We start from the raw sequence: 144,179 nt of genomic DNA, 5'->3' as shown, positions 1-144,179 counted from the left end.
TCTTAGTGAGGACTCAAGCAGCAGAGTTCTGAATAAGCTGCAGGTGTCTAATTGATTTTTTTTTTTAGGTAGAACCTGTAAAAACACTGTTATAATAATAATAATAATAATAATAATAATAATAATAATAATAATAATAATATTTAAAAGCGCCTTTCAAAACACCCAAGGACACTGTACAAAGGAACAGCTGACTAAAGATTAAAGCTGGACCAGTTTTTTCAGGTCCTGCTGAGACATCAGATCTTTTACCCTTGATGTCTTCTTAAGCTGATAGTAGGCTGATATGATATGTATGTACTACATATCAGGGTTGACAAAAAGTCCTCTTACAACGGCCTAAACCCAACAGGAAGTCGGCTATTTTGGGTCAAAGTTGCCATTTTGGCCGAAGTCACATTTTCCTCATACAGATCTTATCATACTGCCATCAAAACTGGGCAGTATGTTCAGAAGGCATATGTGATAAGAAGTTATCAAAAATGTTTTAAAGCAGTTGGTGCGTAGGGGGGCCAAGCCCAAAGATGTCTCGTCGTTATAAAACACAAAACTGATGTAACTCCCACATCAAACAATTTATCTGCACCAGAATTCACAAGAAGATGCTAATCTGATTCTGAACACATCTACATGTCAAAATTTGCACTCTGCATTAGCCCCGCCCCCTGGTAACAGGAAATAATATTTTTATGAGAGGACCCATTTCTCTGACATTTCAGACACAACCAGGTCTAAACTGGGTCAGAGAGAAGAAAACAAGTTGATGAAGATATCCGGTAAAAACTGTTGCAGGCCGGGACTGTAGATGTATGATGCCATGACATCATAAATCCTTATATATCATTCAAAATTAATTCAAACACCATCTAATGTGCAGTGATTACTCAGAGTCCAGTCCTGAACAGATCTTTGTCCCCATTTCTGAACTGGGCATAATCCCTGCCTACTTAAAACAAAAAGTGATTTTTTTTTTTTTTTTTTTTTTTTTACTTTGTCATTTCTTGCTTCTCTCTGATTAACCCTATGAACTTGGAAGTGCTTCACATCTGGTGGAACGATCTACCAAACTCTGTCTGATCTGCAGAGTCCTTATCTAGTTTTAAAGCAAGCTAAAGACTCAGTTGTTTAAGGAGCATTTCCACACTTAGCTTAACTCTTCTACTCAACAGAACGAGGTAGAAAGATTTGTCCATCTCTTTGGCTCAACCAAGTACTCAATAAGCTGTGTGCACTTATGCCCAAGTTGATATTGATTGATGAAATTCTAATGTTTGTATTTAAACAAAATGACCATGCACTTTAAAAGCAAACCAATCAATATTCTACATCTTTTATTCCTTCAGCTGTTACACTTCTTAACTCTTGAAAGCAGTCATTTTAAATGACATTTATTCTGTCATTGCTTTGTTTTAGCTGAGCTAACAGGTCTCTTATCTTGTGTTTGTTTTACTGTTGATGTTTTTTAATGTATTTATTTGTTGTGTCTTCCAACAACCTGATAGAATACTGTACACTGATTATGTCTCACACATTGCACTTTGAATGCTGACTGGTATCTGTGGTAAGCTGCAAATGAATTGCCTTTACAAGAGGAACAAAGTTTTATGAATCTGAACCCGAATCTGAAGCTTCTCTCAACTCCTGCTTCAGGTCTTTGCTGGATTTGACCCTATTTCTTCAGGACATCACTTTCAGATCCTGTTTATCTGCTGTAGATAGTTTGTTAGTCCTGACTCTTCTTCTTTTGTCCTCCATGTGTCCAGTTTCTGCCTCTGTGCTGAGTTTCCCGCTAACACCTCTTTGGGAATCCCCTTGTTGCTGCTAAAATCCTGTTTTCTGTCAGACTGTCTGATCTTTACTGGTTTTCATACATAAATTAAAGAAATCAGAACAAATGATGCGTCTTTGTGACAAAGAGCTTAAAGATCCAGTTAAAACTGGTTCTTTGCTGTCTCTCATGTTTCGACATAACTCTGGCTCTGGCCTTGAGTTAGGAGCTTTTTTTTTTATCCTGAATGGGTCATAAGTCAGATTTTATTTTCTCTAAAACTGGTCCAGGACCAGTGATGGGAATAACGGAGTTAAAATAAACGCCGTTACTAACGCCGTTGCCTTTTTTAGTAACGAGTAATCTAATTAATTACTTTTTCTATCGTTACAACGCCGTTACCATTACCAAAATGCCGTTACTACAAGTTACTGAGTGAAGCTACGAAGTGGTCGTCCCACTTGGTTTAACGCTAGCTTGGCTCACAGACACAGGAGCTCCAAATGTGTGTGTGTTTTCCCCTGTAGTGAAAACAGGGGTAAGCGATTAAGTAATGATGATTGGAGGAAAATTTTATAAGCCAATCAGAGACACCAGGTGGGCGGATGTTTACACACAAACCCAGCACATAGAAGCACACACACAAAAAATCAGAGATGGCGAGTCCGGAGTCTCAGGGAAAGACGGCGTTTTCGAGGTGGAAATGATGAAGAAAATTCTTGAAGTACAGTTGTACCAGTTGTGGTCTTTTGAGGTGCAATAAATATTAAAACCTCTGTTCAGGTATCAGTCTTTGCTGTTCTACTCTATGCACCTGGCCTGTGAAACCTGTTCTGAAAAAAATCAAACTTCTTTGACATTTTTAAACTTTAAAAAAGTAATGAAATAGTTACTTTCCCTGGTAACTAGTTATTTTTATAGTGGAGTAACTCAGTTACTAACTCAGTTACTTTTTGGGAGAAGTAACTAGTAACTGTAACTAATTACTTTTTCAAAGTAACGTGCCCAACACTGTCCAGGACCAGGACTGAACTGGAAATGATGGAAAAAGCAGAAAATCTTTGAAAGACTTTCAGAAAGCTGGAGAACTGTTGTATGAGGCCCAAAGATGAGAAAATTCTGTCACATTTTTATTGTGCTTGCTCCACTTTTTAGCGAATGTGTGCTCAAGCGGGCGGGTCTGAGATCTTTCCCTTCGTGTCCTCACAAAGGGAAATAACTACTGCCCCCCGCAGTGGGGTATAGTGCTGAGCCTGCCCTTTAAAATCACAGAGCAGGCGTCAAAAGAAAGCCGGTCCTCTCCCAGACAGGGGTGTGGACAGGCCCCCACTCATGAAGATTTAAAGGTTCAAATACAGAAACAGCCCGTTCTCAGTAGAGCTCACTAGAGCTACTTCTGGAATGGCTGAAATTAAGGACCAAGGCTGAATTTGGGGTAATACACTTTAAAAACAATGTTGTTTGACCTCTGACACCCACAAGAAATTGTTGAAAAAATGTAAAATATGGGACCTTTAAACAAAGTCTGAAATGATGAGAGGAGGTCTGGATCAAGACATTCAACAGTTCTGTATTTGTCAGAGGATTGATAAGAATATAATAAGATAGCAATAAAAATAATAGTTTGTTTAAAGATAATACACTTTTAAGATTAACTAGAAGTAAAAATATACTAAAAATAAATAAATAATTAACAATATGTTTATTTTAGGGCTATAATGCATTAACAGCGTTAATTATTTTATACATAAAAGTTTGTAAAGCAATTAATTTGTGTTTTTTGTTGGGTTTTTTTTCTTATTTATTTCGAGCCTGTGACAATACATAGTGTACAATAGTGTGAAACATAACAAGACAAAAAAACAATATATATACATATATATGTATATAATCAGAAAGAGAGGAAACAAAATAATAATACAAAATAAAATAATAATGTAATACAATCCATAAATTCGCTTTCTTAAATGTTTGTAAATCATAAACCAAATCAATGCAATAAGCTCGAAAAGGAGTGGAAGGAAGATAAACTTATTTAATTTCACCCCATCTCCATCATTTATAGAAACAGCCCACAATATTGATTTAGAAGCATAATGATATATAATATAATATGTTTATTGTTAGTATAGATTTAATTACTAGTAGATGTAATTCAATATAATTTATTAACACTTAAAGAAAAGACAAGACAAAAAATAAATAAATAATAAATAATAAAAAAAAATGACATTCCCCTTTAAACCTCACCCTCTCTGTACTGTGACCACACCCTGTGTTTATAAAGTGCTTTAAACCGCTGGATGTTTGGACTCTGCTTTTGTTCAATCCCCAGTGCGTTCCACAGTTTAATTCCACATACAGACACACAAAAACTTTTCCTGGTGGTTCTCATTGGTAATTTAAAGTTCCCAGAACCTCTCCAGCTGTAACAATTGTCTCTCAAAATAAATAGTTTCTGAATGTTTCCAGGTAATAAGTTGTTGTATGCTTTAAACAGGATTTATGCAGTGCAAAATTTAATGAGATCATGGATTGTTAAAACTCTGGACTGCAAAAAAAGTGGCTTTGTGTGTCCTAAGTACCCAACCTTATGTATGATGCGCTTTGCCCTTTTTTGTAATATAAAGAGTGGCTGTATTGTGTTTTGGTAATTATTTCCCCATATTTCAGCGCAGTAAGTTAAATATGGGAGTACTAGAGAATTAAATATGGGAGTACTAGAGAACACGAGAGTGTTCAGCATGACAAGCCCCATACATCCATCATTTTTCTGTTATAACGGCAGGACGTGGAAAAGATAGCCAGGTGGTTTTATAGATGGTCTTCAGAATAAACATAGCGGTATTAGAGCAACCCATGGACGTCACCTCCGAGGAGAATGGGGGTGTTTTAGCATACACTCTTTTCCCAGTGAGAGGTTTCCACACCCGCACTTTTCCCATATACATTTTTTTTATTATCGTGCGTTTTGCACCATTGTGTCTGTTCTAGCAGTTCTCTGGTCGTCTGTTTGTGGAGCAGCTCCTCCTCCTTCTCATATTCTGTGAATCATAATGGCTGTCGGTGATCAGCTGATGCTTTCCTCTCATTGCGTTTGTTTATCGTTCAGCTGAAAAGGAGGAAACTAGCGGTTCATGGTTCACACCATGACATATTTACCACAAAGTCTTGTTTTTAGCAGGACCTTCTCTAACACAGTATCTGGCTGGTGGTAGACGGGGTTTATGCTGCAGCTATGCAGGGGCGGGTCTAGAAAAGTTCTGATGGGTGGCAGGCAGGAGCACTAACCAGGAAAAAAGTGATGAAAAGTGAAGAAAAACATGTAAAACAAACAGCCAATGATCTATTTTATCAACAGGTGTTTACTTTAGTTGATGATGCTGTAGGACTTTTATTACTGCTGCACACACACTCACCCCTCAGTTTCACCAGGTGTGTGTGCACCACAGTTTTGTTCCGACCTTCGTGGCACGGCAATCTACACCGGGAGCGTCAGCTGCTTCACCTCAGCCCTGTATGCGGACTCATCCCCCCCAGAGATGAGCCCTACAACTGTGGCGTCGTTGGCAAACTTGACGATGGTGTTACTGTGGTGTGCAGAGGTACAGTCAGATGTGTGGAGGGTGTGGAGCAGAGGGCTCAGCATGCAGCCCTGAGGGGAGCCGGTGCTGATGCTGATGGCTGCAGATGTATGGTCTCCCACTCTAACCCTCTGACTGCGGTCTGACAGGAAGCTGTTGATCCACATGAAGGTGGAATGTGGAAGTCCCAGTTTACCCACCAGTTTGTGAGGGAGGATAGTGTTGAACGCGGAGCTGTAATCCACAAAAAGCATCCATGTGTAGTTTCCCCGCTGCTCCAGGTGGGGACAGTGATGCATGGAGCGCTGTGGCTACAGCGTCCTCCATAGATCTGTTCGTCCTGTAAGCAAACTGGTGAGGATCTAGACTTCTGAGGAGTAGTGAGGCGATGTGACCCCATACCAGCTTCTCAAAGCACTTCATCACTACCGGAGTGAGAGCTACTGGCCGGTAGTCACTATGTCTGCCGGGATGTTGTGTGTATCAATATTCTCAGCTGTTTCCTTCTGCTCGACATCCCGTCCTATTCGAAGGCATTGGCTGGGAGAGCAGTTTACTGCAGCTGTAGTGAGCACCACTATTTTATTTATTTATTTATTTATTTATTTATTTATTTATAATATGGATATCTGGCATTTATGCAAGTAAAGGTCCCTTAACACTAAATATTTCTTAACATTTCTTAGGATCTGTTTTATCTACTTACAGAAAAATAAATATTGTCATGTGAAAACCAATAAGTTGTTTCTAATATTTTCTACATTGTGCTGTGTAATAATGATGAAAAGTCAAGAATACTCAAGTTGTTACGTTTCTGTTAGAGGGGAGAGGGCTATTTTCAAAACTCTACGTATGTGGACCGCAAAGGCTCATGGGAAATGCAGATTCAGCTGAAATTGAACCTTTTTGATTATTGTGCTATAAATTTGAGTTATGTGTTTTAAATCTTGTGTTATGTTAACAATTTGACAATGTTATAAAGTTTTACCCTCTTTGAAATTTAGAGTTGGCACCATGGATGAAAAGGACAGTACAGAAAAAAAAACACCACCAGCAGCAGAATTAGTGTATTCTCTTATTGGTTTAGATGTAATAATTACTAACACAACTGAATATACATCTACAAATGGTTGTTAGATGTATGTCAAAGTTCAATAAAAGAGCTATACAGTAGAGATGGGATTTATGGCTCTTTGAAGGGAGCCGGATCATGAGAAGCCGTTCCTTTCAAAGAACCATTCAAAACTGGCTCGTTTTCACAATATCTTAGAAAATTTCACAATATATAAGAATGACAAATAATCAAAATATGTACCAAAATCTACTATACAGGATTAAATAATTATAGGAAAAATATAGATAAATAAGGATAAACGTGAGCAGTCAGTGCAAATTCTAGTAAATGTTTTGGATAGAACTCACAGTATTTGTTTCCAGACAATACTCTCTGTCCATAGATGCTTCACATGAATGGAGCGTGTTGGACATTAGACTTCTATGTCAAACATGTTATTTATTTTATTTTCATTTTACTCAAACTACTACTTATTTACTTATTTATTCATTTATTTATTCATTCAGTCATTTTTAGCTGCCTTGGCATGTGTGTATAAGAGTGTGTGTGACTGTGGGAAAGATTTCATTGAGTGTTTTTATTCTTATGTTTTTAATCATGTAAATAACTTTGTGTTGCCTATGGCATGAAAAGCGCTTTATAAATAAAGTTTGATTTGATTTGAGTCAGTGTCAAAAATTTCTATATAAAAAGAATGGCTCACAAATGAACGGCTTGCAGCTGTGAATCGGTTCCCATCGTTCATTTAGAAGAGTTGTTCAAAAGAATCGATTCGTTCATGAACGTCACATCTCTACAGTATGTGTAGATCTCATATATTGTTTGGTCTTCCCCAGAAATCAATTCATAAACTTCAGCTGGTACAGAATGCAGCAGCCAGAATCATCACTAGAACCCCATCCATCCATCATATCACCCCCATCTTACAGCAGCTCCACTGGCTCCCCATCACCCATCGCATTCACTATAAAATTTTGCTGTTAACCTTTAAGGCCATACACAACCTCGCCCCTCCATATTTTTCTGATCTCCTCTGTGTTGCCAAACCGGTCCGTTCCCTCAGATCCTCCTCTGCAATTCACCTCATCTTCACCCCCGCTCGCCTTGTCACCATGGGGAGTAGAGCTTTCAGCTGCTCTGCTCCTCATCTGTGGAACTCACTCCCCCCTGACCTCCGCAACTCTGATTCTATTCATCTGTTCAAATCCAAACTGAAAACACATCTGTTTAAACTGGCTTACTCACTATAATATGTACATTGTTGCAATCACTGTTTTATGTTTTTCTTGTATTTTATTTGGATTTATTCATTGTTGTGTTTTTATTGTACGGTGACCTTGAGTGTGAGAAAGGCGCCTTTATAAATAAAATGTATTATTATTATTATATAAGAAAAATAGTTCAAACTAATTGAGGCTTTTAAGAAGCTTAGATAAGTGAGCTAATGGGTTTAAGTAAATTCTAATGGTTACACATATTGGTACAACTTGAAATGCTTAGTTTCAGCATTTGTAAAATCTAGAGTGGCTTAAGGCAACAAGTTTCCATGAAAATTTCTAGTAAACTCAACTAATCTGGGATTAGAGTGTAGCTTTGAAGGAAATGAAGATATTCAGAGGAAACAAAAAGGTTGTATTAGAGAGTAATTAATCCAGCTCAGGATTTACCTAACTGCTGGGAAGTGTTCTAATATCTGACTGAAAGCTAAAAATATTCTTATCATTTATAAATTAGGTTAAATATGTAGATGTGACTTCTTCATGACCTCAGATAATAAGGATCATTCAGAGATGGATTTGTAGAAGGTACAACACAGGTTACTTTTCAAGTGGAGGAACAACTGCATGTTTAAAATGATCTGGTAAAGAACCAGAACCGAGAGACAGATTTTAAGAATTGGATGTCCTGTAGCCTACTGTGGGGAAAACTTCTCCTACAGTGGGTGAGTGGAAACAATATTCCAAGTTCAGGGTGTGGTCCAGGAGACTCTACATTCAGACTCTGAAAGCAAACGTTGAAACTGATAAAGAGACAGAATTAATGTTGAGCTTTCACCTGCCTTCATACATTTAATATGTTCTAAGAAACTAAATTATATCTCTTTTGTTTTCCACTTTATTTAAAATGCATGTTGTTTCAGCTGTGGTTGTGTGAAAGTACTTTAAATAGTTACGATGGTCTCAAACTCCCACGAGCCACATCTGGCCCGTGAATGAATTATTTTTGGCCCTCATGATCATACTTAATCAATCACGGACCTGAGAGCACATAACTTGCTCGTTCTCTAGCAGCGTGACTGATTATATATATATATGTGTGTATGTATATAGGTTTTAAAATATATTTTGAAAATGGAGAATGAGGGAACTTGGCCGGGCAGCCAGTTTGAATTTATTACAGAGGAAAATAAGCAGAAGTCATTTAAAATGCTGTCTGATCAGAAAATACTAAATGAAGCTGTTTTACATGTCTGCATTTTTTTCTGATTCTATTATATTATAGTAAAGTCAGTTTTTGACAAAAGTAAAATCATTTTTCCATTTGTTTTGTTTAAAAGTATGATAGTTAAACACTCCAGCTAGAAATTATTCTTTATAATCAGAATTTATGAGTCAGTTCTCAAGCAATCTTTTAATTTATTACACAGTCAGTTCTGAGGAAGGGATGAAACACTCACTTACTGCCAGCAGTAATACAAAAACAAAATGTTTATGAAATGTGTCATTCACACATATTTTTCAAATACAGCAGTGGGTGGAGTTACGAAAAATTAGAGGGTGTAGTAACACTTTATGCTTTATTTTATTTCCAATTCCTGAGAACAGCTCTGGCTTGTGTTTGACCTGAGACACTGTTAGCGGATTCACCTGTAATGAAAACCTTGACATTTAGCAGAAACAGCAGAATACCTGCCTTAACACATTCATCGGTTACGTTGTATATGTCAGCATTTTTTCTGATTTTATTATATTATAGTAAATCAGTTTTTGACTAAAGTAAAATCCTTTTTCCATCCTTTTTGTTTAAAAGTATGATAGTTAAACATTGAATGAATTTCCTCTGTTCTTCTATTTTCCTTTTAAATACAAACCGTCTGCCCGTCCAAGTTCCTTTATTCTCCATTTTCAAAACATAACTTAAAACCTATTTTTATTCAGTGGCCTTCAGCCGAGTATGAGACATGGATTTTATTCATTTTATGTTTTATTGTAGGTTTTTATTGTATTTAAGTTGTATTTCATTGTTTTATTATTTGTTTTATGTCCTGTGTTTTTCCACTTTGTTTAAAACTAATGTACAGCACGTTGTTTGTAAAACTATTACAGCTGAATCTGCTGCACAATTAAGGATGAATAAATCAATCATAGCGTTGGTGTGCAGGAAAAAACAATGTTACACAACAACTTTCTTACCCATGAAGAGAAGGTGTGTTTGTACACGTGTACATACATACACATGTGCATACCTGTCATAATAACACATAAATCTAGCAGTTCTGTTGAATCCTCTGAGTCTTCTGAGTGGCATGCAGAGGAGGAGGAGGAGGAGGATGAGGTGGGGGGCAATTTCTGGTAAATGTCAGCTAACAATGCCTCAGGACAAATACAAGCCAGAGCTGCTCTCAGGACCTGGAAATAAAGTAACAAATTAAAGTGTAACTACACCCCCTACTAATTGCGTAACTTCACCCACTTCTGTTTTTTTAACAAATGCCTGAAACTACAAGGGCTGGGGGATGGGGGGTGGTGAAGGAACAGAGAGTTGGTGGGTCAGGAGACATTCTTGCCGCCCTTGCATTGGGGTGTTCAGTCTGTCCGTGACCTCTAGGATGTTTTTTTTTTACTTGTCCTGTCCAGCATGGTGGCAGCAGAATGATGGTCTGGCTGCTGTGTTGTGTGGAATAACTTTGCTTTGCCAAGAGGAGCTCTGTGGGTATAAGGCTTCTCTTGATAATTTCATTTTTTTATTTCTTTATTTGTTTAGATATATTGTTTTATCATATTTATTTAGTATTGTGGAATTTGTGTAATCTTGCTTGATCTGACCAGAGGGGACAGAAAAAAAGGACAGTAAAAAGGACAAAATGAAAAAAAAGAAGTAGAGACAAAGATACAGTAGATAGAGGCAACGACCTTCAATCCTAAGCTGATAATCATTAGGAGCTCCTAAAAAATAATAATAACCAAGAAAATAAAAGCAAGATGTATCACAACAACAACCAAAGAACAAAGACACACACATAAAAACATAATTAATAATATTAACCGATAATAAGATAAAAAATAAATAAATAAATACAAAAGAAAAAAAAAACTAAACAAAAACAGCTTGTGTATAAATCCACTGGACAACTCGGTAACTGTGTCAGCTTGCAGAGGAGTCAGGATTGAGCAGAGATGAATGTGATCATGAAAATATAAACACACCTCCTCGGAGGCCCCAACAGGCCAAGATCAGCAGCCGTTGCCCCCACCAGGCACCAGCCATCCAGGGCAGCCAGAGAGAACGGCCCCGAGCCCTAAGAGCCCAGAAGCTCAGAAACCAGTTCAGGTAAACACACAGGATCATTAAGAGCCTTAAAAACCTGTGAAAGAATCTTAAAATATCTCTGAAACTGACAGGAAGCCGATGCAGAGACTTTAAAACAGATGTTTTAGAGTGTTGCAAAATAGTTCAGCCAACCTTTGCAACACAACCTGGAATCAAGCATGAGTTCATTTACACAAAGTGCCTACAACAACAAATAGGACAAAATATACATAAACACCCATGGTTTCACACACAGTCTGCCAGTCCCACCCACCACCCACCACCCACCACCCAGCCAGCCAGCCAGCCAGCCAGCCACTTAAACAAGGCCTGAAGAACAGCTAACCTCAGCCCATCTCCTCTTTCTTTCATCACCTTATTTTAAGGCTCCATAACACCTTAAAATTTTAATTCATGCACTTTTAATTCTATTTTCTATTTATTTTATGCTGTAATACACAGTGGCTCTGTGTGACCACCCTCAATTTCATTGTACCACACAGTGCAATGACAATAAAGGCTGTCCATCTATTCTGGAGGAGCTGCAGGGGGGTGATGGATATCTTAGGTTAATACATGTCCATCTGTAACTGCAGGAGAGGACAATGAGACCTTCTCAGAGATATTCTAGTTGTCTGAGCTTCTCCTGTTTGACTGTAGAAGATTTTCTACATGATGGACTGCAGAGAGCTGATAGATAAAAGATGGAGGAACAGCAGTCTCTTGTCTCATCAGGAGTTATCTGATGAAAACTTCATGTTTTTCTTGTTTTTTAAGAGGAAACATGTTTGATGTGGCACTGAAAGAGGTTCCTGTTGTTCTATGATGAGCTGCTGCCCTCTAGTGGCCACAGGTAGAAGCTCCTCAGCTGATTCGTTTGCAGGTTTCTTGTTAACTTCATGATTATTTCATACAAACTCTTCATGGATGATGCTTATTTGCATCTGTGTCTTCAAATCTAGAGAGATGCTTTTTTTCTTTTAGAGAGAGAGATGCTTTTAGTTTTATGTCATTTAATTTTTTAGTCACAACATAGGTGGAGAGTAAAAAGTTCAGGGAACTGAGAGGATGAATTCATCTGGAATTACTTTATAAACTCTGGATTAATTAAATAAATTAGTCTCTTTGGGATGAAAACAAAACAAAAGATCCTATGTCAAACTTTTCTTTTTGAATCACATCCCATGATGCACTGGGCTCCTCCCTGGTCAAGTAATTTATCGTCCACGAGAGTTTGTTTATGACTATAAACATGACTCTAATAAAAATCACAGAATAAAACCAGTAAAATTCAATAAAAGCAGAACTAAAAATATCATCCTTCAGTTTAAAATACACCAAATCTGATCACTCAATAAAATCTGAAAATTTCAGGGTTTCCTTCCTGGTTCTGGTCTGATGGAGGTTTTCTTTCCTGGTTCTGGTCTGATGGAGGTTTTCTTTCCTGGTTCTGGTCTGATGGAGGTTTTCTTTCCTGGTTCTGGTCTGATGGAGGTTTTCTTTCCTGGTTGTGGTTCTGATGGAATTTACTGGTTAATTATTATCATCACTTTGATTAACTGGTTTATATGAACAGTTATAAACTGCTCTGATCTGGATGATGGATGTTTTAACTGGATTATAATCGGAATAAAATTAATCGGATTGAACTGGACCGGATAATTTGCTTCTTTCTTTCAGAAAATTAATAAATTAAAAGTTGCACTTTAACCTCTTTGCCTTGTTGCAGCTAAGCAGTCTGACCCCGCCCTTACTGGAGACGTCACTCAGGTGTGATTGGCTAAATTTGGACTGAATAAGACCGTCTCGCGCCGTCCCCTCCCCATCCCCGGACTGGTTGTTTTACTTTCTACTGTTTCCACTTCCTCTCTGACCCACAGCTGAATGCAAATGTGTTTTTTTTCCTTCACATTTTTTCCGTGTTGAACGCGTGAAGCAGCAGTCACGTGACACCCGACAGGTGCGGCCGCTACTCTGTTAGTGCAGAGTCTTCTGTAAAGAGCTTTGAGTCTCTACAGTTTTTTTATTATCACCTGTGAGCGGATTTTAGCCACACCTGAGTCCACCTGACAGGAAGACTTAAAGAGAACCTGGAATAATGCGGGTCTCCTCCATGAAGAGCGTTTTCCTGCTGATTGGAAGTTTCTGCTTCATCATTTGCATCTTTTTATACAGAAGATCCATCAGGTGGGTCTCACGTGCTGCTGCTCGCTGGAGATTCATTTAAACACCGTTAAATACAAACTGGTTTTCTTTTAAAATTCAAATACATACATTTTATAATATTTCTATTATATGTGTTATAATCCAGATGTTTGGTTGTTGTGGTTTTTGGAGTGTGGTAATATATAAAATACTAATACTATAAAAGTTAAACTAATTATTTAAATATGTACGTAATAAGTTGGAGTTTATTAGAAGTTTTACGTCAGAATTCAGAACCAGAACTCAGTAGATATGAACTTGTAAACATTTTAAGTTGAATTATTTTTAAAATAAATGAGGAAATGACAGAATGTCAGTGTTTTCTGTTGAATCCAGCTGTGCGATGATGATGATGATGTCAGGAATGTTTAATGTTATAGAAAATGAACAATTTGCTTTAAACTAGTGTCGTTTGAAATTTGAAATAGGTGAACTTTAGAGGTAGTTCTAAAGATAAAATGAATAAAGAAGAAGATGATAAAATAATATCAGGAATAATTAAGAGCCCAGTTTTACTCCTGGATGATGAGAAAGTAGATTTAGTATCACTGCACACCTTCACCAGCAAAATGTGTTTCTGACTCCACAAACAACTATAGAATAATAAGATCCCTGTATAAAGATAATTTTATAACTTTCCCGCATGTTATTCCAAACTGGAACAAGTTTGTGGATGACTTCCCACAGAAAAGGTTCGATTTTTACCAAACATTTTTAACTAATGACTAAATCAAAGAGGATTCCTTTAAAGTGATTCACAGACTTCACCGTGTCAAAAAATAAATAAAATCTAGATTTAAAAAGACAGTGAGGTAAACTGCAGTTTTTGTGACATCTAACTGTTGTTCGTCTGTTGTGGAACTTTCCATTTGTTGAGCGATTCTGAATAAATGAGTGTTCATCTGTTTCAACATTGAGTCCAAATTGAAGTTTTACTGGAAGAACGTGTTTGAGTTCCTACAGAACGACAAAATTTTAGACAATTTCAAAAGATTTATAATTCCTCTTATTATCTTTATAGTAAAATTTCATGTCCATAAAGCAAATTTGCTGGTAGAAAAACCTCATTTATTGTGTCCCAAGCAACACATCTCCTCCATTAAATATTCAGTGAATAAAAAAGCTAAAACTGTAACTATCTGGACCGTTTTTAAGCTTTGTTTCCTTTTGCTAAATTTATCTTGCTGTTTGTTAAACTCCCCTCTTGTAAAGTTTTTCCGTGTTTGTTTTTTTTTATTTTTTCTGCTATGTATTTTATATGTCAATGATCTACTCGTTTTTTCAGTTTGCTTATACCAGCTAATGTTTGTGCTGTTGCTCTTCAATAAAGCCTTAAAAACTAAACAAACAAACAAAAAAAAAGAAAAAAAACAGCAACAGTTTGACTTATGACACGATGACTTTTCCACTATTCCAAGTCTGAGATGCTCTGCTGGAGGAACGTCCATGTTTCTGCATCATATCACTTCTATGTGATAAAAATCTGAGCTCTGACAGGAATCCGTTTGTTAAATATACATGTGAGAAGTTCCTGTTAAGGATTTCAGGTTTCTGTTCTGTCAAGTTTTCACTGAGCTGTTAGATTTCTGTTTGCACTCTCCTCAGGTCTGATAAACTGAATGTTTGTCAGTTATAAAACCAGCTGACAGGATGTGAGCTACTATCTACTCCGAGAGAAAACTCAGCTGATGCGTTTAATCATTAAATGAAAGAAGGAAGGAGGGCTGACACAAATAAATAACCTGCTTTAAAATAATTTCGTTCTTTCTTTTACTGACCTTTTTGGTCCCCGGGTTATATTTGAAATATTAAAAATTAAATAAATATATAATTTTGTTTGGTAATTAACTCCACCTCTTGTCATGTAAAGCTAATTTATTTTCATAATTTCAACTCTTTAAAAAGTTTGTTTTTATAATATAAGCAATTCCTTAAACAAAAAACAATAATTTTCTATTTGATTAATTAAAATTTTAATGATTGACAGCTGTGAAATGAAACGTGTGTGTTGTGGTGTCAGTCTGCAGGCAGCAGGTGGCAGCACTGAGACTCCAGGTGAAGCTCTGCTGAACTTGGAGGCGTACGCTGCAGCTGCAGAGGAGGAGACGGTGAGTTTTCCTGATGTGTCTGCAGCAGCTTCGGTTTAAACCTCCAGCAACAAAGACATGGTGCAGGAAATTAATGATTTTTAAAAGAAAAGTATGAATTTCTGAACAATCTAATCACATCACAGTTGTGTTAAATCTCATAATCAGGATCACAAGTTCAGAAGTTACAGGTCAAAGGGCCCCGAGGGTCAGGGGGACTCAACCTGCAATGAATATTTCCCCTTAAAGAGGAATTAAAATAACAGCAAAAGACAAAATGTTGACAACAGACAAAATAGATGTTTGTTGACTTCAGGAGTAAACTAATTACTGTTTACATTGTTGGAGAAGAGGTGGAGGACTAAATATATCCCAGAGTTCAGCTGGGAATGCAACACAGAAGCATCTAGAAGAAAGAACGGAGCAGAATCTACTTCTGGAGGAGGCTGAGGTCCTTCAATGAACCAAGATGTTTAATATTAAGGACTTACTGACACCCTACGAGCCTCCACGCAGCCTTAGATCCTCAGGCAGGTCTCTTTTGGCTGTTCCAGGGTCGAAACTAAAGACCAAAGGTGACCAAGCTTTTTCTGTTCGGGCCCCTCGACTCTGGAATGGCCTGCCTGAGGAGATAAGGCTGGCACCATCAGTGTCATCTTTTAAATCACTTCTTAAAACCCACTTTTATCGATTGGCCTTTTTATAATATTATAATATTTTATCTATTTAATTTTCATGCTGTACTCTTGTATGTGTCTTGTCATTGTTTTCTGTTGTGTGATGTTCAGCACTTTGTAAACTCTGTTTTTAAAAGTGCTATCCAAATAAAGATTTATTATTATTATTAATATCTTCTATCAGTCTGTGGTGGAGAGTTCAATCATCTGCTGGGGAACCAGAACCAGAGACTTTAAGAAACTGAACAAACTGACAACGGTAGCTGGTTCTGTTCTGGAGCTGACTGTCCAGAGAATTTTTTATTTCGAATAAGTACGATAAACAAAATGAAAAACAAAAGAAGAAAAAAAAATCAAGCATACAAATATAAAACATACAAATAGACATTCAAAAGATGTATAACTCCCACCCCTTCTCCTTAAAAAATAAATATTGATAACCTTACCGGTTTAGGCCTGTATAGAAGCTAAAACCTGATATTAGTAGTTAATGAGGAATGCTGTACAAGCTGCTGGACACGTTGGACAATTCTTTAAATCCTCTACACCACATAGTCAAGAAACAACAGTGTTCAGACAGAGGCTTCTTCAGGTCTGCTGTAACACAGAAATATAAAGGAAATCATTCCTGCCTCTAGAACAACAACCTTATTGAATGAGTTTGACTGATTCATTAATGATTTATCTTATAAACTTTTCCTCCAGGGATTAACCCTTACAACTCAGAGTGCTATCGCTTATCAGGGATGAGAAACTCTGGTCATCACAGGCTGCTATCCTGCAGGTTTTAGATGTTTCCCTGTTTAAACACACCTGATTCATTGTGCCAAGCCTGACAAGCTGTTGTGTCTATTTAAGTTGAATTAGTTATTAAAAGTTAACTGAACTGAAAAGTGAATTTTCAGCAAAGAAACTTTCATCCTGTGAAATCTGAACATCTCTGTTTCTGTTTGAGATCTGAGGAAGATGAGTGTTTTCATGTTATGTAAAGGGCATAGTAAGGCATTAAAACAAGGAAAGATGTGTGATGGTTGCTGGCTGTTTTAAGTGTCTGGTGTGTCTGCCTGCAGATAGACGCACCATGTTCTCTGAGAAAGGTGGTGAGGGACGACCCGTTCCTCAGGAAGAAGTTCAACTTCTCGTTGCCAGTTCTTCAGTGGGCCGGAAGTTTCTCCAAACCAACCTGGAAGCAGTTGAGAAGCAAAATGCCTCCGTACGGCTGGAAGGGACTTCCTGTTAGAGGTACAACACCTCCTCAGTCTGGACAGTCAGGTTTTCCTGGTTTGCACCCAGAGACATTAAACGTTGGTTTCTTATTTTTAAATCAAACTTCAGTAGAATGTTACCAGCAGCTTAGAGATGCTTGATTAAAGGGATGTCAAGTTTGATATTTTCTTTGGATCTGGAGGGTTGAGTTGGTGGCAGATGATGGTGCATTAGAGGAATAAAGTCAGTCTTTAACCCCAGAAGATAAGATCCAGAGTCTAGCTGGAAACTAGAAACTGGAAACAGCTGCATGTAATGTAACAGGAGATGTCTGGAGGACTCAGCAAAACTGCAAAGAAGTGCATCAACACACCAAGAGAAGCAAACAACTACCAGGAGACGTCAGACGACCAGACAGATGTAAACAAACAAGAAACATTTTAAAATCAGCTCATGGAGGCAAATATTTATACAAAAATAATGTAAGGATGCTTAACGAGATAAGGAAGACAATGTGGAAGATTAATCTGTGAAAATTAATTAAATGAAACTACAATGCGGCTGTAGCAGAAAACACTCAAAAAACAACACAAGACAACAAAAAACAGATAAACAGCATGAAACACAAAACCACCTGATCCATGACTGCAGGGCTGCCGACTCTCACGCATCGGCCGTGAGACTCGCACATTTGAGTGGCTTCTCACGCTCTCACACTAAACCTGAAATACACATCAAGAGCAATCTGGAGGCTCGAGAGGATTGTCAGTGGGCCGCGTTACTCCTGGCCGGTGTCCCGGTGAAACAAATAAGTAGGAAGAGCCAAAGATGTGATCTAAGTATCTGAGAAGAATAAAAAGTAGTGATGTGTGGATCAATACTGAAATATCCATTCCTCTTATACCAACATTTATATAAATAAACTTTCAGGATAGTTAGGAACTACTTATTCTTCCGCCTGCCATAGGCATGTGTGATAAAGCGAAGCGGTTCATCCACTGCTCAGTGATCAGTCCCACACGCAGTGATGAGTGGAGATATTTCAGCTTCACAAACAGCAACGATGCGCAGTTTGATGTGTGTGTGAAGACAACAAACTTCATTAAACATCAGAGAATCTACCATAACACAGAACAGAAGTGATGAGGTGAACTAGAGAGGAGGAGGACGAGGAGGAAGATAAGTGCTGGGCAGAGACAGACATTACTCTGTGCTCTAGCACTGCAGGTAGATGATATCAGGTTTTATCAGGTTTCATCAGGTTTTATCAGGTTTTATCAGGTTTCATCAGGTTTTATCAGGTTTTATCAAAGGGGGAAATGTGTAGCACTGACTTTATGCCAGAAGTAAAGTTAGCATTCAGGACAACAGCGATGGAAGCAGATTCATGCCATTTGTTTGTTCTGAGAAACTTTCCTTATTTTAGGAAACTTAACATAGTTTGAGAAAAAAAAAAAAAAGCTTTCGTCAAAAACAGGACAAGATACACTAAAACAAAAGGTACAATAAAATGTACCATGTATATAACTAAAGACAAGAAAAAAATTTGTTGCATTAAATAAAATAAAATTAAAGGATATTATTATTCCATCAGGTTTAAATGTTCGAGCATTGAGTATAAATAGACTGAATGTTTAGTTTAGACTAATTTGACAGATTTAGAAGATAAAATCCTTCTTCCAATAATTAAATGTGTGTAATTGTGAAAAATCTACATCTATGAATAAAGAATTTTCCAATTAAAATCAAAACGTGTAATAAATATTCAGTTGTTTTCATTTTCTTCTCCAAATAAAAGAACGGTATCAAACAGCAGCGAGAATAAAATGTTCTTTAACCGCAGCCAGGATTGTAGATCTGTTTAAAAAAGTAGTACAGGTTCACACATAAATCATAAATTATTCAAGCTCAACATTTCTCAAACAAAAGATGCAATTTTCTGTATTTAAATGGAATTAAATAAAACTTATTATTGGATATATTTTATTAATATAATTTATAACTGGATCTCTTGTAAAGTCTTTAAGAACGTAGTTTCTTCTATCAGGGTTTGAGGAAAATCTTCAGTAATTTGTTGTTACAATCTGTAATAAGTTCAGTTCTGGAGGTTTAAATACAGAATATTTCTTTAACAAGAGATCGGAATGAACTTGGAATAGATTTTAAAATATTTTTAAATAATTTTATGTGCCAATCTAAATTATACTTGATACAAAACTTTTTAATGATCTAAACAATTTCCTTCTGGCTCCATCAAATGACTTTCTGACCAGATGTCTTTGGAAAAACAGACCCCTTTCAAACACTGATTCCTGGTTGATCGGGAAGTATCTGTTGTTCCATGTGGGAATGTTGTGGTAAAAAAATCTTTGTAGATTCATTTCTAATTAACACTTGATGAAATGCTGAGAGTTTGACAGGTCACACATTAAAACTAAAGTCACAACGTAAAAGAAAATCCATGTTCTGAGCTGAAGACGACGTTGAAGCTTCCAGTTAGTCGAATGTGTAAAGGGCGATTCCACTGAATTTTTGGGGACCTAGACCTCATTAGACCAGGTCCCAATCAAAAACTGCAATACTTAGACTCTTCAAATCTGGACTGAAATCTCCTACAAAGCATCTAGATTAATTAAAACACAGTTTCTAATTTGTGAAACATTCTTTTCTTTTTTTTTGTTGAAATGCAAATTGGCTCAATTTATGATGTTTTTTGGCATCTGAAGCACATTAGACCAGGTCCAGATCAAAAAGTACAACCCAACAGGTACTTGAGAAATTACAGTTAAAGCAATTCTTTTCTTTTCTACTTCAATAAATAGTTCGAATAAACCAGTTTTCAGTTTGGTCAGTAACATCTAAATGTGTTAACTCCACGTAAAGGCATGACATTACAGTTTTACAGACTTCATTTATTGCTGTTTTTTTGTTCATGTTTCTCTTCCTCTCCAGTCCTCGAGTCAACCCTCTCCCTCCTCAACAGCTCTCAGCTCTTTCATCGCAGCTCACCTGGCAGGTGTGTTCGCTGTGCTGTGGTTGGGAACGGGGGGATCCTTCGAGGGTCCCGACAGGGGAAGAACATCGACAGCCACGACTTTGTCTTCAGGTGAAATGCTGAAATATTATTTAACGAAGTCTTATTTTTCTCTGATTTCCTTCTCATAAGAGTTTAATCTCTTGGTTAAAAAAAACACTAATTTCTAAAAAATTTGAGACTCTGTAGAATGTAAATAAAACCAGAACCTAATAATTAATAAATCTTTCTGTAAAAGAAACCATTTTTCACATCACAGCTAGTTTAATCTTCTTCTGAGTTCAGGATGAATGGAGCGGTGATCAGAGGGTTTGAGGAAGACGTGGGAACAAAGATCTCTTTCTACGGTTTCACCACCAACACCATGAAGCACGCCCTCAGCTGGTACCGCTCAGATGGATTCACCAGAATCCCTCAGAACCCGGTGAGAAACACTCGAAGACATGAACCCATCAGGAGGTCGGTCTTCGTTTCTGTCCCTGCTGATCTGTGTGTGTCTGCAGGACATCAAATACATCTTCATCCCATCAGACCTCAGAGACTACGTGATGATAGCAGCTGCTGCTCAGGACCAGGCTGTTAACTCAGGCAGAGATAGGGGGGACAGGTAAGTTCTTCTTTCACATCCAATTTAGGAGCCTCAGACTGAATAAATCTAGATTTAACAGAGTAAAACAGTTATCTGACACAAGCTCCGTTCACACACAAAGCAATTATTGAATATTAAGTAAATAAAGACACTTTTTTCTTCTTTTGGGCTCTAGTGGCCTTTGAGACAGGGGTAAGAAAGATAAGTATGACATGCAGCAAAGGGCACCAGGCCAGGTTTTGGACCTAAACCAGCTGCATTGTAGAGCTGTATCCTCCATACCAGGGCTGGGCAAGTTTGGTCCTATTGAGCTGCAGCCCTGCAAGTTTTAGAAGGTTGCCTGTTTCAACGCACCTGATTGAAATGAATGAGTCATTAAGCAGAACCTGATAAGCTGTTGGATCCATTTAATTTGAATCGGGAGTGTTTGAGCTGGGAAACATCTAAAACCTGCTGGACTGTGGATCCATAGGACCGAACTGCCTACCCCTGTTCTACACAATTGAGCAGGGGTATCCAGGAGATCATAATGACTATACACACACACACACACACACACACACACACACATATTCAGACCTGGGGTAAAAACTATTAACAAATAAAAACTTTCTCCTCATGTTTTTATGACAGTGAAACTGATTCATGCCTCACGGATAAGAAGGTTTTTTTGAGCGGCTTCACGATGGGCCCTCCCATACACTCTTTTCTACTCTTTATTATATGCATTTTACACATCTCCTATTTATTCATGGGCATTGTCACTGTTGCTCTGTCAAGTGAAGTTGAACATGCATGTGGGTAGGGGCATGCAGGTGTTAAACCAAAATCTGTGACCCATCAGAATGTGTGACTACTGGGGCATGCATGCATTTCTCTGCATGTACATCTTAGAAGACATACATTATAATGCAGGTACACATTCTGATGGCTATCAGAAAGTGTTACCTAGATCACCCCTCTTATAGTCTGGACTCTTCTAACATAATATTCGATATTGTGGAAAGCTTTGAGAGAATCAGGGGGGCTTCATAACAGGAGCAGGAGACACCCAGATAAGCAACTACGCTAAAAAAAAAAAAAAAGCTCAAAAACCTTGAACTGACGATATTTGCAAGAGACTTAACAGGAAAACCAGCTCAAAGTCACTGATAACAGGCAGACTTAGCAACTCTGCTGCCTTTCTCCAGCGCAGTCGTCTTTATCCCTGCTTTGTTTTATCTAGCTGGCAGATTACTGCCTCGCCGGGAGCCTCACACACTGATTGGCTGAGTGCACCACGTGGGATGGCTTACCACACATGCAATTGGTCTGCATGTTTCCTGACTGGTACAATGAAGACTGCAAAAGTTGCACCAGTTAAAGTAAAAGCACTGCATCAGATTTTACATTTTAACTCCAGGTCCATATGGGACAGGTTCAGGGTCCGGATCCAGACCACGGTCTGCCTGTTAGTGACCTCTGCAATAGAGTAATCAATCAATAATCTATGAAGTGTGTCCAGTCTTAATTGTACTAGGAAGTAATTTGTAGACTTTAAACAGAGTTTCTGCTGGATCTTACAACTCCTTACCTTTTTATTGTTTATACTGTAGGTTCTAGCACCTGAGCAATGCTGCGATTAGAGGGATATTTTTGTAAGACTCATTTTGTGTTTGGCTTAGCACAGGCATGTCAACCAAGGCAGCTGACAACAGACAACACCAGCAGAATTCAGGACTATGTTTAATAGTGAAATTAATGCTAGCCTTATATCAGAAGACTTTGAAAAGATTTGTAAAAGACTCTTGGAAAACTTTCAGCTAACAACCGCTCACATCTAAAGACAAGTGTTTAGAGTTTTCAGTCACAGCCTATTCTCAGACTGAGACTTTACAAGACTAAAACTTGATTATTTTAGCATTTTTCGTGATATGTTGGACAGCTGATATCGAACAGGCTGATCTGCCACAAGCCCGACCATCCGCTCCTCTTTCTGGACGGTTAACCTACAACGTTTCATCACAAGTTCTTGTTTTTGTTCGTTGTTCTGACTGTCAGGATTCCTCTTTCTGCTTTTGTCAGAGCTCATCTATTGGTTGTTGACTGTATTTTGTCATTATTGTTTGATATTATCACAAGCCCAAGACTAGAGAAAGACTGACATGAAACAGCACAGATTACCAGCTTAAACCTAACGATTGAGATGACGGGAGCACGCTGTGACTCCAGTAAGACTCCTAAAATTTCCTAAAGACTTCCGTTTTTAGTCTGCCTCTGTGAAAATCATTTAGTGTAAGCCCAGCATAAGAACATTTCCACATGAACAATGCAAAGGAAACTCAAGGGATTGGGACTAAACAGCTGTGTACTCATAAGAAAACCACTAATCAGTAAGGCTAATCAGAGAGAAGGGCTTTAGGTTGCTAGGGAGCATAAAGATTGGACTCTAGAGCAGCGGAAGAAGGTCATGTGGTCTGTTCAGTCCAGATTTACCCTGTTCCAGAGTGATGGAGCATCAGGGTAGGAAGAGAGGCAGATGAAGTGATCAGGCCTAGTGCTTACTGAACACGCCTGTGGGGGAAGTCTGTGATCTGGGGTTGCTGAAGTTGGTCAGGTCTAGGTTCAGATCTAGGTTCAGCAACATTATGTGTCCAAAGAATGAGGTCAGCTGACTACCTGAATATACTTAATGAGCAGGCTATTCTATTTTTCATGATGACACAGCCATATTCCACGATGACAATACCAGGATTTATGGGGCTCAGATAGATTGTGAAAGAGTGGTTCAGGGAACAGGAGACGTCATTTTCACACACCTGAACCCCATTGAGAATCTTTGGGATGTGCTGGAGAAGGCTTTGTGCAGTGGTTGGATCTTGGAGAAAAATGAATGCAACACTGGATGGAAATAAATGTGGTGACATTGCAGAAGCTTATTGAAACAATGCCACAGAGAATGATGCTGGAATCAAAGATCAAAGGAGGTTCAACCAGATATTAGTGTGACCTTTTTCTTTTTGGCCAGGCTGTGTATATAAAACATCTAAATTCCACAGTCTTCAAGGATGGATATTATAAAATGAGCTAAAAAATTAAGTTATGACATGAGAAATGTAAATTTCCAACACATTGGCAAAATATTAAAACCTTAAACTGCATCAAACTACAGTTCTGAATACATTTTATACGTTTTGTCACAAATGTCTCAAATTATTATTTATGGTTTTATGTTTGAAGAAAAAACTTTTTTTCTTCCCAAACACTTCCTTCTGCTTTCTGGTCAAACACAAACAGAATGTCAAATAAATTCATTTTGGTGAAAAAATCTCCTTTCCTAATAAATAATAGTTACTGTTTTGGCCATGATTTAGACAAAAATGCACTTTACCTGCTCAGGAAAAGTTCATTTCAGCCTCTAAACAGGTCCCTCATCTATGGTCCTGACTCACTAACCCTCAGTCTGTGATTTAACATTGGTGAAAGAATTTATTGACACCTCAATTTATAAACTCGACACAATGAAACTGGGATATGATATACAGTAAATAGATAAGGGATCTTTATTTAGAACATGCTGAATCTTACAATAATTATCCATAACATTTCCATCCCAAAGTTGTTGAAATGAAAAACAATTGATATTAATCTGTCCCAATACAGTTTGCTGTCAATGTTCCAGTTACAACCTCCTCAAATTCTGTGATGTAAGGAAGCAGATCCAGTAGTGTTTTCTAAAGTTTTTTCAGCCATTGGTCTGAATTAGTCCATTTGGGATATGAATATATAATACAAAAACAATAGAAAAGAATAGGCCCAATCATGGGCAAAAGCATAGTTAAAAAAAAAAAAAATCAAAATTGTACATTTTAATTAGTCAATAAATTTGAGCAACATTTTAGATTATACTTCCTTAAATTCTGTAAATAAACAAGTGTAAAAGAAATAGATGCAACATTTTGATGTTCAGCCATCTTACGTATTAGTTATAATGAACTGTTGTGGGTTATAAATTTCACGAGTAAGACAAACTATCTCTTTACAGTGATGTTGCAAGCCACCGGACCTCTGAAAGTAAACCCCAGGTAGAAGGTGACATTTTCATTACTGTAAGGCACTGAAGGCAGATGAAGAGGCTGAATACTGAACTTCTTTTTTCCTGGGCCTTCAAGGTACACAACTCCATCTTCAGTCCATCCAGAAACACTCCTTAGCATCTGGGCAATCTCGGGCATTTTCCATGCCTCGCCGTGATACCACTTCATGCGTTTCTCAGAGAGTGTGAGACTTTTTGTGACACTTTCAATCTTGCTCTTGTGAACAAATTTGTCCAAGCCATTCCTGTTGCCCAGGTAAAAATGTGTGTAAAGCTTTCTCTTTCGTGAAGGGATGTCCTTTATCTTGGCAAAGTACTCTCTTTTCAGGTACTCAATAGCTGATTGCACAATGCCAAATTTTTGGGATTTCTCATCCTTTGTATCAGAATCCTCCGGCCAAAACAACAAGGTGAGCAAGAACAGGGCACTTGGAGAACACCTTTGTTTTTCAGTTGGGAACTGATGGCTGAGTGCTTGTAGGTCGTGCAGACTCGCCACCTCTTTAGATTGTGGTGAAAGGCAGTTCAGGGCAATGTTGGTTGCAATGTAATTGACTAATTCATTTTGCTGAAATTTGGCTGTCATTGGGTTTTTGGGATAAAGAGAGAGGATGGTCTGCAGATCCTTCACGCCCTCCTGTTGATTAGTCAGGTTGTAGAATATGGATGTGAAGTTACCTCCTCCCAAGCGATGGATTATCATGCGCTTTGTGGAAGGAGAGCATGTTGAAGGATTGCTTGAAACTCCACTGAAGTGCTTACCATACTTTGAGGCTGCTTCTGCTAAAAATCTGAGTGGATGTTTCACAACTTCCTCAGGACTCTCAGAAGTCTCCCCTTCGTGTGCCTCAACATCTTTCTGGAAGTAACTGAGGTCTTCTGAAATCCATTCCAATGCTTCAGTCATTTCATTTTGGAGGTTTTTCAAACGGTCATGAAACGGTTCCCAAGCATCTTTAATGTCTGCTGGAATGTAATCTGGAGTGGTAAGGTACTTTACGTACTCTGAATGGCCATTGTCTCTGTCTGCAAACTCTTGTAAAGAAGAGATCAGTTTGAGAAGACCACATACAACCTCAACTTCAGCAAAGAATCCCAGCCTGTTCATGGTTTCTGGTTCTGCAACTGCTACTTTCTGACAGTGCTTAAAGTGTTTTATGGCAGTCAGGGCAGTGTCCACAGCTGATGCAGTGTTTCGAGCTGTCTTTGGTTTCCTTTCACTTTGAATTACTCTCAACTTTGCTTCAAACCATCTCTTGTACACCTGCCCTCTTGTGTCAAGTATATAAGAGTTTTTCGGCATTTTGTTGGCTGCTCTCTCTGCCCAGTCTTTTGCCTCCTCAAACTTTTCATTGGAATAATACAGTCGGGCAATGGTTTGTGCAAGAAAGGCATCTTCATAGAAACAACTGTATGCTTCCTTGAGTAATTCAACTGCGAGGTCTGGGCTTTCGTTTTTGCGCACATGCTCTATCAAAGGAGAGAACAAACTGTCATTTTCATCTCCTCGGCTAATCCTGGATCGTCTGTTTAGAAGCGCTTTCAGAAATGCCAAGTAGTCTTCCCTTCCAAATCTATGGTCAAAGAGCACTTTCTCAGCAAGCAAATCTTTTGCCAAGTTACCTTGTTTTTCTTGGTTCCCCAGAAGCTGTTTGAGGATTTCCTCTGCAACTCGTGGGTGGATGATTCTGATTGATTCAAGGTGTGTTTTGTCATCTCTGAGGTACAAAAAGAGTAGTTTAGCTGTTTCATGGAGAGATTTTTCAAACACTGGGAGGCGAAGCTTCTCGACATATGTGCTTAAACCACGGAAAGCCTCATAGTGAGACATGGAGATGAACGAGTTTTGGACATAAGTGTTCAGTAGTGCCACGTAGAGTAGGAAACGAGTGACGGTAGATGTACGGTCAATGCCTTGAAGCAAGTTGGTCACAAATTTGGAAACGTATGCTGTTACGTTTTCAAATTCTTCACTCATCAAAACAAATGTCAGGACAAACTGAGGCTGATATTTTTCCTCAAGCACCTTTCGTCTTCCAGCAAACATCCTTTTTTCTTTAGGAGACAGTCTGTGAGTGACAGACACATTTTCAAGTGGAGACTCCTTGATTTTCTTATCTGGATCATTGCAACGTCTGCAGCTCAGCACAATGAAGCAGGGTTTTTCATAACGGATTTTCTTGTTACAAATTGCTTCCTCTAGATTATTCCTGAGATCATCAAGGTATTCTTGTTCTGAGTCTTCAACGAGGAGCAGTACAGGAAGACATCGCTGTAGATCTCTTTCATCATGCTCTCGTAGCTGAACTGCATGCTGTGCAACAACATCAGCCGAGTATGAAGGCATCACAACTGCACACCTTAGATCCTTCCTCCTTTCCCATATTACTTGTCTTGCCACAGTGCTTCCACCACCTCCAGGATGATGGTAGATGTTGATTCTGTTCACAGGACTCTGTGTGGTATTCAATTTCAAATCTGCAAGAAGTTTACAAACTTCGCTGTATGCATCCCTTTTAATCACATCTGCAGCAAACTTTTCCTCGGCAAGCCAGAAATTCAGCCAGGTCACTTTCCCACCGTGGTAAAACTGTCGTTCAATGTTTTCCTTCTCAGCTTCGATGAACTCTTCGCTAGTTTCATCACAATGATCAGTTGTCAGGATTTCCAGTGAATACATCTGTTCCTTTGCTTTGGTTTCCAGACGGCATTTTCCCTTTTCAAAGGTGCCCAAGTGTTTTGTGGTGTCTTTGGTTACAGGTTGAATTTGTTGCAAAGTTGCATCAATATGGCTCATTTTCATCCCGACAACACTGTGATTATTCACAGTTTCTGCTCCATATGTTCCTTCTGCAAAACTTTGCCACTTCTGAAAGTTCTCCTGTGATTCACAAATGCAAATGATGTCTTCAAGGCCTTGCATGTCAGCTGAAAACTCGTACAAGGTGTGCAAGAGTGGTTTCTCAATGGGTGATGTGATTAAGAATATTACCTGAAATGTCTCCTTTGGCAAGATGTGTTTACAGATCATAGACACAGTTTCCCGCAGCAAAGGACGTTTTGTTTTGGTCCAACTCATTTCATCGCATTGAGGTTCGCTTCCTTTGTAATCAGAACATCCGTTACAGAAGATCCAGCTTGTTTGGTCAAACAGATGTAACTTGCTAATGAACTCTTTGATGCTTGTGTCTCTGGAAATGTTATAGCTCTGCAGAGAATGCATGTTTGCATTATGATGTTGAAGGTATTTACTGCAAAGACCTGACTTGTTTGAATCTGGGTCAAAATCAAACACACAGAAAATGTTCATGTTCACCAACCAATCAATGTGACAAAGGTCATCAGGTTTGATTTTGTTTGTCACGAAGATGAACCATTTTTCCTTCTCGATTAATTTCTTTCCACTCGTCATTAGCATTGTGAGTTTCCTTCCGAGGTTTTGGTAATTCTCAGGGCCAATCCAAAGCTGAGACTTCTCTGCCTCCTCTCTCTGAGCATCCCTATCTTTGACACGATAAAAAAAGTCACATTGGTCTGTCTCAGACACCTGATCTGTCTTTGCACCCACCCTTCTCAGAATTGTAGCTTTCTCATATTCAGGTTTGTTTGTTGCCTCATTGTACTTTACCAGACGAACTTGGTAGACCTTGCCCCTAACTATGCTTACTGAAGGAACAATGTCAACCTCCACTACATACCGCTTTTCTGTACTTTCAGGATCCATAACCTCAATAAATCTAGGTGATCTCACACATTGTCGAACATGCTCACTGTCATCAGGGAAGCATTTTTCAATGTAGTCCAAAGCGTCCACGTAAATGTCTTTGTCTTTCACAGGGATCCCTATTATCTCACCATGCACATATCCCTTGTCTTCCCTGCTGTCCATCACACCAAAGTGGATTGTGCCATTTGATCTGATATTCATACATCCAGTTGCAAATTTCACAACTTCTCTGGCAAACTTGACTCTGAGTCGTGAGTTATCCAACGTAGAAGCAGTAACAAGAGACTTGAATTCACGGCATGGATTGATCAGATTAAAAGCTCCTGATTCAGGCTGCAGGACTCTGTGTTTCATATATATGATATCAGGGTCTTGATCAAATGACCGTGCTTTGCAATCTTCCTTTTCTGTCACTGCAGTTTGTATTGAAGCACTTTGCATCTCCTGTGAGACATTTTCCTCGTTTTGTACCTCTTGTGAAGGACCTTGTTTTGTTCCCTGTTTTTGCTTTTTGTTTTTTTGCTTTGACTCTGCTTTATTGCCACTGCAAAGCTTTTCCTTTTTCTGAGAATTTTGTTGGGTTTTGATAAGCTCATCTCTTTTTTTGATGATCAAATTAGCAGGTCCTAATTTCATGCAAAATCTAGTCTTCAGAAAGTCCTCATCCAGTTCAAGAAGACTTTGTCCATCTACCTCTTCTTCATAGAGCTTTTCTATATATGACTCCTTCACTCTAATAGATCTTAGCCAGGTGCTCACTTGAGATTCAGTCCAGTTGTTTATTGACTGATCAGGTTTGTCAGCTGTAGTGAGAGAAAAATGGGGGGGCAGATTTATTTACAAGATATAGAAAAACAGACTTACAGAAATTATATACATTTGATTTTACAGTAGTGCTGGAAAATTTAAGAGATTGAGATGTTTGACATTGGCAGTTAAGGTACAGGTACAGCATGTACCTTCACAGCTGACCTGTGCATGCTGTGGATGCAGGATTGAATCAAAGGAAAAATTTAATGTAATTCATTGGTTTCCTTAGCTTAATTATTTTTATGAATTTGTTTATATGAACAGTAGTTAGAAATAAGACTAATGTGAAGCATATGATGGATTAGGATTTAATTGGATCATGCCTGGAAAAGTGCCTTGAACTGCCTCCCATCCTTCCATTCATCCATTCTCCACTGCTTATCCAGGGCCGGGTCAAGGGGGAAGTAGCCAAAGCAGAGAAGCCCAGACTTCCCTCTTTCTGGCTCTTCAAGCTCCCACAGGGGAATCTTCCCCAAGCATTCCCAATCTAACTGAAAGATATAGTTCCTCTAGTGTGTTTTGGGTGTTCTCAGAGTCCTCCTCCCAGTGGGTTATGCCTAGAGGCATCTTAATCAGATGCCTGAACTACCTTATCTGGTTCCTCTTGTGGTCTTCTACTCCAAGGCCCTCCCGGATGACTACGTTTCTCACACTATCTCTAAGAGTTACCCCTGACACCCTGCAGCAGTAACACACTCGTATCCACAATCTCATTTTTTCACTCATTACCCACAGCAGGTGACCATAGATGAGGGTGGGAATGTAGATCAACCAGTAAATCATGAGCTTTGTCTTTTGGCTCAGCTCCTTCACCACAACAGAGCGATGCAGAATCCACATCACTGCTGACACTGCACCAATACACCTGTCGATCTCCCACTCTATTCTCCTCTCATGTATGAACAAAACCCCAAGAGACTTGAACTCCTCCAACTGGGACAGGATCTCATTCCCAACTGGGAAAGGACACTCCATCCCTTTCTGGCTGAAGACGATTGTCTCGAATTTGGAGGTGCTAATTCTTATCCCAGCCGCTTCAGAGTTGGCTGTGAATCATTCCAGTGAGAGTTGGAGATCAGGGCCTGATGAAGCTAACAGAATCACATCATCTGCAAAAAGCTGAGACCCAGTCCTCAGGCTACTAAGGCGAACCTCCTCAATATGCCGGCTGCGCCTAGAAATTCTGTCCATAAAAGTTATAAAAGGAATCTGGGACAAAGGGCAGCCTTGGCAGAGTCCACCCCTTACCAGAAACAAATCTGACTTACTGCCAGGGATAGCACACTTTAAAATATAGCGACATCTCAAGGTGCTTCACAGTTATACCATAATGGTCCTACCATAACAACATTAAAAGTGGCATTCAATTTACAGTTAAGAACCTAGCAAAAAAACAAAACATAAGACAATAGAGGTAGTCGGCTACAAGACTATTTGTCAAAGGCAGCACAGAACATGTGGGTCTTTAAGCTGCTTTTAAAGGCCACAAGGGAATCTAAAATCCTAACTGATTCAGGTAGCTGATTCCACAGCTGAGGCCCCATGGAGGAGAAGGCACGGTCACCCATGGTTGACAGCCTGGTGTGGGGGACAGTGAGAAGGTTCTGGCTACCAGACCTGAGTGGAGGAGATGTGGATTGCAGGGAGAAAAGGTCTTGGAGGTAGGTTGGTGGCCTATGTCACAAGATTCAGTTTAATTCAAGGAATGTGTTTATATAAGGCACTGTAATGTGTGACTTTAAGAGTTAGACACCAAAACATACTGAACACCAGAATAGTGGGTTAGGGTCCTGGTATCACTTTCTAGGAATCCTCACATTATCGGGTGCTGTCCAATGCCTGTAAATATCTTTCCTCAAAATTCTTAATAAATGGAATCCCTAACAACATTTTGGGCAGAATAGTAATAATAGAAATAAATAAATTAAAAACAGAGCAATTTAAAAAAGGGCTTCAGCATGCTGGAATGCTGGGAACTCTGTGCTGCTCTGCAGGCTTGGACCTCTAATTATAATGCCCTACTTACCCATGTTGCTCTTTAATGTCCTTTTTTGTCACATAATCTGTCAGTCTTCACTTGTCAGACCCATCTGCAAAAGAAAAAGGATGAATTATATAAGATCAGTCAGGAGTTCCTTTAATTTTGGACTATGTTACTTTTGTCCTGGTGTAAGACTCCATATAACAGAGAAATATTCCAGAGTCTCTTCATGTAACCCTGCTCCCTATGGTTACTTCAGCAACAGCATTCCAACAGTACCTTGTTCACATCCTGTGTCCATTGCTGCCGGTTGCGTGTTCAGGTAGCCCATTTCTCACCATAGTGCCCTGGTTACTCTGCACCTGACGCAGACCTTGTTTGACCAGACTACATTCGAACCAGTTTTCCTCTGACTGATAATGAACATGGTCTGTCAAGATATAGAAATATAAACACTGCAAAAAAAAAAAAAAAAAAAGTGTGTGGGGGGAGATATATAATCAGTAGCATGTAAGTCAAATTTAGTCCCATTTCTGGGATATCAGTCTGTTCAGTTAGGAAGAAACACTGTGTGGATCAATATCAGCTGCTGTTGTACAACTGGAACAGACAACAGGTGGAAATGAGGCAATTAGCAAGACAACCTCTATGCAGGAGGAACAGGATGAGCTCTACAAAATTACCTCCAGTAGCCACTAATGTGCATGTTTCTGCTCAAACGGGCAGAAACAAACTCCACGAGGGTGTTATAAGGACCTCCACATCCACAATTGGGGGTTGTCAACAACATACAGCCCAACTGGCATTGCTGAAGAAGTTTCAGGAATTCGTGGAAGTTCCTGTTGTGTCCTACAGGTGACAACAATCTCCAGTATTCTCCAGATGTCTGGACTATGAGGCAGGGTTGAAGACTTCTCTAAGAAACTTGAGATCCCTCAGACCTACTCAGCTGTCTGATGAGGTTTACTCTACCCTCCCTTCCCACTCAGACTTCCCCTTACTGTCTGTTAATGAGGCTACAGAAACACTCTGCTCCTCTCTCGCCTCCTCTCTGGACAAACTCCCCTGCTGCTGAAGAAACCCACACTCAACCCAGCCCAGGTTGAAAACTACCGGCCGGTCTCACTGCTTCCATTCATGTCTAAACTACTAGAGCGTGCTGTCTTCAGTCAGGTCTCACAGTTCCTCCAAGACAACAACCTGCTTGATCCATATCAATCTGGCTATAGGCAAGGTCACTCTACTGAAACTGCTCTCCTGTCAGTCACTGATTCCCTACAGCTTGCCAGATCCACTGGTTAATCCTCAGTCCTTATACTGCTGGACCTGTCTGCTGCCTTTGACACGGTCAACCATCATATACTGTTCTCCAAACTCTTGGAGCTTGGCATCTCAGGATCTGTCCTCTCGTGGTTTACATCCTACCTCACAGGGAGATCATTCAAAGTATCTTGGCAAGGGGGAATGTCCAGATCACATGGGCTGACAACAGGGTGTCTTAGGGCTCGGTGCTCGGCCCTCTTCTCTTTTCACTATACACCTCCTCACTCGGTGCAGTCATTAGCTCTCATGGTTTTTCCTACCACTGCTATGCAGATGACACTCAGCTTTTCCTTTCCTTCCCACCTGATGACACAACCGTCTCAATGCGAATATCAGCATGCCTTGCTGATATCTCCACATGGATGAAGGATCGCCACCTTCAGCTAAATCTGTCCAAGACTGAGCTTATTGTCTTTCCAGTCAGTCTTTCCTTAACGTCACAGATAAGTGTGCAGCTTGACTCAATCACACTAGTGCCTACGTCTTCTACCAGGAATCTTGGTGTCATGGTAGACAACCATCTGACCTTTAAGGACCATGTTACCTCAGTTGCCAGGTCTTGCCGATTTGCTTTCTACAACATCAGGAGGATCAGACCCTACCTGACTGAACACACGACCCAGCTCCTGGTCCAGGCTCTGGTCATTTCACGCATTGACTACTGCAACTCCTTACTGGCTGGTCTGCCTGCATGCTCAGTTAAACCTCTGCAGATGATCCAGAACGCAGCAGCACGTCTGGTCTTCAACCAGCCCAAAAGAGCTCATGTCACTCCACTGCTAATCGCTCTTCACTGGCTTCCAGTTGCAGCACGCATCAAATTCAAAGCTCTGCTTCTGGCTTACAAAACAATAACTGAAACGGCTCCGGTCTACCTTCACTCCTTAATCCAGAGCTACACTCCTTCTCGACTGTTACGCTCTGCCAGCGAAAAACGCCTAGTGCTCCCACCACAACGTGGAGCAAAATCAGTAGCTAAACTCTTCTCCTCTGTTGTCCCCCGGTGGTGGAACTATTTACCAAACTCCATCCGATCTGCAGAGTCCTTATCCACTTTTAAGAGCAAGCTAAAGACTCAGTTGTTTAAGGAGCATGTCCAGCATGTCCAGTTCTTTTGCTTAACCAAATACTGAATAAGCTGTGTGCACTTATGCCCAAGTTGATATTGTTTGATGAAATCGTGATCTTGTATTTAAACAAAATGACTTACATAAACTACAAAAAACTTAAAAAAATAAAAAAATATATTCACTGCCTCTAGCACTACATGACAGCACCTGGGTCCAACTGGACTCAAAGCAGTCTGACTACCACTTAATTATGACGTCCCATCTTGTTTGAATTCTTGCTTGTGTTGTTCTTACTCTCAGATGTAAGTCGCTTTGGATAAAAGCGTCTGCTAAATGACTGTAGAATAGAATAGAATAAGAAATAGTTAGGCCCAAGTACAATTTGGTTTTTCTTTGGTGAAGCCAATGTTGAGCGTTTAACATTACAAAATGTTATATTCAATCAAAATTTTATATCCACTTTATACCTGAGCTCACCAAGGACAGTCAACCAATCACAGATTCTAACTGTCGGAGTTTCAGAAGTAACTGTAGAAGTAACCAACTGAAGAAACAATCCTGTCAAATAGCAGAGTGGAGCTAACTTGTTAGAGCTCCTGAGGTAGTATAAAGTTTAACTAACATTAGTTATTAGCAACACACCATCAGCTGTATGTGTTTGTCCACAGCTGTAGCTTCATGGTTCCGTTTATTTCTCCATTTGTAATGCGCAGGCCCCAGTTGTGTATTTTATGGCAGTGGATGCAAAAAGCAAAGACTGAGTTCTTGCTTGGGGTGTCTTACTTCAAGTATCCAGTGTGTTGGTAATCAAGTTAAGGAGAGACAGATTTAGACTTTGAAACATTTGATACAATAAGGCTTGAGTTATCCCCTGCAGTAGTGATTACCATAATGAGTTCATGGGCCTTTTATCATACCTCCAAATGGAGCTATGATAAATAGGTAACTGTCCATATGAAGACACTGTTAGGGTGGAATATGTTGGGTCTTTGGGAAGCACCATACTTTATATGATCACTATATTCTCATGAAATGTAACAAAACAAAATTAATAGTTGGAAGACATGAACATATATGTTGTGTAGTTGACTACAGAAATGAAAATTATGATTACATTACATTTGTGAAGAATAATTATCTCTGATAAGTGCAAGAGTAAGAGACAGACTGAATTAAACTTAAAGACTTCCTTCCGGGACATCAGAACTGCCTGTCCTGGTATTTAGTTTAAATCAAACCAACTCTTTATGGTATTGCTTTTATACTTAGTATAAAGTTATCTTTACAGACTTTACAATGTTAATTTATACAAAGTTATAGTTAAATAGCAAAATGAAGGAATAAAAATGAAGTGCTGATTATCAAAGAAAGCTAATCACCTAGGTGTTGATTTGCAGCAGTTTCCTGTCAAAAACAGTTTTTTTCATTACAATTAAAAACTAATCTTACGAAGCTTACCTTAGAAAGTGCAGAAAAACCATGTATCGTAATGTGTGTCTTCTATCTGGGCTTTTGTTGAGTCCTTTATACCTCCTTCTGAAAACACATGAACGACTAACTGCATCTCATCACTCTCTGTGTCTTTATGCCGCGCAGTACTAAATATATATATATATATATATATATATATATATGGCATTCACAGCATTGTTCAGCACATTTGTAGGCCTGTAGGCCTACGCGACAACTCAAAGTACTTTACATAAAAAAAAATGCAAGGACTGCTACTTGGGTATACAAAATGTAGTATTCCTTCTTCACTTCTGTGATTCAGGTAAAACACATAAGAAGACAGCTGAGGTACTCATGGAGATGATGAATAAAAAGCCTTTATTATATCATGGCTAATCTAATAAAAAACATGTCCATGCCAACACGTTTCAGCCTAAAAGGATTTCTTCAGGGCAAATGGCAAAATGCTTCTAAGTCAGCTCAGTTCATGTTTAAATTAATAGACAATCAAAGACACCTGCTCTGTCACAGGTGTCTTTGACCCCCCCCCCAAGCAGACAGAGATATTTTTTCTAAGAGATCACAGTTTAATCTGTCAGTTAAACAACCGAACAATTACAAAAAAAAAACTAGTTCTCCATTTAAATCTGGATAATGATTAGCTTTCAAAATGACTCTTTGTAAGAGTCTTTTGAGCCTGTCTCCACCTCTGATGGAGTTGTTGGAGGTAACTGGGTTGGTTATGTCTAATACAGATTACAAGTGACTTACAGAAATTTTTCAAGCAGGATTTGAGGCCAAATGCTGTAAATTGTTTTTCTATGATGTTACTCATCCCTCCTGTTGACACATGGGAGCCATGAGTCACAATAGCAGCTGCTTCAGCTCATAAAGGCCTGTATTTGATTTTCTGAGAACACCTTTAGTTAACCACAGTTGTATTTCTGTTTTGGGAGCAGCTTCCTGCATATCTGCGAGAACAACGTGATCTATGAAGACTTCTTGTTGTTGCAGGGAGGTGTAAATGTCACTAGTGCCAAACTGTCCTGCAACTGCTTGCTTAGCTATCTCATCTGCCCACCTGTTTCTGTTTGAAATTTCATTTGTGCCTAAGGTGTGTGCTGCACTTTTGCATACAGCTAGGGTTGCGGGTAGCATGATAGCTTGCAATAAGTTGGGGAGTAATGCAGTATGGGTGATTGGCTTGCCATGTGATGCACAGTAAATATTTGGTCAGAATTAATGAAGGGGCAAAGTCTGCCTAGAGGTCTGTTTCTAGACGTTCACAGAGGGGAAATTGTACCCAGTCTGCCATTAAAAAAATGAGAGAAAAAAAAGAAAAATTCCTTCATTAGACAACGGCTCACTGGCCCTCCTGAGGATGAGGCTGCTGCTTGTTGTGGCTGTCTTCTCTGTTGTCTCCTGCCTACGGCACCAGTCTCATTATCCCCAGGCCTTACAAAAGTAGTCAGTCCAGCTTCTTCCTGTTTTCTCTTCTCTTTTGCCTTACTAAGATTGTCCTGTTGAAGTTTTACTTGGTGCAGTCATTTATGTGCACTTTCAAGTTCCTCCTTTTTCTTATCATACTTTTTGCCTGTCTTACTATTCATACTTGCTTCCAGCCTATCAACCACAGTCTGCCATTTTATCAACTTTCAATATTCCTATCACACCATACTTGGGTACCCACTTCTGCAAAAACTTAACATTATCCAGATCCCTTAATTGCATGCACTTCACATCACCCTCTAAGGCAATGGAAGATTTCTTGTTCCCCCATATTGGGTCTGTGTTGTGTTACAAAACTATGACCTTAATCTTAAGAGGAGAGTAAACCTACTTCACCAGTCCACTGGCTTGTGTTAACACCGTAAGGTTTCCACCAGTGCGATGCTTCAGTCAGCTCTCATCAAGCATCCACACTCACAATCTCACACTCACTCATACTTCTGCCTAGGCTTTTTTTCCTATTACCCACACGCCTTTTGTGGATCCTCTGGCGTACTATTTTGTATTTATATGCCCTCCTAGTGTGGTCTTATGACTGTCCCAGAAATCAAAATTCTGGCGTCTTATTGTCTAACCCCCAGAAGATTCTATACTCTCACTATGAATCCTGGTGTATACTAGAAAACACTGCCCTAGGAAAAACCTTTTCACACAGCCTGACTGCCCTAGAATTAAAAATTCTAGCATCTATTGTACTGCCCCAGAGGTCCTTTCTTCAAATGTGGGTTTAGGGATCTGCTCCAGAGAAATCTGGCTTTCCTTTCTCTATTTCTTTTATCTTATGTGTACACAATCTCTTTACTTCTTTTTCCTTATAACAAAACTTCAAACTCTACTCACTCCCGGTCTGGTGCTGTCCTCAGGTATCGGATCCCGTCAGTCCACGGCTGGCAGGACGAGGTTGAAATACTGCACCTGCCTGGTGGACAGTTCAGTCGTCAGGTCTTTCTGTCTATTGATGGCTGCCCCGCGGGGTTTCGGTGTTCAAGCCTCCTCCTGTCAATGAGTGGGTATGTTGGGATATGGGTCACGGCACCAAGTTGTTGGAGATAATCAGTTATCAAGTCAATCAGCACCCAGACACCCAGGATGAGTTTCACAGCATCATGATGGGGAGAGACCACGTGTCGGAACTCAAAGAGCATCTGGAATCAACTCAGAAGTCTCAGCCCCAGCACAGCCTTTTTATTCATACAATCATCAGTTACAAAAGCATGCGTAGGCGTGCTGTTCCGGGTATTGAGACAAGAGGAACTGAAACACACACACACATTTACCAGAAATCCCCGGGACCCACTTTCTGTCACACATGTCCTCTATTGTGAAATATGTCAACTGGTGTTTTTCCAGTCCAACATGATATCTTCAAAGAATTACAACTGCTATGATTAGCATCTTTATAATGAACAGCCATAGGATGTTGAGCGTTGCCAGTTCTTATTGCATGTTTCTGTTCGGCCAATCTTGCCTTCAGTTTTGTTCTCCCAATGTAAAAACAACCACATGGACATTCAAGTCTATAGACTACATGTGTGTTAGAAGACAACTGCTCTTCCTCTTGTTTTATAATGACATAGCTGAATAAAAATGGCACAAAATGTAGATTTTACACAGTATTTTGAAACACACTATGAAAACTAACATACGACCACTTATTAAAGGTTTTTAAGAAATGCATTGCACCAGTGAACCTGGTTAAAAAATGGTAAACCCAGTAGTACTGAAAAGGTTCCAGGATCATTCAGAAGCTGTCAGATTATCACTGAAGTGGGACTAAAGTCTCTCGCATGAATCAAAAATATAGGCTGGATAACATTAAATGACTAACAAGTCTACGAAATAAACTATTAAAATGCTGAGTTGTACAATGAATTTTACACAGTTTTTATAAAGTCACCACCAGCAGAGTTCTCATCATTCATCCTGACTTCTATGTTCCTCACTGCTGATTTGAACCCTTTTGAATCTGGGATTTCATCATTTTTAGAGGATGTGGATGTTTATATTGATTCTTCTGGGTACCCCTCTGCCAGTATGGTTGTTCGAGAGGACTTTCTATCAGGGTCCCCTAGCCGTCTATGTGAAGCCCACAGCTGAAAGTCTTGGTATTAGATGAAAAGTCGACTCTGAATCAAACATTTATCATTTAAGGAAAGTGGCAAAGGTTAAACCTTGTCTTTCTAGGCCTTTCCATGCCTTCATATGGTCACTTTGAAGCAAGTTGGTCTGGACTCGTACATCTGCAGCTGCACGACTTTTACCAGGAACACAGAAAACCTGTCCTGGCTTCGCTCCGCTGGCTGCCCGACTGCTTAGAGTCGATTTTAAACTCCTCATGTTATTTTAAAGTTTTTAATACTGCTCTCCAATTCATCCGAGCTTCTCCATTGTTGTTCTGTTGGTGCCTCTAACTCATGGAACAATCTACCTTTGCACATGCAACAAGCCCCCTCACTGTCCATCTTTAAACTTCATCTTAAAATTTCATCCGTCTTCAACCAGCTCAAACTGGATCAGGTTTTTATTTCATTCGTTGGAACTGATTTTACCTGTTTTATTACTTTTATAATTGTCTTTTTTTATGGTTTTGGTTCAGGACTTTGTTTCAGCTTTGACTTGTGTTAAAATGCTTTATAAATAGGTTGATGATCTTCTATTCAGTACAAATTATTTCATAAACATGTAACAAAAACATAGACCTAACGGAGCAGTGGTGTGAAACACTAATTAAAACACAGAATAGAGGTCAGAACATCTACTGCTTCCGCTATCCACCAGTTATTCAGTTTAACTGGCCTGAAACTGGGATTTTTTGAGGGGAAACTTTTCCTTCTGAATCATGTCGGTGTGTAACAGTGGCTGCAGTTTCCTGCTTGACCACTAGATGGTAGCGCGTCCCTAAGTATTCTGCAGCTTTCCTTCCTTTCAAGAAAAACTTGTCAGAAAAGTTAAACACAACATTTTCTTTTTATTTTAGTGTAAAGAAGTACATTATCATCAGTCATGACATTATCAATATTATTTAATTAATTTTTCTTTTAAAAAAACATTTTGAACAATCTTAACATTTCCAGAGAGAAGTAAATGCAGTTTAAACAATATTTTGCCTCAGTTAAATTAGATAATTTACATAAAGTGAATCTACATCTAAACTTTGTTTTGTTACTTTATTTATTTTTATGAATTAATTTAATTTTTATCTGTTCATGTATTTCTTTCATCTTACAGTTTACAGAATTACATATTTACATGTGCATTCAAAACTAAAAATCACAATTAATCTATAAAACCAGCAAACATTTAATTCCAGGTATCTGGAAGTGAAAAATCCAGCATTTCACACAATGAACGGAGTTACTTCTCCAGATCTAGAAGTTATACGTGCACATTTCCACATGTGTGTAGTACCCTGACCACCTGAATTGACTTATCTCATCATACAAACTGAAGTCCCATCTACTAAATCAGTAAGATAGAAAAGATGGAACAAGTTCTCCTCCTGCCTTGGAAAAGTTTTACATTTAAACAGAAAACATGAAACCTGGAAACATTAGAGATTACAGTTACTTTTATTTAAAAACTGTAGGTTTTATTTATATTTACCAAATAAAAGTTGTGGGTCGGTTTTGGCCCCCAAACCCTATGTTTGACACAGCTGAGTTAAACCAATAATAAAACTGAATAAACTAAACAATAACAGGGAGCTAATGAACCTGTGTCATTAACCTGCCTTTTGTTTTCAGTCTCTCCTTATTTATGCCTTAATATTTAACCCCATTGCCTGAGATACGTGTTTTAAACCAGCTCTGCCTCCCTGTTAGTGAGGAAATATTGTAAGAATCCTCTCATCATTCCTACTTTATTTCCTCTAGTTGATACAGATATTTTAACTTTATTTCACAGACCCTGGAAATATTTTGGCCACAAACCACCTCAAAGCTTCAAGATGCTCCACCCAGGATTCATTTCCTACATTACAAACAGGTATTGATCGATTACCAGTTGATATTGGTTCTGGACGAGCCGACTCTGATCTCTGTTTCTTAGTTTCCTGCCATCACATCTGCTGATAAACATCAGGACTCGTCACCTGTACATGCCGAGCACCGGAGCTCTGATGCTGCTGGCTGCCCTGCACACCTGTGACCAGGTAACACACACACACTACCTCATTGTATTTGTATTCGTGGGTTTTATTTATAAAAGTAATAATGTACGATTGTGTGATTTAAGGGGTAAAACGTGTTTATTGATGAAAACGTAACTTAAATTAAAAGGAAAATGTTGGTACATCCCATCCTTACTTTGCTCTTGTTTAGTTTTCTGCCTCTCTATAGCCTGACTTCTCCATGTTTTTTTATTCATGCTTTATTTTTTTCATTATAAATGAAGTTTGATCTTCTGTCTCAGCCCTGACAGCAGAGATGTCTCCACTATCGTCATCTTCATCACTTTTTATGTGTCATTCTTTGGGCTTTTTATGGCACATCTGTTCTCTATAGTGAAATGACTCGCTGCACAAATAGAAACATTTTTTAGGTCATGATAACTAATAATTCAGTAAGGTAATAAAATGCCAGTAAAACCAGTTTTCAAGGATCTATTTTTCTTCTTGGATCTTTGTTCTGAAACACCATAAAGACAGAAGTCAGTAATAAAGTCCAACATTGTTTATATTTTTAAAAGCAACAATGAAATAAACAAATATTTTTAGAGTCAGTCTGAGAATTAAATGTAGGAAATGAGCTGCAGTGAGGAGGATTTTCTCATTTTCCGCTATGAAAAATGTCGGCCTGATCCTCTGGGAGCAGCGACTGACAGCCGTCCTCTTCCTCCTCTTCCTCCCGCAGGTTTCTGCCTTCGGCTTCATCACCAGGAACTTCGCTGACTTCTCAGATCATTACTACGACTCGGTGCAGAGACCTCTGAGGTTCTTCTCCAACCATGACCTGAGGATGGAGGCTTGGCTGTGGGAGGCGCTGCACCTCCGGAGGATCCTCACGCTGTACCAGAGGAGCGGAGGAGGAGATGATGGAGGCGGAGATGGAGGAAGTAGGAGATGACATAGGAGGCGGAGATGATGGAGGAGGTGGAGGAGACGACAGACTGCAGAGAGGAAGAAGTTCTGTGTTCAGTTTTTCCTCCTCCAGCCTCTTATTGTTTTTTTATCCTCCTGTAAAGATTTATTTCAGAAAGTCGGACTGAGCTTTTCTAAAACCTGAAACCACGCCGCCGAGCGAAGCCGCTTCCTGAGTTAAACACGAGAACATTTCATTCATCAGAAACATGAGAAGCTTTGAGATGAACAAAGAGTTTTTCTTTCAAACCAGGAGACAAAGTGATTATTTCTACTGTGTTTTACTGCTGCACACAGACACTTCTTATCATTTTGTATTTATTGAACACAGAAGACTGAATGTTTAGTTAATGAAACTAATGAGGAATACTATTAAATTTTTGTTGTTTTTTTGCACTAATATCTATGAAGATTTTTGCCATTTTCTTGCCCGTTGCTTGTTGGAACTTTTTGTTTTGTCCTTATTAAAATATAAATGAAAATCCATCAGTCTGTTACTCCATCAGCTTTTCTCCAGACTGGAACACCAGGAAAGCTGGATGACCAGAAGGCATCATCATCATCATCATCATTATCATCGTCATCATCAGCTTAACCACCTGAGGTGGGGGCAGACAGGTTGGAGATGACAGAAAGGCAACAGGAAGTCCAATAAGCACTGGTTCCAGCCAGAATCGTCTCTGAGGAAAGTGCTCTAAGCTTTGGTAGCGATGCGGCGCAACAATAAAATTTAACTGCTAAATTTCTCCCATAGAAACGAATGAGACACTAACCCTGCAATGGAGCTCTATAACTCAGACCTACTTTCATGCGCAAACTTCAATAAAATAGTTTAAGTGGACCATTAAAGATTAAACTTTCTGCATCTAAAACAGCATCTTTAAGATCTTTTATGGTTTTAGTACAATCACAGCTTAGGTTTGATGAAATTTCAGAAGAAATAACTTTCTATTTATAAATTTTAAAAAATAATTTGAGATGAATGAAATATTCTTACTGAAGATTCAGTGAGGAGATAGTTTCCTGGATAATTAGATGACTGATTTAATGTAGCAGCGATAGAAAGCGCAAGTTATGACCAGTAAATAAAAAGAATCAGGTTGAGCTTTATACCTGTTGGAGGCAGCAGGAATATTAGGGAGGGGAGTGTGTCACTGGTGTTTCATGAAGCTTCTGCAGGAGAACCAGAACAAAACAGGAAGTTGAGGATCCGTTTTAGAAAATAAAAGCATGATTTGTTCATGTAACGTTAGGACACAACTCTGGTTTAAAGGAATCAAAATTCAGGAGCTGAAAATAAAATTTGCGACTAAAATATTCAGAGAATCACTCAGGATGTATGAAAGTTTGAATAATCTATAGAATATTCATGTTTATATAACATCAAAAGAAGCTTTGCTTGTTTTATTTGAGAAACTAGTTAAGCTAAACTTTTAATCAGTAAAGTCACACAAACAAGAATTAATTCCTCATCAGAAACCTACATAGAACTAATATTTGTCACTATACATGCAAAATAATTCCACTATCCAGATAAAGAAAACACATTTTGGTGGGTTGGAGTGGGTGGAGAGTCCTCTGAGCACATTTTGGTCTCCTGGGGGAGTTGGGGTGGGTGCTGGCCTGTGGTGGACAGTTATACCGGTCATAATTCTGGGTCTTGAACTTGACTCATATTTGGGTGGCTGGTGTCTGGCAGGGCCGGAGGCATTTGTCTCTGGTCCCCTGGGGGCTCTGGTTGGGGACTTTCTCTGCTGTCTTCTGGCTGGGTACTACGTCAGCTCCTGTGATAAACTACCTGGGTCTCATGCTTCAGAGTGGCTGTTGACTGCCTGACTACCTGAGCTTAGGGGCCCTTTTTATCAGCTTCTGCCCAGGGTTTTTCAACCAGCTCCTGGCTCTCAAAACTTTTTCTAGCTTGCACCTACTCTTTGCTGGGCCAGATCTAAGAACTTCTTCATGTAGGTTGTGTTAGCGTTTGGGGGCGGGTTACCTGGCCAACAGAAAAGCATTGAAATACTAATCGGCATCTTCAAACTAGAGAAGCCATGGATTATTAAAACAAAGTTGGTCGAATGAGGAGGCCCAGTGTTTCCTGGCATTGTGGTCGTCCTCTGAAATTGAGCATGAACTGGAGGGGGCCAATCAGACAAAGGCTGTTTTTGGACATCTACAGATGGAAATGCTGCAGCAGGCTACGAAAGAGCCGTCAACCAGCTGGTAAAGAACTTAAAAATATTTCAGATACCATAATATGGAGCAGGAATGTAGCCGCAACAGGTGACCCCCCCTCTCAACAAAGCAACACGCATTTTGAATGACTAAATTCGTATCTCAGAGATTGCCCAGAAAACCAATCAACTGGGATTGTGAACTCTACCACAGCTACGTCCATCTTCCTGCACCTGGTGGAGGAGTCCACAGTGGAAACCGCGAATGCCACTGAATCTGGTATGATGCGGAGGGTGCATTTGTATGATTACATTCATCATTAAACACATCTCATTCTGTATATTTTGCATAAACACATGTTTATTATACAGTTGCTGTGTTTTGTGGATTTAATCAATATCTATGCTCATATTTTCAAATACTTGCTGCTGCTGTTTTAGTTGTTCGTGTTTATCTCAGTTTGTCTTCCTGTAGGTGCTCCTGATGATTCTCTGCTATGTTTTATTACAGAGGCTATCCTGGTTATCGCTGCCAAGTTCTCTTACATATGAAATAAGCTGGTTGTTTGGGTTTTGTAGGTTTTTTTTTTTGTTGTTGTTGTTGTTGTTGTTGTTGTTTTCTATCTCTTTAAGAGCCTTGTATGCAAGACGTTACATGTCCTTTATATCCATAAAACTTCTTCTTGACAAAGCAAATATATTTGGCACAACATGGCAACCAGGCTGTAATAATGTTGGAAAAAACTATTTTAATTAAAATATATATAATTAAATATATAATAAAAAAAAAATAAATACATTTTAATTTTTTTAATTTATATAAATGAAAAATGTCTGACAAATTTCTGTAGAATTCTAAAAAAAAAAAAGAATTCGTTTGATTAAAAACATCGGTTATTTTTTTATTATATATTTTTAATTATTTAAATGTTTTATTTTATTTGTGTATTTAGTTAGTTAGTCAGTTTACTTTGAAAGCATTATCCGGAAGTCCTACGTTGCGTTCACGGTAACTTGTCGGCGTGTGTAATTTCTGGAGAATCCAGCGGAGAGAATGTGGCATTCAGGGAGAGGAGGGAAAAGCTGAAGGGAGCCGAGGAGCACAGACTATTTTAAAGTACCAAAGTCATAAATTTACTGAGTAATTGTCGCGTGAAATCTGCGCGGTGGTGAAACTGGAACAAAACTTTTCTGAAAACTCGTAAAAAAACGGGACGAAAACGGGACTTTGATGGACTATCTCCAAAGGGAACAACGCTACTTTTCCAGCTCCGGAGTCTGCCGACAAATTGCCGCCGTAGTCCGTTAAAACCTGCTGGTTTGAGACTTTCTGACGGTTAAATAAGAAAGGTAAGTTCTGTTTGAAGTGTGTGCCGTCTTTTTAACGGGCTAAATGCCGGAAAACGGCCCTCCCCGGGACTCCTCGGGAGTCCGCTAACTCGGGTCCGAAGGTCGGCGCTGGACGTGATGGTGTGTTTACATGCCGAACTTCTGCCGCGATTTTCCAGCTTTTCTTTTACTTCAGCCATAAATCTGAGCTGCCCCTTGTTTGTGGTTTATTTCCTTCTTCTTTGGATAACTTCTATGCCGTGCCAGGGGGATTTCTGCTACTCTGGAGGATCCAGAGCGCCTGGGGGCGGCTGAAGGAAGCGGGGACATGCTGGGTGTTAATGGGACTGACAGCGCCGCTTTGGCCCGTGCGGATCTCTGCCTGGCTGCTTATGTAATGGAGCCACCAGAGCCAGACCAGTGTTTTTATGTGGATCCGCCTCAAACTCTTTTGTTTTCAGAGCTGTCAGTTATCTGGAGCAGAGATGAAGCTCCCACCAGCCTCTTCCTCCTCCTGGATGTGGCCACTGGGCTGGAAGAGTTTAAGTAGCCCATCCTTCAGCTCAGCAGGGCGGATAATCCAGAGGAGAGCCTGGGGGGTCCACAGAGCTCCTCAGGTGGTCAGCTCGTCTTCCTCTGTGGAAATCTTAGTTAGAAAATCTAGGTCTGGATCAGCTGATGGTGTTTACACAGCAGAGAGACGTGTTGGTCTGTAATTAAACTCAGTTCCTGCCGATGTCACCTGTCACAGGTGTGTTTCCCAGCAGCACGAGCTCACATCAGAGAACATCAGAGAGGACGGTTCATGGCTGGATGTGGTTTGTTTCTGCCAAACAGAACGGGAATAAAAATACAACAGAACATTTTAGAGAGAGATGCATGAAATTAGAAAATAAAAGAAAGCAGAGACAGGTGCAGCATTTTTGGGCACCGAGTCCTGGACTACAATGATGTGAGAGATCCCTTACACTACATGTCTGGAAATTTTGAATAATTAATAAAAATAATAATACTAAAAAAACAGTTTTAAAACCATTTTAAAAATGTGATAAACTACATCAACAGAAAAGAACAAATGTATTGTGTCAATACGCCGTAAAGTGCCTTTAAAACTTCCCCAGTCTCCCCAAAAAGTCAAGATTTTCTATTGACCTCATATTCATTGTATTAACAGCTGTTAGAAATGCATGTTGGTCAAGCTGCCACACTCAGGGACACGTCCATAGTCACGTGGATACATTGTAATTACATACTGGTAATAAAATGTACTGTCTTTTAGAAAATGGATTGGTTCATTTTTCAAAAATATATTTTAGTTATGGGAAAATTATTTGAAAAATTGTTGGCATTTTTTTTTCTTTTTTATAAAATCTAAGAGTTTCACCTTATTTTCTAAATAAAATCTAACAACAAAGAAATGTGGTCAAGCTTTCAAACCACTATTTGGCCGTTATTAGTTTATAAAGACATCCTATACAAGGTTTTGCTAACTTGTAAAAGTATTTTGTTTTTATAAAAAATTAAAATTTCAAGGTGGACCATGACTAACCAGGATGGACGCGTTATGAAATGTCATTAAGTGTCCCCATTAATGGAGATCCTTTTCCGATCTAGGGGGAAATTACCAGTTGAACAGACTGGTTTTGATTCACTCTACCTGCATGCAGCCACTGAATAAAAATGCCCAAAATGAGGCAATAATGTGGCTTTAAAAGTCAAACATCAGCTGTAGAAGAAAAACAAACATGTTTGTAAGTGGATAAGGAAGAGTTAATTAAAAACAGAATGTTACAGAGAACACTTGAACACATCTCTAAACAATCTCCCACTTTCTGCAGACACATGGCTCAGTTCAGCAGATGCAGGTGCTTCAGACTGTACACAGGGCTTGTTCAGAGCCTGTGGTTCTGGTATTAGGTAAAGTCTGACCCATAGAAAGTCACCACAAAAAAAGGGTCACACACTCCTAATATTTAGTTGTACCACCTTTAGCTTTGCTTGCGGCAGCATTCGCTGTGGCATTGTTTCACTGTAACAAACTGAAGCCTTTTCCTCTGGTTGGCCTGATGGATACGTGGTTTTCTTATGGCTACACAGCTGTTCAGTCCCAGTCCTGTGAGTTTCTTCCACACTGTTCATGTGGAAACGGTCTTATTTTGACTATTAAACATAGCCCTGAGTTCTACTGTTGTTTTTCTTCCATCTGATTTCACCAAACGTTGAAGTGATCACCGATCACCATCATTCAGGATGTTTTTCTGACCACATTTCATCGTGGAAGACGATGGTTCTCCACCATCCTTCCAGGTTTTAAGAATGTGTTGAACAAGCTATCATCTAACATCAGGTAGTTTTTCCACATGGTTGTTTAAGAAATGAGAAGCTACTCATTGCATTGTTTGGGGTAAAATAACTAGTTTACTAAATGAAATGAAGAAAACATATGAAACTTTTCACATTATGATTGTAAGTGTTTGGTCATTTCTAATAAATCTCCAGAGTTTCAATATTCTGCTGCATTCTCATGATTATTGGGTGACAATGATGAGGACACCGAAAGGTCAATATGGTGACATTGACTCTATTCTGAAATGTCACAAAGCAAAAAAATATAAAGTTAAAACCCTAAATTTCTAGGGTTGTAATTCTTACAGAAAATTCTGAATGAAACAACTTTGATTAAAAAACATATTTACAAAAAGAATAATTTAAAAAAGTTTCAAATGTGAGACAGAAAATACAAAACAAAGAAAGTAATCTATAAAAAAATTAAATAAAAAAATAAACACGTGAGAATTTTATTTAATTTCAGGATTTTTAAAAACGCAACAAGACAAAAAATATCAGAAGAGTCAAAAACGTTTTTACAACGCACAAAAACAGAAAAAAAATTATTAGAAATAGACATATAGAAAATTAAAGATAAAAACTTAAAAGATTATAGAAAACAGAAGGCAATGAAATGATTTCCAGATAATACACAAAATTTTTAAAAGTAACAACAAAAACAGAAAAACACATTTTAAAAAATGAGAAAAAAATACAAAATTTTACAAACTGTGAAATAAAACATAGAATATATATGTATGTATAGAATATAGAAAATGAGATGCTTGAAAGCATTTTAGAAAACAACAAATTAAATGGAAAACTAAAGTAATTAGAAAATGTGGGAACAAAAAAAGAAATTGTAGAGAGATCATTTTAGAAAACTAAAAGGACAAAAAAGAAAACAAAACAACGTTTGGAGAATCAAAAACAAACAAAGAAAATGACTAAATTTGATTTATTTTCTTCATTATTTTGTTTCGGATTCGCGTGTTGACTAAACTTTGACGACAAAGTTTACGATAAAACAGTCAAGTTGTCGTAATTTAAACTTTAACCTGCAGACATTTCTGCTGAAAAAAAACTTTATTCAGCTGAAACTTTATAACAAAGTTAATAATATGTTTATTGATGACGGAGGTTTATTGATCAGTTTGAGGTTTCTTAGCTTCTCTAACAGAATCAGCAAACTGCTCCTTCATCCTTCCCTCCTCATCTTCATTCACTTTTTTTCTTTCAGTCCTGACACCTCCCCCTCTTCATCACCTCCTCTTCCTCCTCCAGCTGAAGCTGACGAGGAGTGTTTCTGTCTCTGGAAAGTTTCCAGACGTGAGGAAGAGGAGGGTCTCGCCTGAACCAGGTCCAGTATGAAGGTCTGAGGAGGAGGAGGTGAAGCTGGTCCGAACTCGAGGAGGAGGAAGATGGGGAAGGAGCAGGAGCTGCTGCAGGCGGTGAAGAGCGGAGACCTGCTGTCCACCCAGAAGCTGCTGTCCAAGCTGAAGACCAGCAGGAACAGTAAGTCCTCTTAATCCTGGTTCAGGAGCTCATGATCCGAGTCCTGGTTCTGATCTGGTTTCTAAGGGTCCACGTGGATCCATGGTGGTTTGGATCCATCTAAATTCTGTTAGAACTTTACTGTCAGGCGCTGCGACTGGGTCGAACCTGAAAGATGGGGTCTTTGGGTTTATTCTGTTGTTACCATGGTAACATTGGTAAATCCTGGTAACGGTGGACAGATCATATTAAAACTCAGATGATTTGATTTCATGAAACTTTTTTCTGAAAGGTCTTCTGAAAGCTGACTGTGTTAGAGGTTTCTCAGATGGAGCTACGTCACAACAAAAAATGTTCAAAATCGCAAGTTAGTTCATGTTTTTAACATTAAAAGCTGAATCATCATCATCGGTCTCCACCACACCACGCCTTGTCAATCAAGTCTAGCTGATGAACTCGACAGGATTCCACAAACTCAGCCTTCCATATTTTGGGACGTCAGTGTGACTTTTGAAGGACATGTACGACCCCAGACTCCGTCATGCTCACATCTGTTGCAGCAGCATCACACACTGAGCTTCCAGATGGTGTCCAGCCAGGATTAAAAGGACTTACAGCACAGAGGGAGGGGTGCTGTGGAGTGTTTACAGTCAACATGCTGCCGCTGCACGGCTCCGTCCACTTCATCCTGCTGCTGTGAACCACATCTGAAGGGAAGTCTGAGAAAGTGAAGGATTTACTTTGTGTCTATGCTGTGACAGGAGGATGGAATCCTGGGGAAGATGTTCGGAAATCTTCGGAAAAAAGATGAAGGGTGATCACCAGAGTGTGGAGGGTCAGGGATTAACCCTTTCAGAAGGAAATTCATTTAGAGCAGGGCCACTCAGTTTGGTCCTACAATGGCAGGATTTCCATGTATCCCTGCTTCAACACACCTGACTCACATTAATGAGTCATTGCGGAGAACTAAAAAGTGAAGCTGTAGCAGATTTTAAACATAACGTGTCTGTTGTTTGGAAATGGGGTTTAAAAGCTTGGACATGGACCAAACAGCTAGTAATTGAAGATAATATCCAGATAAGATCTGCTGTAACACTTTAGGCAAAGCAAATTTATTTATATAGCACATATCAAACATAAGGCCATCCAATATGCTGAACATGATCAAAAGAAGCAGAACCAGAGGGATAAGCTTTCTTTTCCATGTCCTAAAAGAGGACATGAGCAGCAGCATCTGGATTAGTTTCTTAGTGAAACTGTAAAACCTCTATTATAGTAGTCATCAGTCCCCTTGTTCTAGATCTGTTCTTCAGGTGGTAAAAGGCTGGTCCGGTTCCTTCTTTAATATGGACGTTAAAATTTAGCTCAGAGTCCAAATTGACACCAGAAGTTCTGGATTGATCCGTTGGTTTAAAGATTGCTGACTGAAGATGGACAATCATCTTTGGATCCAAACACAATAATTTCAGATTTATCTTTATTTAGCTGAGAAACCTTCTGGAACATCCACATATACATTAGTCTGGGACCAGAGTCTCCTGGTGAGATAGTAAAAAAGAGCTAACTGTCGTCAGCATAATTATGATCAGCTATTTATTTGTTTCCATGATCTGAGCTGGTAGAAGCATGTAGATGCTGAACAATAGGGGGCCCAACATGGAGCCTTGGGGTACTCCACATGTAGATCTATAGTTAATGACGCAAAGTAGTCCCTGTTTTCCATTCAAACCAAATCAGGACCGGGCCAGAGATTCACACCTGTCGGCCTAACATGATGTTCTGGTCGACTGTGTCAAAAGGAGCTGTGAGATCTACCAGAACCGAACTTCCAAATCCTGACTGAAAGTCCTCAAAACAGTTAACATGCAAACATGCTTTGGAGATAAGAACAGCAGCCTCCTCATCCTGAGGTACAACTGAAAAAGATGGAGGACGCTCGGGTCGGATGTCACTTTTAGACGTGATTGTTAGAGGAGCTGACTACGATAAGAAAAATGACTAAATTCACCACAAAGAACTGGTTCTGATGAGTTCTGCTGAGAAATATGGATTCAAGATGAAGATCAAGACACTGTGGACATTAAAATGTTGGATAGACTCTTCCTGGCCAATTTCTTTTCAGTCACATACGCCAGATAGCATGAAACTGGTATCATTATGAAAACACTGTTATATAATCTGGGTCATACCACCCAGCATCGACTGACTGGACCCATGGATCAGTATCACATGGTCTGGACTTAAGCCTTTCAGGGAATCTCTGGAGAAAATGCAGCAGTCCAACTCTTCTCATTGATCCAAGATGTTGGGAAAATGATGGAAAATGAACATTTAGATGTGACATAAGCTGATTTAAAGACCCCTAAAGTGCTCTGATCAAAGATAACAGTGGTCAGACAAGATGTTAGTAAACACACAACCCACAGATTTAGTAAATGTGCTTTTTATAAACACAAATCTAAATCACACGATGCTCAGATGTAGCTGAAGGTCGGGTGATGCTTCACCTGATACCTGTGGAGTAACTCGTCCTGCAGGAGATCGTCCATGCACATAAAGGTTTCTGTATCTGGGTCTCTGGATCCTTTGTAGTTTTAGTGTGGGTGGAGCTGCAGAATTTCCTTCTCAGGATCAATGAACTGATAAACTGACACAGTGAGCATCATAAATCCTCCTCCTCTTTAAACTTTAGATCTCCTGAAAAGGCTGTTTGGTCTGGAGGGGTTTTGACCTCACATAATAGCCCAAACCGACCCATTACATCCCCATCTGTCTGCCCCAAGGGGTATTCCCACCCCAGGAGGTATCCTACCCCCCATGTTTGGTGTTGCAGCTCATCAGCATCCCATTATGGGAACCTCGTAAAGCCGTTGTGTCTTTGTTAAAAGGCTGACACCCACTCAGTCTCTTCGTCCTGCCTCAGACGGAGCGCTTTCATGTCTTATTCATGAGTTTGGGTTCAAACTGAGCTCAGCCAATCAGCTCCGAGAAACCACTGCTGTCAGGGCTCCTGCCTGTCCTGCAGCTTCGTCTTCATCATCATCTGAAGACTCAGTGCTGTTTGAAGGAGGAGAGGCGGTTTGGAAGTGATGGGCTTTTCATTTTTCTGACTGACGTGGAGAAACTGTGAATCAGCAGCTTTACATCTGGAGGATAAAAGTAGTTTCTGGTTTTTCTGCACAAACTAACAGATTTTTATTCATTAAAGATCTTCACTCCAGATGTGACATGGAGCAAAAGATGACACACTGTGGTCAAAAAGGGATGGACATGGTCAGGAACCATATTCTATTCTATTCTATTCTATTCTATTCTATTCTACAGTCATTTAGCAGACGCTTTTATCCAAAGTGACTTATATTTGAGAGTAAGAACAACACAAGCATGAATTCAAACAAGATGAGACGTCATAATAAAGTGATAGTCAGACTGCTGTGAGTCCAGTTGGACACAGGTGCTGTCATGTAGTGCTACAGGCAGTACATATAATTTTATTTATTTATTTATTAGTTTTTTCTTTTTGTTTTTGCTGCAACACAACTGGCTCAGACTGCACAAGTCTGCTAATTACCCATTGATTTGAGTCAGGTGTGTTGCAGCAGGGAAACTTCTAAAACCTGCAGGACACCAGGATTAAGGATTCCTGGACTAGGACATGTTGAGAGACCTGTCTTTGTCTCTTTTCAGTCATTGTTATTCATCTTTAATGTTGCAGATAATAATAATCATTTATTATCTAAATAATGGTTCGCTGCAGGCCGGCTGTCATCATCCCAGTGCTGTGATGGTGATGTGTTCGGGTCGCTCTGGCTCTGGGTTTCAGTTATATTTGGGGCTTTTGTTGCATCATATTTCCTGTTATCGCTGTACAGAAACCCAGCAGTCGGTGTAGAAATCTTCTGGATTCAGACTCCAGCTGCTTTCTTTCTGCAGCATCTCTGCCGTCACTCGTCTGTTTTCTTGCCGACAGACGAGGAATAAGTGAGTCACCCGTCACTCGCCCTCCGAAGGAGACCCAGAAACAGGACGTTTCCCCGTCCATCTCAGATACAGAGGACTGTTTGTTCAGCTCGTTTCTTCCTGAAAGCCCAAGACTCTGCTTCTTCCTTCCCTTCACACTACACCAGCCCTCAAACTCGGGGGATAATGAGGGGGAATTTCCACTCTGCTCCCGATGAGGCAGATTTGAGGGGAGGTGTTAAAACCTTTCAGACGGTGCGTGAAATTCTGCCTCTGTGTTGGAGCTGCTGGTGTTTGCCTGTCAACTCTGCTGTTTCTCTGCTAAATGTTTAATTGACCCGCTCCCCTATAGACTTTAAAGCAGGCCTGTCATACCTCTAAGAGGGGAACAAAGCTCCTGTGTTGGGACTGAGGGGCCCCCCAGGACCCCTGGCTGTCGGAGGTTTCTGATATTTCTCTTTACGTTTAGTGTTGTTGATGTTCGGTGAGCAGGTTTTGTGTGAAACTGAAGAAAATGGCAGAATTGTGTGTGTTGTGGTTCAGAAAGTGAGGCAACATGAATCTGACACGAGGCTGGTGCAGACATCAGCGTTGGGGGAGGACGGGGGGCAGAACCGAGACTGGGTTTGATGTGGAGGAGAAATGGGGTCACAGCGGGAGGTTTTTCCCTCAACTTTTCCTTACAGAAACTTTTCCAAGTTCAGTCTGATCTGGGGATGAGAAGAGGTGGTCTAGACCAGTTACTCAGACAGACTGTGATCCTGAAGCTGCTCAACCAATCAGTGTATCATGTTTAGTCACATGACCTCCATCATCAGAGAGGTGGTACCGTAACCTGGAGAGAGAGAAGACTTTGGAGAAGGCTGGTTTAAACCATACTGAGCCGATGATTGGCTGAAGCTTCTGTCTTCATCCAATCAGATGAACCGGTAAAGTGAACACCAGCAGCCATTACTGACCCTCATTACTGCAGCGCTCAGTAGATGCAGCGACTGAAAACCTTTGTCACAGAGAACAGCGTGAACGTTTTCATTACTGAGCTTAACGAAGCATCAGCGCCAATAATTTACATCAATGTTTTTTATATTTGAGGAATCGTTTCAGCTCCAGATTGCAGACATTGACCACCACGGAGTAAATTTTTCCTATTAATTAATATTCTTTAGACACAACAAAAATATAAGTTTCTGTCCTTTAAGTTATTTATCAAATTTAATGGTTAATAGTCAGTATTTAATGTGTTTAGTGATATGAAGAGAATGAGTTAACATCACACCACATCATCTGTTATCACGTCACGACAGCGATGTTATCACTTCTGTTACTGCGACATGACGTTGTCTGTTAGCATGCCTGTTATTCTGCCACGACATCATCTGTCTTGCTCTTCATCGAGAGAAAACATCAGTCTGCTTTTACCACGTTCCCTCCGAACCAAGCGTCTGTTATCGCGTCATGACGCTGGCTGTTATTGTTATCAGATGTTGGCGGTTCATAGCTGGTTCATCAAACATCCAATCGGAATTGAAATGCATCATATATGTGTCAGCTGATCCGATCGGCCTTGATCGGAAAGAATTCTCAGTCAGGTGATTTAAAGCTTTTCACGATCAGATCGGCATGAATGAAAACACGTGTGCGTTCACTCTGCTGGTTTCTGTGGTGGATGCTTGAACCAGGCAGGGGTAACGTGACGTCATGAGCTTCAGGGAAGACTTGAAAAATGAGAACGATGGCGGAGACAACGTTTTTTTCACTGCGCATGTCAAAAGCCTTACGATCGTATCAAATCTGTCCATCATGTAAATACAGTTAAAATCAGTTTATATGTAAACATGTCAGCTGGAATCTGACCAGACTGATTTCAGACTGAAAGATGAAATACTTCTTCATGTAAACTGAGCTTTTTTTTTAATGTCTCATCTGTTCAGTCATAACCGTAGAGTCAGCCATCGATCGCAAACCTTCAGGTTAATTCCGAACGTTTCTCTTCACGTCAAAGCTTCTGAATCCTCGTAGAACCCTTCCTGGGTCAGATCGGGTTGGCCTTTGAGTTGTTTCCTGACCCGAGGCTAAACTAACACGTTCCTGTTGAGAGTTATGTCTTCTCCTTCTTCTCCTTCTTCTTCTTCATGTGCACACCTTCATTGTGAGCGCGCTCAGAGCAGCAGCAGGAAGCGCTCCTGCCTTTGAAAAGAGAACGTAGTTGGAGGCTATGTGATGTGTGATGGCTGCTGGAGCTTTCTTTATTTGCTGCGTTACATAACTGCGCTCTGCAGCTCCTCTTCTTCTTCTCTTTGTTGAGTTAAAGATGAAGTCCGTGCAGCTTTGAGGTCACATGACCAAAGGGCCGGCACTTGGACCTGACTGCATGAAAAGGCGTGCACGTGATGCACGTCCTGTCATATTAAACTCAGATTCTTTCTCATAACTCCACAACTTCAGATGTGATTCGTCTCGGCTCACTTTGACTACTTTTAATGCATTTATTGATTTGTTAACCTTCTGAGCCTAAAAGCTGATTTAAAATGAATGATTAATTTAAACAAAATGAGCATTTATCACATTTAGAAAACAATTTCTCTTTTGTTGTCAATCAAATTTATTACATTTCATCAAAATAGATTAGATTTCATGTGTTGTTTGAAAATCCCACCTGTCACCGTGTCATGATATTAGCTGTTAAACTTCTTTCTCTCCTTCGTTTTCTTCTTCATCTTATTCTTAATAATAATAACAATAATAATAATAATATGATCATAATTCTAAAGATGGTAAAAATAGCAAACCAAATAAATAAGAAATAAAAAAGCATAACTGCAAATATCTCTAGGACTAATATATTGTATGTGAAAACAACTTTTTCATGAATACATTTTCTTTTAATTAACTAATAAATGCAGTTATTAGAATAATAGTTCTAAAACAATTTAAATAGCATTTATTTAATGATAATGATGATGCACGGTGGAATCTTCTTGGAGTTGGTTTTCTGAGGATAGCAGGTAAATAGTAGCAGGAATAACTGTAAATGAGGAAAAGGTGTAAATTGTGTGTTTGTTTCAATGCCAATATTTTTCTCCTGAAAGCCAAGACTTGAGAGAATGATGCAGATGAGAAAAGGTTTGGTCACTGTTGATCTGTGTGTTATTTCTACAAAGTTCTATTGGTAATAAATTCTGCTTTCTTCTTCTGGTCGGCCTTTATGCTGCTATATCTATTCATACATTCATTTTACATCATTTTAGCCTCATAATCTGACAGCTGAGGCTGGAAACATCATGTCTGCATGCTGACTGGAGTTAAAAGGGTTGAAGCAGAACAAAAACAGCAGAAAATGGTTTGGAGGGTTCATTGACGTACAGTATAATAACCATGATAATTGTATATCATGATTAGATTTTCTTTGTATGATTATTGTCAGAAAATAATTAGGACATCCCTTGTCATAACCCGTACTTGTTGGAAAGACTAACCTTTGGTGGATGCTGCTTTTATACCCAGTCCTGGCACCCTCACCTGTTGCCAGTTAATCTGCTGGATGGAGGATCAGTCATAGCCATGTTACTGGATCTTATATAAACTTTTCTGACTTTAAGTGGTTTTTTTGGTGTGTTGCATCAATTTTTCTGGATTTTAAGACTTTATTCAGAGTTTGAGGTTAAATGTGGTAACAGAGCAGCCGACTCTTCAGATGACGTCTTAACATCACAAGGCTTCCCCCCCATCATCAGGCTGAACGCTTTCATTTCTCCAGAGTTGGATTTCAGCCTTGTGAAGGTGTAGCTGCAGGGTGAACATACCAGCAGCCTGACATCATTCTGCGCTGCATTCATGGCTGCCTGGACAATGGCTGGCACAGAGACAGCTCCGGGGATTTGGGGGAGGAAAAAGAGAAGAAGAGGAGCTGAGAGTGAGACGTCACGCTGAGCCGACAGCCTCAAACTGCTCCCGTCTGGAGGCCTTTCATCAGAACACGATGGTCCGGACGGTCACCCTCTCCTGGATGCACCAGCTGAGCTTTCAGAGGCAACACAAAGACGTTTTTAGCTTCTTCACCGCAATGCTGACCTAAATTAGAGCGCTGCGAATTCCTCTCATGCTCCGCGGTGGGAAACGCTCCTCACACAAATCACAACCTATAAGTCAGACTCATGACAGCGTCTCTAACAGCAGAAAACGAGACGAGGAAGAGTTTAATCTCTTCATCCTCCTGTTTGCAAACACGAAGGATTCTGGGAGGAAACGGTGGTGCTGATGAGCAGCAGATTAAACCATCAGCCAGAGTTTCCTGGTGTTAAACCCTCTGCAGCGCTCTGATACTCACACTTAAATTATAAATCCTGTCTTATGTGTTTTTTCTCTCCATTAAAACTTCATTCAGCTGTAAAAAATTTAGCTTTTCCTGCAGCTTTTTTTCCTCTTTCTGAGCCAGAAGATGTAAAACTCTGTTAGAGATGAAGATGAAGAGAGGAAGATGAGACGTTCACACTCATCTGATGTGATGGAGCTGGAAAGTTTCAGTCTGAGTCCAGCAGCAACTTCTGTCAGATCTTTTTGGACCAACTGGAACAGATATTGATGTAAAACCAGTTCAGAACTGGTTTTATGAAGTGGTTTATTTATCACACCCCAGAGACGTCCTCATGTCATCATCTCTGACTGTTTTAAACTTCTAAACTGGTCTTGATTAACAGTTCTCCGTCTTTTTAATGATCATTCAAAGTTTTTTCTGCTTATTCCCTCATCTCCAGTCCAGTCCTGGTACCAGACCAGTTTCAGAGGAACTTATCTCTGACAATCCTACAGGCACGAAAAAATGCTCCTAACTCCAGGGATGAGCCAGAGTTGTGTCGGCACATACAGACAACAGCAAGGAACCGGTTTAAACTGGATCTTTCGGGTCTTTGTCACAAAGACACATCATTTGTTCCCATGTTTCTAATTTCATGTGTGAAAACCAGCAAAGATCAGACAGTCTGACAGACAAAAAAACAGGATTTTAGCAGCAACAAGTTGATTCCCAAAGACCTGAACCAGGACTCGAGAGACACATCTGGACCTTCAGCTGATCCATCTACTGTTGGCGAAGCCTCATCGGAAATGGTCTCCATGGAAACGTGTCTGTCAAGAAGTCATTGTTAAGGAAGGGATACAGGGAGAAAAGACTGAGGTAGGTCACATGACACAAGAACTGGACTGAAGATCTTTGGAAACAGGTCTGATGGAGGGATGGATCCTCCTTAGAACACGGATCTTAACATTACTGAAGCCGTGAGGGATCTTCTGGACACAGAATGGAGCATAAGGCAGAAACATCCAAAGAAGAGCTTTGGAAAGTCCTTTAAGGATCCTGAAGAACTATTCCTGGAAACTATGCTGAGGATTGGTGGGAACTAATAATAATAAGGACAATTATTAAAATTCAATAAAATGATTAACTTTGATTATGGGGCACCACTGGGAGAAACTGGAAGTTAATAACTGGACATTTGTATCAGCTGCCATCAGTCTTAGTCTGTAAATGTCAGGAAACGAAATCTCGAAAAGAAGGACATAAATCTGACCTTCATAACCAGCAGGTATCACAGAAAGCTTCTCTAAGAGGGTTCAGATGCTGCTGAACAATAAAGTACCTCAGACCAAATGGTCACTTTAAGATCCTTAGACCTGGACTGACTCTGGTTCTGATTCATAAACTGTATTTCTTTTTCCTTTTGAACATGTTTTAATAAATCCTGATTTCCTGGGAACATAAAGAGATGAGAACCAGAACTTTCCTTCTGCAGGTCTAGATGGTGAAGTTGCCTCTCTGGTTAACGTCTCTGTTTCTGGAAGCGAGCTTTGATCTGCCACCCTCGTGTTGACCTCCAGGCAGGCGTGTTTGGTCACATGCAGCAGGCTGTGGGAGGAAGAAGAGGAGGAGGAGGGTGTGGTTGTGTCACTGTGCAGAGTTTAGGAGGTTTGTCTACAAGGAATGGGTGTGGAGCTGAGCTCACATCCCCCTGAACAATAAGTGTGGAGAGCCGAGTTATTTCTTGTTTTAGGTTCAGAAAGGAAAAGGAACACAACACACTCCACCCACAGCCACTTCACTGGGAACACTGGACTTTAAAGGCCTCCCAGGAGATGGATATCCTTTAATCTAACAGATGAAACACTGAGACGAGTGTAACACAGGTTTGAAGAGACAGATCTTTAGACTTTAGAAAACTGGGCCTGCTGCTGCATCATGTTTTGGTTTGAAAGGTTTCATCTTCAGACAGGGAGCGCTGTAACTTACACCTTAATGTAAGACAGCAAACAGTTTCCCTGGTTTAACTGGTTACGAGAACTGGGGAGATCCTTGAAGCTAGAAGTGGGGCTGCACGATATCAGGAAAACAAATAAGAGATCTCATTGAATATTCTGATGACAATAAAACATAAACAAACATTTCCATTTACATCCACCTTCCACTTCATCAGCTCCACCTGCTCAACTTCCTGTTCACACAAATATCTAACCAGCCAATCACACGGCAGCATGTAGTCATGTAGACACGGTGAAGATGCTGAAGTTCAAACTGAGCATCAGAATGAGGAGGTGAGGGGATTAAGTGGTGCAGTTACTGGTCTGAGTATTTACTGGGATTTTCACACACAACCATTCCTAGGGTTTCAGAGAATAGTCTGAAGAACAGAAAGTATCCAGTGAGCAGCAGCTGTCTGGACCAAAAGATTGGAGAACCTGGTATGACGAGTCTCTGTTTCAGCTCCACATTCAGGCTCCGTCGTAAAGTTTGACTGCATTTTGGCCTCTCGTTTCCACGGTAACGGAATTTTGAGTAGATAAAACCGGAAAGATTTGACAGTGGTCGGCAGAATGAAATTTTCCTGCAACGCAAAGCGAGTCCTGTCAGTGTAAACTAGAGCGTCATCTTGAACTCAGACCAGAGAAAAGTTCAGCAACAACAATGGTGGACCTCCGTGTTTCCGTGTTTGTGCTGCTGATGAAGCAGAACCTGTTTCTGGTAGAACATGGAGTTTACATACGTCAGGTAACTAGCAGTTTGCATGCAACACTTGTGCTGTTGTGTTTTCCGGTCTTATGAGGATGTGGTCCATATCTAATAATAATCTGTTGGTGCGGCTCCATTTCTCTCAAGAACAAGAATAGATTACAGGGGATTTTTAGGCTGTGTGGAAAAATTGCAGGGATCTCCCAGAATGACCTTTCGGCCCTGCATCAAGCCAGAGTGTTAAACAAGGCTCGTTTAATTCTTACAAACCAAAGCCACCCGTTGGCTCATGACTTTCTGCTGCTTCCATCAGGGCGCAGGTATATCCTACCAAGATGTAGGACTAACAGACACAAGTATTCTTTTGTCCCTGCAGCCATTGCCCTGTTGAATAATGAGTTTTAATTTTTATTTATTTTTAAATGTATTATTTTTATTATAGTCCTTTTAAATACGTTGTGTTATTGTGTGTTTGTGACTGATTGTTTTTTGCTGCTGGCTGTACAACAAATTGCCCTCACGGGATAATAAAGATTCCTTGATTCTTGATTCTTGATATGGGTGTGTTTAAAGCTTCACTGCCCACTAGAGGCCTGACATGCTCACTACATCTTTCTGGTCCTATTTGCGTTTTCTCCTGCACGACATTTTCATTCTGCTGTTCTGTAAAAGGTGTGTTTTTCAAACATGAAAAGGAAATGTGATCGTGGAGACAAAGCCTCAGATAGTCCGATCAGAATTAGTTGGTAATGGTATGGAGGGTATTTTCTTGGCACTTTGGGCCCCTTAAGCCCCATTTCCAGCAAGTGGGCCAATATAGTCCACATTTCTTTGTTTCCACAGGTAAAAGCTGGGAAGGAAACCAGAATATCTGACCCAAGATCCTACGTTTTGGGATCTTTCCGTTGGGGTCCCAGTCTTACTGATCCGACCCTAAAGGGTGGAGCTTGACACACTGCAATGTACTGATTGGTGGAAAGAATCTTCACTTCCTGTGTGACTCGGCAATAAGAACAAAGCAGGAGCAGCTCCATATTTAAAGAAACGGTGTTGTTTAAAGCCACATGACAAGAAGAAAGAAGACAACCTGCTGGATGTCCATCATTCTCCTCTTTTGGTTCTGGTCGCCTTCTTCTTCACTAAAATACAAGGAAGACGTCATACTGCTATGACATCACGCTGTCACATAGCTGATGCATCTATCGCTATCCAGCTGATACCCTGGCTACCAGGTACGGTTACTGTGGAAGTGCAATAGAGATCAGGGTTTACCAAACCAAACTGTCCCAGCCAGAGCCAGACTCCTTGGTGGAAACGAGTGTGTAGTACCAACGTGGCATGGTTTAACCACCGCAGCCTACCTGGACCATGTCCATCTTCTGATGGCTACTTCCAGCAGGATCATGCACCATGTCGAAGCTCTAGTAAAGATGGCCTGTTAGTGCATCAACGAGGCTTTATCTACGTGTGCAGCAGAAGTTCTGAAAGCAGCTGATTTCATGATCTTGTTTCTGCAGAAACTCAACCTGATGGCTTCATGTGTGCAGATGTTTCCTGTTTCTGGTCTTCAGAGGCCAGTTCTGGAAATCCAGGATGACGTTCTGTTTGTTGACACAGGGTGGACGTTAACTCAGAGCCTCGTCTTGTTTCTGTAGTTAAATAATGAAAACTTTTAACCAAAATCCTCTTACACATGTTTAAATATGTTTTAACATTTAATTTTATTTGTTTATGTGAGTCAAGATTCACCTGAAAATGAAACAGAACTGTTTTTCCTTCAGTTTCTGGTTTCTTTATTAGCTTTAAGTCATCGGATGTTTGGAACAATAGATAACTTATTTATCCTGCAGTGACTGAAAATGACCTTTTAGGTCTGTTAAAAGAATAAATTACAGAAAATTTACTGGAAACCTGAAAGAATTTAAACCAGTTTCCTTCATGAGAAACAAACCTCAGAAACTGCAAACATCAAAACGTCTGATAATTTCCCCTGAGAAGCATTTTATTTTTTCTTTTGCTGTTTCTTCTTTTAGTCACAGATTCTCAAACAGGAATAATGAGGAGTTTCTGAGCTCAGAGAGATTTTAATGGCTGCAGTCTCTGAAGCTGAGCTGCTAAATTAATGTGAATTATATAAGAACATACAGAGCAGGAAATGAGTCGAGTTATAAAAACTTCCATCGTACAGCTGAAGGTCTGGAGCCGAGAGAGTCGTGGTTTTCAAACCTGAAACTAAAACCAGTTTATTAAATGTCTGATTACAGTTGATTTGAAAGTAATCTGTATAAATAACAAATATTTTTTGGGGAAAAAGTTTTTTATTAATAAAAATACTTTTTTGTTTGTTTTCTGAAGAACAGTTTCTTTTCTGTTGTTTTTTTTTTTTGTTTTTTCCTTTACTTTGCTTGTTTTTGTCACCAGATCTGGCAACATGGCTCTAGTGGAGATCATGTCTGGACAGGATTAAATTCTGAGAAAACGGAGCAATGCTCCATGTTTTCACAGATAAAGTTAAATAATGACATGATTCACATAAGCAGGATTAAAATCTGCTGTTTATGTCCAGATAATCCCACCGCTCATTCAGATTAAGATCAGTAATCAGATTACTGTCATGTGTGTAAACAAAGTCAGTCTTCATTAAATAACTGGTCTGATAAAACATGCTGGAAAATCTGGATAAACTGTGGAAAATAGACGATTATGGGTCTGATGGTTGAATCGGTTCGCTTTGTTTTTCTGGAGATGTTAAAAAATGCTTTATTTGAATATCAGGCTACTGTAAAAAGAAAAGATAAGACCCAGTTCATCTCTAACTTTGTCTCTGAAAATATTAGCAAGCCTCAAATTCTTTTTAATTCTTTGAACTCTGCTGAATCCTTATGATTCCTCTCTCCTGACTCTGACGGCTGCTGGGTTTTTACCCTTGCTTTGCACCCCTGATCCTGCTGTCTAGCCTGTGTCCTCTGCTGTCCTAGAACATTTTAAACCTGTGACTGTCTCTCAGTTTTCAGAAATAGTTCAACATCTCAGGCCTTCATACTGTCCAGGTGACACTATTCCTCCCAGACTCTTAAAGGAGGTATTTTGTGCTGTAGGCAGTCAATTTTGTTAATGCCTCTCTTCACCCGGGTTGTGTTCCAGCTGCTTTTATACATGCTGCTGTGCAACCTCGTCTTAAAAAGACTAACTTGGATCCAAATGTCTCTCAAACTTGAGGCATTTTTCAAAGCTGCCTTTTCTTTCTAAGATTTTAGGGAAAGTGGTTTACCTTCAGTTACAAGATCATCTAGAATTACAGCCTCCATGAGAAGACTAGTTTTAAGTCGTGTCACAGCAGTGAAACGGCCCGTCTCAGGGTTTGCAATGATTTGCTTTTGACTGTTGATTCTGGAGCTTTTGGTGTTTTAATTGTTCTTGATCTCACTGCTGCTTTCGATACGGTGGCTCAAGATATTTAATTACTACATTTGCAACAGTCTGTTGGAGTTAACGGCATATTAATCAAACGGTTTGTGACCTATTTAAGAAATAGAAGATTTTCAGTACATCTTGGACATTTCACTTCTTCAGAGGCCTCACTTAAAAAAGAAGTACCTCAAGGCTCCATCTTAGGCCCTATTTATTTAACTTTATTTACTTCCTCCATTTAAAAAAATCATGCAGACAACATCCAGATTTATTTGCCTTTGAAATCTGCTGGAGATAAATGCATAGAGAACCTACAGAAATACTTGCATCCCGCATGGATGGAGATGAATTTCCTCTGTATAAATGAAAACAAAACAGAAGTCATTACTGTTGGGGAAACTGGCCTGCTGGCAGGATGCAGTAGTACCGTTGGCTCTCTGGAATCACTTACCTTCCCTTTTATTTTACCTCAAATTTGACAGGCATATCGGTGCGGTAGTCCAGTCTAGTTTTTATAATCTGAGGCTTATTAGTAAAGTGAAGCCTTATCATCCTCATGATTCCCCAGAAAGGCTCATTCACACTTTTATCTTTTCTAGACTGGACTACTGCAACTCCCTTTATTCTGGGATTGACCAGTCTCTCCTCCGCTGTCTACAGCTGATCCAAAACTCAGCTGCTCGCCTGTTAACGGGAACCAGACGGTGGGAGTATTACATCAGTACTCTCTCCCTTCGCTGGCTGCGTGACTCTTAGAATTTCATTTAAAACTTTTAACTTTTAAATGTTTAAAGGGTCTGGCACCTCGTTTTCTTTCTGAGCATCTGCACCATCACCGTCCTCGAAGAGCTCTGTGATCTGAAGAACAACAGCGGTTTGTAGTCCCCAGGACTCGACTCGTGACTCGGAGAGACTCGGAGAGACAGAGCTTTTTCCTCAGCAGCCCATAAACTCTGGAACGGTCTCCCTCTTTCTGTGAAGTCTGCCAGAACCCTGAATGAATTTAAGTCTCTTTTAAAAACCCATCTTTTTACATTGGCTTGGCCAGGCTTTTTTTTCTTTTGCATTTTATTGCTTATTTTGTTGCTGTTTGATGTTTTATTTTGTATTATTATTTTACCTGTGCAGCACTTCGGGGGCCTCTTGGTATGTGAAAGCGCTATATAAATAAAGATAGATTTGATTTGGTTCTGTCCAGTGGAGTCGGTTTGCTCCGTCCTTCTATCAGGATCATTTTCCTTCTCCTCCTCATTCCGACTCCCCTGTGGTTCATTAACACTCTGCTGATGTTTACCGAGCAGAATTCATGAGTAAACTCCAGCTGGGCTCAGACAGCTGACACCTCTATGTCAGTCCTCCATTAGCCATCCTGAGGAGGGTGTCTGTGTCCACGCTGTCCACCTGTCTGTCCCCCCACCATCCCCATGTGGACGCCATGCGGGCCTGAAGGACCGCCGTCAGCATTTCCACGGCAGAGTGTGAAAGAGGCGACTGTCTGCAGCTTCCAGCTGCACCAACACACCCAACCTCCTCGGCTGCATCAGCAGGAGCTGCTGAGCCGGGTCTCTTTGGTAAACCAGAACCAGAACCGACTTCTGAATCTGTCGTGGTTCTGTTATTGTTTAGTTTCAGTTTCGTTATCTTCAGCAAGACGTTCTTCCTGTCCTCTTCTCCGGCAGCTGATGGATTTAGTCCTCATTCCCAGGATGGGTTTCAGAACCAGAACCAGAACTTTAATGTTGACTGTTTCTGTTGTTTTCAGTTCCTACTGGTTCCATATCAGCACCAGGCCCACAGAGACCAGTTCTTATGGTGTGTAAAATCCCTGAACCAGTGTGACCAGTTTAAAAAAAGAAAATGTTTCTGGTTCTGGTTCTGGTCTGCTTTGGTCCGTTTAGTTAATATGGAAGATGTGAGGTGGTAAAAAACCAGATCCAGATTACGGTTTAAAACCACCTTTCTTTGGATTCTGAGGAGGACTAGACCAAGAACTGAATCTGGATCAAGTTTGATCTGCTGCTGCCCTCAGAGGGGGTCCAGAGTCCGACCGAGTCCTGATGAGATCAGGTTCTGTTGGATCTGCTGTGTTCAGACGGATCCGGATCATGAAGCCGGTTTTCCTCCAGGCGATTCCTCATTTTCAGAACTATCAGGAGGATGTAAAACCATGTAAAGGAACATAAATTCTTCATCAGGTTGAGGCTTCTGATCAACTTCCTGTAAGGATAAGATCTTCCACTTCCAGATTGATCCGATTTAAACCAGGTTTCCAGGTTGTTGGTTTCCTTTCCATGGAAGTTTAGTTAGTGTAGCAGGACGTCTCCTGTTACAACCAGCACACCAGCAGTGTCAAGTTAACCTCCTCTCCGAGCATCTGCGGCGGGGAATGGCAGAAATGCTGTTTACATTCCCGGCGTTCCTGGTGGAGCTCTGAGTCAGAGGCTCAGGCTGAGCTAGGATGCCGATGCGGGGATGAGGTCGGTCTTATTGGCTGGTGTTATCAGTCTGCTGATAAAAGCAGGAGCTCAACAGAAATCAGAAAACCTTCCTCAGAGATTCTTCTGGAGAGAATCTGTAGTTTTAACATCCAGATCTGCGTTTAGTCCAGATTCATTTCTTAGTTTTCATCTTCTAAACTGCTCCTGATCAAATGGGTTTTTTCTTTAAGCCACTTAACTCTGACCTATGAATCGTTCAGGATAAAAAAATGCTCCTAACTCAAGGGATGAGCCAGAGTTGTGTCAACACATGACAGACAACTTAGCAAAGAACCAGTTTAAACTGGATCTTTAGGCTCTGTGTCATTGGTTGAAAACAACAAATGAAATGTAAAAACCAGAATGATGAATCTTTCTGAACTGAGTCTCAGTTTGTTGTCATTAAACACTCTGAGGTAAGTTACCAGCTGAATGTTGATTGTAGGTTATTATAAACCAGATTCCTGCTCTAATGAGAGTAAGAAAAGGTTTAAACCTGGTTTTACAGACGATGTGGAGGGAGGAGGTGGCGATCAGAAAGCATTGGAGTTCTGAGTGAGGTGGTTGTTTTCCTGGGAGGGTTCGAGCCGAAACAAGGCTGCCGCCTCCTGCTCTGGAGCCATTGTTTTGGAACAGGAAGTGTAGAAGGGGCCCGGCTCGGAGTCCTGGCTTTGTTTCTGAGATCAGCTCCACGCCCCCGGAGCCTCCATCAACACACCCCCTCCTCTTCCTCTGACAGAGTCATGGTCGGGTTACAGCCCAGCGCCTCCACAGCGTCCTGCTCCACCTTCCCTGAACCAGCAGTCCTGTCCCGTCCAGCATCATGGCAGCAGAAGATCATCTGGCTGATGGTGACCAACAGGAGCTAGCTAGTTTATTTATTTGTTTGTTTGTTTATTATAAAATAATGCTGGACTTGACCAAACAACTTTAGGGGAGCATGAAAAAAGAAGAAAAAGAAGGCAAAAGTAAACCTTAGAAAACAACCAGCGGCTACACCTGAAAAGATACTGTTGGACCATAGCAACCGTTTGATGTCATTACCCAGAAGCCACTGCAACTTCAACCAGTTAAAAATTTTTTTTTAACTTTTATAAAAACTAACCAGTTTAAACTGGATCAGTGTCTCATCTCACGTTCCACACCAGAACAATCTGGTCTCCAGTGGGCTGGACCAGTAAAATAACAGCATGGTAACCTAGAAATAATGTTTTAGTACAAAGAAATACAAGTATATTATCCAGATGATTTTTAGAAAATATTATAATAACCTGAAATAATAAAGAACTAAAGCTAGGTAACCCCGCCCCCACCAGGAAAGCCCCTGTGCTGTGATTGGTCAGCTCCGGTGAGCTGATCAGGAACCGCCCACCTCGTGTCCTTGAGTTAAACTCAGAGTAATAATCTGATTGGATGACAACTGACTGGAAAACAGTGCAGGTAAAATCAAAGAATATTTTTAATATTTTCTGGAAAATCAAACTTTAAATGCAATTTCTTTTTGCAGATCGGGCCACATATCAATGTTTTTACGTATGGCAATCTTTTATCAGAATATTAAACATTTTCAACACTGACGTCCAGTAATTTGATTTTAATAAAATCCTTGTCCTGTTAACTAGTTATAGACTAAAACTAAAATATTCTTTATTCACCTTGAGGTTGGTTTACTGGTTTCTTTTAAAATGGAGGCAAATAAATGCAAAACATTGACAAGATAATAAACAAAATAAAGCAAAATGGTGCAGGTTGAAGTAAATGCCATAAAACACCTGAACTTTTACAAGAAAATCAACAAAGGAAAATTAAATCAACTTTATATGTTACAAAGAAAACAAAGGACCTATTCAGACCTATTTCAGCTTAATTTAACATTTTGTATCACAAATAATGGTCTTCTTATTTCTATACATCTTTTAAGATATTTTCAGGACAAGTTTTACACCACAGCAGTTAACAGATATTTTCTCTCACCAAACATTAAATAAACTCTTAGATTAAATGTTTCCTCTCATTCTGTTTGTTCTTTGCTTTCTACTAATTCACCTAATTTGATATTTCTCACTGGTAATAAAACCAGTCTGTATGACCGGAGTCTGGTTCTGGTTCTGGGTTGGATCCAAACGGAGGAGAGTCTAACGGGAGGAACCTGCTCAGATAAGACAGGAGGCTCTGTAATCTTCGTCTCTGGGTGTCCTCATTCAGTCAGCAGATAAGAGGCAGACATGTCCCAGTCCTGCTCTGGACAAGCACCAGCAGAACTTCCTGTGTTCCCAGTCCAAGCTCCATGAAGGCCGGGAGGGCCAGAGGAAGGACGGGGGAGCCCATGTTTCCCTCTGAGACCTCTGAGTCTTCAAACAGACCTGCTGCATCACAAAAACCTCCCAAACTGGATTGTTTTTTTTTTTGTTTTTTGTTTTTTTTTTTTTGTTTTTTTTTTTTCAGTTTTGTGGAGATGGAGGTTGTTTTCTGTTCAAATCTGAGCAGAGGAAGTTAAAATGAAGACACGTTATCCTGATGATGTTTTTCATCAGTCAAGATTTCAAAGAATATTTGAGTATTTTTCTCCACCAATTTATTCATTTGAAGCCATTTTGAATGATGAGATTATTTACTTCATGGGTACTGAGACATGTTTATGAGAAATGAGTAAATCAGCGTCATCTGTAATTTATATTTCTCATGACATCTTTGAAACAGCTGCAAGATCTTTGAAGTAAATTGCTAATAAGTCTTGTGTTGGTATCCCAGACTGCATCGTCACTTTGTCAGGCTGTACATATAAACATGTAATCCCCTCCAGGACACGTCCATGAAGGGATTAAATTCTTCCTAAAACCTGCTGGTGAATGAAATCCAGTCATGATCAGCTTGTTTTTGTCTGAACTTGCATCACGTGACCTGCTGTTTCTGGCTGCTTCTCAGCCTGGACACCGTCTCCCTATCTGCAAAGTTTCAGCGGACACTTTCTGACTGGTTGTCTGGAGGACGACCAGAGTTGACGAAGGCAAACTGCTGCTGCACTGCCGTGAGGCCACATCCACCTCAGCTCCTCGCGTCTTTGTCTTCACCTCCGCTCAGAAACAGAGACATGCCAGGCACAGCCTGCTGGACTATAATCAAGGCCGTCTTATTTTGGTTTGTGGACTTTTTTACAGATTCTCTCTGAGCCTGAGACTTTGGCCTCAGTGAGGCCTTAAAATGTGCAGACTTTTGCAGAAACCTCCTCCTCCTCCTCCTCCTCAGTGCATTCTTGTGGCTGCAGATCTGCAGGACGTTTAGCTGAAGTTAGAAAACGCCGCTCCGCCAGCGCTCCATAAACAGCAATAAAAATAACTCTGGGTTAATGTGCTGCAGATGACGGTGGCTTCAGGTTAACCGGAGGCCGTGTGGACATGACATCAGCTTCATCATCTTCATCAGCATCCTCGTAGCTGCGCTAAAAATAACAGATTCAAACAATGTGGACGCTTTTAGAAGCAACAAAAGACGGAGTCTGTAATCAGACTTCAGCTCATGGCCTCCAGCGAGCTCAGACCAATGAAACGCACCCGTTTTTAGTCTGTCCCAACAGATTAAAACCAACGAGTTGCTTCTCTTAAAGAGATAAATGCAAACTTGATGCCTTGATAAATAAATGTCTTGCTTTTGAACATAATGAGGACCATAAATACAGAATGATGGAATCAGATGTTCAGACCTGATGGGGTCAGAGTCCAGTTTTGAGTTCTTTATTTGGAAAATCACACCTGGGACAAGTCTGAGGAAATATCACCAACGTGGATATTCTTTCCTGAGGACACTGAACGTCACATGATTCATTCAAAAACAAGCAGAAAATTGGAAATGTTAGTCTTTTTCTTTCTAGCTGTACCATTATCTTCAAAGAATAGATTTAAATCTGCTCCAGGACCATGTGGTGTGTAACATGATGTTTAACATGAACTCTGAAGCGGTTCTGACGGGCCGAACCGTGAACGAGCTCTGAGCAGAACCTTTACGTCTCTTCATCATAGCTGATGTGTAATGAGACTGAACAGAGTTTAGATCAGGAATCTTCCTGAACTCCCAAAGGTGAGACAAAAACATCAGAGAAGAAGAAGAAGCCGACCCAATCTGAACCATCATGTTCAACTTCAGCTCACATCTACTGAACCCGGTCCTGATCCAAGAACAGTTCTGCTCCTCTTACCAACTGTGAAGATGAGTTCTGATCACCGGTCACGTGCACGCCCCTCCACCACCACCATCAGCGAGATGCTGCAGGCGGAGTCGACGCCCCCCTCGTCCCATCTGGGTTTTCATTTTTCTGCTTGTTTCTCCTCATGAATCATAAAATCCAGGTCATAATCAAAGCAGCGCCCCCGAGAAGACACCTGCCGAGACGTTTTCTGCAATTGTTGGAGGGAGGATGATGATGGGGGGGGGGGCGCCACCAGGGACCAATCAGAGTGATGCCGCTGTCTGCAGACCCGGACCTGTTGCAGGTCCCGACAGAAACATCTAACTCAGTTATGAAACCAGAGGACGGCCGCCATTCGCAGACAGACGCCATCAGGTCGCTGATCATAAATCAGACCTGGTTCTCCAGAAATCACGACACACCAGAAAAAGATTTATAATATTAAACAATTAAAAATGTATTTAAATGAAAATTATAGAAAACTTATTTAAAAATTTCTGTTAAATATTAAACATTAAATTAACACATTTTTATTTAATTATTATTAAAAATTATATTTAAAAAATAAACCAACATTTTAATATGGCAGATATTAAAACATAAAAATGCTGAAAATTAAAAAAAAAAATCCCAAATTCTGAATAATTTTATTGCATTTTTTTTATTATTTTTATGAAAGATTACAAAAATTAATAACATTATTATAAAAATATTTAAGAATTTCCACAAACAGCCTCAGTGTTGGCCTGCATTTATTTAATTAGTTGGTGCTGTGATTCAAGGAAAACTGGGTTGTTAGTGTGCAAAGAACACAGAACCAGAACCATTCTGCATGACTTCATGTCAGGTTCTGTTGGTTCTGCTGTTTGTCACTCAGACTTTGAGCCGACCCACCAGCCTACAGTGTGTGCAGAATTATTAGGCAAATGAGTATTTTGATCACATCATCCTCTTTATGCATGTTGTTCTACTTCAACCGGTACGGCTTGAAAGCCTACTACCAATTAAGCATATCAGGTGATGTGCATCTCTGTAATGAGAAGGGGTGTGGTCTAATGACATCAGCACCCTATATTAGGTGTACATAATTATTAGGCAACTTCCATTCCTTTGGCAAAATGGGTCAGAACAGAGATTTGACTGACTCTGAAAAGTCAAAAATAGTGAGATGTCTTGCAGAGGGATGCAGCACTCTTAAAATTGCCAAGCTTTTGAGGCATGATCATCGAACAATCAAGCGTTTCATTCAAAATAGTCAACAGGGTCGCAAGAAGCGTGTTGAAAAAACAAGGCGCAAAATAACTGCCCATGAACTGAGGAAAATCAAGCGTGAAGCTGCCAAGATGCCATTGGCCACCAGTTTTGCCATATTTCAGAGCTGCAACATCACTGGAGTGCCAAGAAGCACAAGGTGTGCAATACTCAGGGACATGGCCAAGGTAAGGAAGGCTGAAAAACGACCACCACTGAACAAGACACACAAGATAAAACGTCAAGACTGGGCCAAGAAATATCATAAGACTGATTTTTCTAAGGTTTTATGGACTGATGAAATGAGAGTGAGTCTTGATGGGCCAGATGGATGGGCCCGTGGCTGGACCAGTACAGGGCAGAGAGCTCCACTCCGACTCAGACGCCAGCAAGGTGGAGGTGGGATACTGGTATGGGCTGGTATCATCAAAGATGAGCTTGTGGGACCTTTTCGGGTTGAGGATGGAGTCAAGCTCAACTCCCAGTCCTACTGCCAGTTTCTGGAAGACACCTTCTTCAAGCAGTGGTACAGGAAGAAGTCAGCATCGTTCAAGAAAAACATGATTTTCATGCAGGACAATGCTCCATCACACGCATCCAAGTACTCCACTGTGTGGCTGGCCAGAAAAGGTCTAAAAGAAGAAAAAATAATGACATGGCCTCCTTGTTCACCTGATCTTAACCCCATGGAGAACCTGTGGTCCCTCATCAAATGTGAGATGTACAGGGAGGGAAAACAGTACACCTCTCTGAACAGGGTCTGGGAGGCTGTGGTTGCTGCTGCACGCAATGTTGATCGTGAACAGATCAAGACACTGACAGAATCTATGGATGGCAGGCTTTTGAGTGTCCTCGCAAAGAAAGGTGGTTATATTGGTCACTGATTTGTTTTTGTTTTGTTTTTGAATGCCAGAAATGTATATTTGTAAATTTTGAGTTGTTATATTGGTTTCCCTGGTGAAAATAAATAAGTGAAATGGGTATATATTTGGTTTTTGTTAAGTTGCCTAATAATTATGCACAGTAATAGTCACCTGCACACACAGGTATCCTCCTAAGATACTAAAACTAAAAAAGCCCCTCTCCAACTTCCAAAAATATTCAGCTTTGATATTTATGAGTCTTTTGTGTTCATTGCGAACATAGTTGTTGTTCTATAATAAAATTAATCCTCAAAAATACAACTTGCCTAATAATTCTGCACACCCTGTAGTGTTCTGAGGGTCGACCTCCATCTTTGTACTGGTCCCTGGTACGCCTTATGGAGGCCGCGGCGCCACGGCGTTCTCCGTTGTAGATGAAGAACTCTGATGTTCTGTGTTCTGTGTTTCAGAGCTGCTTGGATCCACCAAGAGGCTGAACGTCAACTACCAGGACTCAGATGGGTGAGTGATGACGCCATTATTGGTTTTCTAATCATTTCATATCCTGGGACATATCATATTCATTCTGCTGCTTTCAGCTTTAATGTCATGAAATACAAAAATATGTTTTTTTTACAATATTTAAATATTTTAAATGACAAAAAAAAAATAATGTAAAAATATTACAATAGATCAATTAACTACAAAAGAGTAAAGAATAATCATCATTATCATCTGACTGCTCTCAACTTTGATTTTGTTTATTTTATTAATAGTTTTACTTATATTTTTTCTATTCTTTCTATTTCTTACTATTTATTCATTCCTTTATGTTTACATCTGAATGAACTCTCAGCTTTATGTTCATTTCCTGATGCTCAGGTACTGAACTCTGAGACGTTCATGTCTATCGAACACCAGCAGACGAGACATTCACCTGCTCTTCATCTGACCTCCGTTCTGTCTGCTGGACGTTGTTTTTTGTGAGCATCGTGTTGGACATTCTGCCTGGTGGACGTTTAGTTTTGTGGACATTCTGGTGGATGTTTTGTCTTGTGGACGTTCTCTCTGTTGGACGTTCTGGTGGATGTTCTGTCTTGTGGACGTTCGTTCTGGTGGATGTTCTGTCTTGTGGACGTTCTCTCTGTTGGACGTTCTGGTGGATGTTCTGTCTTGTGGACGTTCTGGTGGATGTTCTGTCTTGTGGACGGTTCTCTCTGTTGGACGTTCTGGTGGATGTTCTGTCTTGTGGACGTTCGTTCTGGTGGATGTTCTGTCTTGTGGATGTTCTCTCTGTTGGACGTTCTGGTGGATGTTCTGTCTTGTGGACGTTCGTTCTGGTGGATGTTCTGTCTTGTGGACGGTTCTCTCTGTTGGACGTTCTGGTGGATGTTCTGTCTTGTGGACGTTCGTTCTGGTGGATGTTCTGTCTTGTGGATGTTCTCTCTGTTGGACGTTCTGGTGGATGTTCTGTCTTGTGGACGTTCTGGTGGATGTTCTGTCTTGTGGACGGTTCTCTCTGTTGGACGTTCTGGTGGATGTTCTGTCTTGTGGACGTTCTGGCGGATGTTCTGTCTTGTGGATGTTCTCTCTGTTGGACGTTCTGGTGGTTGTTCTGTCTTGTGGACGTTCTGGCGGATGTTCTGTCTTGTGGGCGGTTCTCTCTGTTGGACGTTCTGGTGGATGTTCTGTCTTGTGGACGTTCTGGTGGATGTTCTGTCTTGTGGACGTTCTGGTGGATGTTCTGTCTTGTGGGCGGTTCTCTCTGTTGGATGTTCTGGTGGATGTTCTGTCTTGTGGACGTTCTGGTGGATGTTCTGTCTTGTGGACAGTTCTCTCTGTTGGACGTTCTGGTGGATGTTCTGTCTTGTGGACGTTCTGGTGGATGTTCTGTCTTGTGGATGTTCTCTCTGTTGGACGTTCTGGTGGATGTTCTGTATTGTGGACGTTCTCTCTGTTGGACGTTCTGGTGGACATTCTGGTAGAAATTCCATTGGACGTCTCATCTCGTCCAGCAGTGTGGACCAGCTGTGGTTCTCTTGACTCCCAGACTTCATAAGGACCCCGGAGTCCTTCATATTTAACTAAACAAAAGTGTCTGAGAGGCTGGTAGAGCAGGAGGAGGACCACCACATCAGTCCTGAGGCTCTTTCAGCTGTCAGCCTCCCTGTTGGTCCCTCGGAGGACCCACAGGGCGGGGTCAGAGGTCAGGGGTCAGTGGGCGAGACTCTGAGTCTGGATGACAGCCGAGTCCTGGAAGAAAGCTGATGATAAATCCAAGAGCTGATTTCTGAGATCAGGTCATCTGGAGGAGCAACTTTCTCCACACTGGAGGAACAAACCAGAACTTCACAGTCTGCAAACATCTGAAAAGCTGAAATGTGGAAGACATGATGGAAACATGTTACTGCTGGGTTATTGGTTGTCATGGTGATTCCCGCCTTTATCAGGCTGCACACAGAAAAACACTGTGTAAAACCTAGACGTCAGATTTATATAATGTTTCACTAAGAGCAGCTGTATCTTCTAATTTTATTTCCTGTGTGTTATATGTTGATCTTTGGCTGCGCCTGATTGGCTTCATCATCATTTCCAGGTCTAAATAGAGGTCTCTTAGCAACATAGTAGTGATAGTGATCTTTTTATGATGAAATGTGATAAATAATGCTGTTATTATGAGCATTGTAGATTTACCAGATAGTCTCTCTAAATAAACATTACATTTTGTGGCTGCGACGGGATATAAATCCCTGGAAAACCTCCGTAGATCACCTAAAGGGTAACTATTCATAACAATTCACCCCACAGAGTTACTACTGTTCCTGAGAAAACGATGGTGGTAGAAGAGATGGAGCTCTGGGAGATCTTCTGGTGGTTTAAAGGTTTAACATGAAGGTTTGAGATTGAGCTGTGGTTTTTTACTGGGGTGATAGGTCCTAAATCTGGCTGGACTTCATGTTTCTCTGTGGTTCAGGTTTTTGGTGGAGTTGTGAGAAGATCTCTGAACCACTGAAGAAGAACGCAGCTGGAGGTGAAGTGTGCTGAAACAGAACGGCATTCAGGCTGGTCGCCAGAGTCTCTGGTAACAGAAGCTGCCATGTTTTTACCCCTGGCTCTGATTTATGCTGCAGATCAGCTACACCTTTAGTCCTGATAGGCCCCGCCTCTTCAGGCGTACCTGCAGGGAAAGTGAGCTGAGGAGGGCGTGGCTTCCAGAACCAGCAGTGTTGTGGTTATTTGTTTTTACTGGCTGCCTCTGTGTGAGTATAAAGGGAGGCCTCTTCTATGCATCCCAGAGAGACAAATTAGTGTTTGAGTCTGTGCTGACGCCTCCTGCAGCCCGCTGGCTCCATGTTTGGACAGGTTTCTATGGAGCACCAGGCTGGAATGAACCCCCATCCCCCCACCCACCTAGTGGGAGCGCTGATCTTTTGTCTAGGAAGAGATTCCCAAGCAGCTGAGGGGACGGGAAGTCTGCCATCCATCAGTCCTTCAGACACATTTCTGATTGATGAAAGTTAAAATATTTCTACTGAGTTTTTATCTGAAGTTCTGCCTGATTGTATGGTTGGGGAGGAATTCTGCTTCACTCTTCTTTCCATCGTTGCTTCAGATCATTCAGGTTTGCAGCATCTGAAGGTCCCACCTCAGCATCTCAGTCAGAATGAGGTCTGGACTCTGACTAGACCACACTGAAACCTCCTCCAACCTGTCAGGTGAAGAAGCAGCTGGAGAGACTGAACCAGAACCAGGCTGCAGGTCCAGATGGTCTCACATCTGATGACAGAGGAGTTCATGGTCCACTCAATGACTGAAAGGTCTCCACACCTTGTAGCTGAAGAACAAGTTTTCTTCTTTTTCTGAGTCTTTCTCCTGCAACCTCTCCCAACAAGCCATACTGGTTTAGTCTTTTCTAATTGAACTGTCACAAGCTTTAACATTTTACCTGCTAACTGAGACCTGGAGAGTCTGAGATTTTGATCAGATGGTCAGAACCTGCTGGGACGTCCAGTCCTGGAAGATCTTTCTCTCTGTAGAATGATGACTCCAGATATGACCCTCGCAGTAACAGCTGCCTCTCTAGATCATACAGGATCTAATACTGATGATGATCAGTTAATCGGTGCATTGATCAGCAGCTCCTGGCTGCTACTGACTCTGCTAATTTGGTTTTTAACTTTTTTGTCATTTTTATATGAATTGGACGTCCTGAGTTCAGACGAATGTCTTCAGAAGACAAACAGAAAACCAAACGTCTCTTTGCATCCTGCTGCCGTCGGCTTGGGTTTGACGTAGAAGCAGGCAGTGTTTTATCTACAGCTGGATCCATGTTAAGACTTCTGTGTGGTCTGCTCTGATCTGACAGTAAAATCTTCTCCACCTGCTCTCATAAAACTTTTATTTTAAATGTTCTGAGTCTTCCTGACAGAAAACAGCCGAATCGTCTCGTAAACCGAGGCTGGAAAATGAAATCTGTGAACATGAACTGGCTTTAATCTCAAGCAGCAACTTCTATCACTGAGAAAACTGTCTGAGCTGAATCCGCCGTCTGGTTAAAGTTGTTTTCTGTGGTTTCCTGCCAGCAGCAGAAGTGTTCAGCATATCTGAGGATCCTCCTTTGGTTTACTTTGTACAGAACGTTGTTTCATTTATTTTTAACCAGATCTGTTTCTGGAGTGTTTCCCAATGATGCTGCAAGAAGCTGTTCAGACCTAACAGTTTCTGGTTCTTTATGGTAAAATGGAGAAAACTTGTTTTAATGTTTTGGTTAATTTTCCACTTAAAGCAAAAACGCAAGAGTTGAAACTGAGACAAATTTGACTATTTAATGGAAAATATGAGCTGATAGTGAATCTGATGGCAGCAACACACCTGTAAAAAGTTGGAACAAGAGCAACAAAAAGGCTGGAAAAGCAATTGTTACAAATCAGAAACATCTGGAGGAGCATTTGACAACTAATTAGGTTAATTGGCAACAGTTCACTTTGATGAACCCACTATCTACAGTGTATAATATTATGAAAAGAGCCAGAGAATCAGGAGGAATCTCTGTATGCATGGAACAAGGCTGAAAGGGAAAACTTGATTTACATTTGGCAGATGTTAAGCTCTTGGGCTTTCCAAGGATATTGGACACTGAGGAACCCAATCAGATGTTTCATCATGACTTCCTTCTCAGGAGGAACCTTTGGAGGAACTCGTGTCCTTGTGTTTCCACTGCAAGGACCCTCAGCATTTCTGCTGAGAGTCCAGGGGACATTCCTGATTATCCAAACAGTTTCTGGTTTTAGTTACCTTCTCAGAGGACAGAAAGGCAAATCTGAAAAAGGAATATCGCAAAGCTCCTGTTCATTCAGAATTCCTGATCTTTGGGGAAAGTTCCTGCTCATTTAAAGTTCCTGATCTTTGTGGAAAGGTTCAGCTCATTTCAGGTCCCAATCTTTGTGGAAAGATGCTGCTCATTTAGGTTCCTGATCTTTGTGGAAAGTTGCTGCTCATTTATGTTCCTGATCTTTATAGAAAGTTCCTGCACATTTATGTTTCTAATCTTTGTGGAAAGTTGCTGCTCATTTAAAGTTTCTGTTTTTTGTGAGAAGTTCCTGTTTGTTTAAAGTTCCTGAAATTTGTAGAAAGTTCCTGCACTTTGTGGAAAGTTCCTGCTCATTTAAAGTTCCTGATCTTTGTGGAAAGTTCCTGCTCATTTAAAGTTCCTAATCTTTGTGGAAAGGTTCTGCTCATTTAAGTTCCTGCACTTTGTGCAAAGTTCCTCCTCACTTAAGTTCCCGATCTTTTTGGAAAGTCCCTGTTCATTTTAAAGTTCCTGATGTTTGTAGAAAGGTTCTGCACATTTAAGTTCCCAATCTTTGTGGAAAGATCCTGCTCATTTAGGTTCCTTATCTTTGTATAAAGTTGCTGCTCATTTATGTTCCTGATCTTTGTGGAAAGTTCTTGCTCATTTAAAGTTCCTGCTCATTTAAAGTTCCTAATCTTTGTGGAAAGGTTCTGCTCATTTAAGTTCCTGCACTTTGTGCAAAGTTCCTCCTCATATAAGTTCCCGATCTTTTTGGAAAGTCCCTGTTCATTTTAAAGTTCCTGATGTTTGTAGAAAGGTTCTGCACATTTAAGTTCCCAATCTTTGTGGAAAGATCCTGCTCATTTAGGTTCCTTATCTTTGTATAAAGTTGCTGCTCATTTATGTTCCGGATCATTGTAGAAAGTTCCTGCTCATTTATGTTCCTGATCTTTGTGGAAAGTTGCTGCTCATTTAGATTCCTAATCTTTGTGGAAAGTTCTTGCTCATTTAAAGTTCCTGGTCTTTGGGGAAAGTTCCTGCTCATTTAAAGTTCCTGATGTTTGTGGAAAGTTCCTGCTCATTTAAAGTTCCTGATCTTTGTGGAAAGTTCCTGCTCATTTAAAGTTCCTGATCTTTGTGGAAAGTCCCTGCTCATTTAAAGTTCCTAATCTTTTTGGAAAGTTCCTGTTCATTTAAGTTCCTGATCTTTTTGGAAAGTTCCTGTTCATTTAAAGCTTCTGATCTTTGTGGAAAGGTTCTGCTCATTTAAAGTTCATGACCTTTGTGACATGTTCCTGATCTTTGTCAAAATTTCTGCTTATTTAGAGTTCCTGATCTTTGTGAAACGTTCCTCGTCATCTAAAGTTCCTGAACTTTGTAGAAAGAACCCGGGAGTTTTGTGGAGCTCTGACTCTGATGTCACTGTAGGTCAGACAGTTGGAGGAAGATTTACTGCGCTGTGACTGGTTGGGCCACTGCAGGAGTGTGACACCATCAGCAGGAATGTCACGTGAGGAGGGGGGAGGGGGGAGGGGGGGATGTTTCCAGCATTCCAGTCTGCCTGGGTGACACCAGCAGTAAGGGTGGGAGGTCAGAGCCTGTCTTCATCCTCCTCCTCTTTCTCAATGGTGGCTGGTGCTGACAGGTGAGGCCACAGAGGTTGGAAGGCTGTCAGGTGATGGACATTAAACTAGTCAAATTGGGACCAGTGAAAATGTTTTTAACTTCCTGAAGGAAGCTTCCTGTTCCTCTTCAGTAGGAAATCCTCCTCCTCCTCCTCCTCCCTTAGCAATCCGTCCATTACTGCTGCTGTTGCCATAGGCGGTCTCTGTTACCGCTGCCACACGTAAATGCTGCCGCTCGTATTACACAAGAGAAGAAGAGAAGCAGCACTAACTCCCCTCCCCTCCATTTGTGTTTGGGTCTTTGTTTCTGATGGATTTACACACAACTCACCGCCTGCAGCTGCATTTCCACTCTGATCCACATGAGACGGAGGGGGCGGGGGGGATTCAGGTGAACTGGAACGTGTTCGAGGAGCAGGACTTTAACCTCTTTCCAGCCTCTTCTTTTTCTTCTTCTTCTCTTCCTTTCTCTCTCTCTCTCCTATCCTGATTTTTCTGTTATGTTGTCTTTTCCCCCCTTATCACGTACACAAATGCACTGAAAATATTGTCAGGATTTGCAATAAATCATTTAAATAAAAACATACCTATAAACTAACTGAACACCTAATAGTTTTAAAATCAAAATTGCAGTTTAAAATGTTGCATTTAGTAAATATCAGCGGAGCAGGATTTATTTCCATGATCCAGGTTTCACACCTGCAGAGTCCACTTGCTTCATCATTTGAGCCGTTCTCAACCCACCATCCACAACCCAAAGTCAGGAACATTTTCAACTTCTCAATTTATTTAAACCCTTCTGTTATATTTGTTTCTAAGAAACAGCGATTTGAACCAGTTGTTTTATAGCAGTTTTTGTGTGTGGACCTTTTTCGGGTTAATTCTTGGTGTGCCGTTACTGATGCATGTCTGATGCAAAGGGCTATCTAACACCTTTCTCATATCACGACTCTGGAGACCGATGAACGTTGTCAGCAGGTTTAATGACATTCAAAAGGGTGAAACTGAAAAAAGGACAACAATACAATCAAAATATGCACATGTATTACAAATATGCACTTAAGACCCTGTATTGCTACTGTATCAGTCATAAAATATATCTAAACATATGAACTTGTACTTCAGACGCCATCTTGGTGACCACGCAGATCGTGGGTAATTAGCATAACAAAAAGACCCGTTTTACGGTCAAATAATGCATTAGGAGGTAACAACTTGTAAGAAAATAAAGTTACACACTTATACTTTTGATACATACCGGCGATGCAACCTTAGACACAAGATGTTTCCAGTATTTCTCTTAGAAGACACCACGAAGTGCGTGCCGACACCACTTGTTTATTGTCTGAGAACTACTACTTCCGCTAAAAAAAGGTTTATTCAAACTAGGGCGTTTTTTTTTTTTTCTTTTAAGGTGCATACCCGAAGTGACCATTGGATGGCACTATAAACACAAGGGATATGATGAACTAATTGGCAAAGGATTCTGTACTTAAAAAACAACATTTTAGAATTTATAGTCATAACAGAACACTTGGTGTCAAAGACTGAACAAGATGTTCGAAACATGGGGATATTTCGCTCCATATTGATGATCCAGGTTTTGGTTTCGTGTTCTTAGCTGACAGGAGGCACTCGGTGTGGTCTTCTGCTGCTGTAGCCCATCTGCTTCGAGGTTAGACGTGTTGCGTGTTCACAGATGATCTTCTGCAGACCTTTGTTGGAACCAGTGCTTACTGGAGTTCCTGTTGCCTTTCTATCATCTCCAACCAGTCTGCCCATTCTCCTCTGACCTTTTCCACCAGTAGCAATGTTGCATTCAAAGTGACTGATCACATCAAAGATCAACACGGGACGTCTGAAACGTCTCAGATCAGATCTTCCTGACAGGAGCGTCTTTGTTTCCATCCATACGTTAACGTTCTCAGATCTGATGGCAGCGATCTCAGCAGCCAACATGTTATTTGTTGACCCACTTTCATGATTAGCATCGCTAATAAAACTGGATTAACAAACTGGAGTCAGCAGTTCCTGGATCAGCTGGTTCACTTTGGATCTGGAGAAACAGAGATCCAGTGTTCTAACGTTTCATCCCACCCATCCAGACGTCCTACGTCCTACAAAAACATCATTCATCCCACACTACCCTCAACTCCGTGTTTAAGAACAGCTGGAACAACACGAAGGTCTGACACAGAGGCTGGCGTGTTGGGGAACAAACTGATTAATAACTTGGATATATTTTATACATGTTCTTAGAAACAATCATGAATTATTTGAACCATTTTGAATTTTTCATCATTATATAATAAATAAAGAGCAAATCACTAATTTATAGTTGAATTATCCTACTTGCATAAATTTATTCACAATTTCATTTTTGAACACCTGTGATATTATTTCTTAAGACCATTCTTTTAGCCTAGGGCTGGGTGATTAATCGATAAAATCGATAAATCGACTTTTCCACTTGTGGAGATTTATTTTTATGAAAATCTGGATTTTTTTCCATAGTTAGTTAGCAGCAGACTTGGCCCTCCCTCCACACCAGAACGGTGTTTGTCTAACAGATTTTCAGTGAAGTGACCTTTCACTCACGCCTGGGATTTAGCTGTGCGTATAACTGCAGTCAGAAATGCTGCTCTCTACGAGATGCAAAGCGAACTTAACCCACAAACCCTTGTTAAGAGACAACCTTCATCAGAGGAATTATTCCCGCAGTGGATCCTGTATGATAAGATCCAGATGGAAAGAGATCACGGATGCAGTTGTGTTGCATATTTCTATGTAAGATATGAATTCGTTTATATGGTAGAAAAGCTATGACATTACATGTTTTATTTTTGCTGGCATTCACCTATATAAACAAATAAATGTTTTTAATAAGTTTATTTATGTTTTGTAAAAGAAAAGAAAAAAAAAATCGATTAAAATCGGAAATCGGATTTGGTTATAAAAAATCTGAGATTTTATTTTTAGGCCATATCGCCCAGCCCTACTTTAGAGTTTTTCTTAAAATAACTTATTAAGCAAGTAACTGACTGACTGACTGACTGACTGACTGACTGACTACTTTTGGAAGCACAAAACTGAACTGTATGAAAAAAATGCGCAGTATTCTTTTCTGATGGGGGTAGCAAAGATCAGCAGATACACCCATAAATTCAACCTGCAGTTCCAGCAGCTCCAGGTTGTTCCTGCTCATTAGCATTAGCATCCAGTGCTGCCAACTCTTCCAAGCGGGAATTAGCTGGAGGATGTGACATCATAGGTTCAGCACCGTATCGTGGTATCATCATGTAAGCAGTCACCTGGTGGCTGGACCTACGCGGAGCATAGGATGGTGACTGACTGTTCACAGACCTGCGCGAACATAAATACAGCTCTGGCTGGCAGTCTTACAGCCTGAATTCCTACAAGTCCTGAAACCTGACGTGTGTGTTTTCTGTGTATTCATCAATCAGATGTTTGCAGCGAGGTTCATGTGTGCTGCGATAACTGAAGTTCAGGATCTGATTTGCCTCTTAAAACTTTTTTATCTTAGGTTTTTGGGGCTTTTAAGAGGTTTTTGTTTGAATATTCAGTTTAACCTGCTCCAGCGTTAAATGTCTGAAAGTAAAAAAAGTAAAAACTCCAGCTCAGTCCAGCCTGAGACTTCATGTTGGAAATGAGTTCATGTTGATTCTTTCTTCTCGTCACGAACAGACGAGTTTAACTGGAAGTCTCTGTGTGACCTTTGACCTGCAGGTTTTCGGCGCTGCATCACGCCGCCCTCACCGGCACCACGGAGCTGCTGGAGGCTCTGCTGGAGGCTCAGGCCACCGTCGACATCAAGGACAGCAATGGTAAGACCGGCTGCTGCTGTCAGAGCTCCGCTTCATTCTGACCACTTAATTTGGTGTGAATATTTTACCATCAGCACCTTAAATAGCTCATTTCTTTGGTTCAGTTATGTAAAACCTATGAGCTTAGAGCTCAGTCTATTTTTCCATTTGATGGGAAATATGAGCTGATAGTGAATCTGATGCAGCAACACGTCTGTAAAAAGTTGGAACAGGAGCAACAAAAGGCTGGAAAAGAAACTGGTACAAATCAGAAACATCTGGAGGAGCATTTGATAACTAATCAGCTTAACTGGCAACAGTGGGTGTAAAAGGAGCATTTCAGAGAGGCAGAGTCTCTCAGATGGAAAGATGGACAGAGATTCACCAGTCTGAGACAAAATGGATCTAAAATTGTGGAACAATTTAAAAAAATGTTCCTCAGAATTTGAAGAGCAACCATCTTCAGAGTAGAATATCACCAGAACATTCAGAAAATCAGGAGGAATCCCTGTATGCATGGGACAAGGCTGGATGTTGGTGACCTTCTGCATTAAAAACAAAGGAACAGTAGAAAACTGTTCTGTGGTTATATGAATGAAAACATGAAATTCCAGTCAAACACAAACTTTTTTTTCTTAATAAAAACTGTTTTATTAATAAAGAAAGTGGTGAATTTGTCAGAACTGAGAGATTGGACTCCATGACTCATCTGGTTCAGTGACTGCTGAAAAACATCAGATGTGTATGCCATCTGTTAAAATTATCATTTCTAAAGATGTCATATGAAACCTGACCAATCAGAAGAGCTTCATGACCTCTGACAGGAAATTTAATTTTCCGTCCACATGATACTGTTTCAGTATCAGAAGATCGCGGCAGATTAACAGCTGACTTGTGCTGCGTTCACTGCAGATTGTTTCTAGCGAAGACCCGTCATCTGGTCTGTGGTGGTCTGTCTGAGGCAGATCACGTTATGATCTGAACCTCCACACGTAGAAAAACAGTTTTCTCATTTGTCCGTCAGACGTGCAGAGCATTACTGCTCAGAAGCAGATTACTGATGAGATTATTTATTACTGGCGGCAGCCAGGATGACTCCGTTCTCATGATATCGTCCAGGTTTATTACTGATCTGACCTTTTCACTGAACCAAAGCATGAAGAGGAGCTCTTCACCTTCACTCAATAACTTAAGTTTTCTGTTTATTAAAGAGAAATTAATCAGTTGAGATTATTTTCTCTTAGGTTTCTGCTTAAACAGTTATTTAGGTCAGGAAGTTGTGTAGCTTTTTCTATAATCTTACTAAAAACGGGGAGGTTTGATATCGGCCTGCAGCTGCTCGTGAGTGACGAGTCTAAGTTTTTGTGACGGTTGTTTTTAGGGTCTCATGGAAGACGCCTGAAAGCAGAGACGTGTTCACAATCTGTAGGATATCTAAGGCCATGCATCCTGAAATATAAAATACTCGGCATAAATAACTGTAAATGAGAAAAAGTGTAGTTTCGGTTGTGTGTTTAATATTTTTTCTCCTGAAAGCCAAGACTTGAGAGAATGATGCAGATGAGAAAAGGTTTGGTCACTGTTGATCTGTGTGTTATTTCTACAAAGTTCTGTTAGTAATAAATTCTGTTTTCTTCTTCTGGTCGGCCTTTATGCTGCTATATCTATTCATACATTCATTTTACATCATTTTAGCCTCATGACTGAGGCTGCATGCTGACTGGAGTTAAAAGCTTCAACTTCTACAGGCTGTTTTTTTTCCCCCAAAAATGGTAAAAACTGGTTTGGAGTTTTAAGGGTTTATGCTGCAGAAGTCTGCAGTTTTTTTTCCCCTTCAGACACTGAAGTTCCACCAGATTAATTTGATGTTTTAATAATATTTGGACTGTAGAGGAGAAATATCTTTGTTTTTAAGCTATTTGGTGATTTTCTGGCAATCCCTAGAGACTTTCATCGATGCTGCTTTTATTATAGATCAGGTTTGAAATTATGTGTAGGAAATAAAATCTTTATTATGAGGAGTTTTCGAAGTTTTAATAAGCCATGAATGTGGATGGTTTCAGGGATGCGTCCGCTGCATTACGCCGCCTGGCAGGGAAAAGCCGAGTCCGTCCTGATGCTGCTTCGGTCCGGAGCGTCAGTGAACACCGCCTCCATGGACGGACACATCCCTCTGCACCTGGCCGCCCAGTACGGACACTTTGAGGTGGTGAGTTCACGTCACTTTCGCACTCTTCCACCTGATGAGGTCTGGACTGGTCTGTTCTGGACATGAGGATGTTTAAAAGCATTTAATGCTGAATACATAGGGTTTCTTAGACCTTTTGCATCACTTTATGGTTAAATACTTGGCAGAAAATCCTGTTGAACACAATATAATGCTGGTCTTCTGCCCCCTGGTCGACACTTTTTGCACTACAATATTTTTGACATCACAGTAATAAATGGTATATATAAAAAAATAGTTTTTGTTAATTAAGGGGCCAAATACACACTTATGATTAGAAAAATCAGAATAATCTTTCATTTTTTTTCTTGGGTTGGGTTTTAAAGGGTTGAACTGATCTGGATATTAACCCAGTTGGGACGCACACCGAGCTGCAGCCAGCGATCATTTAAGGTTTTCAGCTAATTTTTTCAACATTGTTTCATGACACTATTTCAGTGTTACTCGTCTCTAGGGATGTCACAGCTTGTCACAATTGTCACATTAATGGTAATAAATGCTACAATTAGTTAATCGTAAAGATCCCTCAATATCCTTACTTTCCATAAAAGATCACAGAACGATAGCAATGCTGTGATAAATCAGATGGATTATCCTGCAGCATCTTCTAAATTTAAGCCTGAAATACTGTCAGAGTCTTTATAAATAAGGAAGATAAGGTGGGTTTTGGTGGATTCGGTTCACAGCTGTGACAAGGTACCTAGACTGTAAAAATCCAAATTCAGATTTTTTTGTTACGACCCCACCTTGAAATCCAGGGGATAAAGGGGTCGACAACAAAACAAACCGGATCAAACTTAAAGATATATACACAATGTTTTATTACAAACCCAGGTTCCAATCCAAATAAAAAAACAAAAAGGTATGGAATATCTTGTCCGGTTAAAAAAAAAAAAAAGAAATCTAATTAACTAAAGGTGCCCTCAATTGAGGTAACAATTAACAATTACAAAATAAATAGTTCTCTTTACTTATTTTTAACTTTAACAATCTTTACCATTATACAAACCAAAATCTTACTAAACAAACTTCAAGCTTCTTTTGAAAAACAAACCAAAAATCAATACCACAAAATAAATCAGAAAGCTATTTAAACTACAAACCAAATACAGCTACCAAACTTACCAAAAACAAAAAGCTACTCGCAAACGATGAGAGCGAACAATCTCAATTTCTCTTAACTTAAACACAATGGTGTAACTATAGGGAAAACTAAATGCTCTTACAAACAAACAATCAACCAACCAACCAACGCTTCACTAACAATCCCAGATGGCAAGCTGAGGGCCTAATGACCAGCTGCCCCGAATGTTGGCGCTTCCTTCCTTTTAAAGGCCAGGTGTTCCACTGGTTGGTTTGTCTGGAGGGCAGTCGTCCAATCAGGGAGTCAGAAGAGCAGGGAGGTCTCTCAGGTCCACAGCCAATCGTAGAGTTGCAATCACACAGGTGGCTTTGCTTTAACACAGAACCTGGCCACAGGCCGGGGGATGTGACATTTTTAATAAAGCAGGAGTAATAACTTTGTTAATGCGCCAAAACAATAATAATGTGTTAATTCCACATATTAATCTCTTTGTAATTTTAGTAGCCCTAAATAAAACTTAAATTCCTATAAGGAGTTTATTTTATTTTATTTATTTATTTTTTATTTAAAATATTTATTTATCTCTACAAAACAAACCAATCAATACAAACAAAGCAAACATAAAGTTAAATACAACTGAATGAAAATGAGCAGAAAGAAGATAATCCTGAATAATCTGACTTGCCTACAAATAGTTAATTAAACCAATAGTAAATCAAAAGTATTTGTCTAATACAATTTTCTTAAAACCAGCTGCAGGCCAACATGATTTCTATTTTTTACTGTTTATTTACCATCTAAACATCAGCACAGCACCACAGAACCTTTTTTATATATTTATAGTGTTTGGAAATTAATTAACACATAATAATTGTTAAATCGTGATTATTTCTTTGGCAATAGTCGTACCTAGAAAATCTGTAATCCTGGCATCCCAACCCGTCCCAGAAACAGAAAACAGAACGGTGCTATGGTTCATCTTAAAGTGAAAGCCGAAAACAGGCAGCTTCTTCTTCACCGGGTCTGAGTTTCTCCATTAAAGCCGTGAGACGGCAGCGCCAGCATGAGGACACACATCATCTGTAGCCAGAAACGTTCCAGTACTTCCACTCCATCTAAACCTGGGGAATTTAGTTCAGATTCAGTTGGATGGACCAGGTTAAATCAGGACCTCCTGCAGGAGGATGAGACCAGGTCTGTGGGGGGCTGGATTATGTTGGTGAGGAGGGTTTTGGAGGTGGGGGTGCAGATTTGGGGTGACAGATGTGACCAGGAAGAGGAGGAGGTGTTTTCAGAGGAAATGATGCTGCAGAGGTTTTCTTTTTAATCCTGAGGTCAGATGTGAGCATTCCACCTCCTGCTGTCATGCAGCATTCTGGTGTTTCAGTTCAGGATAAAGATGGATGTAGGTGAGTGTTTCCATCTGTAACAGCCCCACCCCCAACTGAGGAGGGTCTGGAAGTTGATCCCAGTCTGATTAAACCTGTTTGTTATGTTCATGAATCTCAGCTACGGACGAGGTTCGTCTGCTTCTCTCTGCAGCTGCTTCACCGGGAGTCTCATCCACATCCGGATGTGGACGTCGTCTCCTCACTCAATGCCAGAACTGAGCTCATTCTTTTTTGTTTGTGTGCTTTCAGTCGGAGATGTTGCTGCAGCATCAGTCCAACCCGTGTCTGGTCAACAAGGCCAAGAAGACTCCTCTGGATCTGGCCTGCGAGTTCGGGCGAGCCAAGGTGAGCGTGCTCAGTGGGGGGGGGGGGTCAGAAAACACCAGGCATCTCCAGGGATTATTCCCAGATACCAGAGTTTGATGGTCATGAAGACGGGCTCAGTCTTATGGCTTAAAGATTAATCCAGCATATCAGAATTCCTCCATAAGATATCTGTCTATCCTCTGGTAGCAAAGGAACAAAAGCCGGAGTGTTTCACCCTCCTTCTGAGGGTCAGTGAAGGCAGCATGATGCAAGGCTGTGGGTGGAGGTAAAGATGGAGGCTGGATAGCATGATGTAACAGAATCCTGAAGACCTGAGGGGGTCAGAGTCTAGTTCATTGTGTTTTCAGCTGTGAGACGATCCTGCTGCAGGTTTCAGCTCATTTATTACCTGAAACATGTTTACTGGCCGGTCAGATCTGGGCCACGGGATTCAGACCAGTAAGGTCCTCACAGAGGTGGAAGTATAGAGGTGTGTGTTTAGGTTTCAGCTGTTTTAGTGGGGTGTGTCGACGGCAGCTGTTTCTGGTATCGTCACCCAGCTTCTCCAGGAGTCTAAATGTGAGACATTCAGCAGACTGTCGATCAGTTTAAAAGTTCTCATTTCTTTTTAGATTTATGACTAAAGCATGTTCAGGCATAAATATAAATCCAGTTTGAGTCAGAACCAGAGTCGGCCCAGTTCAGAGGATCTTTAAATAAATATTTGTTCTGGGGATCTTTATTCTTCATCCCAGTCTGAACAGAAACTTTCTGTCTTAAAGCGATACCTGCTGGTTTGGAGTTTGGATTCCTGTCCTTCATTATCTTATCGCATATATTTATAAGTTAAAGCCACTATGTTTGTCCAAAAAGATAAGTTTAATCCCAGTCTCCTAACATAGGAGAGAAACAGTCTCTTAGCATAGGCGACTGTTTCTGCCTTAATGATTCAAAGATCCGATTTAAGTTCCTCTGAAACTGGTCTGGTACCAGAATGGGAATGAGAGAAAAAAAAGAAAAACTTTGAAAGGAGTTCTAGAAATGGGTTCTGGTCCTGTTCTGGAACAGGGTTCTGTTCCTGGTGCACCGGAGGAACTTTTACCTCTGGAAAGTTCGTGCAGTGACTCTTTGATACGTCTCCTCCTCCAGGTGGCACAGCTGCTGCTGAGCAGCAACATGGTGGTGGCTTTGTTGGAAGGTGAGAGGAAGGAGCCCACAGACTCCGCCTACACCACCCCTCTACACCTGGCAGCTCGAAACGGACACAAAGACGTCATACGGTGAGTCTGACTTTAACTTTTTTTTTGGATGTCAGTCCTGGTGTTGGATGGCTGGGTGTATTTGCTGAAACCAGACTTCACAGACTAGAGGATGGAGTCTAATAACAAAACAAATTCTGAAACAACTAACAGATTTGATCATATTTAAAAGTTTGGTTTTAGTCAAACCAGCACAAGGATTCAGTTTTTATGTTGTTTTCCCATCAGTGCTTATGCAGGATTTTACCTGGGTAAAGACATCTTATGTGGGGATGAAGACACAGGTGATTGAGTCAAACTGATCCATGGTTGAAATCTGTCAACAAAGCATCTGTTTTAGTTTCCAGTTTCCTTTACAAGGACCACAGAGTTAGTTCAGACCACCCAGAGACTAAAAATGTTTAGTCATATTTCTTTAAAAGATTTGAAACCTTTTCTGATGCATTATGTTACCTTCAAAAAATCAGAGCCAAGAACAACTCCGTCATTGCTGTCAGTCACTAATACAGTTGCCATGGTTACTGAAGGGAGAGCTGGAGCACAGCAGAGAGGGATGGGAAGGAGTCTTAGAGTCATACGAGACAAAAAGTCTTCTTCTAAAAACTACTATACAAGTTTGTTTTCTTTTTTCCCGCTCTGATCTTTCAGTCAACTTCAGTCCTAATAAATAAAACCAAATATGCAATTATTCAAATTATTTTAACCCTTTAAATTCCACTTTTTTCATATGGTGTCCCCGTTTCTGTAATGCACAATTTTTTTTGTCATATTAAAGTATGGAAATCAAGTCATTTATGAGTATATTTCATAGCTTTCACATCATGTGACCAAATTAGCATTTGAAGTTAGAAGTAAAAATAATGTGAATTATTAAATATTTGGTAATATTTATTAGGACTTGGGCAATAGATTTGAGCAAAAACAAGTGGAAAAAATATTAATCTGTAACCTTGTATAGCAGTTTTAGGAGAGGACTTTTTTGTCCATTAATGACCTGAAAGGGTAAATAAAAATGTCTTGTTGACCTTTAAGAAAACATAAAATGGATGGAAGCTAGAAATGGAGGGAAAATGACCTGAAAGGACAAAAAGTCCCTGATGATCTACAAAGATTAACATCTGTGATGGTTTATATTAATTAATTTTACGGTTTGAGTGATAAAAGTTTATTTAGCTGTAACAGAGGCTGCAGATGTTGGCGGGCGGACTCTTTCCTTCAGGATGAGGCCGAGCTGCTGGTGAATCTGTGCAGACTCTTCTTCGTTCCTTACATTCCCAGCAGACATGGAAAATCCACTCCAGCCTCCCTGTGACCCAGTTTTACTGTTTCATCCTCGTCACTGGTGTGTTTCAGTGTGACTTTTACCTGCTGGATAAGAAAACAAGATGCTGAACTGCCTTTAGAAAAAATCTGTGTGAAGATCCTTATTTACACCTCTGCTTTGGGTGGATACTGAAATCTGCTCAGCTCATTAAGCAGAAACCTCATTATCACCATCCTGGAAGCTAGAAATAACTGCTGTAAATAGAGACGGCTGCCTTTCAGTCTGTTTACACCACCAGTCTCATCCCTTCCAGCAGTCGGATGATTTAGTCAGTTTTTCTGGGTCAGATGAAGCAGCTTGTCTCCTTTCTGTGATTTATGGTCCAGCTGATGTGAGGACACCTGTAGCAGGGAGGGTCTGCAGCACTTAACAGCTGCTGTAAGGGGTTAATTAAACCTCTGTACGCTGCCTTCTCAATGTTGATTATTGGGATATTTTAGTCTCACGTTGTCATAAATAATTCATGCTTCAGTAACAAAGATGAAGCTACCAGCTGCTGCATCAGTGTGCTCCTTCATCACCATGACACTAACAAAACGGCCTGAAGGGATGCACTTTTTATTCTGTTATTAAATCAAAATACTTCACCTTCATGAAGCGTTTTAAACCATAGGGAGTAAAATCCAGGTATAAATGACATCTCTCTGCCTGTTCCAGGCTGCTGCTGAAAGCCGGCATCGACATCAATAAGACCACCAAGTCTGGAACAGCTCTACACGAAGCGTCCCTGTACGGAAAGACCGAAGTGGTCCGACTGCTGCTGGATGTAAGTTCGTTTTAGAGGATTCAGACTGCCTGTCCATGCAGCCACAGACCACTGGTTCTTTCTTCTTCCCAACATGATGACAGTATTTTTATTCTTTAGTTGTTCAGGTAAACATATCAACGTAGTCTCTTTGTTTCCACCTATGATCAGGAACAGTTTTACCTTGTTTGAGTTCAGATGGGAACATCTGGTAGTTATGAGCTAAACTTCATAAGTTGCGATTTACAGCATTAGCTAAAGTTTTGAGAAATGTTTTAATTTTTGTCAACTTGTTGGACAACAAACTTCCTCCTTTCAGGAAAATTTTATCTATATTGTTGAGGGTAGTTTAGCAGCAGCATTCTCCCCGTCAGTCTAACATAGCACCCACTATTATCCTGTTTACCCTAATTCAGTGGCTAACAATTTATTTCCTATTGTAATAATAAGTTTAATGGCTAGTGTTGTCTACTTAAGGCCTGTAATGCTATACATTTTATTATTTTAGTCAAATTTGACATTTAATATTATCTGGTTGAGGCAAATTTAGCATTATGCGTTCTCTTCCTTACGCTAATGTAGCAACTAGCACTAGCTTCTTTAACATAATACAATCACTAGCTATTTTTTATATCTTATTTTATTTAAAATTAATTTTAAGGGATCATGGAAGCTTTTAAAGCTTTTTAGGTTGTAAATTTTACTCCTTTAAGAAAGTTAGACCTTTAACATAATCCAGTTTAATTTAGCATCAGTTATTCTCCTCTATTAGCTAATGTAGCAGCTAGCACTAGCTTCTTTAACATAATACAATCACTAGCTATTTTTTATATCTTATTTTATTTAAAATTAATTTTAAGGGATCATGGAAGCTTTTAAAGCTTTTTAGGTTGTAAATTTTACTCCTTTGAGAAAGTAAGACCTTTAACATAATCCAGTTTAATTTAGCAGCAGTTATTCTCCTCTATTAGCTAATGTAGCAACTAGCACTAGCTTCTTTAACATAATACAATCACTAGCTATTTTTTATATCTTATTTTATTTAAAATTAATTTTAAGGGATCATGGAAGCTTTTAAAGCTTTTTAGGTTGTAAATTTTACTCCTTTAAGAAAGTTAGACCTTTAACATAATCCAGTTTAATTTAGCAGCAGTTATTCTCCTCTATTAGCTAATGTAGCAGCTAGCACTAACTTCTTTAACCTAATAAAGTCCCCAGCAATTTTTATTTTTATTTTATTTAAAAATAAGTTTAATGGCTACTTATCTTGTTTAACCTAATGCGGGGGCTAACTATTTCTTCAAGAGAAAGATTTTCTTATTAAAAAATCATCTCGTATGGGGAAACTGAAGGAAAAACTATCTGAAAGGTCAAAAAAGTGACCTACAAGGGTTCATTTATATAACGTTTAAGCTAAGGTAGTGTTTATTTTTGGGTTAGATTACTTGAATGTTTGAACTTTACATCACCCCAACCATGATTTAAGATCAAGTTAATCAAAAATACTGGATATTTATAGATTAATAGTTTTCATGAAAATGGATGACAGTTTGAGTGTCTCTGCTGTGTGTTGTCATCCATTTAGGCTGGAGTGGATGTAAACATCCGTAACACCTACAACCAGACGGCGCTGGACATCGTGAACCAGTTCACCACGTCGCACGCCAGCAGGGACATCAAGCAGCTGCTGCGAGGTCAGAGCGCACACACCTCCCTCCATTTCCACCTGCTGCTAAATGCAAGTGGGTCAGATTACATCTGCTTTTATTAAAGCTACTTTCAGTCAGATGTCACCACCAACAAAGGGTTTCGGGGTTGTTTAGTTTTCTGTTGAAATGTTCACGGCGTGCAGTTTGACTCGACCTCATCTGACGTTAGGAGCTGAAATCCATGCTGCAGCTGTGTGTAAAATTTGTGGTTATGTAACCTTAAACTCTTATCTGTCGGCTCTCAGAACTTCAAAGGGCAGAATGAGCCTCGAACGCAGCAGTGCCATGCATGCAGTTTGTGAGCGCTCTGTAATCCTGCGGTCTTTGAAGTTCCTGTGGGACCAGACTGAGGCAAGAATGAACGGTTGTGTTGAAGTAGTGATTTAAACATGGATGGAGATTTTCCCGTCATGTTTACTGCTGCAGAAAGGAGAGATGAATAATGTGCACGCGCCGCTGCCGTGCGCTGCAGATTAATCATTGATGAGTAGCGTTAGCGGCTGGTTTGTTGTTGGTAGGAGTCAGTGGGAATCTGCAGAGTTTGTTTCAGCTTCTATTTTCATCACAATAACAACAAAACACGTTGTTTACTTATCATAGCAGCACCAACTCTATATTTCTGCATCCTATAATAATATTCTTCTATATTTATGATATGAATATTGGAGTAAGCAGAAAGTCGTGATCCGGACCTTCATGTAGAAAGTTTAGTGTTGAATGTGTGAACATTTTAAAAATAAAATCAGAGCCTGTTTTATTCATAGTGCATGAGTAATGAGAATTTAGATGCTGGTTATCTGAGTCATACATGAAATCGTCAGGAAGTCAACGACCAAATTCATGAAAAAATGGGCAGTTTGGAAACTTTATTTCGTTGCAGACAGTAAGAACCACCTGCTTCAGCTTCATTTCATATGTTTACGTGCCTCCGAAAAGAAGTCCAGGTCAGTTGGTCCAACGGCAGCATCCATGAAAGTCTTTCAACAGTTTAAAAACAAATTTCTTCAAAGATAGTTTGAAACTGTTTCTTCTCTACAATCAGAAAATCATTAAATTGTTAAATTAATCTGGAGGAATTTCTGTGTATGAAGGACCGATCTGTTAAACATGCGGGAAATGTTTCCGTGGTTCTGCCATCATCATCACCAGCGGATAGAACCACATGAACAAAGCTTTCCATGGAAACCTTCATCCACAGTTAGACTCACGGATGTCACTTCTGACTTGCCTGAGCAGAAAAGATGCTGCATGTTTACCTGGTCCAGAATTCCAGAGGCGACTTCTCTAGACTCAGAGGAATCTGGGATGAACCATTGCACACTGGAGACCTGGACTGTGGTCAGACCAGTCAGTATTCCAGAGAAGTCCAAGAATCATTCAGCAAGACGATGAAGAACCACATTCTGCTACATTACAGCAGCATGGCTGAGGAAGAGGAGGGCACTGGTTCTGGACTCCTTTCCCCATTCAGCTGCATTTTGTTCAGGCAGCAGCTGGTGATCAGCGTCATGCAGCTGATGGATGAATGATACGTCATACAATAGTTTTATTAGAAATATAGTGATTCATTTAATTCATTATAGTGATGGAGGTCCGGCTCTTTTCATCAATTTGTCTTCTTTAGAAATCCTGGTCTGGACCACTACGCTGTCTTCAGAGCATCTGCCCCATCCTTCTTTTACATAAAAACCCAGATTCAAGTCTGCCCTCACATGTGATTGGATATATGATGTGTCCATCAAACTGAAGTCCCACCCTCTGCTTAAAAACCCACATTGAGTTTTAGAACATGATGGGAGTGTTGGGAGAACTATTGGGGACGTTACAGAGCTGGAAAAGATTCAATTTCCAGGCTTTTCTGGAAAGTTTTAGGTCTTAGATGTAAAGAAAGGAGGAAAATTAAATGAAATGTGTTCTATTAATTCTGCCTGATTTCTCTTCTGGTGAAACTTCAGCATCTCAGCTGGGCGAAGGTCAGAAATACGACCGTATCAGGAACTACATCATCTTTAACCCCGTCATGCCCACTGTTGCAAATTTGCTTCCAAATTTTCATTTATTTACTATTATTTATTTTTATTTTGGTATTTTGTTTGTTTTTAATTGCATTTGATTCATTTCAGTCTTTTTCTTTTCAATTTTGTTTGTATATAACTAAATTAATTTAGGGGCTAATAACATTTCTTTAAGCCCTTGTTTTTTTAACAACTGAACCGTCTATAACCACATAATGATGCTGCCTCCACCATGCTTCACAGTTGGGATCAAATTATAGGTTCAGCAGAATATTGTTCAGGTCTTTTCCAGACTAAATACTCTTCCTGACCTCCTTTCATTAACAAATTTGTTTTACTCTCAATAGACTCAGCAGGACCTCTGCAGGTCTTTAGGATTGTGGGTTTTGCTCCTGTTGTGGTCCCTGAAGAGGAACAGCATCCCAGAAATCTATTTAAACTTCTGTTTTTCTGTTTCCTCAACAGATGCAACAGGGATTTTGCAGGTCCGAGCTCTGAAGGACTACTTTAACGTCCACGACCCCACCGCCCTCAACATCAATGCTGGAGATGTAATCATGGTGAGACTTGTTCTGGTTCTGGTTCAGAACAACATGGTTCTGCTTCGGTCTCTTGTAAGGTTCTGGACTAAACTTAAAACGTACAACGTACACAAGCCAGGAACCCTCCTAGAAGAAATACTGTTTCGGGTTAGGCAGGGAGAGACTTAAATCTGACCTTTGGCTTCTTACGTAAAGAGGGTTTTCTAGGAAAATAGGTTGAGAACCACTGATTTAGTCCTTGTGGAGAGTATTTTAGGAGGGTTTGGAACATCTTTTACATTTAGCTGTGTTCATTCTCACCAGTTTTACCTGGTTGTAAAGGTGACTAATCAGGCTTTCCAACCATGTAGAATACAACACCAGCTAGAATTATTAAAGGAGAGAAATAATCCTAATTTGTGCTACTTTTAGTTTCAAGCATTGACTCATAATCAGGATTTAAGTAACAGAAACAGATAGAATCCATATTTAAGGACAGCTGATCTCCAACATAAAAACATCTTGTGTTGCTCTGAATGAGGATTTTTCTCAGATTTCAGTTTCAAACATCAGATTAAATCTGAGTTGCGTCATTCTGATCTGATCTCTGGGAAATGTTGTAAAGTAAACCTGGACTGTGGCTGAGAGGCAGGTGGAGACAAGTCCAGCTCTCTGTAGACGGTTAACACCCCTTCCTGCATTTCCTCTGGATGATGTTTGATCTCCAACAGAGTTCAGTCAGAGGACTCTCTTTATGCAGGCAGTGAGCTAACCACAAAAGCTGGACTTTCCCATTGTTCTTACAGACAGTGAAGTAAGCACTGAGCCTCCAGCATGTGTTAGTCAGGGCTGAGTAACTCAGAACGCTCATGTTCACACTCGTATTAAACACTATCTGAAGCATTTTTATACAATGATAAAACTAGAATGTGACCGGTTTCTACAGGTTCTGGAGCAGCACATGGATGGACGCTGGAAAGGCCACATCCACGACATCCAGAGAGGGACTGACAGAGTCGGCTTCTTCCCTCCGTCCATCGTAGAGGTCATCAGCAGGAGGAACGGTCAGTTTCTCAGGTTTTTCTTTCTTTAATCCCATCCAGATTGGATAGACGGATTATTTAGTTTGTTTCTTCCTTAACATCATGTATTCAAGTCCAGTCCAGGAGGAAGAAGATGAAAAACAGGAAGGATGTCCGGACGAGGAGTAATACAGAACTTAATGATCAGTCAGGTTCAGGTCGAAGCTACTGATGATGATATTCATTATTTTATGAACAGAAACTAAAAGTCAGAATCTGAGATGAACTACATCCATCTCTACTGCCATCATCCCACAGAGAGAAAAATTATTTACCAGACAGCTTCCAGCCTTCCAGGAATGGAGGATGGTCCCAGCAAGTTCAGACCATCAGATCTATTCTATTCTAGAACAGGGATCCCCAACCCTGATTGTCGAGGCCCACAGACCTGCAGGTTTGAGATGTTTCCCCGCTGCAACACACCTGGTTTAAATTAATGGGCCGGACATGACATCAAGTTGTTGGAGGTCCATTTAATTTGAGGTTTCAGTGTGGTCCAGTCAGAGTCCAGACCTCATCCTGTTGGACGTAGTTTTTCACTCACTGATTCTGACATTTAGTTTCTGTCACGTTGTCCATCTGAGGCTGGAGTCTCTGATGATTTTTATGTCCTGATACATCGAACCTTCAAACTGGAACAAATGGTTGCATTAGTGCAACTTTGATCTCATATTCTGGACGTCATCTCCACGTCTTCATCCATCCACTCAGACGTCTGTTCAGGAAACAGGAAGTGATGCCGATTGAAAACTCCCATTTCCACCCAAAAAACTAATCTGGCTGCTTCCACATCATTACATGCTCCTCTCTCCTTCTTCCTGCATCCATCTTTCCATCCAAATAATGACTGACCTCCACCTCTAACCATCAGCTTGATAACCCCCCTCCTCCTCCTCCTCCTTTTCCTCCTCCTCCTCCTCCAGGGGGGACCCTGTCCCGGCACGCCTCTCTGCCCACCCAGCGTCAGCAGCTGCTGCCCAGAGCCCCCATCTCCTCCAGTCTAAGCTCCGCCCCTCAGACCGATGACTCCTACAGTCTATACATCCCCCCCACCCATGAGGTGCTGCCGCTCCCAAATGGTCTCACTTCCTGTACAGGTACACACACACACACACACACACACAAACAGCCTTGCAGCAGTGGTCACATTACCTGTTCATATCAAGGGCCTCATTTATAAAACTACGTAGCAAAGCAAACTACAGGTGGCATACGCAGGGAAAAAGGGAAATGTGGCGCACAAAAACTTCCAGATTTATGAGCGCGCACGTCCCACGCCTGTTTCCATTTATAATTCAGAATCAACTCTAAAGTGGGTGCAAGTGAGGGAGCGCTTTGCCCGCCCTTATGGTGGCTATAAAAGGTCAGGTGAATGCTCATGATAAATATTCTTCAGTATCATTTCCAAGAGGGAAGAATTTTTTTGGGGGGGGGGGTGAGCCAGAGATCCCGATGGACCACATTAAAAAACGTAAAAAGGTTTTATTTGGTGGAGACGGTGTGGTCATCAGCAGCATCAGAAAGTAAAATAGTGGAAGCAGAGTTGCAGGACGTAAAGACCGCCTGGACAGAAATTTGGACAACACTAAAAAATTTTAAATAAAAAAAAAAGCTCCACCTCTTGCACGTTTCATAAGTGTTTGATCACTTCGAGACGCTCCATTCTTCAGACTGTGTCACACTCTGCTGTGTCTTAGAATGAATGAGACATGGGTGTACCTAGGCCAACCAGCCACTACAGCCACTTGGTGCTCTTATTGCGACTTTAGTGCCGTCAATAGCGCCGATTCCATCGGGGAAACCAGACATTCCTGCAAACTGCATTGTTTTGTTTGCCTGTTCACCCCAAGTGTAGGAAAGTTATTGTAACGTTGTGACAAACCAATGGTGCCGTTTAACACTTCGGGCATAACACGGCTGAAGGTTGGCTGTAATATCCTCGACCTGTCAGCCGCTCGAAGGTGCCTGTTGCCAAAAAAAACAGTGTTGTCTGCTCTTGCAGAGGGACTGGCACAGCGTGGTTCATCCTGGTGCATCTCTGTAATGGAGGGCCCGAAGCATCATAGAGGTCCCAGAGCATGACACAGGTCCCAGAGCATCATAGAGGTCCCAGAGCACAGCACACGGCAGTCCGAACCAGTTCATAAATCTTGCTGGTCTCCGAAAATCCTCTCACTCCAGAGTCTCGTGCCATATTGTCCAGCAGTGCCAGACAAGCTGTTGTACGTCTTAACACATTGAGATATGTTTTAAATCCAACCATCAATCCATTTTCTGAATAGCTACAGGTAGGGGGATGATTGTAACCTAACTCACGAGCACTTGTTCACGGCGACCATGTGGTTTTAATTTTAATTATTAAGAACTTATTTGTCTGGCACACGCTGGCAGCAGACTGTCCACCTTATTTAGCTGAATGTATTTTATAACATGTAAGTTTTGTTTCACAACAGACAGACCATATTTTAGTGGTTGAGGTTCTTATTATTAACATACATCTCTGTTCAGCTTGTAAATCCTGATTTTTTTCCCTTTTTTTGCGAGTATGTGAGCATGCACTCCCAGGAGTATCAGTATGAAACATGCCTCTTTATTCATTTTTGCAAATAGCTCTAATACAATATATGACGTGATGTGAAAGGTAATATTTGATAATGAACAAATGTCTCACATTTCACATCATTTCTTTGGTTTTATTCTGTACCGCTGGTGTTACAGTTTCCCATTTCTCCAGATTTTGTGCGTTTGGCAGGGTCAGAGTTTCTGAGGAGGGAGGTAGGAACATTCTCCCACCAAGTTTTGTTTTTTATAAACCCCAAAAGTTGACTATAATTGGTGTACGCCGGTTCTTGTACATACGTCAGCTTTATAAATGAGGCCCCAGATGATGACCAGGTTCTGACCAGCAGGTAGTCCAGGATGGATGCATGATAGGTCCAGGGTGAGTCTAGAAAGGATCCATTATGGGTCCAAGATTGGTCTAGAATGGATCCATCATGGGTCCAGAAGGGATCGAGGATGGATCTAGAATAGGTCCAGGTAGGGTCTAGGATGGGTCTAGATTGGATGGACCACAATGGGTCCTAGATGGGTCTAGAATGGGTCCAGAATTGGTCCTGGATGGGTCCAGGATAGGTTTTGTCGTATCTCAGCTTCAGGGTGATTCAGCTGTCTGATCCACTCCCAGGATCCTCCTTCCTCCCTAACCTATTTCCTGTAACACCACTCACCCTCTCCCCCCGAACAGAACCGAGTCCATCAGAATCTCTGTGTCTGATAGGTTTGTCTCCGAGCCATCTGTCTCAGTCTGGGTGTCCTTTCGAGGATATCTGGGTCCTCAGGGACTCGTGTCATGGTAAGAGTCCTGAACGAGAGCTTCCCTCCCGGCTGTTCTGAAGCTGCACCACTGCCCGGCTCAAAGCTCTGCATCCGGACCCGATCCAGACCCCACACACCGAGACCTGAACGCCGTCAGCCCCACATGTTCACAGGAATAAAGACAGTAATGTTATTTTATACAGAACAGAACCAGCTGATAGGTCCAGAACCACAGAGCAAGACATATTTACAATTCTTTTATTATACTTTGTTATTTTTAACCTTTTAGCAGTTGCATTACTTTAAAAATACGAGGTAATTTAAAAATGTATGAATTTATTTTTATTGTGAGATCAAATCACAATATTTTATTTCTAATAAAACAATTATCCCATATATGTTATATTTTTTACAATCTAGTTAATTTTTCCATCAACTTCATCCTCAAATGCTGCTTTGATTTGTTTTTAAGACAACAAACAGCTGCATTTATTGAAATCAGACATAAATATAAATACAGTTTATGAATCAGAACCAGAGTCTGTCCAGTTCTAAAGATCACCAGTAAAATAAAAAATAAACATCTGGACTGAGCAGCTTTATTCTTCAACCAGTCTGAATCCTCTTGGAGAAGCTTTCTGATACCTGCTGGTTATGAAGGTCAGAGTTTTGGATTTATATCCTTTATCATCTCATCTGTAACTGATTTTTTTCCCCTGATTGACATGAACAGACTAGTTTCTCCTGCTGGTTACTGGAGTGTACTTATATGGAGCATTCTCAGTGACGTCACACTGTTCGCTTAAGCCACCATGCTGGGCGGCAAAAAGCTAGCTGGAACCAGCTCCTGCTGTCAACTGACCATTAACCGTTTCTCATCAGCGACGCGCTAGCCGACTTCATACTTTCCAAACCAGTACAGCACTTATGTGGTCAGGTCAGAATAATGTGGGCTTGTTGGTACTGAAAATCCGTACCATTTTTCTAAATTACTGGTAAAAGAAAAAAAATAAAACATCCAACTGACGGAGATATTGCTTCCCGATTTACCTTACCTAGTCAATCGAAAGTCGCTCTCCACAACGACAGAAGTAAAAACATACAAGTCAGATTAGAGCAGCTATATTTTTTTTCTTTGTTTCTAAAAGATTTCCATCTTCTCCTGCATCTACTCATACCATGCCATCTTTATTTGATATTAGCTGGCCACATGACCCCCTACATCACATCCAGGGACGTCTGAATGTGAAAAAAGTGCTTCCATTACCCTTTTGTGACGCACTTTTATATCAACATGCCTGAAAAACCACCTCATTAGAGCCTAAACATATTTTAGAGATATTTTAGAGGTTTTTCTAAATGTAGGTGTTTCCATTACCAGTTTTGTATTGGGATATATAGGTTTTGCACAATTCTAGGGATATGTAAACGCACCTACTGAAAACTGCCGTTACCGTGGTGATTTGCGAGTTACGCTTTTGTTGCCATTTCTTGTTGCATGAACAAGAATGTTTGTTCAAGAATTAAATGAACAAGATCATTAAAAAAAAAACTTTAATGTTATTTGTGCTCATCTATTTTTTGCTTGCTTTCATCTTTCAAACTATTCCAGATCGTCCTTTTTTCCTTCGCAGTGCAGACACACACGAAGACGGGACATAGACTGGGGACAACAGGTTGTCTTTTACCTAGAGGAAGAAAAAACTAGCCTCCATTATATGTCAGTTGTGCAATAACATTAAACCACTGCAGTTTGTTGCATCTTAGTAATGCATTGCCTTAAATTTTCATAGGTAAATATATTCAAAATTAGAGGAGCCCACCATAAATAGACTTAGAAAGCATACGAAACAAAACTTTCTATAAACTTGCCACTGACACAAAGCCCTCAGCGCTACACAGCTGAGAGCTTTCTGACAGTTTCCACTTATCTCGTTTGACAGTTCAGGGTCAGCAGACAGTCTGTAAAATAAAATCCCATTCATGGGATGTCGATTAGAACATCCAAAGCCATAGCACCATTATTTTATTTTTTTATTTCTTTTTTTTATGCAAAAAGCTAGCTGTAGCAGCCGAGCGGGTAGCACGTCACTTTCACCCAATTACACACTGTAATTAACTGTTTTTCATTAATCTTAGGGAATTTTATTAACTGTCCTTGGGCATGTACTTAATAGCTGGTCCAGGTTCTGGGGAGGAATCGGCCCTCAATTAGACCTGTTGATGTCCGGGTTATTTTAGGTCGTCTTCTGTTTAAATACCAGCGAGCACAAAGTCGCCTCATGTTCAGACAGATGATGAATCACATCATGGAGAAACCAGCAGATTGCTGTTTGCGCTGCCAGTGAGGCTGAAGGATGGTCGTCTCGGTGTGTTGGGTCAAAACACTGCTTGATGCTAAACGCAGAGCCTCACTGCTACCACACGGGGGCGACACCACGTCGTCTCTGGTTGTTCCACATGTTCAGCCACGATGCAGCTGCACAGACAGTTTTTCTGTTTTATATTTTACAGAGTTCGGCTCATGTTTCATTCATCAGATGTTGAGAAATAAGATTTGTTTTTTTGTGCATGATTTGACGTGTTGTTCTCAAATGCAGCCACATTTTTATGAAGCAGCTCCATCTGAAAGGCTTTTAGAACAATCTGTAGGTGAAACTCCTCACAGAACCAAAAAAAATGCCTGAGCAGTGTTTTCATGGCTGGGCTCGTGCTGCAGCTGTGCAACCTCCGCATTTCGCCCGCCACTCCTCATCTTCCTCCGACAGCACCCGCTGCTTCCTCCACCCTGACACCGCCCGTCTGTGCTAGTCAAGCTCCAGCCGGATGTCAGGAACTCACAGTTTGTGTTGTTGTCTGCAGCTGGAGACAGAAACAGCGTGGGGAGCACCGGCAGCGTTGGCAGCACCCGAAGTGCCGGCAGCGGCCAGAGTACCGAGAGCACCAACGCTCCCAATGGGCTCCAGCACAACACCAGTCACCATGACAGCAAGGTACAGACTCCTGCTGCATCCAGAAAACACCAAAAATCTGCTTCTGCTTCCCATAACATCCAAAATTCTGATGTAACAGAATTAAGAAAACATGAAAAGAAAATCTAATTTTTTATATGTTTTCTCATCTAAGAGGCTGCAGGTTAACGGTGGTTGTTATTTCCTGTGCAGGTGGCACCCTCTGCTGTCGATGTAGGTCACCTTGCAGATCTCAAACAGGCCGACCATCCTGCAGGTCAGAACTGGTTGACATTAAAACACAGATTTTTTTCAGCTTCTTTCAATGATTCCATTAAGTTCTCCATGCAGGAAAGATTGCCAACATTCCTGTTGAAGGTCACTAGTCCTGTAGCTTAATGTGCTTAAGTGTCCTGCTCGTGTCCTCCAGGTGGGACTCCTCGGAGACACACTGTGACAGTGCAGCGTCCCGCAGAGCCAAGCTTCTCCCAGCAGTTTGTTCGTCCTCAGCAGCTGCTGGAGGGGAAGGTAAACACCAGCACACACCCAAACGTCAACATCTTCCTGATCGATCAAACTAAAAGCAGCTACGACCACCAGGATAAAATCAAGTCCAGACCAGCAGAGGTCTGAGTGTGACGGCGTCGACAGGCAGGAGGGAATAAAATCTCGGTCCGAACTCTGAATGAAACCTCATCCTTTTGTGTCCCTTTTAAAAAGTCTTTAAAGGATCACGATTTTTATTTATCTCATTAAACTACCACTACTAGTAAGGACTATTCTGGATGTACAATGTTCACACCCATGCTGAAATTGAATTCTTGGTTTTTATGTTGTTAAAACATGAAACAAGAATAAATAATTTCCTAACTTTTTCCTCCTTTAATGTGACCTACAGCTCTGTTTGCTGGGTTTTTCTGCATATTGTTGCTGTGTGTATGATTCCTATAAGACACAGAACCATGTCTGTTTGTTAATGTTTCTATGACGACAGTGTCTTCTGAGCCTGTTAACGTTGCTATGACAACAGTGTCTCCTCTCTCCCTATTCACAAAGGCTCATGGCTAACCGTGTGCATGTGCGGCACATTTTGGCTGCGCTGCGGTTTTGTTGCGACGTCCGTGGCACATCAATCCACACCGGGAGCGTTTCAGGTGCGGAGCGCCCGTGAGTCCACCTAGCTAAGGGGTGGCCAACGTCAGACCTCGAGAGCCACAATCCTGCAGGTTTTTCAAATTTCCCGGCTCCAACACACCTGACTTAAACAAATGAGTCATTGTGCAGATCCTTATAGGCTGTTGGATCCATTTAATTTGAGTTAGGTGTGCTGGAGCAGGGAAGTTTGGAAAACCTGCAGGATTGTGGCTCTCGAGGACCGAACTTGTCCACCTCTGACCTGGCTGGATCCGTATGGGCTTAATATTAAGTCATAAAATTTTGCAGTTGTAAATGAATGTTTGCACATAATTTCAGAGTTTGCATCTGTGAATCAGCTTGTCGCCCTGTAAAAGCAATCTGCCTGATAAATTCAAGTTTGCAAATGTACAGAAAAGAGTTTGCATGGTTGTAAAAAAGATTTGTATTTTTGAAAATAAAAATTTATTCTTTTGGAAAAGCCCTGTTCACAGATGCAAAGCACAAAACCGCGTGTGAGACTCGGTTGTGAATTATGTCCATATCCTTACACTTCTATCTGACTGGATGGTGACTGTTGCTGAAATTATTTGCAAACATTCATTTACAACTGCAAAATTTTATGACTTAATATTGAGGCAATAGATCCGCAAGATCACAAAATCACAGGAGATCTTGTGATTCTCCACTTCCAGGATGAACTTCTCTTCGTCCATGATGTAAAAAAAAAAAATATACTGAGACACCCTGACCAATTAAATACGTAATGTTTACATGGTTCAGCAAGCTCAGGTCTGCACGAGGGCTTTGATTTTGAAAATTACCGGAAGCTTTGACACCGCTCCCATGTCTGATTTCCTGTCTGCCCCCTTTCTGAACTGCTGACTTTGATGCATCGTGGATATCCATCAAAAATAGACTCGGCGCCTCTGTTTAGGAGAGAGCCGTGCCAAGGTGTATCTGGAGGAAAGAAGAAAAAAATGGATATGTTGGATATGATGTATAATTTGTCTATAAGAAAACTGGGTGTCAAAGAAGTTTATTGGAGAAGTTTTCAGAATAATTTGAAGCATGTGACATCACCAGAGCGAAGACTCTGCAGCAGTTTCTAAAATATGAAACTTAAACTGTGATTGTGTATAAACCATCAAAGATATTAAAGCACTTTTTGAGACTTTAAAAGGTTTCATGACCCGTTTAAAATTTTTTAAAGGATTTCTGGGGCCTAGTGGCCTTTATTTAAAAGTATCTTGACAGGAAAGGGGGTGCAGCAGAGGGTCCCAGGCTGGGACTCAAACCTGCTCCACAGAGCTGTAGCCTTTGTATCTGAGGGCGGCTGCTCAACCAGTTGAGTTAAACTCCACCCTAACCCATTCACACTTTAAATTACGTTTATGCGCAATAGTTTGCCTGAGGTATATCACTCCAGAGTGGACTTTTTACTTATTCTGGCTAAACCTCATTCATTTCTATGGGAGAAATTTCACAATTTTTTGTGATTTTTGTGAACACTGTGCATGTATCACTACCAATAGTCATAACACACTTCAAGCCGCGTGTTTTGATGTTTTTTTTTTTTTTCATTTCCTCAAAAAAAGCTATTAATAGAAATTCAATACAGAAGCAGAAGAAGATAAAATATTTATTGTATATGGTCCTTGTTTGTTTTGAATGACACTTAAATAAAATGCTTATATATAAAAAGGTGAATTATGTCTGAGAAACTAACAAATGTCTCAATGATCTCAGCATTAGTGTCGCAATGAAACTGAAACACAAAACCTGAAACATTGCGTTCAAACTGGTTATTATGTCGAAGCAAAAAATAAAAACTGCTTTTTTATTTATTTCTATCATTAATTCTATCATGGGAAAAGGAAATGAGGCTAAGTGAAGAAAAAGTTGTAGATGAAAAGAAGAAGATTCCTGCTTGTGTTTCTGTTTACAAACATGCTTCACAAGATAGAAACTTCAGTATTGATTGCTTGTGCTGTAGGATGCGGAGGCCATCTACCAGTGGCTGAGCGAGTTCCAGCTGGAGCAGTACACCGGAAACTTCCTGAGCTCCGGATATGACGTGCCGACCATCAGCAGGATGACTCCCGAGGTGAACGCAACAATCACACCAATGCATCTCTGACCTGAAGATAACATAATTTCTGACTCCATCTTGGTTCTGGTCTTTCTGTAGGACCTGACGGCCATCGGAGTGACCAAACCAGGGCACCGCAAGAAGATCTCCATGGAGATCAACAACCTGAACATCCCAGAGTGGCTGCCAGAATACATTCCTGTAAGACTGTTCCTGATCTTCTGATCCCAGTTGTGTGTGTTCTGGTTCTGACCGAACTTGTGTCTCTTCTCTTCAGTCGGACCTCAGTGAGTGGCTCAGCGCCATCGGGCTCCCGCAGTACCACAAGAGACTGGCTGAAAACGGCTATGACTCCATAACCATCGTCAAAGACCTGACATGGGAAGACCTGCAGGAGATCGGCATCACCAAGCTGGGTGAGGACATGTCTCTGTCCTCCATGTATGGACATGTTTCTGTACTCCAGGCGACTGGTGGAAGTTCTCATCTTGGTTTTCCTCCCTGTAGGTCACCAGAAGAAGCTGATGCTGGCGGTGAAGAAGCTGTGTGATATCCAGAGGGCCATCCTTAATGCCGAATCGGGCACACTGCGGCGGAAAGGTCCGGGAGCCCTCCATCTGGTCACCATTGAGTCGCCCGACGCCAGCAGCGAGTGTTCGTCGCCCAATACTCCAAAGATGATGACCTTCCAAGACAGTGAACTGAGCACCGAGCTGCAGACGGCCATGTCCGGACCCTACGCTGGCTGTGACGGAGGCTTGGCCATCAAGAACGCAGTGGGGATGTCTCAGAGCCAGGAGAGCATCGACACCCGGTCCAGAGGGTCTGGACGTTCCCAGGAGCCTCCAACCGCCTCCATCAGCCCCCACAGCTGGTCCCAGGAGAGCTTGGAGGGGAGCCCCGCCAAAGAGAGGAACCTTCCTGAGGGCTGGGACCAGAGACCCAAACAGGTTCCTCTGGGAACCGCCACTGTGTTCAAGTACCCGGCCATTCCGGCCAAGCCCAAACTCTCTGGATCTCGGGGCCCCTCTCCTCACGGGTCCCCAGCCCTCAAGGGTTTCAGCTACCTTCACTCTCAATGCGGCTCCACTGATCTTAGCTCATCCTCCAGGCCCCAGAACCACAACCTGACCCTAACACCCCCCAAGAAGCGCACCCAGAGCATGACTCGCTATGCTCTGTCGGACGGCGAGCCCGAAGAGGATGAGGAGGAGCTTGCGCTTCTCTCCGGAAACGTGCCGTCCTACGCCACCTTGACCCGGAAGCCCGGCCGCAGCCAGCTGGCCCGGTTACAGTCGAGCCCTGAGAAGAACGGCAACGTGGGGCGGAGCCAGTCATTCGCTGTGCGGGCCCGGAAGAAAGGTCCGCCTCCTCCTCCTCCAAAGAGACTGAGCTCGGTGAGCAGCACCACCAGTGGCGAGCTGAGTGACGGCAGCACCACGTCATCCTCGGGCGGCGTGGTGACTGACAGTCCTGGGAGCGTCCGGAGCATAGCCGCCACACTGGAGGGCGACAGGATAAACACAGGATCCACACAGCCTGAACCGCCACCTCAGTCCCTGAGCCTTGGAGAGGCCGGGCCGAGGAGGAGAGTGCAGAGCGAGTGCATCCAAACCGGTGCTGGCACTGAGCCGGACCAAGGGTTGAAGTCCGACTCCGAGGAAGAGGAATCGAAAGGAAATGGGCTGGAAGGTTCTTCGTCCCCTCAGAACAGCTCCAGCGAGTGCATCCCCTTTGCCGAGGAGGGGAACCTGACCATCAAACAGAGACCCAAAGCTCCAGGTCCGCCCAGGGCCGAAGCAGTTCTGGAGCCACCCGACAAAGCACCAGCCAAGAATCTGGATGTTCCCGAGTTCAATCTGAAGGAGTCGGACACGGTGAAGCGCCGACACAAACCCAAAGACAAGGAGACAGGCAGGGACTCTCCCGTCACATCCGGAGCGACCGAGTACGAGTCCGACAGCAGCAGGCCTTCATCCCGGAACCAGGATAGGCCAGAAAGTCCAGCTCAAGGATCCCCGATTAAACCTCCGCTGTCTCCAAAACCCGCTGTGGCCCCGAAACCAGTCCGCCAAAGTCTGCTGGCCGCTCAGAGTCAGAACCACACACACACACGCACATATATATATATATTCTGTGTAAGCAGTGAAGTGAGGACTGTTTAAATTAACCTGCAGAGCGACGACACCATAGAAGATATAACTTTTTTTTTGTTTTTAACACAAAGTTGTTTGTATTTACATTTGATATGTAGCTTCTTATGTCCTACCACCTTTCTGAGGACGTGTCTGAAACTTTAAAAGAAGCCTATAAAGTCCTGTTTATACCGTGGGGTTTGATGATCTGGTTCGTAAAACCCTGATCTCCGTTTTGTTTCCACAGCCAACCGTATCCTTAGGTGGTAGGTGGAGCATCAGCTGGATAGCATTAGATGCTTCAGATACATGGTAGCGTCATGTGATAGCAGCACAACTCCTTCCTTGAAATATAAGGAAGAAGGTGACACAAACAAAGGAGGAGCATGGTTGTGTTTGTTATTCTTGGCATGTGGCTTTAATCCTCAGGACTTTAGAGGATACTTAGCCATTTGTATAGTTTTGAATTTCCTTTTAATTTTCACCTATAAAACACCTTATCTGCCTTCTTTTCAATGTGTCATGGTTTTTGAACAACTATTTAAGAAATAATCAGGTGTCGCATAAGATACCATATAAATGCTTTCACAAAAAATAAGTTCCTGTCCATTAAAAGATAGAGAGGACGTTACAGTCTGGACATTTCCAGGGTTTAGTAGTCCTCCTGTCCACCATGAGGCTGCACTTCAGGTTTTGGTCACCGTCACTCCAACAACTTCTCCTCTTCCTCAGCAACTAAATGTGTCACGTTGTCTGATTGGCTGATGTGGTGCATTTTTTTCCACCAATAAGAAGGAGGGTGTTATGTTTTGTTTTTTTTGTTTTGTTTTTTCTGCCGATCAACACAATGTACAAACTCGTAGGTAGTTCATAGTCAACACTTTTTGTCAAAAGTTGTTAGAGGCTACCTCTTGCAGTTACATCATCTTAAATTTTTCATGTTATTTTGACTTACTGACTTGTCCATCAACTCGAGAGGGTTAAATAAAAATCTACGGTACATTTAAATATGGAGCTGTTCCCACTTTGTTCTTATTGCTGAAACCCACAAGAGGTGATTCTTTCAACCAGTAAGCAGATTGCAGTATCACACTCCACCCTTTACAGTCGGATCACTAAGGTTGGGACCCCAAGGGAACGATCCCATACAGAGCTGGGACCCTTGGTGGAAATATTTTTATTACTTCTGCTGATCTGGACTTAAACAGGGGGCCGGTAAAAATGTCCTCACTTTGCAGGAAAGTCCTCACTCCCAAGGTTTTAAAAACACACACATTTCTGAGTCTGCTGGTTTTGGTTTGGTCTGACCTGTCGTCTCTCCAGCAGGACCAGCGTCTCCCACGGTGACCGTCACTGTGGTCCAGAGTGTAGCCTTCACCTCCTCCGGGCCCCCGACTCCGGCCCCTCAGAGCCCGGCCACGGTCAGGCATCAGGTGTTTGTGGTGGGTCCAGGCCACCTCCACGAGACGTCCGGCGGAACCGAGGTGGTCCAGCAGAGACTGGATCAGACCAGCACCAGTCTGGCAGCAGCTCTGCAGGCCGTGGAGAGAAAACTGGAGGACGACTCTGACGGGTGAGCGTCCCTTCGTTTTCCAGATTATTCCTGTTAACACTCCCAAGTAGTGTGTAATGTCTTATATTTGTGTCTCCTGTTGTCACGGCAGCGGCAGGAGCTCCGTCAGGTCTGCCGGGACCATTCTGGACGACATTGGGAACATGTTCGACGACCTGGCCGACCAGCTGGACGCCATGTTGGACTGAAGACGCAGCGTCCACCTGCAACCTCAGGAAGTGACTAATGGATCGGAGGGTGTCCTCCATCTGTCTCACCCGCTCTGAGGAGCTAAAACCAGCCTGAACACCAGAACCAAACCCACAAACCGGGTCTCAGCTGAACCTGCTCCCTCTGGAAACTGAAAACTGGAGCAAAATCAGCTGTTTGATCCAGACTGGGCTGCAACAGCGAAGTTAAAGTTCCTGCTTTCTCTGCTGGAAAAAACAGAGCGTTGTTTAGTTTTCTATTTAAAGAAATATATTTGAAAAGGGAAGCATGTCATCTTCGTGTACAGTGACATGAACTTCATACTCAGACTATTTTTCCATATTTCTGAATGAAATTAGTATTTAAATGAGATTAAAAATGATGTATTTACAGGAGCATGTATTCAACCAAAGCTGTGTACAGAGTTAAAATGACTGAATCCTCGTCTTCGTCGTCGTTGTTTGTTAGACCTGCAGCACATGGAAATGTCTCCACTTTCTCAGCATGTTTGTAATAAAACTGTGATCATGTGACCAACATGTCTGCTCAGGACGAGGAGGAAACATGTTTATGTTTACAGATGCTTCTGTGATGGTCCAGCAGAGGGCGCCATTAGCCTGCCAAAGATCTTTCATTCCTGATCCAGTTTTTTATTTATTTGTTTGTTTGTTTGTTTTTGTGTGTTTTGTGTTTTGTTTTGTTTTTTATTCTTCGGCTGCAGAGCCTCAAACAAGGATGGTTTCCAGCATCACAGACCAGCTGGAACCTGGTTCATCCCCCTACAGAACCACAGCAAACCCTTATCTCCACAGCTTCCTGCAGCCCAGGTTCTTTTTATCTTTTCTTAGCGTTTAACATGTTACACAACAGGTCATTTTTAGTATGACGTCTTGTATAGTCACAGCCAAAATACTAAACAAATCCAAAAAAGAAAAAATTAAAAACATAAAATTGATTGGTTTCATAAAATACTTCAGAAACTTGGATCACTGGATCATTTTTGTACCAGTGAGCCACTAATGAAGGTCATGCTTTTTATTAAAAGACCATTTTTGTTGCTTCGTGTCTTTATAAAGCCAAGACATTTTACCAAAACATGCCTGAAGATACAGATTCTCAGCCAGGAAGGGTACAGCTGCCCCCAGATATCCGGGACGTGAAAATGCACACAGACGAACCAATAGCTTCATCGTTTCCATCATCAGTGTCTCAGGAACGGTAGCGTGCAGCTCTTTGTTCAGTAGCTGCTGTCGTAAAGTGCTTTATAAATAAAGTTGGCTTGGCTGTGCGGTAAACTGTGACACTGTGATGGATAGTTACCCTTTAGGTGATCTACGTAAGTTTTCCAGGCATTTATATCCCATCCCAGAGGTTTACAATCCAGCCATTCAGAGAATATCTGGTAAATCCACAAGGATCCATGATGCCACCATTATTTATCACATTTTCATCATAAAAAGATCACTGTCTCTACTATGTTGCTAAGAGACCTCTATGTAGACATGGACATGATGATGAAGCCACTTCCTGTCAAACTTTCCACCAATCAGAGAAAGAAACAAACAGATGAAAGATCATTCAAAAACATGAATAAAAAGGAGCAAAAAGAAGAAAAATCTTATGAAAACTGTCCATTTTTTTTACATAATTTAATCTAAATAAAGTTACAAAATTCAAACGAAAAAACAAACATAAAATTTAAAAAGGCTGATGCAGCCTCTCGCCCCTACCTGACCGTCACTTTAAACTAACCGGTTCAATTAGTAACAAGTGGTTGAATTAAACTGATCCAGCTTAAGTTTGTTAAACTCACGAAAATTATTGAGTTTCTTTCTAATAAAGTCTAAATCATTTGATTCAGTTTTTCTTGGAAAGACAACTTTAAACATTTAACTAAAACAGCATGAAAATAAAATTTTTCAACTGCAAACTTTCACATTTCCCATGAGTCTTTGCACAACTTGGATAAACTTATCACTTGTTGCAAAGAGAAGCAATTTAGTCTGTTCTACAATTTTCCTGATTTCAAGTTAGTTAAAATAACAAAAGTGTTTTTTCTCACCAACTAAAAGAATTAAGATCAACTTCAGCCAGATCTTCTTTTCAAAAGGAAAAGTCTTAATATGTTCATACCAGTGTAAACAGCAAAGAACCAGACAGAGGTTTACATAGAGTGGATTTATTTTTATTTTAATGTTATTCAGAAAACTTTTACATCATGGATCTTTTACATCAATCCTGGTCCCCGAGGACCAGTGTCCTGCAAGTTTTAGGAGTTTTAGAGCTTGACATCAAGCTCTGCATAAGTCTTGAGTTTGAATCCAATCTAACACCTGCAGGACTCTGACCCTCAAGGACCAGGATAGAGGATCCCTGCTTTTCATGATATGTGAATTCCCCACTTCCACCAGCAGAGGGTGCTACCACACCCTTCAAAGATAATCATGGTCTCTGCACAGCTCCGTTTACATGGACAGTTATTTCATCTGTCGCATTAAATCAATCTGATCAGAGATTCCAGCTGACATGTTTACATGAACGCTGGATAAACTGATCTGACCAGTTGTATTTACATGATGGACAGATTTAATACAATCGTAACGCTTTTGACTAGTCCAATATTATTATTATTATTATTATTATTATTATTACTATTATTATTACCTTTTGACCATCAAAATTTTCAATAATCCTGAACCTTCAGTTTTTAACAAAAACGTTTCCTGTTCTGTTTTGCTGCTGCCATTTTTCAAGTCTTACCTGAACCTCATTACCTCACGTAACCCCCACCTGGTTCAAGCATGTTTAGAAACAGCATCCACCACAGAAACCATCAGTATGTGTAGCTGCATTAATTTTACATTAATGGAGACTTTTGATCCGATCGAACACTCAATCAGAATAAAAATGCGTCATGTAAACATGATCTCTGATGCCACTGGAAAGAATTTCCAATCCAATCAAGAGAGTCAGATCAGTAGGATAAAAACAAGCATGTCTACACTCGATCCAATAGTTCTATTTTCTCAAGAAACCCCTCCAGTGTCCCCAAGGCCATGTCATGTCCAGCTGCTTCTTCATCTGACTGCAGGAACCAGACTGGCTGGAGGGGAAGGAGGTCTCAGTGTGGTCCAGTCAGAGTCCAGACAAGGATGGACTCTAAAGGAAGAAGATATAGCGAAAACAGAAGGGGACCCAAAACGGAGCCCTGTGGAACCCCCACGGGAGCCACAACAGACTCAAAGCCAGCTATACACACATGGTTCTACCCGGCAAATAAGACCTTAACAGTATAATGCAGTACTTTGGATCCCTACCAAGTTATGGAGCCGTGACAACAGGATCCTGTGGTCCACTGTGTTACGTCAAGCAGGACCAGGACCACATAATCTCCAGCATCAGTAGCCAGGAGAACATCATTAACAAGCCTCAATACAGCTGGAAGACCTCAGACTCTGATTCAGTTATAAATAATAAATCATGTGATTAAATATGAAACCTTAACTTTTATCATAATTTAATCTGTTTATTTGGACATGTTTTGTTCAAACCATCTCTTTGGTTTTTCATTCCCTTTACTTTTCATTTACCTTCATAATAAGCTCGTGCAGTTGTTTACAATCTGAACGGTGATTACAAAATGTCCCGTTAAACTTATATGTTTAATATCAAAAGAGTTTATAAGAAAAACCCGGTTCCATATTTGTCTGAGCTAACAGGCTGAAATCTGGACGGACACCTGACCGCGTCTCGCGCTGTGACGCACCTTTGCAGCAGTAGAGGGCCAGTAAACCACGTGACAGCCGCTCGTTTTCCGGGATCCCAGCTCAGCAGCCACGCCCATTCAAATCACCATCGGATTATCTAGGTTTGCCCCATCTCTTGTAAAGTTACACCGAGTCCGGATCCGTGAGACCGGACACCGAGCTGCTTTCTGCCCGTCGAGCCGCACACTGAGCGAGGTAAGAACCCGGAGCTGCGTCGCATGCGGAACTCCGCTAGAAAAACCGCAAATTCAACACTAACGTCTTTATCTGGACAAATTTCTGTCGATGGAAATCAACTCGTGGTGAATTTTAGTTAAAAATCATCTAATCTTTAAATCCGCGTGAATCTGACACAAAAATACGTTTTTGTTGAAAACAATTTAACTTTAGATCGTGTTTTATTGTTTGACGTTAAGTGAAGTCAACGAAGCATCAAACCATTAAATAATTTATTTAGTAGTAAAAGATCTGTCCGCAGCTTCTGGGCTGCAACTTTATTTAGAGTTTTTGTTATGGATCAGAGTCAGCTGTCACCCGGAAGTTTCCTTCTGGGTCTCACCAGGAACAGCTGTGGTTCTGATTGGACCGTGCGCGCGCGCAGTGCAGGAGGGAGGCAGGGTTCTGTTCAGGTCCATGTAGACCTGCAGCAAAAAGCTGATCAGTTTTTTTCCTGCAACAATCAGCAGGATTTTAAACCGTAAGGTCAGCTTCTGACTGCAGTTAGTGAGACCCAGGAGTAGGAAAAAAATTTAAATATCCCCATGAAGAAATGAAACTCTGTCATCAGGATGAGTTCAGTCTCTGGTCTGCTGAGGTGAAAGGACACAAACCTGGTTTAGTCTGCAGAAATGTGCAGTAAAGAGTAGATTTTTCCCTATGACATGTGGAGGGAGAAGAGTAAAAAAAGGTTAAATAAGATGGGCATCAGACTTTGTTCGATAGGTGTGTCTGTTCAAATACCTGAGATTAACTTCCTACTTCCAGTGTTGACACACAGATATCAGACATTTATCATTCAGAGAACCCCACACACCCTGCAGCTCCTCCTCTCATTGTTTTAACTCTGAGCTGCTTCAGAATCAAACTTTATCAGACAGATTTAACAAAGAAAAATAATGCTGATCAAAACAGGATGGAAAACTCTGATTTACTTTTTTCATTTTACAGATAATAAATAAAACAACTCAGTCCGTACAGTGTGACAGATAACAGAAATAAGTCTCTGGTACAGAAACAGTGAGAATCAGTATTTTTCAGAGCAGCTATGGAACATAAAGCCAGAGTCGAGCAAAACTCGTCCACAGAGACGTCTCAGCCTGTTTTCTGTTATCAGGAACACTTGATTATAGTTGCTGCTGCCAGGAATGGAGCAACTAGTTGCATAGGTTAAGGAGGGGATTAGCATAATTATAAGTTACCCAATAAAGATTTAACCTCTGAAATGGAGAAATACCCATCAGTTCACGTCTCTGATCTCTGGATTTTTGGTCCAGATCAGTTTATGTTGTAGAAAATACATTTTTAAATGTCTCCTTCTTCTGCAGTGTTTCACCGTCATCATGTTTAAGAAAGGAGGAAACTCTGGGCCAGAGGTGGAGGCAATGGTGGAGGCCTCAATCATCCGAATCCCCCCTCATCACTACATCCACGTCCTGGACCAGAACACCAACATCGCTCGTGTGGAGATCGGACCGCTTACCTACATCCGCCAGGACAACGAGAGGTGAGCTGGCTGCAAACGTCCGAGACTCCTCAGAGGGAATGTTTGGATTTAGAATAAAGCCACAATTCCCAAAAAGCTGGGTTGCTGTATAAAATAGAAATCTCATCAGCTCATATTTTATTCCCAGTAGAAGATAAACAACACATCCGAAGATGAAACTGAGACATTTCACCATGTGATGCAAAATATGAGCTGATAGTAAATCTGATGTAGCAACACGTCTGTAAAAAGTTGGAACAGGAGCAACAAAAGACTGGAAAAGTAACTGGTACAAATCAGAAACAACTGGAGGAGCATTTGATAACTAATCAGGTTAAATGGCAACAGGTCAGTAACATGACTGGATATAAAAGGAGCATTTCAGAGAGGCAGAGTCTCAGATGGAAAGATGGACAGATGTTCACCAATCTGAGACAAAATGGATCCAAAAATTGTAGAACAATTTCAGAAAAATGTTCCATAGACTTTGAAGATCCACCATCTACAGTTTATAATGATTTCTCTTCAGTCAGGACACAAGTGGAAGCAGAAGCAACACTAAAAGCACCATCACCAACCAGAGTCTTTAACAGTAAAAATGTCTAAATTAGTTAAATTTAGCCTCAGATGTGACCTTAAATCTGATTTAAAAATATCCATAAAATAAGGGAAATTTATATTTGCACCAAAAGAGTGATATTATACACATATTACAGCCTTGTCCCATACATACAGAGATTCCTCCTGATTATCTTAATCTTCTGATGATATCATACATGAGGAGGATCTTTGAAGTCTGAGGAACATTTTTCTGAAATTGTTCCACAATTTTTAGAGCCAGTTTGTCTCAGACATATGAACGTCTGTCCATCTTTCCATCTGAGAGACTCTGCCTCTCTGAGATGCTCCTTTTATATCCAGTCATGTTACTGACCTGTTGCTAATTATTAGTTTGTTTATATTCTGTTGGGAAGAAAATATGGGTTGATGAAAATTGGAAATGATGGACTTAAGTTTTATTTATACGTTATGTGTGAAGTTTATTGGAATTGGGGTTTATAAAAAGACGAGTGGTGGATTTTCTGGATAACTTCAGAACCGTCTCTTCAGAATCCTCTTCCTGCCAGTCCGGATGATCATGGTGCCTCCTCGTCACTACTGCGTTGTGTCCAACCCCGTTGCCCGTGACGACAATGGCCAGGTCCTGTTTGACCAATCGGGTCAGGCCAAGCTGCGACACGCTGACCTGGAGATCCGCCTGACCCAGGATCCATTCCCCCTGTATCCCGGAGAGGAGATCCAGCAGGTCTCCGTCGGCCTCTTTGGTCGTTATTAGAATCAATCTTTCTAATCGGTGGTGACGACATGGTGTGATCAGTTTTTATCTGGTTCCAGGACGTGACTCCGCTGCAGATCGTGTACCCGGACACGGCTCTGCGTCTCCAGGCTCTGCTGGACTTCGAGGAGGAAGGAGGAGTGAAGAGGGTGGCCGGAGACGAGTGGCTGTTTGAAGGACCAGGTCTGTCCAGTCCTGAGTTTTGTCCCTTAAAACTCCACCAGATCTCCCAGAGCACTACCATTTCTATCATCATCAGTGTCTCGGGAACAGTAGTGTGTATCTCTGTGGGGTAAATTATGATGGATATTTAACCCTTTAGGTGATCTATAAAAGTTTTCCAGACATTTCTATCCCATCCAGGAAGTTTCCAATCCAGCCACTAAATGTAGTTTTATTCAGAGAGACTATCTGGTAAATCCACAATGATCCATGACCATCAGCATTATTTATCACATTTCATCATAAAAAGATGACTATCACTACTATGTTGCTAAGAGACCTCTATTTAGACCTGGACATGATGATGAAGCCACTTCCTGTCAGACTTTCCACCAATCAGAGAGCTTAGATTGACGGTAATGTCCAATCAGGAGCAGCCAAAGATCAACCAGTGAACAGAAAGTTCTATGTGTGTGTGAAAAGAAGAAAAATAATGCTCCTCTATGGCTGGAATAAAGCCAAGAAGACGTTTCTGATGCACGGTGGCGCCACAAAGCAGCTGAGCTGGAGTTGGTTTAGTGAGGATAGCAGGTAAATAGTAGCAGGAATAACTGGAAATGAGGAAAAAGTGGAAACATGTAAAAAGGTGGAAGAACAACAGGAAACTCCAACATCAACGGTTGGGTTACATAAAGCTGCAGTTTCAGGGTTTTTCAGAGATTTAAATCAGAACTTTAATAAAACAAAAGCCCAGAGAGACAATAAAGGTAAAGAGGTCTATAAAGTGATGATGGTAGATTCTTTATAAAACCGTACGTCTCGCCTCCTCAAACTGCAGATTTCTCTACAGAAATATATTTAAAACTCGTCCTTTTCTGCAGGAACGTACATACCTAGGAAGGAGGTGATAGTCCTGGAGACCATCAAGGCCACGGTAATCCGGGAGAACCAAGCCATCAGACTCAGAGCTCGCAAGGAAGGCAAAGACCGGCAAGGAGTCCAGAGAGTCACAGGTAACACCAACACTGAGTCCTGACCCTCAAACAGGTCCACAAAGCTCCAGATGTCCAATTTGTCCTCAAAAACAAGAGAAAACATGAAGAAGTGAACATTTTAACATCCAGAAGTTTAATCTGAGTCCTCCAGCAGACAGAGGATAGAAAAAGTGGACACTTTTCTGAAAGTGTCTTCTGTGGCTCCTCATTCTCTCTATTGTGAGGTACCCAAAGGATCCATTCTGGGCCCATTTTTCTTTACTTTTTGTCATTTTGCTGGTGAATATCTGCCAGTTAAAGCAAGAAGATCTGATTCATTGAGAGTCTTGATGAACCGGTTGGACAGACTTCGTGCTGGGGAGTTCAGATCAGGTGAAAGCCTGCAGCAGCTCTCGATTCTTCCAGCTTTAACCATCCAGCCAAAGTGAAGCAATGCTGATCTTATGATGCGTTAATGATGAGTTTAAATGCTGTTATAACCACACAACTGGATTGTTGTCATTTCTGGAACGAGTCACTTCTACAAATAAGAATATTTTACATTTAAAACTCATTTTTACTCTCTGGCCTTGATTTCAGGATTGGCTGTAGATGTTTAGTCAGTATTTATTATTTTGAGTTGAAGTTTTTAAACTCATCTGTGAAACTCAACTGTTTGTTTTACTTTATTATTAAACATGCTATAAAATCAAATTTGACCCTCAGGTGAGGAATGGCTGGTCAGTAAGGTGGGAGCATACCTGCCAGGTGCTCATGAGGAGGTCATAGACATCGTCAACGCTTTCATCCTGACTGACAAGGTGAGTCTGCCCCTAACGTGTTGCTTCCTGCAGGGGTGTATCCAGGAAGTTTGTAATGGGGGGCCCACACAAGGGGTCCTCCTTGTGTGACAAACCACTTATCTCTTTTTTAATTTGTTTTATTTATTCTTTTTATTTACTCTCACATATTTATCTTCGTATTATAATTTAATTTGATATTATTTATTTAATATTTAATAGTATTTTATTTTATTCTAGCATTTTAAAAAAAAAATTCCTGATTTATTTATTTTTTACTGTATTTATTTTTTAATACAGAAACTTAATACGGAAATACTGTACATTGTGTTGTTAAATGGTATTTTGGTTAAAATGATTATTATAAAACAATTTATTAACTAAAATAGAAAAATTGATAATAAAAACAAGATGCAAATAACGATAAATAATAATATAGTGATAAAAACAAAAAAATTACATGTTAATAAACCGGATTAGCTACCAATCAGAACAAGTTTTGAGGCACACGTATTAAATGCTGAGCAGAAAAGTAGCGTCATCGCCGTAGAAGTTAATATCCGTTAATGACAACCTGCTGTACTGTTTGGTTTGGAGACTCTAAGAAATTTTATTCCAAATGTGTAGAAAAAACATGCCTGAAGCATGTCTAACACTTGGTTTGAGTTTGTAATCCCCATTTTTCTCACAACTGCTTATAATTTTGAACATTTCACTACTGGTACCATGTTAACTGTCATTAACATGGTACCAGTAGTGGTTTAAAAAACAAACAAAAAAAACATTGATTCTTCTGCTTATTATTGTCCAAAAGAAAACAAAATGCAAAGTAAGATTTTTGTCTTATATATTGACATTTGGTCTTTTTTAGTCAGTTTCCTTAATACATGAAATAAATAGGAGTGGTTCTGGGATGTATCCCTGAGGAACACCGTTGTTGAAACTGAGGTAAATGGAAGTAATATTCTTTAGAATTTGGAACTATTAAGTGGCCTTACTGTATGAGTTCTGTAACACACTAATACACTCAGATGTGTTGGGAAGATAAACACTCACAGGAAGTTGGCTGAAAACTCTCATGTCTGAAAAAACAGTTAAAATACAGAGAAGTCGGCTGCAGGGACTCAGAATGGAGGAAGTTTCTCTGGTCTGTGGTGAAGGATCGAAGTTACGCTGACCTGAATTTACTCACAAACAAGGCATCAGGGAAAACTCTAGTTTTCAAGAAGTCCACAGATGAGATTTTAGCTTCTTTGTGCAAAATGATGATCAAATTAGTTTTAAAAGAATAATTTATTAATTACTTGATAATTTCTTGTCTTTTCATCTCCTGCACTTTGAATGGTGTTGTTTCCACCACTCACAAAGAAATGGCTGAAATCAATCTGGAAAATACTGAAATACTTTGTCTGGTTTCAACCATGAAAATAGTTTAATGTTTAAATTTCAGGCAGGTTGGGGGATATCATAATCAGACGCTGCTCTGACAGTGTTTTTCTGCGTCCTCAGAAAGCGCTGCACGTTCGAGCCCTGAGACCCTTCAAAGACGCTGGCGGCCGTGAACGTCGCACAGGGGAAGAGTGGCTGGTCACCATGGCCGACAGGGAGGCGCACATCCCCTCTGTGGCCGAGGAGGTGGTGGGGGTGGTGGACGTGACCACGCTGAGCAGCAGGCAGTACTGCGTGATCCTGGACCCGGTTGGACCGGATGGGAAGCCTCAGCTGGGCCAGAAGAGGGTGGTGAAGGTGGGGAGAGACATAGGTCTGCCAGCATCTGTTTTTATTCTGAGCTGTTCTGGTTAAACCTGAAATACTTTTTCATAAAACCCACAAAGATCAGCTAAACGTTAACTTTAACCTGCATTCTTCATCATCTTTCAGGGTGAGCGCTCGTTTTTCCTGCAGCCTGGGGAGCAGCTTGAAAGCGGCATCCAGAACGTGTACGTGCTGTCAGAGGAGGAAGGTCTGGTGCTGCGAGCTGTGGAGGCGTTCAATGACACTGAGGTGAGGAGGCCGTCACAACGGATGCTGTTGTTGTTTTGCTTCACTGTGATTGGCTCAGACTGTTTATTCACCCTTTACCAGGTCCACCATCTAGAACCAGGTTGGACCCCTTTTTCCTCCAGAACTGCCTTACTTCTTTCATTCTTTGTGACTCAACAAGTTTCAAACTGAACTCGCATTACTCCAGTTTTAAAATCTAGAAGGTCTTAAAGGTTTTAGTCCTGAATATTTATCCAACATGCTTCTAGTTTCTGGTTTTATTTTTACTGCCTGTAAAAACGTTTGTGTTGCATTTTTTTGTATTTAGCGATAAAGATTGATTGATTTTGGTCTATACTAACAACAACCATGCCATGTTCAGCATCACTTAAATCCTTTCTTCCTCGTTCTGATGCTCATGCTGCCATGTGATAGGCTGGTTATTTGTGCTAACAAGCAGGAAATGGGTTAAATGTAAAAATATGAAGGCGTTGGTGTTAACCGGTCGGTCAGGGAGATTAGAAAAGCAAACTGTGTTTTTCTGGAGGTGTGTCGGGATTAAAGGTCACATGTAACTCTGCAGGTGTGTCTGTGACCTCTGGTCTGTGATCAGCAGGTCATTCAGGTTTCTAGGAAAACAGACGATTGGCTCGTAGTCGCAGGTGAATGTGAAGCAGGTGGAGTTCGTTCAGACTCATCTGGTTCTCTGAATCTGGTTTTTAGTCCCGAGTTCAGAAGTTCGGTTTGGTTTCATCTTCTACAGTAATCAGATTACTAACCAGGAATACTTCCATAACACTCCCACTCTATTCTTCTGTTTCTCTTCCTGATACTTCCTACCCTCCATCATGTCATCCGTAATTTTATTTACTTCATTCCTTTATTTTATTAGTACCTCCCTTCCATCCCTCCTCCTCCTCTTCCTCTCCATCTTCCTCCTCCTCCTCCTTCCCCTCCACCTCTCCGATGCATCGCCACGTTAACCCTTCTCTCCGTCCTCCTCCTCTCTCTCCCCCGCTCTCTTTGCCAGTTTGAGAATGAGGAGGAAGATGAGGCTGCAGAGGAGGAAGAGCTGATGCAGGAGAGGGCCAAGCGTTCCAAACGGAGCATCTACCGTCGCCCTGGCGACCGCTGGATGCTGCGGGGCCCCATCGAGTACGTCCCCCCCGCCAGCGTGGAGGTGTTACTGACGCAGCACGCCATCCCGCTGGACGAGAACGAGGGAATCTACGTCCGAGACATGAAGACCGGAAAGGTGCCGTTAAAGGAGCCGACCACCGTTTTTTTTTTTTTTTTTTAGTTTTTTAAGTTTAGTTTTATTTTATTATTTATTTTTTTAGTTTTGTTCACTATTTTTTTCATCATATTGGAAAATAATTCTTTAAGTCATCCAACCTTTTCAACACTGAGTAAATACGTTTTTTTAATAAGTTTCTTTTTTATTTATAATCATTTTATTTTGTATTTCAGGCTCTAATTCATTACTTTTATCAGCTGGTTCAGATTTTTATTTTAGATTTTGACATTCAGAGAAACATGAAAATTTTTTGGTCCTGATTATTTCTGTGAACCCTAAATGCATCACTGGCAGAAAACATCCTTACATTTGACGTCATGATGATGATGATGATGAAGTCACGCTGTCTCCTGTGTGTGGTCTCAGGTGCGTGCGGTCATCGGCCACACCTACATGTTAAACCAGGACGAGGAGCTGTGGGAGAAGGAGCTTCCCCCCAACGTGGAGGCCCTGCTGGCGTCCCGCATCGACCCGCTGGCCGACCGCTCGAGTCGCCGCAGCGGTGGAGACGGAGGCCCGAGGAACAAGACCAGGGTGGTCACCTACAGGGTCCCCCACAACGCTGCCATCCAGGTGTACGACTACAGGGAGAAGAAGGCCAGGTGGGTCGTCCTGTCCTCCTGATGGCGAGGAGGGTGGAGATGTGGATGGGCTGACGGTGCCGGTGTTTGTCTGCAGGGTGGTGTTCGGACCCGAGATGGTGATGCTGGGACCCGACGAGCAGTTCACGGTGCTGTCGCTGTCCGGGGACAAACCGAAGAGGGCCAACGTCATCAAGGCCGTCTGTCTGCTGCTGGGGCCTGACTTCTTCACCGACATCATCACCATAGAGACGGCCGACCACGCCCGGCTGCAGCTGCAACTCTCCTACAACTGGTAACACACACACCGTTACAGGATCACGTCATTCCCAGTTTATAGCATCTGTAGATGCTTTCTGACTACTTCCTCCTCTTCAGGCACTTTGAAGTGAAGTCCAGGAACGATCCCGCCGACGCAGCAGCTCTGTTTTCCGTCCCAGACTTCGTTGGAGACGCCAGTAAAGCCATCGCCTCGCGGATCAGAGGAGCCGTCGCCTCTGTCCAGTTCGACGACTTCCACAAGGTTTGTGTTTGAATCTGAAGAGAAAACCTCCATCAGGACCAGAACCAAGGAGGAAAACCTCCATCTGGACCAGAACCAAGGAGGAAAACCTCCATCAGGACCAGAACCAAGGAGGAAAAGCAGCTACATATTCTAAGCAGTATAGCTAAACTAAGTCAGCCAGACTAGATGAGCTAAAACAATGAAAAGCATGAAGTTGGCTGCTAAATTAACCTGAAACCAAGTTTCTTCATTAGCTTAACAAAAGCTAACATTAACCACTTATAAGCATCATCCTTCAACACAAGACCAAGGCAGAGAATATACTTGATTTATTTCTTTATTTAAAAGATCTAAAAATACAATTTCAGTTAGCGAAGCTAAAGTTTGAATGATGTTAAAATTAAGGGTGGATCTCAGTCGGGACATTTTTCTGTCAGTAATATAGTAAAAACTACGGTGACATAATTTCTTATTCATTCTGATTCATTTTAATGCAGCAAAAAAAAAAAAACTTGTAATAAATTAAATTTGTAATAAATCTGCTTTAAAGGCCACTTAAATGGACTTAAAATTGAAGGTTGGTTAAAAAATTTAAAGTTTAACTTTGGTTTGGTTACCAGACTGAAGAAAGATTTCAGTTTACTTATAAAAAGAGAAACGTTATCTCACATGGTAGAATTCCAGAGTATATATTTATATTTATATTAAAAAAATTGTCCCCTCGCCCTCCGTGGGCGGTCTCTCATCCATCCGAGCTCGGGTCCTCTACCAGAGGCCTGGGAGCTCAAAGGTTCTGCGCAGTATCTTGGCTGTACCTAGGACTCTTCTGGACCGAGATGTCTAAGGTTTGTCCTGGGATCTGCTGTAGCCACTCTTCCAGTTTGGGGGTTACTGCCCCGAGTGCTCCGATGAGCACGGGCACCACTGTTGCCTTCACTTTCCAGGCCTTGTAAAGTTCTTCTTTCAGGCCTTGGTATTTCTCCAGTTTCTCGTGTTCCTTTTTCTTGGTATGGCGATGTTAACCACAGCGGCTTTCCTCTGCTGTTTGTCCATCACCACGATGTCCGGCTGGTTTGCCATTGGATCTGGAAGTCCCACAGGATCTTAGCTCGGTTATTCTCTACCACCTTCGGAGGCGTTTCTCACCCTGACCTCGGGGCAGCACAGAGGACAGGGCATCTCCTTGGTATATGCCACATTTGATGGATACTTGTGCTACTGGCTTGTAGTTGGCCTCAAGGATGGTCTTCCCCCCTGACCTGGCTCCCACTTGCTGTAGCATTTGTGTTGTACCTGGTCAATCTCAAGCTGTGAAAGCAGTTGCCGTCTGTGGATGTTGGAACGTTGAGCTACTACAACACTCATTTGGCAGTGAGTGTTGATTGTGGGTTTTGAAGATTCCATATTTCCCACATTCTCTGACTAGGGTTACTCACAAGGGTGCTCTGGTTCCCCAGCACCTGACGCAGACCCTGTTTGACCGGGCGACGTCTGAGCCGGTATGTCTCGTGTTTCCTTGTCTCTCATCATATGAGGTAGACAGTAGCACAGAGGGTCTTGCCTCTAAGTGTTGGTAATTGCCCCAGCCGGGATGTGAACCCGGGTCTCCTGCGTGGAAGTCGGATGACATATATTTAGATGCTGAAATATTGTATTGTTGCTGTTTATTTAAAAAAAAAAGACGTGTTGTTTATTTGACAATTTAAGTAAAAGACTCGTATAATTTTTGGCAAAAGAAGATGATGATGATGATGCTTCATCATGTGTTGAGCACCACAGACAGAAAAACATGATAAAACAATATTAAAAATAAAACTTAAATGCATCATCTTTACAGATTTTTAGTTCTTTGTAAAATTTCTTTGTTGTTTGGAGTCGAACATCCAGGCCTTGTAGAAAATTCTTCTTCATTGCTGCTGGTTTACGTGAATCTGAGACGGAGCAACGGGAACAGAAAAGTCGCATTCGATCTGTTTTGTGTGCAGAACTCGAACCGGATCATCTGCTCAGCCGTGTTCGGCTTCGATGAGAAGCTGGCGATCCGATCCAGCCTCCGCTTCGGCCAGAACAACCTGGTGATCAGCAGCGTGGACATTCAGTCTGTGGAGCCCGTGGACCAGAGGACCAGAGACGCCCTGCAGAAGAGCGTCCAGCTGGCCATCGAGATCACCACCAACTCCCAGGAGGCTGCAGCACGGTCCGACACAGAAACACACAGAGACAACGTCAGGGTTGAAGCTTCGCTGGGATTCATGAGGTTTATTTCATCTGCAGACACGAGGCGGAGCGTCTGGAGCAGGAGGCCCGGGGGAAGCTGGAGAGGCAGCGGATCACGGACCAGGCGGAGGCTGAGAGAGCCCGGAAGGAGCTGCTGGAGCTGGAGGCGCTCAGGTGACACATTTCTCACCTAAAACACTGAAAATAAAAAAACCCTCCGAGGCCACATCTTCCACAAACCTTGTGCTCCGTCAGATAAAAAGCAGGTGAGAGTATTCCTGTAACCCGATGCTGTGTTTCAGCGCCGCGGTGGAGAGTACAGGAGCTGCCAAGGCCGAGGCTCAGTCCAGAGCCGAGGCGGCCCGCATCCAGGGGGAGGCGGCGGTCAACGAGGCCAAGCTGAAGGCCGAGGCTCAGAGGATCGAGGCGGTACGCTCCACTTCCTGTTCCTGCTGAGCACTGCATGCTTCACCTGAAACGGCTTTAAATCTGCTTCTAATCAGGTTTAAGCTCAGTTAAAAGAGAATAAAACACATAAACCAGTTTTTCTTCAACTCACCAGAGACTTCCAGAGGATTTAGTTTAAATCTGTGACTCAATATTTAACCAAATGTGAAATAATTCAAAGAAAAATGAAGAGAAGTTTAATTAAATTATTGTTAGGGTGTCATTGCAGCATAAAATGAGTTTAGATAGAAACTGACTCATCGAGCCCATTTACATGCTCACATGTGACCAAACCATCTCTTACCTGTAGGAGGCGGAGCTTCAGAGGCTGGCCAAGGCCCGCGAGCAGGAGCTGAACTACAAGAAGGAGATGGATCAGCTGGAGGTGGACAAGCAGGAGCGTCTGGCTCAGATTGAGAGTAAGCGCTTCCAACAGATGATGGAAAGTCTGGGCACCGACACGCTGACGGAAATCGCCCGAGCCGGACCCGAGATGCAGGTACAGTTCTGGTTCCCAGCACCAGATGTCCCGGTTTTACTCAGATCTGCGGTGGGAGAGTCGAACCCAGAAGTCAAACGTCAGTACGAGCTCTGAGGAAACGGTTCCAGGTTGATGCTTCCTCTCCAGAGACGGAGCTGGAGCTTTTCACTCCAACATTTCTTTAAGTTTTCAGAAACAAAAAATGTTCTCAACGTCCGACTCTGATCAGGAACTGTTTAAATATTAATGATTTAGACTCGGGTCAGGTGAGTCTGAACATGGAGGTCTCCTTACTGCTGGATGATGGCCTGCCTGATGTGGGTCAGACCGTCTCTATCAGACTTCCTCTATAACATTATGGGATGTTTCGTTGATGCTGTTCCATCATCCTTCATCAGAATTTAGTCGGATCATTTTTCATTTCTCTAAACTATCTGTGTTAATCTGTTTGGACAAACCTCTTAATTCTTCCTGTGTGAAGCTGATGTTACCGTGGTAACATCTGTTTTCTGTCCTCCAGGTGAAGATGCTGCAGTCTCTGGGACTAAAGTCCACCCTCATCACCGACGGCTCGTCGCCCATCAACCTCTTCACCACCGCCAACGGCCTGCTGGGGGCGCTGCCGGGGCAGGGACAGGCCTAGTGAGCAAGAGGAAGAGGAAGAGGATGGAAAAACAAGCTAAGGTAACCTCTCCAGTAGTCAGATTACATCAGATAAAATATCTGAAGTTCTGTTTATTGATCAGCTGATCGAGCATCAGTGTGGTCTGACTCATGTTATAGCGTCTGTAAAGATTTCCTTCCGGTTTTTCTTAACTCATGTTTTCCAACAAGATCAAAGTCTGACGTCTAATTATTGTGTTCGTCTGGTTTAAGTCGACCGTTTAGGTTAACATGGACTTTTAAACTCACCAGATCATTTATGAGGCTTATCTGAAGGAAACAGAAGAAGCTGGTAAAACAGAACAAACACGATGGAAACAAACAGATAGGACTTCAGATAAATTAAAGCGCATTTTCTAAAAACTGGGACACGTAAAATGTAAATAAAAAGCAGAATCTCGTGAAGAAGAAAATGTTAATTTGACTTTCTACTCTGACATGTTTGTTTTCTTGTTTTCCAGATGAAGAAAGGGCACCAGCATGGATGTTTTCAAGGAGTTTTGGGGTATAAAATCCATCAACCTGACAATGAAGTGTTCTGCTTATCATAAAGAAGTTTAAGACATAATTAGATCCCAGTCAGGAGAAGAAGCTTTCAGCCTCCGACCACGTTACTGATCCTGATGCCCGACAACTTAAGATTGTTCCTGCTTCGCGGTAAATGTCCGACCTGAACAGATTTATGTTTACTGGTGTTTAAATGTCTGTTTCTGTGCTGATGGAAACATAAAAACGGGGCTGTGAACGCCTCATCCTGCCTTATAAAGCCTTATTACCTAACCGTCTCCATCTGTGATGCTCTTAGCAATAAAACTGGTACATTTATTCTACACAAGTCGTTTCTTTCTGCTTCAACTCCACATCCACCCACGCCAGGAGGTTATGAATAACCACAACCACGTTCAGCGGGTAGTGGTAAATCCTCATGTCCAAAACTGCTTCAGAAACAAATCCAATTTTATCCATGAATCACATTTAAAACCGCCTCAGCTGATCAACGTTCAGCATGGTGCTCAATTATAATGAAGACTAAATCATGTCAGCTATTCTGCTCAGCACTGCCCCCGTGATTTCCGATGGTTGTTTTCATCAAGCATCGGATAGCTAAGTTCACTGAAAACAGTCCAAATTACGCACGGTCAAGCATAAATGGGCCTTCAGTCACATAACTTATCAGTGGGTGCCAGGTCTTCCTAAATTGATTCCTGAAACCTGTTGAACATCAGATTTTTTCCCAGCCTTAAGTTACACATATCTTTTATCCGTTGGTTGTGTGACGGAGGGATTACTTCTTTCCATTTAAATAGAATTAATCTTGTGGCCAGCAGAAAAGAGAAGGCGATGACCCTCTGCAACTGAGTGGGATGAAGAAGATGAGGTCCGTTTGAGCAGGCATTACACCAAACAACGCAACTGTTGGGATGGTACAATGATACAACTATAAGGATTAGAAATTACATCAAAAGCAGAAGACCAAAAAGGAGTGAGTTGAGGACAGATAAAACACATGGTTACAGACATTTTCTTACACCACTCACAAATGAGACTCAAATTTGGGAATAGCCAAGCTAGTTTGGCTTTAGAGAAACGAAGACGACGTAGCACTTTGAACTGTATCAACGCATGTCTTGCTCATATGAAAGAGGAGTGAACATCCATAGGGCTGCTTCCCAAACCTCATCTAAGAGTGAAAACCCACTTCCCACTGTTCTCTGATGTAAGATGTGGAGGGGCTATAAATATATTTGAGTAAATCATAGAAATTCTGCCTTTAACTAACTTATTGACATACAGTAAACAGTCCAGAGGGGTTAGAAAAGAAACAGGTGGGAAGTTAGGAAGTTTCTTCTGCACAAAGTTTTTAATCTGCAAATAGCAAAAGAACTGAGTCTTACTGAACCAAATGTCCTTGATAATTGTGGTCAAAGCTGGCAAATGAATTGTCAATATAGATATCCTTTATACTTTGTATGTCCTTGTCTTGCCAAATTTGAAATCCTTTGTCTAAAAGAGAATGTTGTTATTAGAGGTGAGTGAATAGAGATATTCTGAATACCTAAAGATTTTTTTAAATTGTCTAAGAATATGTTACGAATGTGTCACAATATTTCCATTAACACTATTACCTGTTGATGGCAAAGGTTCACAAAGTAGGGTGGAAAGAATGTAAACAGAGATTTTTTTTATCTGTTCGAGCAGTGATTTTAAAACTTTTTGAGCCATGACCCCAAAGATAAGATGCATTGGTGTTCACCTTTACCCCCACGTGACCACTTAGTGATTAATTGTGACATTTATCTAGTGGGCCATCTTGCAGCCATCCTCTAAATTTAAGGCTGGAAAACTGTCAGAATCTTCATATGAGGATAAACTGGTTTTTGGTAGTTCACCACTGTGACAAGGCACCTACATGCCCAAATCAGCTTCTTTTGCGAAGATAATGTATTTGTGTAATTACCCACACGTGAAGATAAAAAAACAGGCTTTTAAGTTTTGATCATAATGTGTGTGGTGTGTACCCCGATAATCTCCGCGCAGAACAACACACACATAATTCTGTCCCGCAACCGATCTAGAATCTAGTCCTCCGAGCCAGAAATCTCGCGTCATCAAACGTGATCTAACAAAAACGAAGAAGAAGAAACATAGCAACAACAGGAAAAACGAAGAAGAAGAACCATGGTAACAGCCGCACAACACACAGCATGGAAGACGACATACAAGACGAGGTAATGATGGTGGTCTTGGGACTGTTGTTGACAGAAAAACCCCGAACTAAAAAAAAGAATAGAATTTGGAAAAAAGCCTGGCGACAGCGTGCACGAGGACTTTATAGTCCAACGAGCGAGCTCGAGGTAAGATGTGGTCCAATTCGCTAATGGCTGTTGTAACAAATGTGGCAACCATCAAGAAAAACATTGTGCACGTTCAGTTGTGTTCAAGCCATTCATTAGTATTCTGTTGACAGGTTACTGACAGACAAGGCTTCCAGGGACTGCTGAGGATGAGCGCAGAAGAGTTTGACTACGTTCTTCACAAAGTAGCCCCGCTGATTACCAAAAAGAATACAAGATGGAGATTAGCCATCACTGCTAAGGAGAGACTGGCCTTAACTCTCCGCTACTTGGCAACAGGTTTGTAGCTCAAGATAAGAAGTTCTTTTTAACACACTCACTTGGTGGCGTAGAAACTACATGTTTAGCTAACCAGGGGTCGCCAACTCCGGTACTCGTGAGCTACTTTCCTGCAGGTTTTGGATTCTACCCTGATGCAACACACCCGACTCAAATAACTGGGTCATTAACAGGCTTGTGCAGAGGTGTGTTGTAGTAGGAGACATCTAAAACCTGCAGGACAGTAGCTCACGAGGACCGGAGTTGGAGACCCCTGATTCTTTCATTAATTTCATTCGTTCATTTCATTCATTCAGGAGAATCGTTTGCATCCCTGAGTTTCCACTTCAGGTTTGGTGAATCCACAATCTCCATGATTGTGATAGAAACATGCAAGGCCCTTCATCAGACACTTCGAGATGAATATCTAAAGGTAAGCTTGTTTATCTGCAGGCATCTACATGTACATTAGAAGAAAAATGTCTGCATTAGAATCACTGTATTTGTAACACTACACTTGATGAGAGGAATTTATTCTGTTAATTTAATAACAGCCGTGTATGTCTGTGTAATGTTATATGTTTTTAGGACTACAGAACAAAATTAGCTTTCCTCAAAATCTGGTGCATGCATCTTCTCGTGTTTAGTGAAATGAAAGCTGTATGAGCATTTTTTAAATTAAATAAAATACAATAACTTAGAAGACTCACTGGCACTCATGTGAGCAACTTTTTATTCCAGACACCCACTACAGTAGAGGAATGGTTGGACGTCGCCAAAGACTTCCATCACCAGTGGCAATTTAACCATTGCCTCGGTGCGATCGATGGCAAACACATAATGATACTACCACCTGCACACAGTGGGAGCACCTTCCGAAATTATAAAGGACGATTCTCTGTGCTGATGATGGCAGTTGTTGATGCGAGGTACATGTTCAGGTAAGCAGGTTTTAGATTCAGTATATGTATATTTGTCTTCTGCTCTTTATTGGTATCAGCTGCAGCTGTTGTAAATAGGCTATATTTTAATAAAGGTGCCTTGGCTTGACAGGTACATCAGTGTGGGAGCACAGAACAGAGCATCTGATGCAGGAGTGTTTCCGGGGTCAGATTTCGAGCAGGCCCTTGACAGCGGTCTCCTCAACCTCCCTGCAGCGGATCTGCTTCCAGGCTCCGACATCCAGGCCCCTTATGTGTTCCTTGGAGACAATGCCTACCCTCTGCGCCTAGACCTTATGAAACCATACGCGTCCCGCCAGATGGACCATCAACAGAGAGTCTTTAATTACAGACTTTCTCGTGCGCACAGAGTGGTCGAAAATGGATTCGGAATATGGGAAAACAGGTGGAGAGTATTCCACAACCCTATACTGCTGAACCCTGACAAGGTGCAGAAGATGGTTTTTGCTACTGTTTGTCTCCACAACTATTTGTGTGCGGTGAGGTCTGACACATACGCACCTCCAGGGCTGACTGACACGGAGGATGAAAACCACAGGCCTGTGGACGGTACCTGGAGAGCTGATGGCCTGGGAGCCATGCTCCCTCTTCAACCAGGAAGATGTGGCAACAGCTCCATGGCTGCCAAAGCACTGAGAGACGACCTGAAGAGCTACTTCGTTACACCAGCAGGCCGGGTTCCCTGGCAGGATGACTACATATAGACTCTTCCGAAGAAAAATACAGGAGACTATGTTTGTTTAGAAATACTCGCCAAATCAAACATTTCTTTAGTACACATTCTTCTGCAAAATAATAGTTTTGGCAACCTTCCTAAGAAAGCATTTTCTGGTGTTTTTTGTCCTTCTGGTATCAGTGAATGGAGCAACAGTCTGATCACCTGATGCCTTGAACTTTATTTGTGAATAATGGCAAACAGAAAAACACATATTTGTCTGGTCATCAAATGACATGGAAACATTGTCACATAAATCTTCCCAAAATAAACAGAAAATATTTTCATAATAAACACAGATTCATGATCTGGTTCTTTAGGTCACTACCCACAGCTGGTGATCATCGGTGAGGGTAGGAACAGATGGACGGTAAATCCAGAGCTTCGCTTTTCAGCTCAGCTCCTTCTTCACCAGGACAGACTAATACAGATTTTATTTTATTTTATTATGAAAATGCAGGAAAATCTGCTCCCCAAAAGACATTAAAAGATTTGAGAAACAAAATACACTAAAAAGTAGAAGACTTAAAAACAAAAATGTGTTCTTCAAAAAGGTATTTGTGACAACGGAAAGCAGCCAAAGCTGGTTTTCCAGAAACTGATTCTAACCAAAATAAGTAAGAATCCTGACGTTGCAGTTAGTTAATTAATTAATTGGCTCCCCATTAGAAATGTCCTGGATATGTACCTGGAGATGGTTGAATGCTGCTTCTCTTTTGTGTAGAATTGCCAAACTACTACATTTTTGTTTCATTTGAGCATTAAACTGAAGACCAGAAGTCTTCTGTCTCCAGATGAGATTCTTGTAAAGGCCAAGCAGGCTTGTTTTATATAGAGAACCTCGGTCTGCCTCCATGAATCCAGATCCACATGTAGCATCTGTTGGGCTTTCTTCCTGGAGATGTCGCCTCCAGCGTGGCCCAGATTCTTCAGCATGGTGGTGATCCTCAGATTCTTCCTAACCTCCCTCACATCGGCTTACAGGTCCATTTTTTAACATCCCAGCACTTCTTCTGAGGTTTTCCACAGTGTGGAGCATCTCGTACATTTAACTCTTTGTACTATGACCACTGCTCCTGGTTAATCTGGATGCTCTATGTGGACAGTTTGAAATAAGTAAAATAAAGCTCAAACATAGAAACGGTTTCTATTCATGCTGAAATCTATGGAGCATGTCCGATGTTAAGATGAAAAAATTTCATGAAGTTTATTTGAAAGAAGAACAGGGTCTGAAAGTGATGTCCTGAAGAAATACCACATCCAGGAATGACCTGAACCAGGACCTGAGAGGGTTCTGGTTCTGATGGAAGGATGAATCATCCCCACAACGTGGACCTCAACAGGTCTGATGGAGGGATAAAGTCTTCCCAGTATTTTCAGAATCAGTCTGAACAGATCTTTATCGGATGGTCTGAGGAGACGTTTTCTGACTGAAACCAGTGTCGCCTGAATCATCCACCAGATGGAGCTGAAAGACTCTAAATAAACACCCGATTTGTCTGCATGTGGTGTGAATATGACCTGAACTTTAAATTTAACTTTGGAAGTCGGGTTTTTATTAGACAAAAAACAATGTTTATGTCCAAAAATCTTCAGAGATGGCGTCTCTCTAAATCAGTTTTAACCCTCTGTTCCATGCATTATGGTGCCAGTAAAGAAAAACACATGGTTTTATGTCTTAAAATAGACTAAATAAACACAATCCAAAGAAATGTTGTATTTTTTTAGATGTACTTGGAAAAAACAAACAGTACATATAATTTTAGGTTCAAAAGTCTCATAAAGTAATTCTCTTCAAGGGCTTTATGTCTGAGGGTTGCCTGGAGGCAATATTGGACCATTGTAGAACAGCCCATTAAAATAAATAAGGTCAAACTTTCAAACTACATATCAAAACAAAGGTCACAGCCATTTACTGAACAAGAAACTGAAGTCAGATTCCAGAGTTTGATCATTGTTGCTTCATTTTAACATCATGTTCTGTACCAACATGACATTCATGTGTTTGAAATTAAGAAGGTCAGAACAAAAAGATGAATAATCAAATATACCTGAACACACACAATACTAACATTTCCTGCAGTCATGTGAATTCCATCATTGTTCAGTGTCGCCTGAAGGCAACAACTTTCCACAGTAGTAGCCTATATTGTTGCTTCAGGGTAACAGTTGTATTTTCACAAGTTTTTATCACTTAACTTGAAGATAACTTGCATTAAACTATCAAAAGTAAAGACTGACTTACGTTGTTGTGTGAATAATCTTTTTAAATTTAGTGTTACTATGCTGACTTCAATGTTGGTATGCTAACGCAAACGTTAATAATAATAATAATAATAATAATAATAATAATACATTTTATTTGAAAAGCACCTTTTAAAACACACAAGGAGACTACAATAAAGAACCATGAGCAATAAGCTTAAAATTCAAAGATAAAACACAAGATAAATGTTAGAATGCTAACGTTTAAAGATAGCATGCTAACTTAGAGCATGCTAACTTAAATGTTAGTAGCCTTTGTTAGCTTCAATGTCAGTATAACAACTTTTAAAGGTAGAACGTTAACTTGGGGTATGTTATTGTTTCAGGAAAACTGTTGTATTAAATTAGCAAATAACTTAAATTAAACTATCAAATATAAATATTTAATCGTATTTTATTATGAATATATTTTTGCCAGGCAGAAAAAATGCAGGAAATAATGTTTTTAGACCCTTTTTGTGGAGCGAAATAGCAAAGGTCTGCAAAAAAGAGTTTCAGTATGGCTTCCTGAAAGTCATGTGACAAATAAAGCACTGTTATTGGTTCCTTTTGGTCTTTCCTTCCTTCCTTCCTTTTAAGTATTGCATAATTCTAAATGATGCGTTTTTTTAAATGTGCCATGCAAAACTGCTGTGTTGTCTTAGGGTTAAACAGCCAGTTAGTGTTCAGAAGGTCCACACCAGTGTTAATTCATTATTCAGCCAATTTTCCTGAAACCAAGATGCCTTCAGTGCTGCTGTTAGGTTGGAATAAATTTCTGTAAAAAAAACAAAAAAAAACAAAACAAAACACTAAAATCCTCTTACAAAAACTAATTAAATAGACTAAATGTGTTTGATGAGTAAAGCAATCAGAGCTGCAGTGTTGCTGTAAGTTGGCCACATCTAAGCTGCCTGTCATGTTGGTGCAGACTATCATTAGAAGTGGACTTTTATCACGTTGGACATCAGGACGGACGGACTGCAGCCAAATGGTTGGGTCAGGCAGGAGAGGTGGCTCCTCTTTAACTCAATTCATCGATCACATAACTCAATCAGGACCAGCTAATGAAATCCCTCAAGGTTGACTGTAATTCTCTCCAACTGTCTCCTCTCATGTGATGTTCTCTTTATCTCCCATAATCTGTCCATCAGTCTCCTCCAGTCCGATGACCAGAACTCACTCAGAACCAGAACTGTTCAATCAGACAGAAAATCAGCTGACAGCTGTTATTGGGGCTGATTTAAAGTTTTTTTTTATAGAAAAATTAGAAACATGATAATGTGAGGATCATAGGTCAAACTTTAGCCTTGATGGTTATTTTTTACCAACAAGTTAATAAAATATGGGTGATTTGGTGATTTAAAAAAATTAAAAACTCACCTATCAGATAATTTCAGAGACATTTCCAACTGATTCTGAAGGAAGTTTCTTTTTAAATCCAAAATAGAATTTAAAATTATTCTCCTCACATATATAAAGCTCTTATGATCAGGCTCCATTGGATTTTAAAGATCTCAGTGTTCCAGATTTTCCCATCAGAGGTTAAGTCTCAGATTGCAGGTTTACTAGTAGATTCTAAAAGTAGAATGAGAGGCAGAACCTTTAGTTATCAGACTCCTTTCTGTGGAACCAGCTCCCAGTTTAGCTTCAGGAAACAGAACCTTCAGTTATGGGAACCCTCGCTGGGGAACCTTCAGCGTTAGCATGCTAACTTCAGGGCAAACATGCTAAATTCAGTGTTAGTAGCCTAACATCAGTGTAAGCATGCTTCTAACACTGAAGTTAGCACGCTTGCTGGTTCAGTTCTTGCTGGGATCAGTCACCATGGTAACTAATGCTGAACGAGTAACGTGCTCTGGAGCACTTTAGCTCCACCAGGGTTGCATCTGAAATATCTTCTGGCCTGAATGATGTGTTGAATTCTTCATATTTCTAAAGAATGATTGTCTGCTCCTCCATGGTAAAGTAGCTGCTCTGCAGGGCTTTTCCATGTCTGTGATCGAGCCATCTGCCTCGACCGGTTGATCAGTCTGGTGGTTTGTTCAGATGCAGCTTTTCCAACCGAAGCCGTGCTGCCATGTTCTTTTTTTCTCCTGCAACCTTTCCAAACAAACCATACTGGTTCAGTCTCTAACTGGACTTCCATGAACATTAACATTTAACCTGCTAACTGAGGCCTGGAGAGTCTGAGATGTAGAGCTGATGGTCTGAACTTGCTGGGACGTCCACTCCAAGAAGATTTAAAGCTGTCTGTTTTCTACTTGTAAGGATGGATAGAGTTTTTCTCTGATTCTGACTTTTAGTTTCTGTTCAGTAAACCGTGCCAGAGGGAATTAAGCTGATTCTTTGGCCTGCTAAAGATTTTTTTATGATGTTCCGATAAATAAAACCTGAAAACTAAGAGATGGAGCTTTTTTTTCATGTGAGGTTGATGAGTGAAAATCATCTTTCTGTGAGTTTCTGGCAGCAGTATGTTTTCCTGCAGTCTGTCCATCATCAGGTTTTGTTGCAGCTGTATGTCAGAGCATCTCCTTTCACTCTGCTGACAGATAATAAGCTGAGGTCCGGCTGGAGCAGATGAAGCCAAAACAATCTTCACACTCATCTCCTGTCAGCAGTAGGCAGCACACACACATTTTAGATGGTTTCTTTTTTGATCATTTAAACTAAAAGCTGCAGATCATTTCCTGCTTCTTTTAAAGGGTCCATGACATGTTTTTCCCCATGTTTTCTCGTATAGCTGCAGAGTTAAAATGCTGTACTATTGTCTTTAGCACAATCCAAACCTAAAGAGATATGCACACGTTTTACTGTTTTTAAGCAGAAAGGACTAGATTTATCCAGTAGACACCAAAGGTATCATTTATAAAACTGTGCGTAGCAAAGTAAATTACAGGTGGAAAAGGTGCAAAAAGGAAATGCAGCGCACTTCAACTTTCAGATTTATAAAAGCGTGCGCATGCACGTCCTACGCCTGTTTCTGTTTATAAATCCGAATCAACTCTAAAGCGGACGTTTATAGCCCACATGGTGGCTATAAATGTCAGGTGGAAGCCTACGATACATATTCATCACATCATTTGCATGATGGCTCGGGAGAGAAAAGTGGAATTTTTCAGCATGTGAGACTTATTTTACATTTTGGTTGTAAGTGTAATAGCTATGGTTCGCCAGCAGAGGGAGCTCCTCCCAAGGTGAGTGCTGGGTGTGGTCGTCTGCTGGGAGGGGCCCTGTGCTCAGACCAGAGCCTGCCAGCAGACCACAGCTCATCCATCTTCTCTTTCCTGCTAAAATACAGGTTAGTAACACGAGTTTTTCCGACTCAGATACCCCATAAAGTTACATAAACTCCTTCTCTACTAGATTCAGTACTGTTGCTGTCTAAACTTCATTGTTTTTGGTTGGAAAAAATTCCAATAGCTTCTGGCATCGTGGAGCTGTATTTACTTAACACGTGTATTGAGAAAGATGGTGGACCTTAGCATGTTCAATTTAGCTTCACTGCAAGCCTGGCTCCCAGCGTAAAGTTTTTTATGGAAATACCATATGCTGATGAGGTACCATAAGTTTTTTTTAATGATTCCCAGTTTATCTTCTTGCAGACTGTATTGATATGTTTACTTTTAACAGATATGTGTACAGATGTTTAGTGTGTTTTTATAAACTGTTCAGGAAATGGTAAAGTGGTGCAGGTTAATTACAACATGAGATTTTGTGATAAAAGTTGTAATCTGTTTAAGTAAAAAAATTTAAAAAGACAGTATACTCTGTGCAAAGATGTTTATTTGTTTTATATAGAATGATCTACAAAGCTAAAATTGGAGTTGGAAATCTATGAAATCATATGATTGTCTTAATGAGAGCAGAGCCTGCCTGCTGACAGACCACAGTTCACGCGTCTGTGTTTTCTCCTGTGAAAATGTAGGACCCATCGGAGGCCTGTAACACAGGCAGTGCAGCTAGAGTGCGCACGTCCTCCACCACAACCATTTTAGAAGTGTAAGTTTTGCACCACATAGAACAAGTAATCATCCATCCACTTCTCATAGCTCTGCACTTTGTTGTTGTTTTCAGCCTCCAAAAAGACTGAAAGATCTAAGATGAGAGGATGCAGGTTGTTTTTCCTGACAGGAAAATGTTTAGATTTGTTCATCAGACTTCCCTGATGACAGGTTAACACATGAGGTTGAGTACGATGCTGGTTGTACAGGAAGACTGAAGCTGAAAGTCAAGATCGTTCCAACAGTAAAGGACACAAATCTGAACCTTAGTCTATAAGAAAAAACTGCCATTTGTTTGTGTTCTGCTGGCATTTTAACACACTTCCCACATCTGCACATATTAACACACCAAAATATAGAACATCCACTCACCAGCCACCTTCTAGTACCAGGTCGGACCCCCTTTTTCCTCCAGAACTGCTTTAATTCTTGGTGTGATAGATTAAGCTGTAGATCTGGTGACTGTGGAGGCCGTTGGAGTTCAGTGAACTCATTGTCATGTTCTAGAAAGCAGGTGGAGATGATCTGAGCTTTGTGACATGGTGCATTATCCTGCTGGAAGTAGCATCAGAAGATGCTACACTGTGGTCATAAAGTGATGGACATGGTCAGCAACAATACTCAGGTAGGCTGTGGTGGTTTAACCGTGAGATGTTGGTGCTAAAGCTCTGTTTCCACCAACGGGTTCGTCTTGGAACAAAAGTTTTTTCGGTTCCACTGGTAAAAACTAGAAAGGGAGCCAGAATTTCTGACCTAAACCAACCTACTTTTTTGGGTCCCATTTTTACCGATTCGACCCTAAAGGGTGGAGCTTGACACACTGCAGTCCACTGATTGGTGGAAAAAATCATCACTTCCTGTGTGACTCAGCAAGAAGAACAAAGCAGGAGATCCATGTTTAAATATTCGGTGGATTTATTGTTTAAAGCTGCATGATAAGAAGTAAGAAGACAACCCGCTGGATGTCCACCCTTCTCCTCCTTTGGTTCTGGGTTCTATTCTTCTTCATTGCAATGCTAGCAAGGCGTCGCTCTGCTATGACATCATGTTGTTACTCAGTTGAACGATACCAGAATTTGCTGTATCGTCCAGCCATACTTCCAAGTGCTGATTGAGCTCATGCAGCTCAGCTGGGACGACTGATCGGCGCCTCCTTTAAAGCCTGGATCTGCTCGTCTGCCTTCCAGTGGTACTGTATAACCAAATCTGTTATGTTTCAACTCTTGGAAAAAAAAAGCTTATGTCACTGATGTTGTCCACCTTCTCCTGAGATCATCAGTCAGGATTTTATTTGGATTTTTTGTTCCTCCTCAAGCTGTTGGAAATGATCTACCACCAGTCACCATCCTCTGGTTAGTGATGGTGTGATGAAGCCCCGTGAATGTGTTGTCTTTCTGGCCAGATGCTTCGTTATTGAAGCCCAGTTTCGCAGCTCATGTGAAAGTACCGCCATCTGCTGGTTATCTGATGTACTGCAGTCCTATGATGTTACATGTGCGCTACAGTCCAGTGGATCTGTAAGCATGTCAGAATTTCCATATTTTGTATTGTAAATTTAGATTAAATTAATCTGTGCTTATTGTGGTAGTATATCAATTTATTAATGTATCAATCATGACTTATAAATAAATTATGTCGAAGTTTTACATGTAGTCTATTTGTTTATTTATTTTTGGGAGATGTCATGTCAAAATGCTCCTAAACTACTGATGTCCTTTGCTTTTTTTGGTGGCGCTCTTTTCGAGTCGGTGTAGTCAGTCCTGCACGTATTGGTCCTCTACATCACCCAGATCACTTCCTGTATTCCTCGCAGCTTTTTCAGCAACTCAATCATTCATCGAGCCCGTCGTGTGATTTCAGAGAAGTGGAGCCTTGTTTGTTTTTGGTCACATGATAAAACGATGCGTGCTTCATCCTTTGCTTGACGCAGGTTTTGGGGCGGCTGTGACGTAACATCACCGCCCTCTTGCCTTAAAGGTTCTCTTTCTTTCACCTCACCATCACAACCAGATCTTATTTACCTTTGAATAGATTTCCCAGTACTCACCGATGGATTCACCAGTTTCGTCTTCAGAGGTCTCTGCCAGAATGCCCCCCCCCCCCCCCCCCAGCTTTAGCTGCATATGATCAATAAAACTCTCATTTGACTTTTTGTGTTTGTCTTTCTGTCTCTGTCCAGCTGGTCCACCATTGTTTAAAAGGGTAGTGCACCCTAAAATGTGTTTGAGCTGTAAACAACATAGTATTACTTAATTGTGATGAAAACAATTTTTTCATTTCTTAAAAAAACAGGATTTTGTGGTTGAAACATGTCTCATAACGCCCCCTACAGGGTCAACCAGGTTTGGTTTTTTGTGATGTAGAGCCATACTTTGTGTTTCTCTGTTACAAGAAAATTTAAAAAACCCCACAGCCCCTCCCTCCAGATGCAGGTAGGCTGGTCCTCACCTTGCAGGCATAGAAAACCACGCCCACCAACGAGTATGAAGGGATGTAAACTTATCTGGTGCAGATCTGCTAGTTTCAGACTTCTGGTCTTTCACAGAGTTTCTGATGAAATATTCCTGCAATGGGATGGATATGTGCTTTTGAGGGGTGTAAAAGTAACACCGGACTTTATTCTTTACCTGCTGATCCTCATCTGAGGACAGACAGCAGCTCAAATCGGAGCAGCAGCAACTTCCAGGGACACTTCCTGCAGCTGCCACAACCTGCAGCGAGTTTCCACAGCTTTCAAGAGCTGCTGACAAACCAGCATAAGAGCGCTAACGGATCAGACTGATATGCTTCAGGACCACCTTGTTCATGTGTAGCTGAGGAGATTCAGGAGGGGAAAAGTCTTCCACCTGAAAGACTGCTCTGTAGCGTAGCAGCTTTGTATGTTGCCAGTGAACTCAGCTGCTGTCCTTCAATCATTTCTTCCTGTGCCTCCCGACCCACCCACTCTCCGCGCCCTGATCACCCCACACCGGCAGTGGGTGGAGTGATGCTTTAACTATGCTGCAGGCATTCATCCAGTGCAGCTGTGATGGACCAGATTTTGATGCCTGTTATAATTACTAGCTGTTTATGGATGCAGGTAATGTTTCTTTGGAGGTTGGATTGGGTTTTCCCTTGACTTAAGTTTACAGATTTTATTTTATTTAAAAATAACTTTACCTTGAAAGATTAATTCCAGTCTGTAATGACCCAACCACTTTTCTCCAGCTGAGCACAGGCAGGTTAACAGGCAGGTGGAGCTTGAAGTGGATGAAGAAGGAATATAAACTATGATGAAATGAAAGACGACAATAAAATTACTCCTGATCCCATCCCGCTCCCATTTTTTAAAATTTATTTAGTCTAAAGGCAATACATTGATTTTGATTAAATGTTCTCATGCTTCTTTTTTAGGCCAGCTGCTAAGTGTTTCCAGCTTTTATTTAGAGGTCAGTTACAATGAAAAAAAGGGAACAACAATAAAACAGTACATGGTTCACAGCATGTCTACCAAAGTCAAACAAACCCAAACAGAACATATAAAGTTGTATTTCACTCATTTCTAAATGTCATTAACTAAACATGTTTTACAAGCGGCATACATTGTGTTAAAAACCGTCGCACTTGACTCTCGTAAAGTTATTAATATGTCCGCCTTTTCTAACCAGTTCTGCCAACCTAATGGAGACGTCATTACTTCTAACTTTGCATTATAAATCATTGTTTGCCATAACGGTTTCTCCGCGGATGTTTGCTGACTCCATTTCTTTTCTTATTTCAATTCTGGCCGGAAAGCAGTTCTTTTTATACTAGGTTACAGTGTAGGTGTATTGAGCAAAAACTACAAAATGGCAACGCCTGCCTTTTTTTTTTTTTTTTCCCTGTTTGGTTCCCGCTCCCGTCTGCTCCTGTTAACTTTTTATCCTGTGCCGTCCCAAAAATGTGATTAATAGTAAAATTGACTCCGATCACATGGGAATCCCGCGGGAATCCCGTGACCTATGGGATTCCTAAAACAAATGTCAGTCTCTAGAAAACACTTCCCCTAAACTTTCTTGTTGGAACACTCAACCCACAGAAGAATCTCACTAATTATGAGAAATCTACTTAAATCTGATGAGTAAAAAGCTAATCTAAGAATTAAATGAGTGAAAATGATCCTGCCGGGCCCCGTTTAAATGTGGAATCCCACAAGGCTCTTTATTAGGGTCCCTTTAATTTACATAAAATGCTGCAGCTTTGTTCCTGAAAGTCTTCATCTGTAGATCTTTCACCAATTGGAGTATTTTTCTGCCTTGATGACATCATAGTTTGATTGGCAAGAAATTTCCTTCAACTAAATTAAAACGAGCTGCAAAGATGTGGCAGCACAAAGCAGTGACCCACCAACTTAGTCCAAACTTTCCAGACTTTGAATAAAAAGGTGTCACATTAGTCTGATCATGGCTGAACTGCAATGGTTAGAGATCCAGGACTGGTTTTTATTTGTTTTTGAAGTCTTTCATGCTTTAGCTCCAAAGTCATTGAGGTCTTCTGAACAGTCTTCCGCTACATGAAGTCTTTCTAATCTCTGGTTACAGATTAAAAACAGATGTTTTTTCTCCTGGTTTTATGCATTCACCCGCATTTATTTTATTTTTTAATATTCGTTTTTAAGTGTCAGGTTTTTATTCAGTTTTTATCCTGATCGTCTTTGAACCTTTTTATTGATAGTATTTGTTGCTGTTTTTATGTGATTTTCAGATTTAGAATAGAATAGAATAGAATAGAAATACTTTATTAATCCCTTCGGAGAGCCCTCAGGGAAATTTGGGTAATTTTTGGGTAAGATTTAGTCTGATTTATATAATTTATATGTTATACTCTGAAAACAAAGTTTTATGTCAAATGAATAAAGATGTATTTTTCTTTCCTTCTGATGAACATATTTCAGCTGTTTTTAGAGTGTTTCCCTTTGCGTAGTGTTTACAGTTAGCTGATGTTCTCTGTTACAGTCTTCATCTCGTATCCACCCATCCTCCTCTTCCTCCTGTCAGCTGCATTATGACACACTACCTCCACCTCCTCCAGCCTCCATCTATATTCATCTTTTCTGAGTCTAGTTTCCCCTCCTGCAGACTCCCAGAGATGCCTGTGTTCTTCTTAACCAAGCCTCGATAACATTTAAACTCTTTTCACAAGCCTCTGCCTTCCTCTCTATCCCACCTCACGTAGCCTCGGCGACCACAGTATCTCTTAATTATTTAAAAGAATCTAAAATTCAAATGAAACTCACTGAGATGGAGACAGAGCGTTTTTATTAGTACCGAGGAACCAGACCCCCACCCCCCTTCCCCCACACGTCCTAGCATTTCACTCCCTGGCCGACAGTTGCCGTGACAACCAGCTCTCTTGTCCTAGAAACAGGTTGCATGAAATTAAGACTGATGTCTCGTCGTGTCTCCTGATTTTCTTCTTGTCATCAAATCAAATGTAAAAAGAAACAAAACTTTTTTCGGGGGGTTATTTTATTCTACTTCATATTTTCTTTCTTTTGCTTGGCCCATGTCATTAAAAAGAGAAACAGTCAGAAATCTGATATTTTGCATGACTTATTCTAGTGTGAACCTGGATCAGTTGGAGGATTTTAGCTGGTTGTTGGTTAGAACCAGTTTTTTATGATGTAACAGATGAACAATATATGATTTTATAGTTAAAAGAAAAAAATCAGTCGAGGTTATGAGAAAAATAAGTTCAATACGTTTCGCTTAACCAGTTTCCTGCAGCAACACAGTTTGATTATTTATACTTCTTGATAATGAATCTGATACTTATTGAAGGTCTGTTTATTTCTGTTTTAAATAGACCTAAAATTGTGAGGAAAACACATGTGTGGGATGAGCAGCAGAGTTGAGTATGTGGGTTGTTCCCATGAAAAACTGTCCAGATTTTCTCAGCCTGTTGACTCATGTTTGGAGCGTCTGGTTCCCTAGGTGATTCTGGACCGGCTAAGGCAGTGGTTCTCAAACGTTTTCTACCATGCCCCCCTTTGGAGGAATGAACTGGCCCCGCCCCCCAGTTTGAGAACCACTGTGCCTCAGGTTGTATGGTAGGGCCAAAGTATGGGGAAGACATGGAGAACATCACATCTCCCGTCTACATCCATCTCTCACACCCACTACTGGTGTTCTGGTCCAAACCCTGGTTACATCTGGTCTTCTTTTT

The 144,179-nt window shown here is 41.0% G+C and overlaps 5 protein-coding genes and 1 long non-coding RNA gene across 12 annotated transcripts; 4 read left to right on the top strand and 2 right to left on the bottom strand.

Moving 5' to 3' along the window:
• Positions 1–12,799: 12,799 nt before the first annotated feature.
• On the top strand, positions 12,800–42,217 carry st6galnac2 (ST6 (alpha-N-acetyl-neuraminyl-2,3-beta-galactosyl-1,3)-N-acetylgalactosaminide alpha-2,6-sialyltransferase 2). Its single transcript, XM_041975634.1, has 9 exons — positions 12,800–13,144; positions 15,183–15,270; positions 16,997–17,168; positions 20,085–20,238; positions 20,452–20,590; positions 20,670–20,773; positions 40,606–40,686; positions 40,750–40,852; positions 41,553–42,217. Exons 1-9 carry the CDS (start codon positions 13,056–13,058, stop codon positions 41,763–41,765), a joined length of 1,143 nt encoding a protein of 380 aa, XP_041831568.1. The 5' UTR covers positions 12,800–13,055; the 3' UTR covers positions 41,766–42,217.
• On the bottom strand, positions 24,282–37,801 carry LOC121633514 (sterile alpha motif domain-containing protein 9-like). Its single transcript, XM_041975624.1, has 3 exons — positions 37,543–37,801; positions 31,394–31,457; positions 24,282–29,360 (listed from the first exon to the last, which is right to left on the bottom strand). The coding sequence occupies exons 2-3, from the start codon at positions 31,395–31,397 to the stop codon at positions 24,766–24,768; spliced, it is 4,599 nt and encodes a 1,532-aa protein (XP_041831558.1). The 5' UTR covers positions 31,398–31,457; positions 37,543–37,801; the 3' UTR covers positions 24,282–24,765.
• Positions 42,218–45,002: 2,785 nt separating the features above from the next.
• Positions 45,003–110,582, top strand: LOC121651191 (caskin-2-like). Of its 6 annotated transcripts, none has more exons than XM_042003192.1 (22): positions 45,003–45,300; positions 48,848–49,122; positions 72,717–72,768; positions 82,912–83,009; positions 85,052–85,197; positions 87,940–88,035; positions 89,146–89,276; positions 91,237–91,345; positions 92,910–93,018; positions 95,514–95,608; positions 96,516–96,633; positions 97,575–97,748; positions 99,932–100,006; positions 102,832–102,962; positions 103,134–103,197; positions 103,351–103,448; positions 106,051–106,161; positions 106,246–106,347; positions 106,424–106,562; positions 106,654–108,240; positions 109,605–109,854; positions 109,946–110,582. In XM_042003192.1, the coding sequence occupies exons 2-22, from the start codon at positions 49,029–49,031 to the stop codon at positions 110,040–110,042; spliced, it is 3,876 nt and encodes a 1,291-aa protein (XP_041859126.1). In that variant the 5' UTR covers positions 45,003–45,300; positions 48,848–49,028; the 3' UTR covers positions 110,043–110,582. The 6 variants fall into 6 exon arrangements, with proteins under 6 accessions (XP_041859126.1, XP_041859118.1, XP_041859110.1 ...); XM_042003184.1 differs by having other exon boundaries at positions 99,899–100,006; positions 109,608–109,854; XM_042003176.1 differs by having other exon boundaries at positions 99,899–100,006.
• Positions 47,338–62,367, bottom strand: LOC121651218. Its single transcript, XR_006012411.1, has 3 exons — positions 62,355–62,367; positions 53,099–53,103; positions 47,338–47,482 (listed from the first exon to the last, which is right to left on the bottom strand). It is a non-coding gene; the product is annotated as an uncharacterized LOC121651218 (long non-coding RNA).
• Positions 110,583–113,846: 3,264 nt separating the features above from the next.
• LOC121631351 (major vault protein) lies at positions 113,847–127,784 on the top strand. 2 transcript variants are annotated; one of them, XM_041972210.1, is made up of 18 exons: positions 113,847–114,005; positions 115,355–115,533; positions 116,623–116,818; positions 116,908–117,031; positions 117,892–118,023; positions 118,711–118,805; positions 120,294–120,530; positions 120,666–120,788; positions 121,798–122,022; positions 122,431–122,666; positions 122,743–122,940; positions 123,024–123,168; positions 125,136–125,347; positions 125,425–125,541; positions 125,670–125,796; positions 126,125–126,313; positions 126,816–126,979; positions 127,420–127,784. In XM_041972210.1, exons 2-17 carry the CDS (start codon positions 115,370–115,372, stop codon positions 126,936–126,938), a joined length of 2,643 nt encoding a protein of 880 aa, XP_041828144.1. In that variant the 5' UTR covers positions 113,847–114,005; positions 115,355–115,369; the 3' UTR covers positions 126,939–126,979; positions 127,420–127,784. The 2 variants fall into 2 exon arrangements, with proteins under 2 accessions (XP_041828144.1, XP_041828154.1); XM_041972220.1 differs by lacking the exon at positions 113,847–114,005 and adding an exon at positions 114,451–114,598.
• Positions 127,785–129,635: 1,851 nt separating this feature from the next.
• Positions 129,636–132,036, top strand: LOC121630080 (protein ALP1-like). Its single transcript, XM_041970141.1, has 5 exons — positions 129,636–129,813; positions 129,927–130,092; positions 130,389–130,504; positions 130,813–131,012; positions 131,125–132,036. The coding sequence occupies exons 1-5, from the start codon at positions 129,664–129,666 to the stop codon at positions 131,735–131,737; spliced, it is 1,245 nt and encodes a 414-aa protein (XP_041826075.1). The 5' UTR covers positions 129,636–129,663; the 3' UTR covers positions 131,738–132,036.
• Positions 132,037–144,179: the final 12,143 nt, after the last annotated feature.

Source organism: Melanotaenia boesemani, chromosome 2, assembly GCF_017639745.1.
Source record: "Melanotaenia boesemani isolate fMelBoe1 chromosome 2, fMelBoe1.pri, whole genome shotgun sequence".
Lineage (NCBI taxonomy): Eukaryota > Metazoa > Chordata > Actinopteri > Atheriniformes > Melanotaeniidae > Melanotaenia > Melanotaenia boesemani.
The sequence above is the reverse complement of the archived record's forward strand: the minus strand, read 5'-3'. Positions and strand labels throughout refer to the sequence as shown.

Bases quoted from the DNA above. Each gene is read 5' to 3' on its own strand.
- LOC121630080 (XM_041970141.1), top strand. From the start codon at position 129,664: ATGGAAGACGACATACAAGACGAGGTAATGATGGTGGTCTTGGGACTG. The intron at 130,093-130,388 runs GTTTGTAGCTCA...TCATTCATTCAG, and splicing joins TCTCCGCTACTTGGCAACAG to GAGAATCGTTTGCATCCCTG. The intron at 131,013-131,124 runs GTAAGCAGGTTT...TTGGCTTGACAG, and splicing joins GATGCGAGGTACATGTTCAG to GTACATCAGTGTGGGAGCAC.
- LOC121631351 (XM_041972210.1), top strand. From the start codon at position 115,370: ATGTTTAAGAAAGGAGGAAACTCTGGGCCAGAGGTGGAGGCAATGGTG. The intron at 116,819-116,907 runs GTCTCCGTCGGC...ATCTGGTTCCAG, and splicing joins CCGGAGAGGAGATCCAGCAG to GACGTGACTCCGCTGCAGAT. The intron at 122,667-122,742 runs GTGGGTCGTCCT...GTTTGTCTGCAG, and splicing joins TACAGGGAGAAGAAGGCCAG to GGTGGTGTTCGGACCCGAGA.
- LOC121651191 (XM_042003176.1), top strand. From the start codon at position 49,029: ATGGGGAAGGAGCAGGAGCTGCTGCAGGCGGTGAAGAGCGGAGACCTG. The intron at 97,749-99,898 runs GTACACACACAC...CCCCCCGAACAG, and splicing joins TGGTCTCACTTCCTGTACAG to AACCGAGTCCATCAGAATCT. The intron at 106,162-106,245 runs GTGAACGCAACA...GTCTTTCTGTAG, and splicing joins TCAGCAGGATGACTCCCGAG to GACCTGACGGCCATCGGAGT.
- st6galnac2 (XM_041975634.1), top strand. From the start codon at position 13,056: ATGCGGGTCTCCTCCATGAAGAGCGTTTTCCTGCTGATTGGAAGTTTC. The intron at 13,145-15,182 runs GTGGGTCTCACG...TTGTGGTGTCAG, and splicing joins TTATACAGAAGATCCATCAG to TCTGCAGGCAGCAGGTGGCA. The intron at 40,853-41,552 runs GTAACACACACA...TTCCTCCCGCAG, and splicing joins CCCTGCACACCTGTGACCAG to GTTTCTGCCTTCGGCTTCAT.